The sequence below is a fragment of the Musa acuminata genome, chromosome BXJ3-1, assembly GCF_036884655.1.
Source record: "Musa acuminata AAA Group cultivar baxijiao chromosome BXJ3-1, Cavendish_Baxijiao_AAA, whole genome shotgun sequence".
Taxonomy (NCBI): Eukaryota; Viridiplantae; Streptophyta; class Magnoliopsida; order Zingiberales; family Musaceae; genus Musa; species Musa acuminata.
Genome location: NC_088349.1, coordinates 34,281,136 through 34,425,314, shown reverse-complemented (window position 1 = coordinate 34,425,314; position 144,179 = coordinate 34,281,136). Strand labels below are relative to the sequence as shown.

The following is a 144,179-nucleotide window of genomic DNA, read 5'->3' as shown; positions in this document are numbered from 1 at the left end:
TCTCTCTCTTTCTCTCTCTCTGTGTTCCTTATTCTGAATCTAGTAGAATAACCATACAAATGACTTTCTTTTTATGCTTATCCAATCAGTGCACTGGGTTTGGTTTTGGTTCACTGTACTGTATAGACTAACCTCATTCTTCCACAGTCTAAACCTGACATATTCTGTTTATATAACCTTTAAGCAAAGAACTTGGCAACCTTAGTTTTTCTCTTAAAGGACATCATGTCTCGCATATCATGTATGACCACCTAAACAAGTCTTAGCTAGGGAAAGACTCAGCAATCTTCACAAAAGAACATTTGGAGCTCTAGCAAATTCCAGTAACTTCACACATGGTAATTGTTGTTGTTATCAAGGACAACCGGTGCTACTAATAGCATCAGATCATGTACCAAAGAAGCAAATTAAATTATCAGCCCAGAGGATGTTGTTATAAGTGAATTACAATGATAACATGTAGGCCATTCCAGCAGAGTGGATTTGTGAGTGCAGAAGGGCTTTCCGACTTCCACCTTAATTAATTCTTCTCTTGGACACTTGGTTTACAAGCACACAGTGGATTAGCTCATGGACTCGAAAGCAAACAGTGATTGGTTTTGGAATGATACAGGAAGGGATGCTGCATTCACAGAGGGCCCAGCAAAATTTTTCTTAATGGTGCTCTGCTTGGTGTTTTTGTGGTTGTTGGTTTCTGCTTGATGTGTACATTTGGAGCTAAAGAAAGGATGGAATAATGTGAGCCATACAGAAGATGGGGGGCTATGTCTACAAAGCACACCATTTAGTTCAGTGAAGCAAGAAGCAGATTTAGTGATTCTTATGTTAAGGATGGACCCCCTGCTTAACAGTTTGCTTTACCTCAGTAATAGATTTAAGGAGATTGATGAACTCAAAACTTCTATCCACTCCTTTTGCCCACCATTTGCTCCAAGAAAAAGATATTGTATTCGCTTGATCAATGCCATTCTTTTGATGAGGTTCTCATGCAAGGTGGGAGAAAACCTGTGACAGATCCAGTATTATGCAGATGCATTCTTCCAATCTCAATGCACTGTTTCCACTAAAGCTAGGATATTTATGAACTGCATCATGTGGATTTGAGGAACAATATATATATATTTCAAGTTAAGATTGCTAGCATCCAGTTGATTCTGATTGCTTGCAATGTTCCTATAGCATCATTTGTATCTTCGCCCACGGACATAGAATTACAAGTTATGGTGTTCTCTCTGTGATTGAATTTAGACTCAAAAGATGTTTCAATTGATCTCAAATGAAACCACAGTTTCATGGGACACCTTGCTCTGTTAGTGGGGCACTTTGATAGGATCATGCTGCTCCACTCTTGTGGTTGCCTTGGTGCTATGCAAATCAATGAGGACAAAGAAAGAAGCATCAAGCTTGGGAATTAGTACATGTCAAACAGACAATTCTTGCAGCTGGATTTTTATTTGTTGAACAGAATGTGCCACTATTTCTTCCCCTTCCACTATAAATTCTGGATGCTAGTACCTGTTTAGCTCAATGCATGTTCAGCCTCCATTCATTGTTTGATTTCTAACATCCATAAATCATTTAAATATCACATCAAAGAGAATTTCCCTAAAGATTAGTGGAGTTGCATTCATTATATTTGCATAATATTTATACCTGCAGTAATGAGAACTTTCATGTGATTTCAGAGTTTCGAAGACTTTCCTATAGAGGATGTGATAAAGATTAAGCTGATGAACCAACAACACTCAGCATCTAAACCATCTGGTAATTGAATATGGCTATAGAAATTAAACTAGTAGATTAGATAATGCCTCACATTATTAATCATGTGAGAGAATTAACCTAAAGTACTTGGACGATGGGTCAGTCACCTGATTAATCTGGATCTAAACAATTACTAAGTTGTGATTTATCTATCCACTGTCAGCATATCAAGCTCTCCTGCTCGGAGGATATGCTTATCTGCATAACCTACGCTCAACGGATTAACTATATGGAAGAAGAGATGGATAATAAGATTGGATTAGGAAGTCAAGACAAATCAATCAGCATGTCCTCTGATATGTGAAGGTGCCAAAACTTCAATCAGCAAGGAAAGATTCTCAGAATCGTCGAGTTGGTAGGGCCTTGGAATAGAGCTCCATGGAGCTCCACTCAATAGGTCCACAAGCACTGGCATGGAGGATAAATGGCCCTATCATAACTTATTCCAATGTTGGTGGCTTCTATGATTGCTCGAGGAGGCATGATACACAGGTCAACCAAGTTGAAAAGACACCACTCACCGATATGTTGATGCCATCTTTTACAGAAATAATAAACTGTGTCAGCCATAATCCCACATAATCTGTAGGTTAGCTAGCTGCCGGACCATCTGATTATTTAGTAAACGATAGATGAATTTAGGAGAATCAAAGTAATGCAGAAGCATCTGAAAAAACCAAAAACAAAAAAATCTATATGTGCAGTCTTTATCTTTGTAAGGATAAAAAATTATTTCTTATGACTTGATCTTGAACATCCAGTCAGTCGGCTTAACAGGTAAATATTTCTGGAAGCATCTCCACTGACTGAATACTCATGTGGAGTGCAAAAGGAAAAGTGATGTAATTGATGGCATATTTTGACTAGAGATTTGAATTATCTGAGACTTGTTCTTGGGTTGTGCTGCATCTGTATATTTTGGTTTTGAGAGAAACCATATGTTGATTTCCATCTTCACTACAGAGGCAAATTAAGCTTCTTAAAATGGCTGACCGAGCATCATAAATACCATACAAAATTATGCAAGAGCGTGAAGGATCCATTCCTTCTTCTTTCCATGAGACACCAACTTCAATGATGTATTAGAATTGCAAATGGAGTTTTATCACCATAATTGGACTTGTCCTACGTATCTTTCTTTAGTATGACTACTGAATTAACCCGGAAGGATTCTAGCTGACACGTGCGATTCACATGATGTGGACCATACTTATCAGATATATAAGAGTGCATGTCTAGGTTGATAGATTTCTTCAACTATACGAGGAAATTTCTAAATCCTCTCTACGAAATGTGTATAAATAGTTATCAAAGTTCATTATCTAAATATACTCTGTAATTATATCTCATATTTTATCATGGTATCATAGCTATATCTTATATTTTATCATAGATTTGGTGCAATTAAATATATACATATTTTTTTTAAAAAATAAAATATTTTATTATATTAAATAATATACGAGAGATTGACATATTACTTATGCGACCATACACTACCTCCCAACAAATATAATTCTATACACAATCTTCAATTGTGCACTTTTGTTTTTTACTCTAGCATTCTACACTTTTCTTTTCTTTTCTTGAAACATCAACTCAAAAACCTCTAATTAATAGATAGGAGTAATTGCTTGTAAATCATTTGAAAGAGGGGAAAGAGAAAAAATAAATAACTATTTGTTTAAAATCATTTTATCTTGATTTCTTAATACATTAAATCATCCCCAGTCCACTTTAATCGTTTTTGTCGAGACATTTGGGTTGGTTAGCATATCGATTGATAATATATTGTTATCGAGTATATGTGTGATAATATATTATTATAATATTTAATATAACGATAGTGCATTCTAATTTTTTTATTAAAAAAAGTAGACTTTAACAAATGGAAAGAAAACAAAGGTCTGAGTTCAACTAAAACAATTACTTGTAATATTGCTGAAACTGAAACGAATTTATCATCTGAATACTTAGATTATTTTAATTTTCTGTAGTTGAGTCATATCACTCTTCAAACAAGATAAGTAGGATTAAAGTTGATGTTTAATAAGAGGAAGGCCATAAACATTGGGTAGTGGCTACCATCCTCTTCACGGACATCAACTTTTTTTTTTTGTCGGTGTTGATAAAATATGAACAACAAGTTGGATCTCTCTCTCTCTCTCTCTCTCTCTCTCTCTCTCTCTCTCTCCCCGAAAAAAAAAAAAGAGGTTTGAAAAGTACATGTCAATTATGGTCGATTGAATAATCCCTAGCTTTTGATTGATTTGGTAGCAGAAACTCTGTTATCTTTATATACATTAAAAAAAAAAAAGGGTAGTGTTGGTTCTAAGAGATCAAACGGAGTTTTTTTTTCTTCGTGAGCATGGCTTAATATTGTTGGCACATGAAACATTAGTTCAGACCTGAACTTTAATAACACAGCCTATTTTAGTCATAAGTTTTTCTTCTTTTAACCTAGATTTAAAAAAGGATAATAATGATTGTGAAAAAGAGAGAAGCAGTCGTGAGGGTAGAAAAACAAGAAAAGAAGAAAAGGAAAGAAGACAAGGATAATACAAAAGTTGTTTTCAATTATTTAGGCACCGTTCTCATTTGAGTTATATCAGATTTACAGTGGATTCTTGTTGTGATCATTTGAGGAGATTTAGGATATTATGCACAGTAACATAATCCTTGTATTCTAGTTATTCTTTTGTGATTATTTCTTGGGTTTTCGGGTAAGAGACTCCGAGATTTGTATATTCATTATTCTTATAATGAATTTTCTCTAGCTTACTCCATGGTTTTTACCTTTCACATTGAAGGAGTTTTCCACATAAATCTTGGTATCCTATTTTATTATAATTTTCATTTAATTTCACTGCGTGTTACGGTTTGCTTGTATTTGTTCATATACAAAGTTATCTTTTTATCACATTAACTAGTATCAAAGCAATGTTTTAGTGATTTAATTTTATCACATTACCTATTTCTGCATGATTAGCTTGAGCAGAAATAGTTAGATGATATGAAAATAAAGAATAAAAGATCTCTTATATTGTAAAGATTTGTATGGACCTTTACAAGGGGATAGTGCAAAGCCCACGACTATGACGGATGATGAGTGAAAGAGGTTAGATCTAAAAATAGTCGAGTTTATTTGATAGTGGCTCGATGACAATATCTTTCACCATATTTCTACTAAAATTTCTGCATACTCTCTTTGGAAAAATTTGGAAGATCTCTATGAAAGAAAAAGGGCTGGCAACAAAGCTTTCTTGATCAAAAAACTTATGAACCTAAAATATAAAATAGGTGCTTCTATTACTGAGCATTTGAATGAAATGCAGAGTATCACTAACCAGTTATCTTCTATAAAAATCTCTCTTGATGATGAGTTATAGGCATTGTTACTTCTTAGTTTATTACTAGAAAGTTGAGAGACACTAGTGGTTTCCCTCAATAATTCTGCGCTAGATGCCTTGATCGCTATCATAGTTAATCCTACACACTTAAAACCTACTTCGATCTAGATAATTATTACTAAGCTAATCAAATGTTATCCGACATGTCATTAGTTCATCGACGCTTCATCTGATTCTTCAGTGCATCGTCCTCTCTTGCGGCCTATTGCCCAATCGACTAGTTGACTTCTGCAATTCCGATTTTCTTAGTGCAATTTTCGCTCTTCTTAGCCCGAAGCCTTCTATCAATACGTCGATCGTTCCTCCGGCTCGACGTCCAATCTTTTGATATGTTCCACTCCGGCCCAACATAATTCTTCCTCCTTTAATTGTCTCTCCCTGAACGAAGCTTCCTACATCACTTAAATGCATATTAGATGACAAACACATGGATTGATTTCATTATCAAAATCCAAGATTCAACAATCTCTCCCTTTTTGATGATGACAACCAATTGATGATGGAGTTAACCTTAACTCCCCCTATCAATATGTCATATTGATAGAACCTTGAATTCAAGTCAAAGCAATATTTCATCATGAATATTTGTAATACATTATATGCATATCATTGCATTACATGCATCATTATCATAAGTTTTGCATACATCATTCAAATCATCATGGTATCAAAATATCAAAGTATATTATATCCTACCATATATGATTCTCATATAATCATATCTTCTCCCCCTTTGTCATCAACAAAAAGGAGAAGTGCAATTATCAAGTTTTAGAGATATGCAAGTTTTATAACATTTTAGAACATGCAAGCTAGCAAATTTTACATCATTTTAGAGCTTGCAAACTAGTAATTTTTGGGATATTCAAGAAAGTAACTTTTGCTTCTTGAAATATGCAAATTAGCAATCTTTGCTTCTCTTTTGAGATGAGATGAGCAAGCTAGCATGTTTTTGCATCTTCTTGAATTGTGTAAGCTAGTAAATCTTTCTCTTTTAAGATATGCACACTAGCAATTCTTTTCTCCCCCTTTATTATTGGCAAAAAGAGGAGAATAATAAAATAATGGTATAATTCATTTTTCTTTATATCAAATTTTAAATTATGACAAAGATAAAGTTGTTGAATCTCGGATTTTGATGATAAAATCAATTGATGGGTTAATTGATCTAATCCATATTATTGAGTTAAGTGTGCAGGATTAACTACGATAACTAGAAAACATAAATCAAGAATACCGGAGTCAAATGGACGTTTAAGAGTCCGAAGAATCGTCAGAGATGCTGCCGGAACCAACCGAGAAGAAATCGGGAACTTGTCAGAATTTTTGAAAGTTCGCCGAAGAGATCGTCGGAGGTTCGCAGAGATCACCGAGAAGGCTCGACTACTCGTTGAAGTCGTCACAGGATCGGGAGCCTGTTGGGAGTCCGTCGGAAGAAATCCGAGGGCATATCGGAAGTCCGCCGGAAGTTCGACGGAAAGCTCGCCGGAACAAGACTCAACGCTCGCGGTTGAAAACTTGTTTGGGATGTTTTTAGTTACATAGTTCACATGTAATTAGGATTAGGATTAAAAGATAATCCTATATCCTGGTTAGGGGCCAACTCGGCCCAAAATTAGACTTGGTTTAGGCTAAATTTAAAGCCTAACCAATGAACCGAAGGGTCTGGCGGTGGCACTACCCAGCACCCGAGAGCCAGGCGGTGGCACCGCCAGTACACTGTTAGTGTCAGACACTGACAGGCAGTGGCACCGCCAACATCGGGAACCAAAGAGAATTCAAATTTTGGAGCCCAAATTTGAATCCTCTTGAGGCCTATAAATGCCCCTCAATTCTCAGCTGAGATTACAACTTTTTGAGAAGCAATTGATTGAGAGAAAGGTCTTAGAAAAGTCTTAGCAAGTCTTATTTTCAATTTACTAGAGTGTTCACCTCCTTCTTTCTTGCTGAAAATTTGTAAGAGTGTGAACTGCTTGTAAAAGGTTGTAAGAGGGGTATTTGCCCTTCCCCTTCAAGAGATTTGCTAGTGGAAGGTGGGAGCCTCATCGAAGAGGGCCTCGCAAGTGGATGTAGGTCATTTGACCGAGCCACTTTAAAATCGGCATGATATCTGGTTTGCATTTTCTTATTGCTATTTACATTACTGCAAACATTCTTACGTGCTTTATTTCCTCATTACCTTTGCTGCACACCTTTACGAACATACGTTCAAGTTAAGCTTTTCAAGTTCGATTTTTATCGTACGAAAGATTTATCGAAACCAACGTTTTAATCCGCTGCACTAATTCACCCCCCCCTCTTAGTGCCACTCCGATCCTAACAGTTGGTATCAGAGCTAGGCGCACTTTCATATTTGGTTTGATACCCAAGAGAGATGGCTTACTCCGGCATACATGAGGGTCATTCTATCACACATCCACCCATGTTTAATGGGTCAAATTATACTTATTGGAAGACTCGTATGAGGATCTTCCTCATTTCCATGGATTTCGAGCTTTGGACTATTGTCGAAAATAGATTTCAAAAATCTTCTCTTCCGATGAGCGAATGGAATGAATCGGAGAAGAAGGTTTTTGCTTTAAACGCAAAGGCTATGAATGCCTTGTTTTGTGCATTAGACAAAAATAAATTTAATCGTGTTTCAATTTGTGATTCGGCTTTTGATATTTGGAGAACTCTTGAGGTCACTCATGAAAGCACTAGCCGAGTGAAAGAGTCCAAAATTAACATCCTTGTGCACTCTTACGAACTTTTCCGAATGAAACCAAGTGAGTCCATCGGAGACATGTATACCCAGTTCACGGATGTCATCAATGGACTCAAAGCTCTTGGTAAAGATTTTACTAACTTTGAACTAGTAACTAAACTCTTAAGATCCCTCCCTAAAAGTTGGGATCCAAAAGTTACGGTCATTCAAGAGGCCAAAGACCTTAAAACATTCCCTCTTGAAGAACTTATTGGGTCTCTAATGACCTACGAAATGACATGTCAAGCTCATGACGAGCTCGAGAACCCCCTTCCAAAGAACAGGAAGGATATGGCACTCACATCATAAGAAGATCACTTGAAAGGAACATCAAGTGAAGAGGACAGTGACAATGACATTGCACTTTTGACTCAAAAATTTTAAAAATTTTTAAGAAAGAATAAATTAAAAAATAATATAAAAAATAAATTTGAACACAAGAAGGACCAAGTTATTTGCTATGAGTGTAAAAAACTGGGACACTACAAGAACGATTATCCCTAAGCCAAAAAGAGAACATCAAAGAAGAAGGCGCTCAAGGCAACGTGGGATGATTCAAGCGCGTCCGAAGAAGAGGAGTCCAACACCGAGCAAGTTGCTCATTACGCCCTAATGGCCATCGGAGAAGAGGTAACAGATTTAATTGATGTAGATTTACCATATCATGAATTATTAAATGCCTTCCATGAGTTATTTAATGAATGTAAGACAATTAGTAGAAAATATAAATTGCTAAAAAAGGAGAATGATAGTCTCACTTGTAATGTCAATAAATTAAAGGCTGAATATCATGATAGTTTAGCTCCATGTATAAAATGCCATGATCTAGAAACTCTCCAAAAGGAGAACTTGCTACTTAAGGACACCTTGAAGAAATTCGAGGTTGGTAGTAAGTCTTTGAACATGATCCTTACAAATAAGGGTCACGTTCCTAAAAGAAGTGGAATCGGATTTGTAAGAAGTCCTCACCAAAATCCAACCACCTTCATTAAAGACCATGTCTTACATGTTCGGCACCAAAGCAATTGCAACTTTTGTTGCAAATATGGACATAAAATTTATAAATGTTCATTCAAGAAAATTAGTCCGAACAAACTAATTTGGGTTCCTAAAGGAACTATGATCAATTCTATGCAATATGATGAACAAGTCAGATCAGTTTTTAAGGCACCCAAAAGAAAATGGGTACCTAAAAATAATCCATTCTTATAGAAACATACACCATCACAAGCTAGGAGCAAGAGATGGTATCTCGATAGTGGATGCTCAAGACATATGACTGGAGATCCATCTCATTTCTCTATGCTCACTAGCAAAGAAGAAGGGTACATTACCTTCGGAGACAACAACCAAGGCAAAATCATTGGCAAGGGAACCATAGGTAACAAATTAAAATTTTCTATTGATGATGTCTTACTAGTTGATGGATTGAAACATAATCTCTTGAGTGTTAGTCAATTATGCGATAAAGGTTATATCGTTAGATTTGAATCAAATGTGAGTATTATTGAAAAACCAAACCATAATATAACTATGATTGCATTAAAACAAAATAATGTCTACATCATCAACCTTGATGAACTAAGTAATGAAATGTGCTTCTCCGCTTTAAATGATGATGCTTGGCTTTGGCATAGGAGACTAGGCCATGCAAGCATGAAACTAATATCTAAGATCTCATCTAGATAATTAGTACGAGGAATTCCAAATATGAAGTTTATTAAGGACAAAGTATGCGATGCATTGTCAACTAGGTAAACAAATAAAAAATAGTTTTAAACCAAAAATTCAAATTAGCACCATTAGACCATTACAATTGATTCATTTGGACTTATTTGGACCAATTGACATGACAAGTCTAGGAGGAAGCAAATATATGTTTGTAATTGTGGATGACTATACTAGATACACTTGGACCTATTTCTTAGCTCACAAAAGTGATTGTTTTAAGTGTTTCTCTAAATTTTGTAAACTCACTCAAAACGAAAAAGGCTTCATGATTTCACCAATTCAGAGTGATCACGGTGGCGAATTTCAAAACCGTGACTTTCAAAATTTTTGTGAAGTTAATGGATACAATCACAACTTCTCCACTCCGAGGAATCCTCAACAAAATGGAGTAATTGAAAGAAAAAATAGAAACCTACAAGAAATGGCAAGAACGATGTTAAATGAATATAGTCTACCCAAGTATTTTTGGGCCGAAGCCGTGAATACGGCTTGCTACATCATGAATAGGGTTCTAATAAGACCGTCCCTATCAAAAACTCCCTATGAATTATGGAATAACAAAAAGCCAAATATTTCCTATTTTAAAGTTTTCGGTTGTAAATGCTTTATTTTGAATGAAAGGGATGCCTTAGGAAAATTTGATGCTAAATCCGATGAAGGCATCTTTCTTGGTTACTCTTCCGTTTCTAAGGCTTTTCGGGTTTTTAACAAAAGAACCTTAGTAATAGAAGAATCTATTCATGTAGTTTTTAATGAAATTTCTGATTTAAAGAAAAATAATTTTGATGATGATCTTGGTTTTGATAATTTGAATTTAAATGAACCCCCTCCTCAAAATAGCAACTTGGATGCACCTTCTTCCGAAATTTCCTTACCCAAGGAATGGAAGTATATAGATGCTCATCCAAAGGAGCTAATTATAGGAGATACATCAAAAGGGGTTCAAACTCGTTCCTCTTTCAAGAATTTTTGTGCTAACGTCATCTTCCTTTCTCAAATCGAACCTAAATGCATTGACGAGACCTTAAAAGATGATTTTTGGGTTATTGCAATGCAAGGGGAATTGAATTAATTTGAGAGAAATAAGGTATGAAAGCTTGTTCCTAGACCTAGTGACCATTTAGTCATTGGTACGAAATGGGTCTTTAGAAACAAGCAAGACGAAAATGGTATCATGGTTAGAAACAAGGCTAGATTAGTGGCCAAAGGTTTCAACCAAGAAGAAAGTATCGATTACGAAGAAACCTTCACTCCCGTGGCTCGATTAGAAGCCATAAGGATGCTCCTTGCCTATACTAGTAGTAATAACTTTAAACTATTTCAAATGGACGTCAAAAGTGCCTTCTTGAATGATTTTATTTTGGAAGAAGTATATGTTGAACAACCTCCCGGATTTGAAAATTCTCTTCTACCTAATCATGTATTCAAATTGACTAAGGCTCTCTATGGTTTAAAACAAGCTCCTAGAGCTTGGTACGAAAGGCTTAGTTCCTTTCTTATTTCAAATAATTTTACCAAAGGCAAGGTCGATACTACATTGTTTATCAAACACTTTGAAGATAATTTTCTTATTGTGCAAATTTATGTTGACGATATTATTTTTGGCTCTTCGGATGAATCACTATGTGAATCATTTGTTAAATGTATGAGTCATGAATTTGAAATGAGTTTAATGGGTGAATTAACTTTCTTTTTAGGATTACAAATCAAACAACTTAGTGATAGTATATTTTTTAACCAATCTAAATATACATTAGAATTGTTAAAATGATTTAACATGGATAATTCAAAAGCAACAAACACCCCGATGAGTACTTCGACTAAGTTAGATTTGGATGAAAATAGTAAAAATTTCGATCAAAAAACATATAGGGGAATGATAGGTAGCCTACTCTACCTCACCGCGACTAGACCGGATATTATGTTTAGTATAGGACTTTGCGCTAGATTTCAATCCAATCCTAAATTATCTCATCTTAAGAGTGTTAAAAGAATATTTAGATATCTTAAAGGAACTCCAAATTTAGGATTGTGGTATCCAAAATCTGAAGCTTATGCAGATGCCGATTTTAGCGGATGCAGGATAGATAGAAAAAGTACATCCGGAACATGCCAATTTTTAGGACATGCACTTGTCTCTTGGACTTCCAAGAAGCAAAATTCAGTTGCACTATCTACGGCAGAAGCCAAATACATTGCTGCAAGTGCATGCTGTGCACAAGTTGTTTGGATGAAAAATACATTAGAAGACTATGGAATTCACTTAAAAAACATTCCCATAAAATATGATAATACAAGTGCCATATGTCTTACTAAAAATCCAATTCAACACTCTAGAACTAAGCACATCGATGTTAGGCATCATTTCATACGTGATCATGTCCTTAACAATAATATCGTTTTAGAATTTATTGACACAAAGCATCAATTAGCAGACATTTTTATAAAAGCCTTAAATGAAGACTAATTTGAATTCATTAGAAGGAAACTAGGCATGTTAAATTATTCCTGAAAATAAGCTTGTTTGAATATGACAAATATCTCATCCTTTTCGTTCCTTTGTGAATTTGACTTCATCCTTCTCCTTCAATTCCAAACGACATATTATCCTTCTCCTTCTGCTTTTGAACAAAAACTGAACCCTCCTTTGAGATGTATTTTTAAATTCTGGATAAATGCTGATTTCTTTCTGAATGAATGCTAATTTTTTTTTTCTGGATGAATGCTGATTTTTTTAATTCTGGATAAATATTTTTAGCAAATTTGAATGATGAATTTTATATAATTAATCTTAATGCTAAATTCTTTTTCTAATGATTTTATGATCACAAATTGTGTGCTTCACATCTCATCTCCTTTTTGTTGATGACAAAGGGGGAGAAAAGTGATGACTTGTACTATTTTGATAGCATGACTTATATGAATTGCAAAAGCTTGTGTGATACGAATGTCTTATATGCCTTGCAAAATCTTTGAGAATATCGCAAGATTGGTTGATCATATTGAAATCATGCCTTACATCTATATCATGAAATTCATGTTGAAAATCTTTATCTCCTGTCATAGTAAAAATTGTCCCTTATCATTCGACTTGAAAATGATTTTCATCGAAGTTTCGTATTTACTTATGCTTAATGAGAATAATGATAAGTTCAACGGTTAGAACTTATCGGTTTATGCTTGAATTCAATGGGATGGAATTCAAGTGTTTTTATTTTCTCATAATATGACATATAGATAGGGGGAGTTATGTTTAACTCCGTCATCAATTGATTGTCATCATAAAAAAGGGGGAGATTTTTGAATCTCAGATTTTGATGATAAAATCAATTGATGGGTTAATTGATCTAATACATATTATTGAGTTAAGTATGCAGGATTAACTACGATAACCAGAAAACATAACGCAAGAATACCAGAGTCAAATGGACGTTTAAGAGTCCGAAGAATCGTCGGAGATGCTGCCGGAACCAACCGAGAAGAAATCGGGAACTTGTCAGAATTTTTGAAAGTTTGCCGAAGAGATCGTCGGAGGTTCGCAGAGATCACCGAGAAGGCTCGACTACTCGTTGAAGTCGTCACAAGATCGGGAGCCTGTTGGGAGTCCGTCGGAAGAAATCCGAGGGCATATCGGAAGTCCGCCGGAAGTTCGACGGAAAGCTCGCCGAAACAAGACTCAACGCTCGCGGTTGAAAACTTGCTTGGGATGTTTTTAGTTACATAGTTCACATGTAATTAGGATTAGGATTAAAAGATAATCCTATATCCTGGTTAGGGGCCAACTGGGCCCAAAATTAGACTTGGTTTGGGCTAAATTTAAAGCCCAACCAGTGAACCGAAGGGTCTGGCGGTGGCACCGCCCAGCACCCGAGAGCCAGGCGGTGGCACCGCCCAGCACCCGAGAGCCAAGCGGTGGCACCGCTTGGCTAGGCGGTGGCACCGCCAGTACACTGTCAGTGTCAGACACTGACAGGCGGTGGCACCGCCAACATCGGGAACCAAAAAGAATTCAAATTTTGGAGCCCAAATTTGAACCAAAAGGGGGAGATTTTTGAATCTCGGATTTTGATGATAAAATCAATTGATGGGTTAATTGATCTAATCCATATTATTGAGTTAAGTGTGCAGGATTAACTATGATAACCAGAAAACATAAAGCAAGAATATCGGAGTCAAATGGACGTTTAAGAGTCCGAAGAATCGTCGGAGATGCTACCGGAACCAACCGAGAAGAAATCGGGAACTTGTCAGAATTTTCGAAAGTTCGCCGAAAAGATTGTCGGAGGTTCGCAGAGATCACCGAGAAGGCTCGACTACTCGTTGAAGTCGTCACAAGATCGGGAGCCTGTTGGGAGTCCGTCGGAAGAAATCCGAGGGCATATCGGAAGTCCGCCGGAAGTTCGACAGAAAGCTCGCCGGAACAAGACTCAACGCTTGCGGTTGAAAACTTGCTTGGGATGTTTTTAGTTACGTAGTTCACATATAATTAGGATTAGGATTAAAAGATAATCCTATATCCTGGTTAGGGGCCAACTGGGCCCAAAATTAGACTTGGTTTGGGCTAAATTTAAAGCCCAACCAGTGAACCGAAGGGTCTGGCGGTGGCACCGCCCAGCACCCGAGAGCCAGGCGGTGGCATCGCTTGGCTAGGCGGTGGCATCGCTAGTACACTGTCAGTGTTAGAAACTGACAGGCGGTGGCACCGCCAACATCGGGAACCAAAGAGAATTCAAATTTTGGAGCCCAAATTTGAATCCTCTTAAGGCCTATAAATATCCTTCAATTCTCAGCTAAGATTACAACTTTTTGAGAAGCAATTGATTTAGAGAAAGGTCTTAGAAAAGTCTTAGCAAGTCTTGTTTTCAATTTGCTAGAGTGTTCACCTCCTTCTTTCTTGCTGAAAATTTGTAAGAGTGTGAACCGCTTGTAAAAGGTTGTAAGAGGGGTATTTGCCCTTCCCGTTCAAGAGATTTGCTAGTGGAAGGTGGGAGCCTCATCGAAGATGGCCTCGCAAGTGGATGTAGGTCATTTGACCGAACCACTTTAAAATTGGTGTGATATCTGGTTTGCATTTTCTTATCGCTATTTACATTATTGCAAACCTTCTTACGTGCTTTATTTCCTCATTACCTTTGCTGCACACCTTTACGAACACATGTTCAAATTAAGCTTTTCATGTTCGGTTTTAATCGTACGAAAGATTTGTCGAAACCAACGTTTTAATCCGCTGCACTAATTCACCCCCCCACTCTTAGTGCTACTCCGATCCTAACAAAAGTGTCATTCTTATTGTAATATGTTTGTTTATCATTATAATTTCGAATTAAAACATGCATACTTTCAAGACCTTACATTTCATCCTTACTTCATGCATGATACCAAAAATAAATCAATCATCACTATGGGCATATCATACATGATACTCAAGCATTCATGATAAATCATTTTAGGCATAACACTCATGATGCTAAGACATTAAATTTTTTTTTAAGCATTTATCACTTCATGTATTAAATCAATAATTTGATAATGATACAAAACATTCATTATTTATTTTCTCATGCATGATACTAAAGCATTCATGATACCAAACATGAAATCAACATTTTTAAGCATTTATCACTTTATGATTGTTGGTACCAAACATTCATAATTTATTTTCTCATTAGTAAATCGCAAAAAGAATCATAAGAGAAAAACAATTTTAATTTATGCATAAGAAATCTTATGATTCATATAGAAAATCTCCTCTTTAGTAAATGGTAAGAAGAAACATAGAAGAATAAAGAAAGATCGTGATTCACATTAAAAAAAAATCAAGTTTTGTTTCCAAGAATTGATATAGATAAAACTCATTCAAATTATCAAATCATCAAAATTACTTTCAAGAAATTTACAATCACATATATAGATTTATTATTTACTTGTTGGGAAAAAAATTAATAAGATAGAGATAGAGAAAATTTTAAAATGCATTCCCTTTTTAGTTGTTTCAATTTAAGTGATTTGATTTCTTACGAGCATGCCCAAGTTTTTATGCCAAATCAAAACATTCATCATTGTTTAAAAGCAAAGTTCATCATCAAAAAGATTATCATGCATAATTTCAAAATATAAACTCATCAAACATGATTTCAAATTTTTTAACATTTTCATTATGTCTTACATCATTATGTCATTGAAATATCAAGTATGATTTCATTGAACATAAGATATTTTCAATCAAAATCATTTTGTTTGTAATAGTAATGCATTTTTCTTTTTAAGTGAATCTAACTTTTCATGTTTAGTGCTAGGAATTAACATGTAATTGTCATGCTCAAATTTTAATTTTTTTTAAATCACTTAGAAAGAGAAGTATGATATATTTTTATATTTTTTATTTTAATAAATAATTTAAAAATAACTCATAAAAAAGTATTAAGTAATTTCAAAATAAAGTAAAGGAGTTTCATTTGAGTTATTTAACTCATTGTCGAGAGTCACCAAAGTGAAATTCGCCACTTTGTCTTCATCGATTTGTTCCTCGTCTTCGGATACACTCATTTCATCCCAAGTCACTTGGAGTGCTTTCTTGTTCTTTGGTAACTTTTTCTTTTTAAGTTCAATTTTATTCTTAGTTTCATGTTTTAAAAACTTTTTAAGCTTAATTGTGAGAAAGTTCAAGCTCACTATCACTTGAGCTTTCGTTCGAGTAGTCTTCTTTTGTTCTAAATGTAAAATCCTTCCTGTTTTTTAGAAGGTTGTTTTTAAGTTTGTCATGTGCTACATAAGTCATTTTCTAGGTCATCAAAGACCCGATAAGTTCTTCAAGAGGGAAAGTATTTAAATCCTTGGCCTCTTGAATGACCGTTACTTTAGGATCCCAATTTTTAGAAAGAGATCGTTAAAATTTATTAATAACTTCAAGATTTAAAAAACTTTTATCAAGTGCTTTTAAACTATTGACAACATCCGTAAAATGGGTGTACATGTCTCCAATGGTTTCGCTTGGTTTCATATGAAATAACTCAAAATCATGCATCAAAAGATTAATTTTAGAGTCTTTAACTCTACTAGTGCCTTCGTGTGTGATTTCAAGTATATGCCAAATATCGTGCGCAGTTTTGTAAATAGAAACATGATTAAATTCATTTTTGTTTAAGGCAAAAAATAAAGTATTCATAGTTTTGGCATTTAAAGAGAAAGTCTTCTCCTCCAAATCATTCTAATCATTCATTGAAGAGAAAACTTTTGAAATCCATTTTCGATAATATTCTATAAATCGAGATTCAAGGAAAGAAAAAAAACTCTCATTCGAGTTTTTCAATAAGTATAGTCCGTCCCATTGACCATGGGAGAACGAACGATAGAAAAGCCCTCTTGAAAGCCGAAAAGAGCCATTTCTCTTGGGTGTTAAACCAAACTAAAAAAACGTGGCTCTGATATTAACTATTAGGATCAAGTTGGCACTAAGAGGGGTGAATTAGTGCAGTGGATAAAAATATTGGTTTTGAAAAATCTTTCATACGATTAAAACCAATCTCGGAAGATGTTAACTTGAAAGCGTATGAGAGCATAGTGAGAGTAAGAAATTAGTTTACAATATAAAGTAGATTGCAATAAAGGTAAATAATAAAACAAAAATGTAAACCGATTTATAGTGATTTTTGTCCTACCCTTACAACTCGATTCTTCTTTTGATAGGTTCACGAGAGAACCTTTACAACCTCCTTCACTCCTCTCTTAAACAAGACTAACACTTAGAGCTTAAGAGGAGTTCTCACAAGATTATAACAGCATTTTTGTTTCTTTTTGCACTCAATTCTTGTGTATGTTAACTAGGGATAAGAACAGTATTTATAGGCCTAAGTGGATTCAAACTTGGAGCCTATAAGTATCTCATCCTTGATTTTCGAAGTACTGGCAGTACCACTGCCTACAACATTGACATTGGATGGTACCACCGCCTAGTCTAGCAATACCATCGCTTGACACCTTGCCACTGGATGGTACCACCACCTATTCTGGCAGTACCATCACTTGAGGATGATGAGATATAAAGTGGAATAACTTTTGTACATGAACAAATACTAGCAGGCCATGATATGCAGTGGAATTAAATGAAATCACAATCAAATAGAACACCAAGATATACATGGAAAACCCCTATAATGTGAAGGGTAAAAATCACGGAACAAACTAGAGATAATCCACTATAAGAATAATGAATATACAAATCTCAATCTCTTGCCCTAAACCCTAGCAACAATCACAAGAGAATAACTGGGATACAAGGATCACATCACTGCCCACAATATCTAAAACCTCCCCAAGTAATCACAGCAAGAGTCTATTGTAGATTTGATCTAACTTGAGATGAAAATATTGCTAGATGATTGAGAATAGTCTCTCTGCGTTGTCCTTATTTTCTTCCCTTTCTTTCTCTTGTTTTTCTGCCTTTTTCTTCTCCTCTTTGCTATTGCAAAGCTCTCCACATTGTTGCCCTTTTCTGCCCAAAAAATGCAGCCACCTTCATGCCAAAACGCAGCCACCTCACCCCCCTTATATTGATCTAGGGTTAGGTTAAGAGGGGGTGTGGGCTGTGGGCTGATAAAACCCACATTGGGCTGAATATGGGCTGTCAGCTCAATAACCTCCCCCTTCAGCCCATAAGGGAGGCTGTCTCATAACTTCTCAATATGAAGCCATACCGACTAGCTATCGGCATATCTCCTGTCTTTCTTTTGGTAAAGTCTTTGTCAACATGTCTGCTCCGTTGTCATCTGTATAAATTTTCTGAAGCTGCAACTGCTTCTCTTTCTGCTTACTTTTAACTGCTTCCTGGTAACTTTCTGGTTTCCCTACATCAGTAAGCATCACATTCTTAGAGCCTAAAAATATCTCATCCTCGATTTTTGGGGTATTGGCAGTACCATCGCCTACAACATTGACATTGGGTGGTACCACCGCCCAGTCTAACGGTACCATCGCTTGACACCTTGCCACTGGGTGGTACCACCACCTATTCTGGCAATACCACCACTTGAGGAGACTGTGTCTAGGCGGTACCACTACCCAGACTAGCGGTATCACTGCCTGACATAGTCTCAGAGACTATGCCACGATGGTTCCACTTGTTGGGTCACTGTTTGGGCCTTTTACTTGGCCCAACACAGCATAATCTTGGGCCCAATTAGCCCCTAATTATGTTAGCCCAATTTCAACCTAATTATATGCTAACTATAAATTTTAAGGCATACACTAAGCTAAATAAGTCCGGTAAGTCTAGGTTTCTTCCAGCGAGCTTCCGGCGAACTTCCGACGATCTCTCGGCAATATTCCAACGGACTCCTAGCAAGCTCCTGGACTTCACGATGATCTTCTTGGCGAGTTCCGATGAACTTCTTTGGCAAGCTCTTGGAGTTCTCGGTTAATTCTAGCAGAACTTCCAATGAATGTCCGAACTTCCAACGAACTCTCAAACTTCCAACGAAATCTAGTTCTTCACTCTATGACTTCATTTTGCTTTATGCTTTGATCGCTATCGCAGTTAATCCTACACACTTAAAACTTACTTCGATCTAGATAATTATTACTAAGCTAATCAAATGTTATCTGGCATATCATTGGTTTATCGACGTTTCGTCCGATTCTTTGGCGTATTGTTCTCTCTTGCGACCTATGCCCAATCGGCCAATTGACCTCTGCAACTCCAATTTCCTTGGCATAATTTCTGCTCTTCTTGGCCTAATGCCTGAACCTATGGTCCAAAGCTTTCTGCCGATGTGTCAACCGATCCTCTGGCTCGATGTCCAATCTTCTAACATGTTCCACTCTGGCCCAACATGATTCTTCCTGCTTTAATTGTCTCTCCCTGATCGAAGCTTCCTGCGTCACTTAAACACACATTAGATGACAAACATATCAATTGATTTCATTATTAAAATTAGAGATTCAACAAAAGCATTGTGGGATGACTCGAGCAATTCCAAAAGTGAAGAACAAAACAATAAGGAGATCACCAACAATACACTAATGGCTATCGGAGATAAGGTAAGTGGTTCATTAGCTGCAAATTTATCTTTTGATATGCTTTTAAATATTTTACATGAATTGTTTGATGAATGTAGAACTTTGAGTAAAATGTATAATTCTTTAAAAAAGGAGCATACCCTTTTAAATGTTGATTTTGAAAATTTTAAGCATGATAATCCTTCTTTGCCTCCATGCACTAAGTGTGAACACTTGGAGGCACTCGAGAAGGAAATCTTGCTACTCAAAGAAACCTTAGAAAAGTTTAAGGTTGGTAGCAAATCCTTGAATATGATCCTTACCAATAAGGGTCACGTTTATAGAAGAGGTAGAATCAGACTTATGAGTTGCTCTCACCAAAATCCAACTACCTTTGTTAAAGGCCCTACCTTGCGTGTATTGTTGAATCTCGGATTTTGATGATGAAATCAATTGGTAAATTATTTGATCTAATCTATATTTTGAGAAAAATATGTAGGATTAACTACGAAGCAGTAAGACATGAAGCAAATATTGTGCTAGAGTCATGATCGAGATTTCGTTGGGAGTTTGAGAGTTCGTCGGAAGTTCGAATGTTCGTCGGAAGATCTACCGGAATTGACTAAGAAGTCCAGGAGCTTACCAAAGAAGCTCATCGAAACTCACCAAGAAGATCATTGTAAAGTCTAGGAGCTTGCCGGGAGTCTGTTGGGACATTATCGAGAGATCGTCGGAAGTTTGCCGAAAGCTCGTCGGAAGAACAATTGACATACCGAACCAAGATTGCTTAGTTAACATCTTAAATTATCATAGTTAGACCTTAAGTTGAGTTAGGATCAGGAGGTAATTTCACTAACTCAGTTAGGGGCCAACTAGGCCCTTAATAGGGCTGAATTGGGCCAATTGAATAGCCCATTCAACACTTGAAGTCACGACCAACGATGGCACAACTAAAGCCGACGATGGCACCGCCAGGGCTGGTGATGGCACCACTTGGGACTCAGTCTCCTAGGTGGTCTGGGCGGTGGTACCGCCCAAACTGAGAGGTGGTACCACCCAAACTGGGCGGTAGTACCATTGACAGTCAATGTTGTCAAGCGGTGGTACCGCCCTATCAAGTGGTGGTATTGCCAAAGCTCGATCTCTGAGCTCTATTTGGTAGATATACCGCCTAGATTGTGCATTGGTACCACCTAGTGTTAGTCTGCAGGTGATAGTACTGCCCAATAATGATGGTGGTACTGTTAGTACCTCAAAATCCAAGGATGTGACACTTTTTAGCTCCAATTCTAAAGCCATTGGGGCGTATAAATACCTAATTCTTTTTTGCATGAAAGGGCACAAAAGTGTGAATAATATCTTAAAGTCTTGGAGTGTTAAAAGTGTTGTAAAAATGCTAAGAGTCCTCCTCCTCCTCCCGTTCTAAGTCTTGTGATCATTCAAGAGAGGTGTGAGACCTGTAAGGGTTGTCTCCTAAACCTGTGAAAAGGAGAAAGCACTGTAAAGAGGTGGTTGGTCTTCGAATATTGAAGGAAGACCATTAATGGATGCCGGTGATCTCGACAAAGGAGAAATCAGAAGTGGATGTAGTTCACAATGACTGAACAACTGTAAATTTTGGTGTGCTCATTTCCATTCTACTTTTCATTACTGCCATTACTTTCTAAGTTAATTTCTAGTTTATTCACTATAAAGTCAAGCACTTTCCAAGATTGGTTTTGAATGAACAAATATTTTATAAAACTGATGATTTTTTTCATTGCACTAATTCATGCCCCTCTCTTAGTGCCGTTCTTGATCATAACAATTGGTATCAGAGAAAGGTTACTCTCGATTTAGTTTAAAACCTAAGAGAAATGACATTTGCCGACAACCAAGAGGGATATTCAATTACATGTCCACCCATGTTCAATGGGATGAATTACACCTATTGGAAGACTAGAATGAGGAATTTTCTAATTTCTGTAGATTTTGAGTTATGGAACATTATGGAAAATGGCTTTCAAAAGTCTTTTCTTCCAATGAACAATTGGAATGAGTTGGAGAAGAAGAATTTCGCTTTAAATGCCAAGGCTATGAATGAGTTCAATCGAGTGTCTATTTGTGAAACGACTTTTAATATTTGGCACATACTCGAAATCACTCATGAAGGCACTAATAGAGTAAATGACTCCAAAATTAATCTTTTACTCCATACTTATGAATTGTTTCGGATGAAACTAAGTAAGACCATTGGAGACATATATACCCGGTTTACGGATGTCATCAATGGTCTAAAAGGACTTGGTAAAAGTTTCTCTAATTTCAAATTTGTTAATAAAATATTGAGATCCCTTCTAAAAAGTTAAGACTCTAAAGTAACAACCATTCAAAAGGTCAAGAACTTGAATAATTTTCCTCTTGAAGAACTTATCGGGTTATTAATGACCTATGAGATGACTTGCAATGTTCATGAAGAGCTTGAGAACAACCTTCTAAAGAACAGGAAGGATATGATACTAAAAACTCATGAAGACCACTTGAAAGAAAATTCAAGTGATGAGGACTATGATGATGACTTGACACTTTTGATAAGAAAGTTTAAAAAATTCATAAAAAGAAATAAAACTAAAAATGTTACTAAAAATAAAATTGAACCCAAGAAAGAATAAGTTATATGCTACGAATGCAAGAAGACAAGACATTTCAAAAGCGAATGTCCTCAAGTAAAGAAGGAGTAACTAAAGAAGAAGAAGACGCTCAAAGCAACGTGGGATAACTAGAGAGATTCCGAAGGTGAAGAACAAAGCAACAAGGAGATCGCCAACTATGCACTAATGGCTATCGGAGATGAGGTAAGTAGTTCATTAGATGCAAATTTATCTTTCGATGAGCTTTTAAGTACTTTTCATGAATTATTTTATGAATATAAATTAGTTAGTAAAAAGTATAAACTATTAAAAATGGAGCATGCTTCTCTTGTTAGTGATTTTGATAGATTAAAATTGAACATGATGATAGTTTAGCTCCTTGCACAAAATATGATGAATTAGAAATGCTTAAAAAGAAGAATTTACAACTACATGAAACCTTAGAAAAATTTAAAATAGGTAGAAAATCCTTAAACATGATCATTGCAAGTAAGAATCATGTTCATAGAAGAGATGAAATCATATTTGTGAGTAGCTCTCACCAAAATCCAACCACCTTTGTTAAAGGCCCAACTTTGCATGTTTCACCCCAAAATAAATGTAACTTTTGTTTTAAATTTGGACATATTACATATAAATGTCCGTTTAAGAGATATAATCCACACAAATTGATTTGGATTCCTAAAGGAATCATAAAAAACTCCATACAAAATGATAAGTTGAGTCAATCAACTTTTGAGGCACCCAAGGTCAAATAGGTGCCTAAAAATCAACCTTTTTTTTGTAGAAATGTTTACCATCACAAGCTAGGAGCAAGAGATGGTATCTTGATAGTGGATGCTTATAGCATATGACCGAAGATCCATCTCAATTCTCTAAGCTCACTAGCCTAGATGAAGGGTAAGTCACCTTCGGAGACAATAACAAGGGTAAAATCATTAGCAAATGAACCATAGGCAATAAATCTAACTTTTTGAATAAAGATGTGTTATTGGATGATGGCTTAAAGCATAATCTTTTGAGCATTAGTCAATTATGTAATAAATGAAATGTCATTAGATTTGAATCCAATGCTTGCATTATTGAACAACCACACAAAAACACCTCTATGATTACCCTAAAATAAAATAATATGTACACTATTAACATTGATGATCTTTGTAATGAAATATATTTTTTGGTTTTGAATGACAATGCTTGGCTTTAGCATAGGAGATTAGGTCATGCTAGCATAAAATTAGTCTCTCAAATCTCATCCAAAGAACTTGTAAAAGGTATTCCTAACATTAAGTTTGTTAAAGATAATATGTGTGATCCATGTCAATTAGGAAAACAAATAAAAAGTAGTTTCAAACCGAAGAATGAAATAAGTACCTCTAGACCATTGCAATTGATCCATATGGATTTGTTTGGACCAATTGATGCATCAAGCCTAGGAGGTAGCAAATACGTCTTTGTCATTGTGGACGATTATAGTAGATACACTTGGACATATTTCTTGGCACACAAAAGTGATTGCTTTAGGTATTTTTCTAAGTTTTGTAAACTTGTTCACAATGAAAAAGGCTTTATGATTTCATCAATTCGGTGTGATCACGGTAGCAAATTTTAAAACTGTGATTTCCAAAATTTTTGTGAATCTAATGGATACAACTACGATTTCTTTACTCCGAGAAATCCTCAATAAAATAGAGTAGTAGAAAGAAAAAAAAAATTATAAGAAATGACAAGAACCATATTAAATGAACATAGCCTACCCATATATTTTTGGGTCGAAGCCGCTAATACAATATTCTATGTCATGAATAGAATTCTAGTAAGACTATTACTTTTTAAAACTCCTTATGAATTATGAAATGACAAAAAACATAATATTTTATACTTTAAAGTTTTCGGTTGTAAATAATTTATCTTGAATGAAAAAGATACCTTAGGAAAGTTTGATGCAAAATCCAATGAAGGTATTTTTCTTGGTTATTCTTCTATTTCAAAACTATTTTGAGTCTTTAATAAAAGAACCTTAGTCATAAAAGAGTCTATTAATGTTATCTTTAATTAAGTCTCCAAATTTAAAAAAAATGAGCTTGATAATGATCTTAATTTTGATGCTTTGAATTTAAATGAACCCTCTTCTTCAACTAGCAACTTAGATACATCTTCTACTGAAACATCCTTATCCAAGGAATGGAAGTATATAGATGCTCATCCTAAGGAGCTAATCATAGGAGATACATCAAAAGGGGTTCAAACTCATTCTTCTCTTAAGAATTTTTGTGCCAACGCTATTTTTATTTCTCAAATTGAATCAAAATGTATTGATAAAACCTTGAAAGATAATTCATGGGTTATCACAATGCAAGAATAGTTAAACCAATTTGAGATAAACGAGACTGTTGAAGCTTGTTCTGAGGCCAAATGATTATTTAGTTATTGGTACAAAATGAGTCTTTAGAAACAAGCAAGATAAATTTGGTATTATAGTTGGAAAGGCTAGATTAGTGGCCAAGGTTTTCAACTAAGAAGAAGGTATCGATTATGAAGAAACCTTTATTCCTGTGATACGATTAGACGTCATAAGGATGCTCCTTGCCTATGCTAGTAGTAATAATTTTAAGTTATTTCAAATGGATGTTAAAAGTACTTTCTTAATGGCTTTATTTCTAAAGAAGTTTATGTTGAACAATCTTCCGGATTTGAGAATGATAATTTGCCGAATCATATGTTTAAATTGACTAAAGCTCTCTATGGATTAAAATAAGCCCCAAGGGCTTGATATGAGAGATTTAACTCATTTCTTATCCAAAATAATTTATCTAAAGGTAAGGTCGATACTACATTGTTTATTAAAAATTTTAAAAATAATTTTCTTGCTATTCAAATTTATGTTAATGATATTATTTTTGGTTCTACAAATGAATCCTTATACGAAACGTTTGCCAAGAGTATGAGCCAAGAGTTTGAAATGAGTTTGATGGGTGAACTAACTTTCTTTTTAGGCTTACAAATCAACTTAGTGATGATATTTTTCTTAGTCAAACAAAATATGCACTAGACTTGCTAAAACAACTTAATATGGATCGAATTGAACTATGTTAAGAGTAAATTGAACTATGTCAAGATCAAATCTTAATTGAGACGTAGCAAATTCATCGGCAACTGAATATATTATGTATTTCCTTTTGCTGATAAAAGGGAGTAGAGAACTAAAAAGTACCATGATGAGTTATACTCCTTAATATACTGTACTTTTACATTCTATGACGTAACCTTTGATGTCATGTGATTTTCAATATTATGATATGCTTCTTGATGATGGTTTAATGCTTGCATAACTCTAAGAATTTGACTTGATAAATTTTATGAATGCATAAATTCATTTATACATTCTTTGAATTTCTTGGTTTTCTTTTTAAATCAAGAAAGTTTTTTTTCCTTCTCATGATTTTTACAAAAGAAAAGATTCGGCTTTTGGTATTTACAACTTGATGTATTATTTCTCATATGATAACCATTTACAGAGTTAGGGATGTTAAAATTATCCGAATGCATGAGTTTGTTGCATTTCTTTTCCAAACTATCTTCCTCTTAATATATTTCAAGAATGGAGCTTTCATGAATTTATTTTGTTTTTATCTTCCTTAGTATCAAGTTTACTCCATACCCTTGCTCCATCACTTAGTGATGCATCTCTCACGGATTTTAGTCTTGTGAATTTTTAATGAGCAATGGATTTAATTTATGAAGTTTTATTTGAGGATTTTTAATCCATCATATGATGCTTCTTCTTTACTCTTCTCATGAAAGAAAAATTTTATGAATTTTTAGTGTGTGATGATCACTTGCAAGAATGGCGATTTGAATTCGTATGGATATCTTAATCCTTTTCATGAATCTCTTCTCTTTGTTAAAATTGAAGCATGATTTAATGAAACTCATTTATTGTTTTGAATTTAACTTAGTTCAAATCCTTTCATAAATTTGGTTCTTAATGGATTCTTTCTTTACCTTTCTTCCTCTTCTTCTTATTCTTATAACAAAGGAAGAAAGAAACTTACACATCTAAAGAAGAACCAAAAAGCTCTTGAGTAAAAATGTTAGCTTATCCAAAAAGGGTTATCATGCAAAGTTTTTGCTTACCTTCCTTTATGACTTGGATAAATTAGTGTGAAACTTGTTTGAATTTTTACCACACTTGCATTGTTGAAATGTTCTCCTTTCCGTTGATGACAAAGGGGGAGAAATATGACAAATTGAATGTTTGAGACAAATGTATAAAATGTATTTTATCGTAAATGCTTGAATGCTTTGCTAATGCTTGAAATATAATTGGAATCATCAAATATATTACAAATTATTGAAACATATCAAAATATATTACATATACATCATATGTATCATAAATACTTAAAATGTTTCATGAATGCTTGATAAATGTCTTTCATTATGATAAGGTATCATGAGCTCAACTTGCTATTTACAATTAATACCATGTCTCAAAATAATGAATTGTCATCTTTTATCAAAATTGTCATCTTGCTAAATTTTATATTTGAAATTTGTATCATATTTGAAAATGATGATTGTCTATTATCATTGGACTTGAAAATAGATATCATATCCTGACATCATTTTTATTGATAAATATATGGTATCATATTTTGAAATTGGTAAATCATGATAAGTATCATGATGTGCATGTTGATAAGTTTAAATAAATATAACTTATCGGTTTGATGCTTGAATTTAAAGGCCTTGAATTCAAAAATATATTTTCTCAAGTATGGCATATAGATAGAGGGAGTTAAGATTAACTCTATCATCAATTGATTTTCATCATAAAAAAAGGGGGAGATTGTTGAATCTCAGATTTTGATGATGAAATCAATTGATAAATTATTTAATCTAATCTATATATTGAGAAAAATATGCAGGATTAACTACGATAGTGGTATATGCTAGTCATAAGTGCCCAGCAAGCCAATCACGTGAGTGATGGCACGTGTGACTTGATACAGAATCTTTTTGCTTATTATATTTTGGCGTATATCACTTTATAACTATTGCATAAATGCATATATATTGTGATGTCCTTGGATTTGTGCAATAGGAATCGGATCGTGATGAGATCACGATAATGAGATCGATTCACCTTTAAACACATATCCTAAATAATCCCGGTCATAGGTTACTCGAGAGGGACATCGTGATAACCGGATAGACTGGTGTGCTGTATACCCGTCCATATGATGGATGCAGCTGGTCTCATAGCTGCTCGTGTAGGGACACTAGGGATACAGTACAGGTACTCATTGGAGAATGAGTTCACTGATTGATCCGCTTACGGAATGCTGGATGGTTGATGATGCCTTATTGTCAGACAACGATTCCGTAGTCCTAGTGGTGTATCTGGTTCTTAGACTTGAGACACCAAGGATATCCTGTATGAGTGCTCCACTCTTTGATACCAGACTTATAGGTTTGGCTGTTCCCAGATCTAGTACAGCTGGTCATTGGGAGTGGTAGTCGACCTTACGAGGGCTATTGAGTGTCGATAGAGGATCATCCACTCTCGGTATCATGAGAGGAATATCCCATGTGTTCTTGCTCAGACAAATCCCTGGCCAGGGTCATTCGGGTTGAGAGAGAAAGAGTTCTCCGGGAGAATCCGATTAGAGCGAGACTCGAGTAGAAACCGTATGGGTCTGACAGCACCATGCTCGATATACGGTCTCTGGGATATTAGATGGATGAGGGACTATAGGTACATGGTAACTGAGGACAGATAGGTCCAATGGATTGGATTCCCCTGTATCGTCTGGGGACTACGGCGTAGTGGCCTAGTACTTCCGTAGTAAATGAGTCGAGTGAATTATTACAGAGATAATAATTCACTTAGTTAGAAGGAGTTCTGACAGGTATGACTCACGGCCAGCTCGATATTGGGCCTAGAGGGTCACACACATATGGTAGGCATTGCGATGAGTAGAGGTTCGGATATGAGATATCCGACGGAGCCCTTGTCTTATTGGATGCAGATCCAATACCCACTAGGGAAAGGACCCATTAGGGTTTTGACACGGGATCTCTATAAATAGGAGGGATTCACAGCCTCATAGGCTAGAGTCTTTGCTTGCCCTTCCTATTCTCCTCTCCCTCTCCACCTCAGAGTAGGCCTGGAGTTTTGAGGAGCGTCGTCGCAACCCTGCTGTGTGGATCACCGCTAGAGAGGAGGACGCTTGACCTCCTTCACCCTCTCCTAAGGATCTGCAAGGAAACAGGGATATACGATCTCCCTAGGTAACACAATCTCTATACGCAGTTTTTGTGTTTTTTGCGGATTTTGCGCACCAATCTTCGCACGACGATGAACATCTTTTTGGGAATCGGGGATTTTTGTTTTCTTGTTCTTCCGCTGCGCATATGATGTCGCCCCCCCCCCTATGATTTCCCAACAGTGGTATCAGAGCCAGGTTGTTCGTGCGAATGATTGGTTTTTGAACTGCGTGTGTTGTGTTTAGGAAGAATATTGACGTCAAAATCGTTGACGCAAAAGCAAGGAAGGGCAGCAACAGTTGCTGCCCTCGATCTGCATGCCTACAGCCAGCCGCAGCCGCAGCCAGGCAGCACAGCGCCGGCGCATGCGCAAGCGCTGTGCCTGCAGCAGCCGGCCGGCGGTCTGCTTGCAGCAGGCTTGCGGCCGGTGGGGCTGGGAGCCCGCTCGGTAGAAGCGCCTGCGGCCACTGAGCCCACGGGCAGAGGCACCGCGGGGCAGCAGCGCGGGCTGAGGCACCGCAGGGCAGCGGCGCCTGTGGCCGCTGCTCCCACGGGCAAAAACCCCGCAGGGGCGGCCGCCAGCGAGACAGCACCACCTGCGGGCGCTGACTCGTGGGCAGAACCGCCCGCGAAGGCGGCGGCGCCCGCGGGGGCGCCCACCTGCAGCGGCAGCGACCCCAGCGGGCGTGCCACCTACAGGCGAGGGCAGTGCCCTCACCCTCGCCGCACAGGCCGCCGCCAGCAGGGTGGCGGCGGCGGCGGCGCAGCAGCGAAAAGGGGAAAGGGTATTAGGGTTTTCTGCGTAAAAGACAGTTTTGCCCCTCGGAATTTGAGAAATTCCAGTTTCTGTCTTTTGTCCAAATTACGAAAATACCCTTAGGAATTGAGAAATTCCCTATATATCCCTGATTTCAGAAAATATTAATTAATTAAAAGGTTTAGTTGATTATTATTTTTATTATTATCTAGTAGTCCTACATGATGATGATTATTTATACATGTGATGTATGATGAGTGGACGGATGATCATGGACCGTGTGATGTGTGTACTTATGATTATTATTATTGAGGTCTGCGAACCTCCATTATATTTCTCGTTTATTGTCGGGCCTGCGTGTCTATAATTAAGTTGTAATCACATGAGGAGGCGCAGTGGGAGCGTGGAAGCCATAGCGGGACCCACGAGACGGACGATCGTGATGCATGAAGATGCATCAAGATGTCGACGGAACCAACGAGGACGAGATGGACGATCACAAGGCATGGAGATGCACCGTTGCACACATAGATCTTGATGTGAGTGATTAGGCCTACTGGCTCGGGCCTAATCATATTAGGCTGTGGTCCATGATCATCTGGTGTGATTGCTTATACACATACTAGATATGTATATATATTTGCATGCGATGTAGATATATATTAAATATGTATATGTGTGACATGTCATATTAGGAGACCAAATCATAGAAACATCTCTCGATAATATTAAGTCGGTAAACGTGAGGCAATTAGATTGACCCACGTGGCCTTCCATCGTTATGAGTAGGAACCGAATCCCGGTGTAGGTTGAGTTGGTCGAGTCCCTCGAGACTCACCTATATCGCGATTCGCTATCTTGCTTACGACATAGAGATGTCACCGGTGACCTGAGGGCATGATATGCTTGGTCGAGTCCCTCGAGGGTATATCATCAAATCAGACTCATCTTGTAACGAAGGTGTTGACTTAACCGAGCATCATGGTTGGTCGAGTCCCTCGAGGCCATGGTGATTCGGAGGCCGAACAGGACGGGAATCACAAGGAGTTGTGATCGGCAAGAGTTGTCTACCTTTTAGGCTTAGTGTGATTGGTCGAGTCCCTCGAGGTTACACTAAGACGCTGATTGGATCCTGATCCCCACTAGAAGTCTGCCGGAGACTTCCGTTTCACGTGCTGAGGGTGTCGCGTGACTCGTTAGTAAAATAGTGGGAGCATATTAAGATAGAAGTCCATATCTTGATAGTTTATTTCTTGCAAAATCTGCATGTTATTCATTTTTGCTACATCTTTATTTTCAGAAAATGTCACTTTCAAATCCCTTACGTGGCATACTTGATGTCAACCGCCTCACTGGTCCAAATTATACGGATTGGCTCCGTAACTTGAGAATTGTTCTCACAGCGGAGAAAATCGTGTACGTCCTTGATACAGTGATGCCTACGCCCGAAGAAGGGGCAAGCGAGGATGAGATCGCTCGCTACGTGAAGTACATTGATGACTCCACTCTTGCTCAGTGCTATATGTTGGGCTCTATGACTCCAGAGTTACAGAGACAACATGAAAAGATGGATGCCAGATCCATTCTCCTACATGTCCGTAAATTGTTTGAGGAACAGGGAAGGACTCAACGATATGAGATATCCAAGAGCCTTTTCCGCGCTAGGATGACTGAGGGGACACCGGTTCAGAACCATGTCCTAAAGATGATTGAGTGGATAGAGAAACTCACAGGTCTAGGAATGGTCCTAGAGGATAACTTGTGTGTGGACATTGTGCTTCAGTCCCTACCAGATTCCTTTTCACAGTTCATAATGAACTTTAATATGAACAAGCTTGAGGTGACTCTCCCAGAGCTCCTCAATATGTTGAGGGAGGTAGAGAGTACTATTAAGAAAGAGAAGCCAGTTCTCTACACTGGTGAGACCAGAAAGAAAAGGAAAGCAGAAAGGTCCCTTAAGAAGGGAAAGGGCAAGGGCAAACAAGGTAAAGCAAAGGTTGCTAAGAAAGACCCAACAAAGGACAAAGGCCAGTGCTTCCACTGTGGTAAAGATGGGCACTGGAAGAGAAACTGCAAAGAGTACCTTGCAGAAAGGGCGAAACAAAAGCTTGATGAAGCTTCAGGTACATTCATGATCAGTCTCCATTTGTCAGACTCTTATGATAACACATGGGTATTAGATACCGGTAGTGCTTATCATATATGTAATTCATTGCAGGTTCTGGCAAGGCCTAGGAGACTAGAGAGAGGCGAGATGGACCTCAAGATGGGTAATGGAGCAAAAGTTGCTGTATTAGCTGTTGGCGAGGTCGCCCTACATCTGCCTAGTGGAGCTTTTATTGCATTAGATGCATGTTATTTTGTTCCTTCTATTATCAAAATCATTATCTCCATTTCATGTTTAACAGTTAGTGGATATAAATTTGTTTTTGAGAACAATGGTTGTTCGATATTATTAGATGATAAGATCATCACGAAAGGAACATTGCATAATGGTTTATTTATGTTAGACACCACTCCACATATCATGAATATAAATGTGTCCAAAAGGAAACGAGATGAGTTGAACAGTGCATACCTGTGGCATTGTAGGCTAGGTCACATCCATGAAAGAAGGATTCAAAAGTTGCTAAATGATGGATATCTAGATCCATTCGACTATGTGTCATATGCAACTTGTGAGCCTTGCATTCGTGGAAAACTGACCAACTCTCCATTTAGTGGAACTGGAGAGAGAGCCACTGAGTTGTTGGAACTTATACATAGTGATGTATGTGGACCCATGTCAACTCATGCCATTGGAGGTTACTCCTACTTCATTACATTTACTGATGATTTCTCAAGGTATGGATATGTGTACTTAATGAAGTACAAGTCCGAGGCCTTTGAGAAATTCAGAGAGTATAAGAATGAGGTGGAGAACCAGACTGGAAAGAGTATCAAAACTCTTCGATCAGATCGAGGAGGTGAGTACTTAAGTACAGAGTTTACTCACTTCCTCAAGGACCATGGGATATTATCCCAATGGACACCTCCTTATACACCTCAGCTCAATGGTGTCTCTGAAAGGAGAAATCGTACATTATTAGATATGGTACGGTCCATGATGAGTTTCGCTGACCTACCCATCTCATTCTGGGGATATGCCCTAGAAACCGCAGCTTACCTTCTGAACAGAGTTCCAACTAAGTCGGTGGTGTCTACACCATATGAGATATGGAAAGGGAAGAAGCCTAATCTTAAAGTAGTTAAGATTTGGGGCTGCTCTGCCCATGTTAAAAGACACAACCCCGATAAGTTAGAATCAAGGACAGGGCGATGTAAATTTGTGGGATACCCCAAGGAAACTTGTGGGTATTACTTCTATCATCTCGAGGACCAAAAGGTCTTTGTAGCTAAGAGAGCAGTGTTCCTTGAGAAGGAACACATTCTTGACGGAGACAGTGGGAGAATGATAGAATTGAGCGAGGTTGGAGAACCAAGCTCAAGCACCACTCTACAGCCCGAGTCTGTTCAGGTATCTAATACACAAGTTTCAACTTTACGCAGGTCTGATAGAGTATCCCATCCTCCTGAGAGATATGTGGGACATATTAGAGCAGAGGATGTAGAGGATATTGATCCTCGGACCTACGAGGAGGCTATTATGAGTATAGACTCCGGGAAGTGGAAAGAAGCCATGAATTCTGAGATGGATTCTATGTACTCCAATAAGGTTTGGAACCTAGTTGATGCACCCGAAGGTATTGTACCCATCGGTTGCAAGTGGATCTTTAAGAAAAAGATCGGAGTAGATGGAAAGGTAGAGACCTATAAAGCAAGGCTAGTGGCTAAGGGGTATCATCAAAGGCAAGGTGTTGACTACGACGAAACTTTCTCACCCGTAGCAATGCTAAAATCCATCAGAATTCTATTGGCTATTGCAGCACACTATGATTATGAGATCTGGCAGATGGATGTGAAAACCGCATTCCTCAACGGGAACCTGGAGGAGGAGGTGTATATGATGCAACCTGAGGGATTCGTGTCCAAGAACTGCCCAGATAAGGTGTGTAGGTTGCTTAGATCCATTTATGGACTAAAGCAAGCTTCCCGAAGTTGGAACATAAGATTTGATGAGGCAATCAGATCTTATGACTTCGTTAAGAACGAAGATGAGCCTTGTGTATACAGAAAGGTAAGTGGGAGCGCTATTAGCTTTTTGGTGTTATATGTGGATGACATCCTCATCATTGGGAATGACATAGGAATGCTATCCACAATAAAGGCTTGGTTATCTAGACACTTCTCCATGAAGGACTTAGGAGAAGCATCTTATATCTTGGGGATTAGAATCTATAGAGATAGATCCAAAAGGATGCTTGGCTTGTCCCAGTCCAGGTACATAGAAACTATTGTCAAAAGGTTTGGCATGGAAAATTCCAAAAGAGGTCTCATACCGATGAGACATGGGATATCGCTTTCTATGAGTATGTCCCCAAAGACTCCAGAAGAAAGGGCGAACATGGATATGATACCTTATGCCTCAGCAATAGGGTCTATCATGTATGCCATGCTATGTACTAGGCCTGATATAGCGCATGCTCTGAGTGTCACGAGCAGGTATCAGGCGGATCCAGGCTTGGAGCACTGGAAAGCAGTAAAGTGTATCCTTAAGTACTTGAGAAGGACTAAGGATCTTTTACTAGTATATGGAGGTAATAGCCTTAAGGTTGAAGGCTACACTGACTCAAGTTTTCAGTCTGATGTCGATGATAGCAAGTCGAATTCAGGGTATGTGTACACCTTGAATGGAGGAGCAGTGTGCTGGAAGAGTTCCAAGCAAGATACCACTGCTGACTCGACCACAGAGGCGGAGTACATTGCTGCATCAGATGCAGCAAAGGAGGGAGTCTGGTTGAAGAAGTTCATCACAGATTTGGGAGTCGTGCCGGATAGTGAGGAGCCGATTTCCCTATATTGCGACAACAACGGGGCAATTGCTCAAGCGAAGGAACCTAGGTCTCATCAGAAATCTAAGCATGTTCTGAGGAGGTTCCACCTTATCAGAGAGATCGTGACCCGAGGAGATGTAGCAGTGGAAAGAGTTCCATCCGAAGATAACATTGCAGATCCACTAACAAAGCCATTGTCTCAGATTGTCTTTGAGCGTCACAGGGGTCTGATGGGGATCAGACACATAGGTGATTGGCTTTAGGTCAAGTGGGAGATTGCTAGTCATAAGTGCCCAGCAAGCCAATCACGTGAGTGATGGCACGTGTGACTTGATACAGAATCTTTTTGCTTATTATATTTTGGCGTATATCACTTTATAACTATTGCATAAATGCATATATATTGTGATGTCCTTGGATTTGTGCAATAGGAATCGGATCGTGATGAGATCACGATAATGAGATCGATTCACCTTTAAACACATATCCTAAATAATCCCGGTCATAGGTTACTCGAGAGGGACATCGTGATAACCGGATAGACTGGTGTGCTGTATACCCGTCCATATGATGGATGCAGTTGGTCTCATAGCTGCTCGTGTAGGGACACTAGGGATACAGTACAGGTGCTCATTGGAGAATGAGTTCACTGATTGATCCGCTTACGGAATGCTGGATGGTTGATGATGCCTTATTGTCAGACAACGATTCCGTAGTCCTAGTGGTGTATCTGGTTCTTAGACTTGAGACACCAAGGATGTCCTGTATGAGTGCTCCACTCTTTGATACCAGACTTATAGGTTTGGCTGTTCCCAGATCTAGTACAGCTGGTCATTGGGAGTGGTAGTCGACCTTACGAGGGCTATTGAGTGTCGATAGAGGATCATCCACTCTCGGTATCATGAGAGGAATATCCCATGTGTTCTTGCTCAGACAAATCCCTGGCCAGGGTCATTCGGGTTGAGAGAGAAAGAGTTCTCCGGGAGAATCCGATTAGAGCGAGACTCGAGTAGAAACCGTATGGGTCTGACAGCACCATGCTCGATATACGGTCTCTGGGATATTAGATGGATGAGGGACTATAGGTACATGGTAACTGAGGACAGACAGGTCCAATGGATTGGATTCCCCTGTATCGTCTGGGGACTACGGCGTAGTGGCCTAGTACTTCCGTAGTAAATGAGTCGAGTGAATTATTACAGAGATAATAATTCACTTAGTTAGAAGGAGTTCTGACAGGTATGACTCACGGCCAGCTCGATATTGGGCCTAGAGGGTCACACACATATGGTAGGCATTGCGATGAGTAGAGGTTCGGATATGAGATATCCGACGGAGCCCTTGTCTTATTGGATGCAGATCCAATACCCACTAGGGAAAGGACCCATTAGGGTTTTGACACGGGATCTCTATAAATAGGAGGGATTCACAGCCTCATAGGCTAGAGTCTTTGCTTGCCCTTCCTATTCTCCTCTCCCTCTCCACCTCAGAGTAGGCCTGGAGTTTTGAGGAGCGTCGTCGCAACCCTGCTGTGTGGATCACCGCTAGAGAGGAGGACGCTTGACCTCCTTCACCCTCTCCTAAGGATCTGCAAGGAAACAGGGATATACGATCTCCCTAGGTAACACAATCTCTATACGCAGTTTTTGTGTTTTTTGCGGATTTTGCGCACCAATCTTCGCACGACGATGAACATCTTTTTGGGAATCGGGGATTTTTGTTTTCTTGTTCTTCCACTGCGCATATGATGTCGCCCCCCCCTATGATTTCCCAACAGTATAACATAAAGCAAATATTACGCCGGAGTTAAGATCGAGATTTCATTTGGAGTTAGAGAGTTCATCGGAAGTCCGAATGTTCATCAAAAGTTCTATCAAAATTGATTGAGAAGTCTAGGAGCTTATCAAAAAAGCTTATTGGAACTCGCCAAGAAGATCGTCATAAAGTCCAGGAGCTTGCCGGGAGTCCGTTGCAACATTGCCAAGAGATCGTTGGAAGTTCGTCGAAAGTTTGCTGTAAGAACAATTGACATATCGGACCAATATTGCTTAGTTAATATCTTAAATTAACATAGTTAGAGCTTAAGTTGAGTTAGGATTGAGAGGTAATCCCACTAACTCAGTTATGGGCCAACTAGACCCTTAATAGGGCTGAATTAGGTAGGTTGAACAGCCCATTCAACACCTGAAGTCACGGCCGGCGGTGGCATCGCTAAGGCTGGCGGTGACATCACTTGGGACTCAGTCTCCCATGTGGTCTGGGTGATGGTACCACCCAGATTGGGTGGTGGTACTATCAGCAGTTAATGATGTCAAGCGGTGGTACCACCAGAGCTTTGTCTTCGAGCTTTGTCAAGTGATCATACCACACAGATTGAGCGATGGTACTGCCTAGTGTCAATTTGCAGGCGGTAGTACCGCCCAATAATGGCGGTAGTACTACTAGTACCTCGAAATCCGGGGATGTGATACTTTTTGGCTTCAATTCTAAAGCCATTAGGGCCTATAAATACCCCACCATTTTCTGTATGAAAGGGCACAAAAGTGTGAATAATATCTTGAAGTCTTGGGTGTTAAAAGCGTTGTAAAAGTACTAAGAGTCCTCCTCGTCCTGTTCTAAATCTTGTGATCATTCAAGAGAGGTGTGAGGCCTGTAAGGGTTATCTCGTAAACCAGTGAAAAGGAGAAAGTACTATAAAGAGGTGGTTAGTCTTCGCCTATTGAAGGAAGACTATTAGTGGATGTCGGTGACCTCGATAGAAGAGAAATCAAAAGTGGATGTAGGACACAATGATCGAACCGCTATAAATTCCAGTATGCTCATTTTCATTCTACTTTTCATTACTACCATTACTTTCTAAATTAATTGCTAGTTCATTTACTCTAAAGTCAAGTATTTTCTGAGATTGGTTTTCAATGAATGAATATTTTAAAAAATTGATGATTTTTTTCGCTGCACTAATTCACCCCCCCTCTTAGTGCCACTCTTGATCCTAAAATGTATCACCCCACACTAAATATAATTTTTGTTGTAAACTCGGACATGTTGGTTATAAATGTCCACTTAAGAGATATAGTCCACACAAAATTGATTTGGGTTTCTTAAGGAACCATAAAGAACTCTACGCAAAATGATAAGTTGAGTAGATCGATTTTTGAGGTACCCAAGGTCAAATGGTTACCTAAAAATTATCCTTTTTTATAGAAATTTTTACCATCATAAGCTAGGAGCAAGAGATAGTACCTTAATAGTGGATGCTCAAGGCACATGACCGGAGATCCATCTAAATTCTCTAAGCTCACTGACCTAGATGAAGGGTATGTCACCATCGAAGACAACAAGGGTAAAATCATTGGCAAAGGAACTATAAGTAACAAATCCAACTTTTTGATTAAAGATACGTTGTTGGTTGATGGCTTAAAGTATAATCTTTTGAGTATTAGTCAATTATGTGACAAAAGATACGTTATTAAATTTGAATCTAATGTTTGCATTATTGAACAACCACACAGAAACACCTTTATAATTATCCTAAAATAAAATAATATATACACTATCGACATTGATGATCTTTGTAACGAAATATGTTTTTCAATTTTGAGTGACGATGCTTAGCTTTGGCATAGGAGACTAGGTCATGCTAGCATGAAACTAATCTCTCAAATCTCATCCAAAGAACTTGTAAGAGGTATTCCTAACATTAAGTTTGTCAAAGATAATGTGTGTGAGGCATGTCAACTAGAAAAACAAATAAAAGGTAGTTTCAAACTAAAGAATTAAATAAGTACCTCTAGACCATTGCAATTGATCTATATGGATTTGTTTGGACCAATTGATACATCAAGCCTAGGAGGTAGCAAATACACCTTTGTAATTGTGGACGATTATAGTAGATACACTTGGATATACTTCTTGCCACACAAGAGTGATTGATTTAAGTATTTTTCTAAGTTTTGTAAACTTGTTCAAAATGAAAAAGGCTTTATGATTTCATCAATCCGGAGTGATCATAGTGATAAGTTTCAAAATCACAATTTTTAAAATTTTTGTGAATCTGATGGATATAACCACAATTTCTTTACTCCAAAAAATCCTCAATAAAATGGAGTAGTAGAAAGAAAAAATAAAAATTTACAAGAAATGACAAGAACCATATTGAATGAACATAGCCTACCCAAATATTTTTGGGCTAAAGTCGTTAATATGACATGCTATGTCATGAATAGGATTCTAGTAAGTCCTTTACATTCCAAAACTCCTTATGAATTATCGAATGATAAAAAACCCAATGTTTCATACTTTAAAATTTTCGGTTGTAAATGTTTTATCTTGAATGAAAAAGATGCTTTAGAAAAGTTTGATGCAAAATCCGATGAAAAAATTTTTCTTAGTTATTCTTCTATTTCAAAAGCCTTTTGTGTCTTTAATAAAAGAACCTTGGTCATAGAAGAGTCTATTCATGTTGTCTTCAATGAAGTCTTTGAATTTAAGAAAAATGAGTTTGATGATGATCTTAACTTTTATGCTTTAAATTTAAATGAACCCTCTCATCCATCTAGCAACTTGGACACATCTTCTTCCGAAACATCCTTACCTAAGGAATGGAAGTATGTAGATGCTCATCATAAGGAGTTAATCATAGGAGACACATCCAAAGGGATTTAAACTCGTTCTTCTCTTAAAATTTTTTGTGCAAACGCCACTTTTTTTTTTTTTTTTTTCAAATTTAGCCAAAATGCATTGACGAAGCCTTGAAAGATAATTCATGGGTTATCGCAATGCAAGAAAAGTTGAACCAATTTGAGAGAAATGAGGTATGAAAGCTTATTCCGAGGCTAAATAACCATTTAGTTATTGGTACTAAATGTATCTTTAGAAACAAGCAAGATGAATTTTGTATCGTGGTTAGAAACAAGGCTAGATTAGTGGCCAAAGTTTTCAACCAAGAAGAATATATCGATTATGAAGAAACCTTCACTCTTGTGGTAAGATTAGAAGCCAAAAGGATACTCCTTGCCTATGCTAGTAGTAATAATTTCAAGTTATTTCAAATGAATGTTAAAAGTGATTTCTTAAATGACTTTATTTCCAAAGAATTGTCTGTTGAACAACCACCCGGATTTAAGAACTTTTTTTTTAATCATGTGTTTAAGTTAACTAAAGCTCTTTATGGATTAAAACAAGCCCCGAGGGCTTGGTATGAAAGACTTAGCTCCTTTATTATTCAAAATAAATTCTTTAAAGGCAAAGACGATACTACATTATTTATTAAAAATTTTAAAAATAACTTTCTTATTATTCAAATTTATGTTGATGATATTATTTTTTGTTCTACAAATGAATCCTTATGTGTATCATTTGCTAAAAGTATAAGTCAAGAGTTTAAGATAAGTTTAATGGGTGAGCTAACTTTCTTGTTAGGCTTACAAATAAAACAATTTAGTGATGGTATTTTTCTTAGTCAAACCAAATATAGTTTAGAATTGCTAAAACAGTTTAATATAGATGGTTCAAAAGCTATCAATACTCCTATGAGTACCTCCACTAAGTTAGACATGGACGAAAGTGGAAAAAGCTTTGATAAAAAAACTTATAGGGGTATGATAGGTAGTTTACTTTACCTCACCGCAACTAGACTAGACTTCATGTTTAGACTTTGTGCTAGATTTCAATCTAATCCTAAGCAATCTCATCTTAGAGCAGTTAAAAAAATTCTTAGATATCTAAAAGGAATCCCTAATTTAGGATTATGGTATCCAAAATCTATAAACTTTGAATTAATTCTAATGCTGATGCGGGTTTTGCTGGATGTAGAGAAGATAGAAAAAGAACATCTGAAACATATCAAATTTTAGGTCATGTACTTGTTTCTTGGTCTTCTAAAAAATAAAACTATGTTGCATTATCTACAACCGAAGTGGAGTATATAACAGTAGGTGCATGTTGTGCACAAGTTTTTATGGATGAAAAATACATTAGAAGATTATAATATTCACCTTAAAAATATTCCCATAAAATGTGATAACACAAGTGCAATATGTTTAACAAAAAATCCTATTCAACACTCTAGAACTAAACATATTGACATTAGGCATCATTTCATAAGAGATTGTTGAATCTCGTATTTTGATGATGAAACCAATTGATAATTGTGTTTATGTTTTAATCTGTGTTTTGAGTGACGCAAGATGCTTCAATCAGGATGAGACAAATAAAGCAGGAAAAATCATGTTGGGCCGGAGGAACATGTTAGAAGATTCGACGTCGGGCCAATGGATTGGTCGACGTATCGATAGAAGGCTTTGGGCCGTGGATTCAAGCATCGGGCCAAGAAGAGCGGGTATTGCACCAAGGATATCAGAGTTGTGGAGTCAATTGGCCGATTGAGCAAAAGGCCGCAGGAGAGGACGATGCACCGAAGAATCGGACGAAGCGTTGAGGGACCAATGACATGCCAGACAACTTGATTAATGCTTAGTATTAATTTTTTAGATCGAAGTTTGTTTTACATGTATAGGATTAACTACGATGGAAGTAAGACATGCAGTAGGAGTTGCGCCAGAGTCAAGAACATGATCACGTTGGGAGTTCGAGAGTTCGACGGAAGTCCAGACGATCATCGAAGGTTCTACGGGAACAAATCCGAGAAGTCCAGGAGCTTGCCAAAGAAGCTCATCGAAACTCGCTAAGTGGATCATCGCAAGTCCAGGAGTTTGTCGGAAGTCCGCCAGAGCATCGCCGAGGGTTCGTCGGATGTTCGCCGGAAGCTTGCTAGAAGAAGCGATTGATGCACCAGAGCGAGTTGCAGTATTAATATCTTAAATATCGTAGTTAGCATGTAGATTAAGTTAGGAATGAGAGGTGATTCCATTAACTTAATCTAGGGGCAATTGGGCTCTTGACAGACCCAAATTGGGCCAAATGGATCAGCCCATTCGGATCTAGAATTCCTGCTAGGCGGTGGTACCGCTTGAGCTCGGTCTCCGAGCAAAGTCAGGCAGTGGTACCACCCCTGTCAAGCGGTGGTACCACCTGAGCTCTGCTAGTTATAGGTACCCAGCAAGCCAATCACGTGAGTGATGACACGTGTGACATGATACAAAATCTTTTTGCTTATTATATTTTGGCATATATCACTTTATAACTATTACATATATGCATATATATTGTGATGTCCTTGGATTTGTGCAATGAGAATCGGATTGCGATGAGATCACGAAAATGACATCGATTCACCTTTAAATACATATCCTAAATAATCCCGGTCATAGGTTACTCGAGAGGGACATCGTGATAACCGGACAGACTGGTGTTCTGTATACCCGTCCATATGATGGATGCAACGGGTCTTATAGCTGCTCGTGTAGGGACACTAGGGATACAGTACAGGTGATCATTGGAGAATGAGTTCACTGATTGATCCGCTTATGGAATGTTAGATGGTTGATGATGCCTTATTGTCAAACAGCGATTCTGTAGTCCTAGTGGTATATCTGGTCCTTAGACTTGAGACACCAAGGATGTCCTATATGAATGCTCTACTCTTTGATACTAGACTTATAGGTTTGGCTGTCCCAGATCTAGTACTATTGGTCATTGGGAGTGGTAGTCGACCTTACGAGAGCTATTGAGTGTCGATAGTGGTGTGCTGTATACCCGTTCATATGATGGATGCAACGGGTCTTATAGCTACTCGTGTAGGGACACTAGGGATATTGCTAGTCATAAGTGCCCAGCAAGCCAATCACGTGAGTGATGGCACGTGTGACTTGATACAGAATCTTTTTGCTTATTATATTTTGGCGTATATCACTTTATAACTATTGCATAAATGCATATATATTATGATGTCCTTGGATTTGTGCAATGGGAATCGGATCGTGATGAGATCACGATAATGAGATCGATTCACCTTTAAACACATATCCTAAATAATCCCGGTCATAGGTTACTCGAGAGGGACATCGTGATAACCGGATAGACTGGTGTGCTGTATACCCGTCCATATGATGGATGCAGCTGGTCTCATAGCTGCTCGTGTAGGGACACTAGGGATACAGTACAGGTGCTCATTGGAGAATGAGTTCACTGATTGATCCGCTTACGGAATGCTGGATGGTTGATGATGCCTTATTGTCAGACAACAATTCCGTAGTCCTAGTGGTGTATCTGGTTCTTAGACTTGAGACACCAAGGATGTCCTGTATGAGTGCTCCACTCTTTGATACCAGACTTATAGGTTTGGCTGTTCCCAGATCTAGTACAGCTGGTCATTGGGAGTGGTAGTCGACCTTACGAGGGCTATTGAGTGTCGATAGAGGATCATCCACTCTCGGTATCATGAGAGGAATATCCCATGTGTTCTTGCTCAGACAAATCCCTGGCCAGGGTCATTCGGGTTGAGAGAGAAAGAGTTCTCCGGGAGAATCCGATTAGAGCGAGACTCGAGTAGAAACCGTATGGGTCTGACAGCACCATGCTCGATATACGGTCTCTGGGATATTAGATGGATGAGGGACTATAGGTACATGGTAACTGAGGACAGACAGGTCCAATGGATTGGATTCCCCTGTATCGTCTGGGGACTACGGCGTAGTGGCCTAGTACTTCCGTAGTCGATGAGTCGAGTGAATTATTACAGAGATAATAATTCACTTAGTTAGAAGGAGTTCTGACAGGTATGACTCACGGCCAGCTCGATATTGGGCCTAGAGGGTCACACACATATGGTAGGCATTGCGATGAGTAGAGGTTCGGATATGAGATATCCGACGGAGCCCTTGTCTTATTGGATGCAGATCCAATACCCACTAGGGAAAGGACCCATTAGGGTTTTGACACGGGATCTCTATAAATAGGAGGGATTCACAGCCTCATAGGCTAGAGTCTTTGCTTGCCCTTCCTATTCTCCTCTCCCTCTCCACCTCAGAGTAGGCCTGGAGTTTTTGAGGAGCGTCGTCGCAACCCTGCTGTGTGGATCACCGCTAGAGAGGAGGACGCTTGACCTCCTTCACCCTCTCCTAAGGATCTGCAAGGAAACAGGGATATACGATCTCCCTAGGTAACACAATCTCTATACGCAGTTTTTGTGTTTTTTGCGGATTTTGCGCACCAATCTTCGCATGACGATGAACATCTTTTTGGGAAACGGGGATTTTTGTTTTCTTGTTCTTCCGCTGCGCATATGATGTCGCCCCCGCCCTATGATTACCCAACAGTGGTATCAGAGCCAGGTTGTTCGTGCGAATGATTGGTTTTTGAACTGCGTGTGTTGTGTTTAGGAAGAATATTGACGTCAAAATCGTTGACGCAAAAGCAAGGAAGGGCAGCAACAGTTGCTGCCCTCGATCTGCATGCCTGCAGCCAACCGCAGCCGCAGCCAGGCAGCACAGCGCTGGCGCATGCGCAAGCGCTGTGCCTGCAGCAGCAGGCCGGCGGTCTGCTTGCAGCAGGCTTGCGGCCGGCGGGGCTGGGAGCTCGCTCGGTAGAAGCGCCTGCGGCCACTGAGCCCGCGGGCAGAGGCGCCGCGGGGCAGCAGCGCGGGCTGAGGCACCGCAGGTCAGCGGCGCCTGTGGCCGCTGCTCCCACGGGCAAAAACCCCGCAGGGGCGACCGCCAGCGAGACAGCACCACCTGCGGGCGCTGACTCGCGGGCAGAACCGCCCGCGAAGGCGGCGGCGCCCGCGGGGGCGCCCACCTGCAGCGGCAGCGACCCCAGCGGGCGTGCCACCTACAGGCGAGGGCAGTGCCCTCGCCCTCGCCGCACAGGCCGCCGCCAGCAGGGTGGCGGCGGCGGCGGCGCAGCAGCGAAAAGGGGAAAGGGTATTAGGGTTTTCTGCGCAAAAGACAGTTTTGCCCCTCGGAATTTGAGAAATTCCAGTTTCTGTCTTTTGTCCAAATTACGAAAATACCCTTAGGAATTGAGAAATTCCCTATATATCCCTGATTTCAGAAAATATTAATTAATTAAAAGGTTTAGTTGATTATTATTTTTATTATTATCTAGTAGTCCTACATGATGATGATTATTTATACATGTGATGTATGATGAGTGGACGGATGATCATGGACCGTGTGATGTGTGTACTTGTGATTATTATTATTGAGGTCTGCGAACCTCCATTATATTTCTCGTTTATTGTCGGGCCTGCGTGCCTATGATTAAGTTGTAATCACATGAGGAGGCGCAGCGGGAGCGTGGAAGCCATAGCGGGACCCACGAGACGGACGATCGTGATGCATGAAGATGCATCAAGATGTCGACGGAACCAACGAGAACGAGATGGACGATCACAAGGCATGGAGATGCACCGTTGCACACATAGATCTTGATGTGAGTGATCAGGCCTACTGGCTCGGGCCTAATCATATTAGGTTGTGGTCCATGATCATCTGGTGTGATTGCTTATACACATACTAGATATGTATATATATATTTGCATGCGATGTAGATATATATTAAATATGTATATGTGTGACATGTCATATTAGGAGACCAAATCATAGAAACATCTCTCGATAATATTAAGTCGGTAAACGTGAGGCAATTAGATTGACCCACGTGGCCTTCCATCGTTATGAGTAGGAACCGAATCCCGGTGTAGGTTGAGTTGGTCGAGTCCCTCGAGACTCACCTATATCGCGATTCGCTATCTTTCTTACGACATAGAGATGTCACCGGTGACCTGAGGGCATGATATGCTTGGTCGAGTCCCTCGAGGGTATATCATCAAATCAGACTCATCTTGTAACGAAGGTGTTGACTTAACCGAGCATCATGGTTGGTCGAGTCCCTCGAGGCCATGGTGATTCGGAGGCCGAACAGGACGGGAATCACAAGGAGTTGTGATCGACAAGAGTTGTCTACTTTTTAGGCTTAGTGTGATTGGTCGAGTCCCTCGAGGTTACACTAAGACGCTGATTGGATCCTGATCCCCACTAGAAGTCTGCCGGAGACTTCCGTTTCACGTGCTGAGGGTGTCGCGTGACTCGTTAATAAAATAGTGGGAGCATATTAAGATAGAAGTCTATATCTTGATAGTTTATTTCTTGCAAAATCTGCATGTTATTCATTTTTGCTACATCTTTATTTTCAGAAAATGTCACTTTCAAATCCCTTACGTGGCATACTTGATGTCAACCGCCTCACTGGTCCAAATTATACGGATTGGCTCCGTAACTTGAGAATTGTTCTCACAGCGGAGAAAATCGTGTACGTCCTTGATACAGTGATGCCTACGCCCGAAGAAGGGGCAAGCGAGGATGAGATCGCTCGCTACGTGAAGTACATTGATGACTCCACTCTTGCTCAGTGCTATATGTTGGGCTCTATGACTCCAGAGTTACAGAGACAACATGAAAAGATGGATGCCAGATCCATTCTCCTACATGTCCGTAAATTGTTTGAGGAACAGGGAAGGACTCAACGATATGAGATATCTAAGAGCCTTTTCCGCGCTAGGATGACTGAGGGGACACCGGTTCAGAACCATGTCCTAAAGATGATTGAGTGGATAGAGAAACTCACAGGTCTAGGAATGGTCCTAGAGGATAACTTGTGTGTGGACATTGTGCTTCAGTCCCTACCAGATTCCTTTTCACAGTTCATAATGAACTTTAATATGAACAAGCTTGAGGTGACTCTCCCAGAGCTCCTCAATATGTTGAGGGAGGCAGAGAGTACTATTAAGAAAGAGAAGCCAGTTCTCTACACTGGTGAGACCAGAAAGAAAAGGAAAGCAGAAAGGTCCCTTAAGAAGGGAAAGGGCAAGGGCAAACAAGGTAAAGCAAAGGTTGCTAAGAAAGACCCAACAAAGGACAAAGGCCAGTGCTTCTACTGTGGTAAAGATGGGCACTGGAAGAGAAACTGCAAAGAGTACCTTGCAGAAAGGGCAAAACAAAAGCTTGATGAAGCTTCAGGTACATTCATGATCAGTCTCCATTTGTCAGACTCTTATGATAACACATGGGTATTAGATACCGGTAGTGCTTATCATATATGTAATTCGTTGCAGGTTCTGGCAAGGCCTAGGAGACTAGAGAGAGGCGAGATGGACCTCAAGATGGGTAATGGAGCAAAAGTTGCTGTATTAGCTGTTGGCGAGGTCGCCCTACATCTGCCTAGTGGAGCTTTTATTGCATTAGATGCATGTTATTTTATTCCTTCTATTATCAAAAACATTATCTCCATTTCATGTTTAACAGTTAGTGGATATAAATTTGTTTTTGAGAACAATGGTTGTTCGATATTATTAGATGATAAGATCATCACGAAAGGAACATTGCATAATGGTTTATTTATGTTAGACACCACTCCACATATCATGAATATAAATGTGTCCAAAAGGAAACGAGATGAGTTGAACAGTGCATACCTGTGGCATTATAGGCTAGGTCACATCCATGAAAGAAGGATTCAAAAGTTGCTAAATGATGGATATCTAGATCCATTCGACTATGTGTCATATGCAACTTGTGAGCCTTGCATTCGTGGAAAACTGACCAACTCTCCATTTAGTGGAACTGGAGAGAGAGCCACTGAGTTGTTGGAACTCATACATAGTGATGTATGTGGACCCATGTCAACTCATGCCATTGGAGGTTACTCCTACTTCATTACATTTACTGATGATTTCTCAAGGTATGGATATGTGTACTTAATGAAGTACAAGTCCGAGGCCTTTGAGAAATTCAGAGAGTATAAGAATGAGGTGGAGAACCAGACTGGAAAGAGTATCAAAACTCTTCGATCAGATCGAGGAGGTGAGTACTTAAGTACAGAGTTTACTCACTTCCTCAAGGACCATGGGATATTATCCCAATGGACACCTCCTTATACACCTCAGCTCAATGGTGTCTCTGAAAGGAGAAATCGTACATTATTAGATATGGTACGGTCCATGATGAGTTTCGCTGACCTACCCATCTCATTCTGGGGATATGCCCTAGAAACCGCAGCTTACCTTCTGAACAGAGTTCCAACTAAGTCGGTGGTGTCTACACCATATGAGATATGGAAAGGGAAGAAGCCTGATCTTAAAGTAGTTAAGATTTGGGGCTGCTCTGCCCATGTTAAAAGACACAACCCCGATAAGTTAGAATCAAGGACAGGGCGATGTAAATTTGTGGGATACCCCAAGGAAACTTGTGGGTATTACTTCTATCATCTCGAGGACCAAAAGGTCTTTGTAGCTAAGAGAGCAGTGTTCCTTGAGAAGGAACACATTCTTGACGGAGACAGTGGGAGAATGATAGAATTGAGCGAGGTTGGAGAACCAAGCTCAAGCACCACTCTACAGCCCGAGTCTGTTCAGGTATCTAATACACAAGTTTCAACTTTACGCAGGTCTGATAGAGTATCCCATCCTCCTGAGAGATATGTGGGACATATTAGAGCAGAGGATGTAGAGGATATTGATCCTCAGACCTACGAGGAGGCTATTATGAGTATAGACTCCGGGAAGTGGAAAGAAGCCATGAATTCTGAGATGGATTCTATGTACTCCAATAAGGTTTGGAACCTAGTTGATGCACCCGAAGGTATTGTACCCATCGGTTGCAAGTGGATCTTTAAGAAAAAGATCGGAGTAGATGGAAAGGTAGAGACCTATAAAGCAAGGCTAGTGGCTAAGGGGTATCGTCAAAGGCAAGGTGTTGACTACGACGAAACTTTCTCACCCGTAGCAATGCTAAAATCCATCAGAATTCTATTGGCTATTGCAGCACACTATGATTATGAGATCTGGCAGATGGATGTGAAAACCGCATTCCTCAACGGGAACCTGGAGGAGGAGGTGTATATGATGCAACCTGAGGGATTCGTGTCCAAGAACTGCCCAGATAAGGTGTGTAGGTTGCTTAGATCCATTTATGGACTAAAGCAAGCTTCCCGAAGTTGGAACATAAGATTTGATGAGGCAATCAGATCTTATGACTTCGTTAAGAACGAAGATGAGCCTTGTGTATACAGAAAGGTAAGTGGGAGCGCTATTAGTTTTTTGGTGTTATATGTGGATGACATCCTCATCATTGGGAATGACATAGGAATGCTATCCACAATAAAGGCTTGGTTATCTAGACACTTCTCCATGAAGGACTTAGGAGAAGCATCTTATATCTTGGGGATTAGAATCTATAGAGATAGATCCAAAAGGATGCTTGGCTTGTCCCAGTCCAGGTACATAGAAACTATTGTCAAAAGGTTTGGCATGGAAAATTCCAAAAGAGGTCTCATACCGATGAGACATGGGATATCGCTTTCTACGAGTATGTCCCCAAAGACTCCAGAAGAAAGGGCGAACATGGATATGATACCTTATGCCTCAGCAATAGGGTCTATCATGTATGCCATGCTATGTACTAGGCCTGATATAGCGCATGCTCTGAGTGTCACGAGCAGGTATCAGGCGGATCCAGGCTTGGAGCACTGGAAAGCAGTAAAGTGTATCCTTAAGTACTTGAGAAGGACTAAGGATCTTTTACTAGTATATGGAGGTAATAGCCTTAAGGTTGAAGGCTACACTGACTCAAGTTTTCAGTCTGATGTCGATGATAGCAAGTCGAATTCAGGGTATGTGTACACCTTGAATGGAGGAGCAGTGTGCTGGAAGAGTTCCAAGCAAGATACCACTGCTGACTCGACCACAGAGGCGGAGTACATTGCTACATCAGATGCAGCAAAGGAGGGAGTCTGGTTGAAGAAGTTCATCACAGATTTGGGAGTCGTGCCGGATAGTGAGGAGCCGATTTCCCTATATTGCGACAACAATGGGGCAATTGCTCAAGCGAAGGAACCTAGGTCTCATCAGAAATCTAAGAATGTTCTGAGGAGGTTCCACCTTATCAGAGAGATCGTGACCCGAGGAGATGTAGTAGTGGAAAGAGTTCCATCCGAAGATAACATTGCAGATCCACTAACAAAGCCATTGTCTCAGATTGTCTTTGAGCGTCACAGGGGTCTGATGGGGATCAGACACATAGGTGATTGGCTTTAGGTCAAGTGGGAGATTGCTAGTCATAAGTGCCCAGCAAGCCAATCACGTGAGTGATGGCACGTGTGACTTGATACAGAATCTTTTTGCTTATTATATTTTGGCGTATATCACTTTATAACTATTGCATAAATGCATATATATTGTGATGTCCTTGGATTTGTGCAATGGGAATCGGATCGTGATGAGATCACGATAATGAGATCGATTCACCTTTAAACACATATCCTAAATAATCCCGGTCATAGGTTACTCGAGAGGGACATCGTGATAACCGGATAGACTGGTGTGCTGTATACCCGTCCATATGATGGATGCAGCTGGTCTCATAGCTGCTCGTGTAGGGACACTAGGGATACAGTACAGGTGCTCATTGGAGAATGAGTTCACTGATTGATCCGCTTACGGAATGCTGGATGGTTGATGATACCTTATTGTCAGACAACAATTCCGTAGTCCTAGTGGTGTATCTGGTTCTTAGACTTGAGACACCAAGGATGTCCTGTATGAGTGCTCCACTCTTTGATACCAGACTTATAGGTTTGGCTGTTCCCAGATCTAGTACAGCTGGTCATTGGGAGTGGTAGTCGACCTTACGAGGGCTATTGAGTGTCGATAGAGGATCATCCACTCTCGGTATCATGAGAGGAATATCCCATGTGTTCTTGCTCAGACAAATCCCTGGCCAGGGTCATTCGGGTTGAGAGAGAAAGAGTTCTCCGGGAGAATCCGATTAGAGCGAGACTCGAGTAGAAACCGTATGGGTCTGACAGCACCATGCTCGATATACGGTCTCTGGGATATTAGATGGATGAGGGACTATAGGTACATGGTAACTGAGGACAGACAGGTCCAATGGATTGGATTCCCCTGTATCGTCTGGGGACTACGGCGTAGTGGCCTAGTACTTCCGTAGTCGATGAGTCGAGTGAATTATTACAGAGATAATAATTCACTTAGTTAGAAGGAGTTCTGACAGGTATGACTCACGGCCAGCTCGATATTGGGCCTAGAGGGTCACACACATATGGTAGGCATTGCGATGAGTAGAGGTTCGGATATGAGATATCCGACGGAGCCCTTGTCTTATTGGATGCAGATCCAATACCCACTAGGGAAAGGACCCATTAGGGTTTTGACACGGGATCTCTATAAATAGGAGGGATTCACAGCCTCATAGGCTAGAGTCTTTGCTTGCCCTTCCTATTCTCCTCTCCCTCTCCACCTTAGAGTAGGCCTGGAGTTTTTGAGGAGCGTCGTCGCAACCCTGCTGTGTGGATCACCGCTAGAGAGGAGGACGCTTGACCTCCTTCACCCTCTCCTAAGGATCTGCAAGGAAACAGGGATATACGATCTCCCTAGGTAACACAATCTCTATACGCAGTTTTTGTGTTTTTTGCGGATTTTGCGCACCAATCTTCGCACGACGATGAACATCTTTTTGGGAATCGGGGATTTTTGTTTTCTTGTTCTTCCGCTACGCATATGATGTCGCCCCCGCCCTATGATTTCCCAACAGATATAGTACAGGTGATCGTTGGAGAATGAGTTCACTGATTGATCCGCTTATGGAATGTTAGATGGTTGATGATGCCTTATTGTCAAACAGCGATTCTATAGTCCTAGTGGTATATCTGGTCCTTAGACTTGAGACACCAAGGATGTCCTATATGAATGCTCTACTCTTTGATACTAGACTTATAGGTTTGGCTGTCCCAGATCTAGTACTGTTGGTCATTGGGAGTGGTAGTCGACCTTACGAGAGCTATTGAGTGTCGATAGAGGATCATCCACTCTCGGCGTCATGAGAGGAATATCCCATGTGTTCTTGCTCAGACAAATCCCTAGCCAAGGTCATTCGGGTTGAGAGAGAAAGAGTTCTCTGGGAGAATCTGATTAAAGTGAGACTCGAGTATAAACCGTATGGGTCTGACAGCACCATGCTCGATATACGGTCTTTGGGATATTAGATGGATAAGGGACTATAGGTACACGATAACTGAGGACAGACAGGTCCAATGGATTGGATTCCCCTGTATCATCTGGGGACAATGACATAGTGGCCTAGTACGTCCTGTTAGGATCGGAGCGGCACTAAGAGGGGGGGGTGAATTAGTGCAGCGGATTAAAACTTCAATTTTAACAAAATCTTTCGTACGTTAAGAATGAAACTTGAGAAATTTAACTTGAAGGCGTATTCTTAAAGTTGCACAGCAAGAGTAATAAGGAACTAAAGCAGTAAGAAGATTTGCAGTAATGTAAATGACAATAATAAAAAGCAAACCAGAGATTACGCCGATTTTTAGAGTGGTTCGGTCAAATAACCTACTCCACTTGCGAGGCCCCTCTTCGATGAGGCTCCCACCTTCCACTAGCAAGTCTCTTGAAATGGAAGGGTAAACACCCCTCTTACAACCTTTTACAAGCAGCTCAACCTCTTACAAATTTTCAATAAAAAAGGAGGAGAACTCTCTAGCAAATTGAAAACAAGACTTGCTAAGACTTTCTAAGACTTTTCTCTCAATCAAAATGCTTCTCAAAAGTTGTTACTTCATCTGAGATTTGAGGGGTATTTATAGGCCTCAAGAGGATTCAAATTTTGGGCTCCAAAATTTGAATTCTCTTAGGGTTTCCGGTGCTGGCGGTTCCACCGCCCAGCGCTCGGGTGCTGGACGGTGCAGCCGCCCAGCCAAGGAGGTGTCACCGCCCAGCACTCGGGTGCTGGGCGGTTTCACCGCCCAGCCAGGCGGTTCCATCGCCTGGCTTTCCGATTCATTGGTTTGGCTTAATTTTCGCCCAAACCAAATCTGACTTTGGGCCCAGTTGGCCCCTAACCAGGATATAGGATTATCTCTTAATCCTAATCCTAATTACAGGTGAACTACATAACACAAAAAAAACATCCTAAGCAAGTTTTTTAACCGCGAACGTCGAGTCTTGTTCCGGCGAGCTTTCCGACGAACTTCTTCCGACGGACTCCTTGCAAGCTCCCAATCTTTGTGATGACTTTAACGAGTAGCCGAGCCTTCTTGGTGATCTCCGTGAGCCTCCGACGATTTCTTCGGCGAACTTCCGACACGTTCCCGATTTCTTCTCGGATGGTTCCGGCAGCATCTCCGATGATTCTTCGGTCTCTTAAACGTCCATCGAGCTCGACTCCGGTATCCTTGCTTTATGTTTTCTGGTTATCGTAGTTAATCCTGCACACTTAACTCAATAATATGGATTAGATCAATTAACCCACCAATTGATTATATCATCAAAATCCGAGATTCAACAATCTCCCCCTTTTTGATGATGACAATCAATTGATGACGGAGTTAAACATAACTCCCCCTATCTATATGCCATATTATGAGAAGATAAAAAACACTTGAATTCCATCCCATTGGATTCAAGCATAACCCGATAAGTTCTAATCGTGGAACTTTATCGTTATCCTCATTAAATAATAGTAAGTACGAAACTTCGATGAAAATCATAAGTTAAATGATACGGGACGAGTTTTGCTACGATAGAAGATAAAGATTTTCAATATAAATTTCATGATATCAATCTTGTGATATTTTCAAGGATTTGCAAGTCATATAAGACATTCATATCACATAGAAGATAAACATTTTCAATATAAATTTCATGATATCAATCTTGTGATATTTTCAAGGATTTGCAAGTCATATAAGACATTCATATCACATAAGTTTTTGTAATTCATATTAGCCATGCTATCGTTCTGGTGTAAGTCATCACTTCTCCCCCTTTGTCATCAACAAAAAGAGACAAGCCAGCTAATTGATGATCATAGAAAAATGTTTAGCATTTATCAAAGTTCATCATTCAAATTTGCCAGAAATAGTTTATCCAAAAGACATCATCATCTATGCAGATTAAGACAGTAGTTATCTAAAGGAAAGATCAGTTATCGTACAATCGATGACAAACATGAACTTGTTTTTTTTTTTAAAAGCAAACAGGACAGAATAAAAAGATACATCAATTTAATCCTTAGGAGGTAATCCACAGTGCTGATACATGATATCTATTTTTTCATTCATCTATCGTAGTGTCTTCAAAATTTCAACTTGTTGATTCTGAATTTGTTCTTGCTGTGATTTGATCTGAGATAGCTCCGCCATAATGATATCTTCAGAGGAGGAAACAGGAGCTGAAGGTGCTGCTCCAAAGGGACTAGGAGAAGGAGATTCACTTCCCATAAGAATTGGTGTTTCGGGTTGTTCTATTGGTGTAGGAATTGGATCCGTCCTTCTAGGCTGCCTAACCCATATGCCATTGCTAAAAGTGCACCTAAGTTTTTTTAGCAGGTTTTTATTTATTATGTTATATCGATCATTTTGAATAGATTCTTCATCGGGTGGAATACAAATGTCATAGGCATGAAGAATTCTAGTGATTAACCTCCCATATGGCAATATAGTATCTTTAGTCATAATTTCTTACATGTGTTGGCGAATCAAGTACCCAAAACAATTATGCTGACCGGTCATAATCCAATACATGGTTCCTATCTCTAACTGACTTACTTCGTCAAGATGAAATTGTTTGGGGAATATGATGCTTGTGATAATGTGATGAAGAATTTTAGAGTTGAAAGGCATTAAGTGTTCACAGCTCTTGGGTAGGAAGTCAAGGTTTGGATTTGCAAAAATTGTTTTCACGGCTTCGGAATAGGTTGCTCCTATTTTTTTTGACGTCCCATTTACCTTTAAAATAGCATCCCCTATCTTTTTCAGTTATGCCAATTAGCTCACAAATGGTGCTGTCAAAAATTCTAATGGGTGTTCCTAGAATGTAAGTGCTTAGGTTATCATTGTCTTCATATAGGTTGGCATAGAACAATCTCACTAACCGTGGATAGATTGGTTCATCTATTTGTAGTAGAGGTAGAGCTTCTAGTTGAGCAAACCACTTAATGGGATCTAAGTCCTCTAGTTCATCCAAATCAACGTATTTTCCCTTATGGACACATCGTGTTTCAAATTTTGGAAAGATAAGGGCTACCTCTTTTGATCTAAAAAGGTCATGGTTATATGAATCTCCTTCAATCCTTATTCCTTTTGATCTCTTTGGAGCCATTTTCTAGACAAGATGATGATGAAATTGTGAAAAATAAGCAAGAGAAAGAGAAAAGAAAGGAGGGATTTCAAGTGTTACCTTGTGGAGATTATGTTGAGAGATGGAAAGCTTGGACCACCAAGAATCCTTCTCCAATGTTTCTAAGAGTTAGAATGAGGGTTAGAGGGAATGGGAGAGGGTTTTAGAGAGGTCTTTCTTCGGGTTGGGGGCGGTGTCACCGCCGGCCCTAACCCCTCGGGTTAAAAGGGTGACTCGGTCGGTGTCATCGCCAAACTGGTCGGTGTCACCGCCTGGCGCCCGAGCGCCAGTCAGTGCAACCGCCGGATCTGGCGGTGCCATCGCTGGCATCACGCGGAGGAAAGAAAAAAATTTTCTTCCTTCCTTTTGTTTAGCTTCTTCCCTCAAGATCATAATTTATACTTTAATGGATCATTTTGAATTGAAGAAGAAGGAAGAATTCAAATTCATAAACGAAGGGAAAAGAACGAGTCCTTTTTGTGAAGTTCATTTTAGGGACAATTTAGCATGCCTAATTCCCTTCGGATGAATTCAAATTGGTCTTCATTCAAAGCTTTTGTAAATATATCTGCTAATTGATGCTTTGTGTCAATGAATTCTAGAACAACATCATTGTTAAGAACATGATTGCGTATGAAATGATGCCTAACGTCGATGTGCTTAGTTCTAGAGTGCTGAATTGGATTTTTAGTAAGGCATATGGCACTAGTATTATCGCATTTTATGGGAATATTTTCAAGGTGAATTCCATAGTCTTCTAATGTATTTTTCATCCAAATTACTTGTGCACAACATGCACTTGCAGCAATGTATTCGGCTTCCGCCGTAGATAGTGCAACTGAATTTTGTTTCTTGGAAGTCCAAGAAACAAGTGCATGTCCTAAAAATTGGCATGTTCCGGATGTACTTTTTCTATCTATCCTGCATCCGCCAAAATCGGCATTTGCATAAGCTATTAGATCGAATTTTTCAGATTTTGGATACCACAATCCTAAATTTGAAGTTCCTTTAAGATACCTAAATATTCTTTTAACACTCTTAAGATGAGATAATTTAGGATTAGATTGAAACCTAGCGCAAAGTCCTACACTAAACATAATATCCGGTCTAGTCGCAGTGAGGTAGAGTAGACTACCTATCATTCCCCTATATGTTTTTTGATCGAAACTTTCACCATTTTCATCCATATCTAACTTAGTTACAGTACTCATAGGGGTGTTTATTGCTTTTGAATTATCCATGTTAAATCGTTTTAACAATTCTAATGTATATTTGGATTGGTTAAGAAATATACCATCACTAAGTTGTTTGATTTGTAATCCCAAAAAGAAAGTTAATTCACCCATTAAACTCATTTCAAATTCAAGACTCATACATTTGGCAAATGATTCACATAGTGATTCATCCGAAGAGCCAAACACAATATCGTCAACATAAATTTGCACAATAAGAAAATTATTTTCAAAATGTTTAATAAACAATGTAGTATCAACCTTGCCTTTGGTAAAATTATTTAAAATAAAAAAGGAACTAAGCCTTTCATACCAAGCTCTAGGAGCTTGTTTTAAGCCATAAAGAGCTTTAGTCAATTTGAATACATTATTAGGAAGAAGAGAATTTTCAAATCCGGGAGGTTGTTCGACAAATACTTCTTCGGAAATAAAACCATTCAAGAAAGCACTTTTAACATCCATTTGAAATAGTTTAAAATTATTACTACTAGCATAGGCAAGGAGCATCCTTATGGCTTCTAATCGAGCCACGGGAGCGAAGGTTTCTTCGTAATCGATACCTTCTTCTTGGTTGAAACCTTTGGCCACTAATCTAGCCTTGTTTCTAACCACGATACCATTTTCGTCTTGCTTGTTTCTAAAGACCCACTTAGTACCTATGACTAAGTGGTCACTTGGTCTAGGAACAAGCTTCCATATCTCATTCCTCTCAAATTGGTTCAATTCTTCTTGCATTGCAATGATCCAAAAATCATCTTTTAAGGCTTCGTCAATGCATTTAGGTTCAATTTGAGAAAGGAAAGCGGCGTTAGCACATAAATTTTTGAAAGAAGAACGAGTTTGAACCCCTTTTGATGTATCTCCTATAATTAGCTCCTTTGGATGAGCATCTATATACTTTCATTCCTTGGGTAAGGAAATTTCGGAAGAAGGTGCATCCAAGTTGCTATTTTGAGGAGGGGGTTCATTTAAATTCAAATTATCAAAACCAAGATCATCATCAAAATTATTTTTCTTTAAATCGGAAATTTCATTAAAAACTACATGAATAGACTCTTCAATTACTAAAGTTCTTTTATTAAAAACCCGAAAAGCTTTAGAAACGGAAGAGTAACCAAGAAACGGAAGAGTAACCAAGAAAGATGCCTTCATCGGATTTAGCATCAAATTTTCCTAAAGCATCCCTTTCATTTAAAATAAAGCATTTACAACCAAAAACTTTAAAATAGGAGATGTTTGGTTTTTTGTTATTCCATAATTCATAGGGAGTTTTGGATAAGGATGGTCTTATTAGGACTCTATTCATGATGTAGCAAGCCGTATTTACGGCTTCGGCCCAAAAGTACTTAGGTAAACTATGTTCATTCAACAAAGTTCTTGCCATTTCTTGTAGGTTTCTATTTTTCCTTTCAACTACTCCATTTTGTTGAGGATTTCTTGGAGTTGAGAAGTTGTGATTGTATCCATTACTTTCGCAAAAATTTTGTAAGTCACGGTTTTGGAATTCACCACCGTGATCACTCCGAATTGATGAAATCATGAAGCCTTTTTCGTTTTGAGTGAGTTTACAAAATTTAGAGAAACACTTGAAGCAATCACTTTTGTGAGCTAAGAAATAGGTCTAAGTGTATCTAGAGTAGTCATCCACAATCACAAAAGCATATTTGCTTCCACCTAGACTTGTTGTATCAATTGGTCCAAATAAGTCCAAATGGATCAATTGTAATGGTCTAGTAGTGCTAATTTGATTTTTTGGTTTGAAGCTTGTTTTTATTTGTTTGCCTAGTTGACATGCATCGTATACTTTGTCCTTAATAAACTTTATATTTGGAATTCCTCGTACTAATTCTTGAGATGAGATCTTAGATATTGTTTTCATGCTTGCATGGCCTAATCTCCTATGCCAAAGCTAAGCATCATCATTTACGGCGGAGAAGCACATTTCATTACTTAGTTCATCAAGATTGATGGTATAGACATTATTTTGTTTTAAAGCAATCATAGTCATGTTATGATTTGGTTTTTCAATAATGCACATATTTGATTCAAATCTAACGATGTAACCTTTATCGCATAGTTGACTAATACTCAAGAGATTATGTTTCAATCCATCAACTAGTAAGATATCATCAATGGAAAAATTAAATTTGTTACCAATAGTTCCCTTGCCAATGATTTTGCCCTTGTTGTTGTCTCCGAAGGTAACGTACCCTTCTTCTTTGCTAGTGAGCATAGAGAAATGAGATGGATCTCCAGTCATATGTCTTGAGCATCCACTATCGAGATACCATCTCTTGCTCCTAGCTTGTGGGTTTGTCTATAAAAGAGCATGATTTTTAGGTACCCATTTGATTTTGGGTGCCTCAAAAATTGACCCACTAACTTTGTTATTTATTATTGAATTCTTTATAGTTCCTTTAGGAACCCATATTAATTTTTGTGAACTAATTTTCCTAAATGGGCATTTATAGGCAATATGTCCGGATTTACAACAAAAGTTACATTTCATATAAGAGGAAACATATAATGTAGGTCCTTTTATGAAAGTGGTAGGATTTTGATGTAATCCTTTTACAAATCCAATTCCATTTCTATTTACGATGTGACCCTTGTGTGCAAGGATCATATCTAATCCTTTGCTACCAACCTTAAACTTGTTTAAGGTTTCCTTAAGAAGCAAGTTTTCATTTTTTATTGCTTCTAAGTGCTCACACTTAGAGCATGGAGGAGTTTGAAGACTATCAAACTTATCTTGTAGCAAAGCATGCTCTTTCTTTAAGATACTTAACTTCTTGCTAACAGTTCTACATTCATCAAATAATTCATGAAAAGTGATAGATAGTTCTTCAAAAGATAAATCTTCATTAAATAAATCACATACCTCTTCTCCTAACGCCATTAGCGCGTAATGAGCAACTTGCTCGGTGTTGGACTCCTCTTCTTCGGATGCGCTTGAATCATCCCACGTTGCCTTGAACGCCTTCTTCTTTGATGTCCTCTTTTTGGCTTGAGGACAATCGTTCTTGTAGTGTCCCAGTTTTTTGCATTCATAGCAAATCACTTGGTCCTTTTTTTGTTCAAATTTATTTTTTACATTATTTTTAAGTTTGTTCTTTCTTAAATATTTTTTAAATTTTTGAGTCAAAAGTGCAATGTCATTGTCACTGTCCTCATCACTTGATGTTCCTTTCAAGTAGTCTTCTTGTGATTTGAGTGCAATATCCTTCCTGTTCTTTGGAAGGGGGTTCTCGAGCTCATCATGAGCTTGATATGTCATTTCGTAGGTCATTAGAGACCCAATGAGTTCTTCAAGAGGGAATGCTTTAAGGTCTTTGGCCTCTTGAATGGCCGTAACTTTTGGATCCCAACTTTTAGGGAGGGATCTTAAGATTTTAGTTACTAGTTCAAAGTTAGTAAAATCTTTACCAAGAGCTTTGAGTCCATTGATGACATCCGTAAACCGGGTGTACATGTCTCCGATGGACTCACTTAGTTTCATTCGGAAAAGTTCGTAAGAGTGCACAAGGATGTTGATTTTGGACTCTTTCACTCGGCTAGTGCCTTCATGAGTGACCTCAAGAGTTCTCCAAATATCAAAAGCCGAATCACACATTGAAACACGATTAAATTCGTTTTTGTCTAATGCACAAAACAAGGCATTCATAGCCTTTGCATTTAAAGCAAAAACCTTCTTCTCCGATTCATTCCATTCGCTCATCGGAAGAGAAGATTTTTGAAATCCATTCTCGACAATAGACCAAAGCTCAAAGTCCATAGAAATGAGATTCTCATGCGAGTCTTCCAATATGTGTAATCCGACCCATTAAACAAAGGTGGTCGTGCAATAGAATGGCCCTCTTGCATGCCGGAGTAAGCCATCTCTCTTGGGTATTAAACCAAATATGAAAGATAACCTTGCTCTGATACCACTTGTTAGGATCGGAGCGGCACTAAGAGGGGGGGGGTGAATTAGTACAGCGGATTAAAACTTCGATTTTAACAAAATCTTTCATACGTTAAGAACAAAACTTGAGAAATTTAACTTGAAGGCATATTCTTAAAGTTGCGCAGCAAGAGTAATAAGGAACTAAAGCAGTAAGAAGATTTGCAGTAATGTAAATGACAATAATAAAAAGCAAACCAGAGATTACGCCGATTTTTAGAGTGGTTCGGTCAAATGACCTACTCCACTTGCGAGGCCCCTCTTCGATGAGGCTCCTGTTGGGAAATCATAAGGGGGGGGGCGACATCATATGCGCAGCGGAAGAACAAGAAAACAAAAATCCCCGATTCCCAAAAAGATGTTCATCGTCGTGCGAAGATTGGTGCGCAAATTCCGCAAAACCACAAAACTGCGTATAGAGATTGTGTTACCTAGGGAGATCGTATATCCTTGTTTCCTTGCAGATCCTTAGGAGAGGGTGAAGGAGGTCAAGCGTCCTCCTCTCTAGCGGTGATCCACACAGCAGGGTTGCGACGACGCTCCTCAAAACTCCAGGCCTACTCTGAGGTGGAGAGGGAGAGGAGAATAGGAAGGGCAAGCAAAGACTCTAGCCTATGAGGCTGTGAATCCCTCCTATTTATAGAGATCCCGTGTCAAAACCCTAATGGGTCCTTTCCCTAGTGGGTATTGGATCTGCATCCAATAAGACAAGGGCTCCGTCGGATATCTCATATCCGAACCTCTACTCATCGCAATGCCTACCATATGTGTGTGACCCTCTAGGCCCAATATCGAGCTGGCCGTGAGTCATACCTGTCAGAACTCCTTCTAACTCAGTGAATTATTATCTCTGTAATAATTCACTCGACTCATCGACTACGGAAGTACTAGGCCACTACGCCGTAGTCCCCAGACGATACAGGGGAATCCAATCCATTGGACCTGTCTGTCCTTAGTTACCATGTACCTATAGTCCCTCATCCATCTAATATCCCAGAGACCGTATATTGAGCATGGTGCTGTCAGACCCATACGGTTTCTACTCGAGTCTTGCTCTAATCGGATTCTCCCGGAGAACTCTTTCTCTCTCAACCCGAATGACCCTGGCTAGGGATTTGTCTGAGCAAGAACACATGGGATATTCCTCTCATGATACCGAGAGTGGATGATCCTCTATCGACACTCAATAGCCCTCGTAAGGTCGACTACCACTCCCAATGACCAGCTGTACTAGATCTGGGAACAGCCAAACCTATAAGTCTGGTATCAAAGAGTGGAGCACTCATACAGGACATCCTTGGTGTCTCAAGTCTAAGAACCAGATACACCACTAGGACTACGGAATTGTTGTCTGACAATAAGGCATCATCAACCATCCAGCATTCCGTAAGCGGATCAATTAGTGAACTCATTCTCCAATGAGCACCTGTACTGTATCCCTAGTGTCCCTACACGAGCAGCTATGAGACCAGCTGCATCCATCATATGGACGGGTATACAGCACACCAGTCTATCCGGTTATCACGATGTCCCTCTCGAGTAACCTATGACCGGGATCATTTAGGATATGTGTTTAAAGGTGAATCGATCTCATTATCGTGATCTCATCACGATCCGATTCCCATTGCACAAATCCAAGGACATCACAATATATATGCATTTATGCAATAGTTATAAAGTGATATATGCCAAAATATAATAAGCAAAAAGATTCTGTATCAAGTCACACGTGCCATCACTCACGTGATTGGCTTGCTGGGCACTTATGACTAGCAATCTCCCACTTGACCTAAAGCCAATCACCTATGTGTCTGATCCCCATCAGACCCCTGTGACGCTCAAAGACAATCTGAGACAATGGCTTTGTTAGTGGATCTGCAATGTTATCTTCGGATGGAACTCTTTCCACTGCTACATCTCCTCGGGTCACGATCTCTCTGATAAGGTGGAACCTCCTCAGAACATGCTTAGATTTCTGATGAGACCTAGGTTCCTTCGCTTGAGCAATTGCCCCGTTGTTGTCGCAATATAGGGAAATCGGCTCCTCACTATCCGGCACGACTCCCAAATCTGTGATGAACTTCTTCAACCAGACTCCCTCCTTTGCTGCATCTGATGCAGCAATGTACTCCGCCTCTGTGGTCGAGTCAGCAGTGGTATCTTGCTTGGAACTCTTCCAGCACACTGCTCCTCCATTCAAGGTGTACACATACCCTGAATTCGACTTGCTATCATCGACATCAGACTGAAAACTTGAGTCAGTGTAGCCTTCAACCTTAAGGCTATTACCTCCATATACTAGTAAAAGATCCTTAGTCCTTCTCAAGTACTTAAGGATACACTTTACTGCTTTCCAGTGCTCCAAGCCTGGATCCGCCTGATACCTGCTCGTGACACTCAGAGCATGCGCTATATCAGGCCTAGTACATAGCATGGCATACATGATAGACCCTATTGCTGAGGCATAAGGTATCATATCCATGTTCGCCCTTTCTTCTGGAGTCTTTGGGGACATACTCGTAGAAAGCGATATCCCATGTCTCATCGGTATGAGACCTCTTTTGGAATTTTCCATGCCAAACCTTTTGACAATAGTTTCTATGTACCTGGACTGGGACAAGCCAAGCATCCTTTTGGATCTATCTCTATAGATTCTAATCCCCAAGATATAAGATGCTTCTCCTAAGTCCTTCATGGAGAAGTGTCTAGATAACCAAGCCTTTATTGTGGATAGCATTCCTATGTCATTCCCAATGATGAGGATGTCATCCACATATAACACCAAAAAGCTAATAGCGCTCCCACTTACCTTTCTGTATACACAAGGCTCATCTTCGTTCTTAACAAAGTCATAAGATCTGATTGCCTCATCAAATCTTATGTTCCAACTTCGGGAAGCTTGCTTTAGTCCATAAATGGATCTAAGCAACCTACACACCTTATCTGGGCAGTTCTTGGACACGAATCCCTCAGGTTGCATCATATACACCTCCTCCTCCAGGTTCCCGTTGAGGAATGCGGTTTTCACATCCATCTGCCAGATCTCATAATCATAGTGTGCTGCAATAGCCAATAGAATTCTGATGGATTTTAGCATTGCTACGGGTGAGAAAGTTTCGTCGTAGTCAACACCTTGCCTTTGACGATACCCCTTAGCCACTAGCCTTGCTTTATAGGTCTCTACCTTTCCATCTACTCCGATCTTTTTCTTAAAGAACCACTTGCAACCGATGGGTACAATACCTTCGGGTGCATCAACTAGGTTCCAAACCTTATTGGAGTACATAGAATCCATCTCAGAATTCATGGCTTCTTTCCACTTCCCGGAGTCTATACTCATAATAGCCTCCTCGTAGGTCTGAGGATCAATATCCTCTACATCCTCTGCTCTAATATGTCCCACATATCTCTCAGGAGGATGGGATACTCTATCAGACCTGCGTAAAGTTGAAACTTGTGTATTAGATACCTGAACAGACTCGGGCTGTAGAGTGGTGCTTGAGCTTGGTTCTCCAACCTCGCTCAATTCTATCATTCTCCCACTGTCTCCGTCAAGAATGTGTTCCTTCTCAAGGAACACTGCTCTCTTAGCTACAAAGACCTTTTGGTCCTCGAGATGATAGAAGTAATACCCACAAGTTTCCTTGGGGTATCCCACAAATTTACATCGCCTTGTCCTTGATTCTAACTTATCGGGGTTGTGTCTTTTAACATGGGCAGAGCAGCCCCAAATCTTAACTACTTTAAGATCAGGCTTCTTCCCTTTCCATATCTCATATGGTGTAGACACCACCGACTTAGTTGGAACTCTGTTCAGAAGGTAAGCTGCGGTTTCTAGGGCATATCCCCAGAATGAGATGGGTAGGTCAGCGAAACTCATCATGGACCGTACCATATCTAATAATGTACGATTTCTCCTTTCAGAGACACCATTGAGCTGAGGTGTATAAGGAGGTGTCCATTGGGATAATATCCCATGGTCCTTGAGGAAGTGAGTAAACTCTGTACTTAAGTACTCACCTCCTCGATCTGATCGAAGAGTTTTGATACGCTTTCCAGTCTGGTTCTCCACCTCATTCTTATACTCTCTGAATTTCTCAAAGGCCTCGGACTTGTACTTCATTAAGTACACATATCCATACCTTGAGAAATCATCAGTAAATGTAATGAAGTAGGAGTAACCTCCAATGGCATGAGTTGACATGGGTCCACATACATCACTATGTATGAGTTCCAACAACTCAGTGGCTCTCTCTCCAGTTCCACTAAATGGAGAGTTGGTCAGTTTTCCACGAATGCAAGGCTCACAAGTTGCATATGACACATAGTCGAATGGATCTAGATATCCATCATTTAGTAACTTTTGAATCCTTCTTTCATGGATGTGACCTAGCCTACAATGCCACAGGTATGCACTGTTCAACTCATCTCGTTTCCTTTTGGACACATTTATATTCATGATATGTAGAGTGGTGTCTAACATAAATAAACCATTATGCAATGTTCCTTTCGTGATGATCTTATCATCTAATAATATCGAACAACCATTGTTCTCAAAAACAAATTTATATCCACTAACTGTTAAACATGAAATGGAGATAATGTTTTTGATAATAGAAGGAACAAAATAACATGCATCTAATGCAATAAAAGCTCCACTAGGCAGATGTAGGGCGACCTCGCCAATAGCTAATACAGCAACTTTTGCTCCATTACCCATCTTGAGGTCCATCTCGCCTCTCTCTAGTCTCCTAGGCCTTGCCAGAACCTGCAACGAATTACATATATGATAAGCACTACCGGTATCTAATACCCATGTGTTATCATAAGAGTCTGACAAATGGAGACTGATCATGAATGTACCTGAAGCTTCATCAAGCTTTTGTTTCGCCCTTTCTGCAAGGTACTCTTTGCAGTTTCTCTTCCAGTGCCCATCTTTACCACAGTGGAAGCACTGGCCTTTGTCCTTTGTTGGGTCTTTCTTAGCAACCTTTGCTTTACCTTGTTTGCCCTTGCCCTTTCCCTTCTTAAGGGACCTTTCTGCTTTCCTTTTCTTTCTGGTCTCACCAGTGTAGAGAACTGGCTTCTCTTTCTTAATAGTACTCTCTGCCTCCCTCAACATATTGAGGAGCTCTGGGAGAGTCACCTCAAGCTTGTTCATATTAAAGTTCATTATGAACTGTGAAAAGGAATCTGGTAGGGACTGAAGCACAATGTCCACACACAAGTTATCCTCTAGGACCATTCCTAGACCTGTGAGTTTCTCTATCCACTCAATCATCTTTAGGACATGGTTCTGAACCGGTGTCCCCTCAGTCATCCTAGCGCGGAAAAGGCTCTTGGATATCTCATATCGTTGAGTCCTTCCCTGTTCCTCAAACAATTTACGGACATGTAGGAGAATGGATCTGGCATCCATCTTTTCATGTTGTCTCTGTAACTCTGGAGTCATAGAGCCCAACATATAGCACTGAGCAAGAGTGGAGTCATCAATGTACTTCACGTAGCGAGCGATCTCATCCTCGCTTGCCCCTTCTTCGGGCGTAGGCATCACTGTATCAAGGACGTACACGATTTTCTCCACTGTGAGAACAATTCTTAAGTTACGGAGCCAATCCGTATAATTTGGACCAGTGAGGCGGTTGACATCAAGTATGCCACGTAAGGGATTTGAAAGCGACATTTTCTGAAAATAAAGATGTAGCAAAAATGAATAACATGCAGATTTTGCAAGAAATAAACTATCAAGATATGGACTTCAATCTTAATATGCTCCCACTATTTTACTAACGAGTCACGCGACACCCTCAGCACGTGAAACGGAAGTCTCCGGCAGACTTCTAGTGGGGATCAGGATCCAATCAGCGTCTTAGTGTAACCTCGAGGGACTCGACCAATCACACTAAGCCTAAAAGGTAGACAACTCTTGCCGATCACAACTCCTTGTGATTCCCGTCCTGTTCGGCCTCCGAATCACCATGGCCTCGAGGGACTCGACCAACCATGATGCTCGGTTAAGTCAACACCTTCGTTACAAGATGAGTCTGATTTGATGATATACCCTCGAGGGACTCGACCAAGCATATCATGCCCTCAGGTCACCGGTGACATCTCTATGTCGTAAGCAAGATAGCGAATCGCGATATAGGTGAGTCTCGAGGGACTCGACCAACTCAACCTACACCGGGATTCGGTTCCTACTCATAACGATGGAAGGCCACGTGGGTCAATCTAATTGCCTCACGTTTACCGACTTAATATTATCGAGAGATGTTTCTATGATTTGGTCTCCTAATATGACATGTCACACATATACATATTTAATATATATCTACATCGCATGCAAATATATATACATATCTAGTATGTGTATAAGCAATCACACCAGATGATCATGGACCACAACCTAATATGATTAGGCCCGAGCCAGTAGGCCTAATCACTCACATCAAGATCTATGTGTGCAACGGTGCATCTCCATGCCTTGTGATCGTCCATCTCGTCCTCGTTGGTTCCGTCGACATCTTGATGCATCTTCATGCATCACGATCGTCCGTCTCGTGGGTCCCGCTATGGCTTCCACGCTCCCGCTGCGCCTCCTCATGTGATTACAACTTAATCATAGGCACGCAGGCCCGACAATAAACGAGAAATATAATGGAGGTTCGCAGACCTCAATAATAATAATCACAAGTACACACATCACACGGTCCATGATCATCCGTCCACTCATCATACATCACATGTATAAATAATCATCATCATATAGGACTACTAGATAATAATAAAAATAATAATCAACTAAACCTTTTAATTAATTAATATTTTCTGAAATCAGAGATATATAGGGAATTTCTCAATTCCTAAGGGTATTTTCGTAATTTGGACAAAAGATAGAAACTGGAATTTCTCAAATTCCGAGGGGCAAAACTATCTTTTGCGCAGAAAACCCTAATACCCTTTCCCCTTTTCGCTGCTGCGCCGCCGCCGCCGCCACCCTGCTGGCGGCGGCCTGTGCGGCGAGGGTGAGGGCACTGCCCTCGCCTGCAGGTGGCACGCCCGCTAGGGTCGCTGCCGCTGCAGGTGGGCGCCCCCGCGGGCGCCGCCGCCTTCGCGGGCGGTTCTGCCCGCGAGTCAGCGCCCGCAGGTGGTGCTGTCTCGCTGGCGGCCGCCCCTGCGGGGTTTTTGCCCGTGGGAGCAGCGGCCACAGGCACCGCTGCCCTGCGGTGCCTCAGCCAGCGCTGCTGCCCCGCGGCGCCTCTGCCCGCGGGCTCAGTGGCCGCAGGCGCTTCTACCGAGCGGGCTCCCAGCCCCGCCGGCCGCAAGCCTGCTGCAAGCAGACCGCCGGCCGGCTGCTGCAGGCACAGCGCTTGCGCATGCGCCGGCGCTGTGCTGCCTGGCTGCGGCTGCGGCTGGCTGCAGGCATGCAGATCGAGGGCAGCAACTGTTGCTGCCCTTCCTTGCTTTTGCGTCAACGATTTTGACGTCAATATTCTTCCTAAACACAACACACGCAGTTCAAAAACCAATCATTCGCACGAACAACCTGGCTCTGATACCACTGTTGGGAAATCATAGGGGGGGGGGGGGCGACATCATATGCGCAGCGGAAGAACAAGAAAACAAAAATCCCCGATTCCCAAAAAGATGTTCATCGTCGTGCGAAGATTGGTGCGCAAAATCCGCAAAAACACAAAACTGCGTATAGAGATTGTGTTACCTAGGGAGATCGTATATCCCTGTTTCCTTGCAGATCCTTAGGAGAGGGTGAAGGAGGTCAAGCGTCCTCCTCTCTAGCGGTGATCCACACAGCAGGGTTGCGACGACGCTCCTCAAAACTCCAGGCCTACTCTGAGGTGGAGAGGGAGAGGAGAATAGGAAGGGCAAGCAAAGACTCTAGCCTATGAGGCTGTGAATCCCTCCTATTTATAGAGATCCCGTGTCAAAACCCTAATGGGTCCTTTCCCTAGTGGGTATTGGATCTGCATCCAATAAGACAAGGGCTCCGTCGGATATCTCATATCCGAACCTCTACTCATCGCAATGCCTACCATATGTGTGTGACCCTCTAGGCCCAATATCGAGCTGGCCGTGAGTCATACCTGTCAGAACTCCTTCTAACTCAGTGAATTATTATCTCTGTAATAATTCACTCGACTCATCGACTACGAAAGTACTAGGCCACTACGCCGTAGTCCCCAGACGATACAGGGGAATCCAATCCATTGGACCTGTCTGTCCTTAGTTACCATGTACCTATAGTCCCTCATCCATCTAATATCCCAGAGACCGTATATTGAGCATGGTGCTGTCAGACCCATACGGTTTCTACTCGAGTCTCGCTCTAATCGGATTCTCCCGGAGAACTCTTTCTCTCTCAACCCGAATGACCCTGGCCAGGGATTTGTCTGAGCAAGAACACATGGGATATTCCTCTCATGATACCGAGAGTGGATGATCCTCTATCGACACTCAATAGCCCTCGTAAGGTCGACTACCACTCCCAATGACCAGCTGTACTAGATCTGGGAACAGCCAAACCTATAAGTCTGGTATCAAAGAGTGGAGCACTCATACAGGACATCCTTGGTGTCTCAAGTCTAAGAACCAGATACACCACTAGGACTACGGAATTGTTGTCTGACAATAAGGCATCATCAACCATCCAGCATTCCGTAAGCGGATCAATCAGTGAACTCATTCTCCAATGAGCACCTGTACTGTATCCCTAGTGTCCCTACATGAGCAGCTATGAGACCAGCTGCATCCATCATATGGACGGGTATACAGCACACTAGTCTATCCGGTTATCACGATGTCCCTCTCGAGTAACCTATGACCGGGATCATTTAGGATATGTGTTTAAAGGTGAATCGATCTCATTATCGTGATCTCATCACGATCCGATTCCCATTGCACAAATCCAAGGACATCACAATATATATGCATTTATGCAATAGTTATAAAGTGATATATGCCAAAATATAATAAGCAAAAAGATTCTGTATCAAGTCACACGTGCCATCACTCACGTGATTGGCTTGCTGGGCACTTATGACTAGCAGCTCCCACCTTCCACTAGCAAGTCTCTTGAAATGGAAGGGTAAACACCCCTCTTACAACCTTTTACAAGCAGCTCAACCTCTTACAAATTTTCAATAAAAAAGGAGGAGAACTCTCTAGTAAATTGAAAACAAGACTTGCTAAGACTTTCTAAGACTTTTCTCTCAATCAAAATGCTTCTCAAAAGTTGTTACTTCAGCTGAGATTTGAGGGGTATTTATAGGCCTCAAGAGGATTCAAATTTTGGGCTCCAAAATTTGAATTCTCTTAGGGTTCCCGGTGCTGGCGGTTCCACCGCCCAGCCAGGCGGTGCCACCGCCCAGCGCTCGGGTGCTGGACGGTGCAACCGCCCAGCCAAGGAGGTGTCACCGCCCAGCACTCGGGTGCTGGGCGGTTTCACCGCCCACCCAGGCGGTTCCACCGCCTGGCTTTCTGATTCATTGGTTTGGCTTAATTTTCGCCCAAACCAAATCTGACTTTGGGCCCAGTTGGCCCCTAACCAGGATATAGGATTATCTCTTAATCCTAATCCTAATTACAGGTGAACTACATAACACAAAAAAAACATCCTAAGCAAGTTTTTTAACCGCGAACGTCGAGTCTTGTTCCGGCGAGCTTTCCGACGAACTTCTTCCGACGGACTCCCTACAAGCTCCCAATCTTTGTGATGACTTTAACGAGTAGCCGAGCCTTCTTGGTGATCTCCGCGAGCCTCCGACGATTTCTTCGGTGAACTTCCGACACGTTCCCGATTTCTTCTCGGATGGTTCTGGCAGCATCTCCGATGATTCTTCGGTCTCTTAAACGTCCATCGAGCTCAACTCCGGTATCCTTGCTTTATGTTTTCTGGTTATCGTAGTTAATCCTGCACACTTAACTCAATAATATGGATTAGATCAATTAACCCACCAATTGATTATATCATCAAAATCCGAGATTCAACACGTCCGTAGTCGATAAGTCAAGTGAATTGTTACAAAGACAATAATTCACTGAGTTAGAAGGAGTTCTGACATGTATGACTCACGGCCAGCTCGATATTGGGCCTAGAGGGTCACACACATATGGTAGGCATTGCAATGAGTAGAGGTTCGGATATGAGATATCCGACGGAGCCCTTGTCTTATTGGATCGCCAATAAGTCCATGAATTATTGGATCCCATGGACGAGATCCAATAAGAGCCCATGAGAGATTATTGGATAGAGATCCACTAATCTAAAAGGCTTGGGTTATTGGATGCAGATCCAATACCCACTAGGCGAGGATCCATTAGGGTTTGACAGGGGACCTCTATAAATAGGAGGGATTCAGAGCCTCATAGGCTAGAGCCTTTGCTTGCCTCTCCTATTCTCCTTCCCCTCTCCACCTCAGAGCAGGCTTGGAGTTTTGAGGAGCATTATCGCAGCCCTGCTATGTGGATCACTGCTAGAGAGGAGGACGCTTGACCTCCTTCACCCTCTCCTAAGGATCTACAAGGAAACAGGGATATACGATCTCCCTAGGTAACGCAATCTATTCTATACGCAGTTTTTCAGTTTCGCGGATTTTGCGCACCAATCTTTGCACGACGACGAACATCTCTTTGGGAATCGGGGATTTTGTTTTCTTGTTCTTCCGCTGCGCATGTGATGTAGCCCCCAAAGATTTTCCCAACAGTGGTATTAGAGCCAGGTTGTTCGTGCGATAGAGTGGTTTTAAACTACGTGTGTTGTGTTTTGGAGAAGCTTTTGATGTCAAAATCGTTGACGCAAAAGGGAAAAGGGCAGCAACTATTGTTGCCCTCGCTGCCATCATAGATGGCAGCACTGCCATCTGCATGCAGGCAGGAAGCCTACAGTAGCAGCCGCAAGGGCAACGGTGCCTGCGGTCGCTGCTCTCGCGTGGTGACGCGTCGTAGTGCAGCGGCACTTGTGGCCGCTGCTCCCGCGAGCAAAAACCCAATAGGAGCGGCCGCCAGCGTGTCACGGACAAACTTCTAAACAAGGTGTTTGATATAATGCTTATGTATGTCCGTGTCTTTTGGCATGTTCATGCCTTGTACAGAATGTAAAGGGGCGGCCGAAGGCTTAATAGTCCCATTTTAGTTGGGTTGGTGGCCTCTTTAGGCTTGTAAATAAAGGTTGTGTCATGTGGACACGTTCGAGAGCTTTTCGGTCTGTAATGGACCATTTTACCCTTTGTTGTGCAACTATTCAGAGCTTGTAAAGTCTGTTTGTAATTTGCATTGTCTATGAAGTGTTTTTCGGACATGTTTGCTTGTGGATCCCGATTGAGGCGTTCTCTTTAACCCGTTCTCTCTTTTGTTGGTCCTAAGGGACAATGGGAGGCTTCGGGGAGGCTGACCTTTGCGGACGGACGCGCGAGGGTGCCGCACGCCTTAGGCAAAACCAGCTAAGGTTGTGACATTATGGTATCAGAGCGGGACAAGCACTCATAGAAACACTTGACATGCAAACGTGGGGGACCTAGCGGGGCTGCGTTGAGGGCAGTCAGCAACGCGCGACCGTTTGAGGGAAAACGGGCATGGAGATGTAGGGAAAAGAGTCGCTCAGAAGAGCGGGCATCTAACATTGGCATTCAGGGGAATGGCCAACCCTTCGCGCAAGAGGCACCACGAGAACAGGTAAGCTTGGAAGAATTCGGAGCGCACAAAGGTTGGGATGGCTGAGTTTGAGCTACGGCTCAACGTTGACAACTATACTTGATGGTGCTCTAGGCAAGCGAGGCGCTTGGCAAGAATGAGACCATCCAAGGTGGAATTAGTTGCTCAACGACCAAAAGAGTTATGCAAAGCTCACAGAGGTGAGGGGAATTGCTAACTCGAAGAATTTGGTACTCATGCATGGGCTTGTATGCGGACGATGGAATGTTCGTGGCCATCCCAAGGTGACCGAGACTCGGCGCCATGGAGCATTGAAACTTTCTCTTCGGCATGCGAAGGATACGTCCGGAGGAGGCTGAAGTGTGCAACGAGTTCAGCATGTTGCTAGACCTTGAGGGGTGCAACGGTGGTTGTATTGACGTGGAGGCGCAATCTAGCAAGTGTGTCTGCAGGAGGCAGAACAATGCACAGTTTGTTCAGCAGATCGGAGTAGTCCAAGGGGATGGTGGTCTCCGAAACGAAGAGAGATATTGCTCCAACGGGATAGTTATCCAGGAGGGATAAGTCTCGGCACTCCAGAGGGAGAATCATGTGAGACGGACTTCACATGTTGAGGAGGAGTACCTCACAAACAACAACTCCACGAAGCTCAATGGACCGAGCAAGCAGCGAGGAGTTGCCGCATGATCTCACTCGAGAGAATGCATTGGTGGATGCATTGCGAGATCAAGTGGGGGAGCGACCTGAAGCAACTTAAATGAAGGCACACTTAGAGTCGATATGGAGATCGGACTCAAGGGAGGGTTGACCCGTGGAATGGTGGGCGCGAGGGCCACCATCGACTCAATGCAAAAACGAGGAGCGGAGCAACTTGGGTGTAACTTGGCGAAGTACCCAAGCCGCATGAAGGGAGCCAGCATAGAAGTTGGAACATGGAGCAGAGGCACAGCGCTTTCCCTAGACAGAGGTCAAGGACATGAACTCTTGCAGAGGCAGGAGTAGAATCATGCTGTTCCCTGGGTCCTTCATTCTGACAGAGCGGACTCATCTTGCATGGTGCCAAAGACGAAGGGAGCTTCGGGACACATGCACCTTATCTCGGAGGAGCATTCGATGCAGGAACTAAGGCGACTCAATTTGCGGAGGCGAAGTTGGGTACAGAAGGCCTTAGCACGGGGCAAGAGGACGCAGAGGCGGGTACTCTTGAAGAATATGCCACAGTGTTGCCATTCGAGTTGCTATGAAGGAAGCAGTGCGCAGCGGAGATTGTGCTGGTAGGGGCAGAGGCCCAGGATCCAGGCAATGGTGCACAAATTACAGCGAAGTCGGTGGACTTCGGGAGTTACTAGGCGACGGACTGTCCTAGAGCGGTGCTTCATCTAGGTGTGACCCAAGAGTGGGTGGATGAAGGTCGATTGCCAAAGCGAACAAAATCGAAGGTGGAGGAGACCCTGCGATGTATTGGCAGAGGCCACACATGGAGGGTTCACAATTCGAGTTTATTCCACAAGGATCAGAATGCAATGGAGATGTCACCAGGAGGCGACATGGTGCAGCGGATCGTGGTGGAACAGTTCGTGGCAATGCGACACACACGACAAAGTCCCGGGAGGGACTAGATCATATGGAGGTATGATCGGGAGCTACTGGGAGCTCCGCTTTGGTGAACAACACGACGGCAAGAAGGGCTATGGATTCAAGGAGTGAAGGCCATGGTACCGCAGAGGCGGGTCTTCCGGGCGTGCACCGAATTTTGCATCGGATGAAAACCTTGGTCATCAGCATATGGGGGCTGGGTTCCACCAAGGGAAAAGTTCGAATGCAAGTACCAGTGAGTCCCATGAGAGGGACTTGATCATGCAGAGGTATGATCGAAGCAGCTGGAGAGTTGGACTGCTCCAGAGCTTATATTCGCTTAAGGGAGCCCGACAAGTCAGAGGACAAGGTCGAGTAAGCGAACGTTGCTACCAAGGAAGCTAAGGAGAACAGAATCGGTGCAAACCCTACAATGTGATGGCAGAGGCCATGCATGGGAGTTGCAGTCTATCTTTCCATCGACCAAACAGACTGCTTAGAGAACACAGAGGTGTTGAAGCAAGGGGTCGAAAGGGGCGAGGAAGCGACGACGAGTCCAGAGGGACTTAGCTACCCAAAATCAAGCAATCAGTTAGAATGGAGGTGGACTCGGAGGAGTGTCACGGAGGCATATCTACTGATTGTGAAGAAAAGGGATGGAGATGCGAGGCGACGGATAGTAGTGCCATGGGCATGGCAGCGCCATGGTACCGCAGAGGCGGGACTTCCGTGAAAGTCATTGATCCCTTGCTCTCATGGAGGGAGAGCGCTTGGTCGTGAAAGGGGCCGAGGAGGTGGAGAATGCAGAGGCAATCTTCAAGTACCGAGACAAGGCTGAAGGGCAGAGGCCGAAGAACTTCGTAAGACCGGTGTCAACAAGTTTCTCATCAAGATAGCCGTAAGTGAAGGACTTCGGGTCATGCAAGAGTGCACGACCAAGGAACGAAGCAAGCAGTACGCGGTGCTGTACCTTTGCTACTCAGTGGAGTAGGCGGTAGGGTTGATGGAGAAGACGGTACAATCCCAGAGGCGACCTCATCTATCAGAGAATTACTCCAAGTTGGGGTGAAAACTTCCCGCATTCCAGAAGTTCGATGGCATTAAGAAGGTGAATCACAGTAGCCAACTCAACGCAAGGAGTGCAAACACTTCAAGTGCTTCAGAAGTGTGAGCAAAGAGCAGGCGAAGACCAGTAACCAGCTCGATGCATGAAGTACAACCTCGAGGAGGCGGGCGAAGTCAAAGTACCCCAGTTCTCTTATCTATCCAGCAGAGGAGCTCTGCACAAGTTCAAAGACCCTTCGAAGATAATGGAAGACAATAGTTGTCAAATCCTCACCAACGGTGATCAGTGCTACTGAGAGTAGATTGTCCGCTTCATTTCCTAACGAAATGCCAATCGAAAGCGGAAGTGATGCGAACCTACTTGGATGTGACAACTAACTGAAAGAAGAGTCAATGAGCAGATGTTGTGGAGGAAGGACCCAAAACTTCAGAAGTTTGCGAGGCGATGCTCGTTAAAGCTCCAACAAGCATCCACCCAGTTCAAGCAGCATGTGGAAATTTTGAGAAACTGGCGCAGTAAGAATGGTCTTTTCCTTCATTTGGTGGATCCGCAGGAATCAACGAGGATCAACACAACTCAGCCAACCCCACACCAAAGTCAGAGTCATTGGCGAGTTGAAGCAGCATGGCGGATCAAAGGTTCGACTACTCAAAAACAGCAACGGAGAGCAGTTGGGAGCCAGGAGGCGCATTGCAGCTGGAGCAGAAGATTGAAGACTCAGCAAAGGCGAAGAGTTGCAGTGTTCACAAAGGCTTCGACGAGGACGTCGAAGGGATAAGTGGGGGAGAATGTCACGGACAAACTTCTAAACAAGGTGTTTGATATAATGCTTATGTATGTCCGTGTCTTTTGGCATGTTCATGCCTTGTACAGAATGTAAAGGGGCGACCGAAGGCTTAATAGTCCCATTTTAGTTGGGTTGGTGGCCTCTTTAGGCTTGTAAATAAAGGTTGTGTCATGTGGACACGTTTGAGAGCTTTTCGGTCTGTAATGGACCATTTTACCCTTTGTTGTGCAACTATTCAGAGCTTGTAAAGTCTGTTTGTAATTTGCATTGTCTATGAAGTATTTTTCGGACATGTTTGCTTGTGGATCCCGATTGAGGCGTTCTCTTTAACCCGTTCTCTCTTTTGTTGGTCCTAAAGGACAATGGGAGGCTTCGGGGAGGCTGACCTTTGCGGACGGACGCGCGAGGGTGCCGCACGCCTTAGGCAAAACCAGCTAAGGTTGTGACAAGCGGGCGTGCCGCTTGCAGGCGAGGGCAGCGACCCCGTCCTCCGCTGCGCAGCCCACCGCCAGGAGGGTGGCGGAGGCGGCGGTAGCAGTAGCAGTAGGGGAGGATGAGGGCATTAGGGTTTTCTAGGCAAAAGATAGTCTTGCCCCTCGGTATTTGAGAAATTCTAATTTATGTCTTTTGTCTAAATTATGAAAATACCCCTAGGAATTAAAAAATTCCTTATATGTCCCTGATTTCATAAAATACTAATTAATTAAAAAGTTTAGTTGATTATTATTTTTATTATTATCTACTAATCCTACATGATGATGATTATTTATAATGTGATGTATGATGTGTGGACGAATGATCATGGACTATTATTGGGGTCTGCGAGCCTCCATTATATTTCTCATTTATTATCGGAACTGCGTGCCTATGATTAAGTTGTAATCACATGAGGAGGCATAGCGGGAGAGTGGATGCGATAGCGGGACCCACGAGACGAACGATCACGATGCATGAAGATGCATCGAGATGTCGACAGAACCGACGAGGATGAGATGGATGATCACAGGGCATGCAGATGCACCGGTGCACACATAGATCTTGATGTGAGCGATTAGGCCTACTGGCTCGGGCCTAATCACATTATGTTGTGGTCCATGATCATCTGGTGTGATTGCTTATACACATATTAGATATGTATATATATTTGCATGCGATATATATATATATTAAATATGTATATGTGTGACATGTCATATTAGGAGACAAAATCATAGAAACATCTCTCTTGATAATATTAAGTCGGTAAATGTGAGGCAATTAGATTGACCCATGTGGCCTTCCATCGTTATAAGTAGGAACCGATTCCCGGTGTAGGTTGAGTTGGTCGAGTCCCTCGAGACTCACCTATATCACGATTTGCTATCTTGCTTACGACATAGAGATGTCACCGGTGACCTGAGGACATAGTATGCTTGGTCGAGTCCCTCGAGGGTATATCATAAAATCAGACTCATATTTTAACGAAGGTGTTGACTTAACCGAGCATCATGGTTGGTCGAGTCCCTCGAGACCATGGTGATTCGGAGGTCGAACAGGACGGGAATCATAAGGAGTTGTGATCGATAAGAGTTGCCTACCTTTTAGGCTTAGTGTGATTGGTCGAGTCCCTCGAGGTTACACTAAGACGCTGATTGGATCCTGATCCCCACTAGAAGTCTGTCGGAGACTTCCGTTTCATATGCTGAGGGTGTCACATGACTCGTTAGTAAAATAGTGGGAGCATATTAAGATAGAAGTTCATATCTTGATAGTTTATTTCTTGCAAAATCTGCATGTTATTCATTTCTGCTGCATCTTTATTTCAAAAAATGTTGCTTTCAAATCCCTTACATGGCATACTTGATGTCAACCACCTCACTGGTCCAAATTATATGGATTGGCTTCGTAACTTGAGAATTGTTCTCACGGCAGAGAAAATCGTGTACGTCCTTGATACAGTGATGCCTACGCCCGAAGAAGGGGCAAGTGTGGATGAGATCGCTCGCTACGTGAAGTACAATGATGACTCCACTCTTGCTTAGTGCTATATGTTGGGCTCTATGACTCATGAGTTACAGAGACAATATTAAAAGATGGATGTCAGATCCATTCTCCTACATGTCCACAAATTGTTTGAGGAACAGGGAAGGACTCAGCGATATGAGATATCCAAGAGCCTCTTTCACGCTAGGATGACTGAGGGGACACCGGTTCAGAACCATGTCTTAAAGATGATTGATTGGATAGAGAAACTCACAGGTCTAGGAATGGTCCTAGAGGATAACTTGTGTGTGGACATTGTGCTTCAGTCCCTACCAGATTCCTTTTCACAATTCATAATAAATTTTAATATGAACAAGCTTGAGGTGACTCTCCCAGAGCTCCTCAATATGTTGAGGGAGGTAGAGAGCACTATTAAGAAAGAGAAGCCAGTTCTCTACACTGGTGAGACCAAAAAGAAAAGGAAAGCAGAAAGGCCCCTTAAGAAGGGAAAGGGCAAGGGCAGACCAGGTAAAGCAAAGGTTGCTAAGAAAGACCCAGTAAAGGACAAAGGCCAGTGCTTCCACTGTGATAAAGATGAGCACTAGAAGAGGAACTACAAAGAGTACCTTGCAGAAAGGGCAAAACAAAAGCTTGATGAAGCTTCAGGTACATTTATGATCAGTCTCCATTTATTAGACTCTTATGATAACACATGGGTATTGGATACCAGTAATGCTTATCATATATGCAATTCATTGCAGGTTCTGGCAAGGCCTAGGAGACTAGAGAAAGGCAAGATGGACCTCAAGATGGGTAATGGAGCAAAAGTTGCTATAGTAGCTGTTGGCGAGGTCGCCCTACATCTGCTTGGTGGAGCTTTTATTGCATTAGATGCATGTTATTTTATTTCTTCTATTATCAAAAATATTATCTCCATTTTGTTGAATCTCGTATTTTGATGATGAAACCACTTGATATGTGTTTATGATTTAAACTGCATTTTGAGCGATGCAGGTCTACTCGATCAGGTTTAGACAGTTGACGCAGGAGAAATTGACGTTGCGCCGGAAGAGATCACGTCAGGATATTGGATGGCTGAATGCTTTGGACGTCGGGCATCGGGCCAAGGAGAGCGAAATTGCGCCAAGGATATCGGGGTTGCGGAGGTCAACCGTCGATTGGGCAACAAGCCGCAAGAGAGGACGATGCATCGAAGAATCGGACGAAGCGCCAACCAATGACGTGCCGGGCAACAGAATGTCAATTCGCGTTGTAATAATTGTCTAGATCGGAGTTGAGTTTTGGTTTGTGTGTGCAGGATTAACTATGATAACGATGAAGACATAAAGCGAAACAAAGTGCTGGAGTCAAGCGCGAAGGATTCGTTGGGTGTTCGAGAGTTCGACGGAAGTCCGAAGGTTCGTCGGGAATGCTGCCGGAACTAGCCGAGAATGAGTAGGGAGCTTGCCGAAGGGTTTTTCGGAAGCTCGCCGAAAGGTTCGTTGGAAGTTCGCGGAGCTCACCGAGAAAGATCGGAGCTTACCGAAGAAGCTCATTGGAACTCGCTAAGATCAAATCGTGAAGTCTAGGAGCTTGCCGGGAGTCCGCAGAATGGTTTCCGAGAGTTTATCGGAAGACCGTCGGAAGTTCGCCGGAAGCTCGCCGGAAGAAGTCTTGACTTATGGACTTTGTAATAGCTTAGAAAATGTCTTTTAATTCATAGTTAGCATGTTAATTAGGGTTAGGATTAGGTGTTAATCCTATAACCCAAGTAGGGGCCAATTGGGCCCGAGTTCGGACTGGTTTGGGCTAAGTTTGGAGCCCAACCAGTGAGCTGAATTGGCCTAGGCGGTGGCACCGCCTAGCACCCGAGAGCTGGGCAGTGGCACCGCCCAGCACTGTCAATGTCTGACAGTGACAGGCGGTGGCACTGCCACTGACAGGCGGTGGTACCGCCAGCATCGGGAACCCAAAGAGAATTTAAATTTTGGAGCCCAAATTTGAATCCTCTTGAGGCCTATAAATACCCCTCAAATCTCAACTGAGATTATAACTTTTTGAGCAGCAAGTGTTTGAGAGAAAGGCCTTAGAAAAGTCTTAGCTAGTCTTGTTTTCATTTTGCTAGTATTCACCTCCTTCTTTCTTGCTGAAAATCTGTAAGAGAGTGAACCGCTTGTAAAAAAATTGTAAGAGGGGTATTCACCCTTCCCTTTCAAGAGATTTGCTAGTGGAAGGTGGGAGCCTCATCGAAGAGGGGCCTCGCAAGTGGATGTAGGTCACTTGATCGAACCACTTTAAAAACGGCGTAATCTCTGGTTTGCATTTCATTACTGCTATTTACATTACTGCAAACCTTCTTACTTGCTTTATTTCCTCATTACATTTGCTGCACAACTTTGCGAATACGCTTTCAAGTTAAGCACTTCCGATTCTGATTTTTATCATACGAAAGATTTGTCGAAACCAACGTTTTAATCCATTGCACTAATTCACCCCCCCCCCCCTCTTAGTGCCACTCCGGTCCTAACACATTTCATGTTTGATAGTTAGTGGATATAAATTAGTTTTTAAGAACAACGGTTGTTCGATATTATTAGATGATAAGATCATCACGAAAGGAACATTGCATAATGATTTATTTATATTAGACACTACTCCACATATCATGAATGTAAATGTGTCCAAGAGGAAACGGGATGAGATGAACAATGCATACCTGTGGCATTGTAGGCTAGGTCACATCCATGAAAGAAGGATTCAAAAGTTGCCAAATGATAGATATCTAGATCCATTCGACTATGTGTCATATGCAACTTGTGAGCCTTGCCTTCGTGGAAAACTAATCTGTTGAATCTCGAATTTTGATGATGACGTCAATTGTCATTTGTTATCTAATCCATATGTTGAGATAAGTATGCAGGATTAACTACGATGAAAGTAAGACATGCAGCAGGAGTTATACCGGAGTCAAGATTATGATCATGTTGAGAGTTCGAGAGCTCGACGGAAGTCCGGACGGTCATCGGAGGTTCTGCGGGAATAAATCCGAGAAGTCCAGGAGCTTGCCAAAAGAAGCTCATCAGAACTCGCCAAGTGGATTGTCGCAAGTCTAGGAGTTTGCCGGAAGTCCGTCGGAGCATCGCCGGAGGTTCGTTGGATGTTCGTCGGAAGCTCGCTAGAAGAAGCGATTGACACACCGGAGCAAGCTGTAGTAAATGTCTTAAGAATTGTCGTAGTTAGCATGTAGATTAAGTTAGGAATGGGAGGTGATCCCATTAACTTAATCTTGGGGCAATTGGGCCCTTGAAAGACCCAAATTGGGCCGAATGGATCAGCCCATTCGGACCCATATTACTTGGCCAAAGGTGGCACCATTTGGGTCGACGGTGGCACTGCCCAGGGCTCAGTCTCCGAGCTCTAGCTAGGCGGTGCAACCGCCTCTGACAGAGGTGCAATTGCCCCTGACAAGCGCTGGCACCGCCTAGAGGATCAGTCTCCGAGCTCTGCCAGGCGGTGCAACCGCCTTAGTCAGGCGATGTAACCGCCAGACCCCGAAATTTTGAGAATTGACAGTTTTGAGCTCGGAATTCAAACTGGTTTGGGGCCTATAAATACCCCACTCTTTCAGCAATAAAAAAGCAACCAAAAACCACCGAAATCCTGATCTTACTCTGTGATTTTTAGAGCTCAAAAGTGTTGTATGAGTTAAAAGTTCTCCTTCATCCTTTCTTCCAAGTTCTGATCTGTCAAGAGAGGAAAGAAAATTCTGTAAGGGTTGTCTCCTAAGCCCGTCAAAAGGAGTGAAACTGTAAAAAGGTGGTTAGCCTTCGCCTATTGAAGGAAGGCCTCTAGTGGACGTCGTTGACCTCGTCGGTGGAGGAAGCCAAAAGTGGATGTAGGTTAAGATTGACCGAACCACTCTAAAATCTCGGTTTGCATTTACTTTGAGCATATTATCCTTACTGCAAACCTCCTCAATAGCTTACTACCTTCTGTGCATTTACGATCGTGTTTCGAAGTTCAGTATTTTCCGAATCAGCGTTTAGACGTAAATCCGTTTTATTGTACGAACATCATATTTCAGTTTACGCTTACATTCTAATTTCCATCATAACTGCAAACTGCCTACATAGACTTGCTTTAACTGCATCTTGCTTGATCATAAGTTAAAGTGATTTACGAATCGACTTTTCTACCGAAATCGCTCTTACGAATGAAGTTTTAATCATCGAAAGTTTTCCACTGCACTAATTCACCCCCCCCCCCCCCCCCCCCCCCCTTAGTGCTCTTGATCCTAACAATTGGTATCAGAGCGGGGTTAACTCTCAAACAGATTAAAACCCAAGAGAGATGACATATGCCGGAAACCAAGAGGGCCATTCTATTACACGTCCACTCATGTTCAATAGGACGAACTACACCTATTGGAAGACCCGAATGAGGATCTTCCTTATTTCAATGGATTTTGAACTTTGGAATCTTGTCAAAAATGGATTTTCGAAGTCTTCTCTTCCAATGATTGATTGGAATGAATTGGAGAAGAAGACTTTCGCTCTTAATGCAAAGGCTATGAATGCCTTATTTTGTGCGCTTGATAAAAATGAGTTTAATCATGTTTCGGTTTGTGAAACCGCGTTTGATATTTGGCATATACTCGAAGTGACTCACGAAGGCACAAGTAGAGTGAAAGAGTCTAAAATCAATCTTTTGATACACTCTTTTGAACTTTTCTGAATGAAACCGAGCGAGACTATTGGCGACATTTACACCCATTTCACGGATGTCGTCAATGGTCTAAAAGGACTCGGCAAAAGTTTTTCAGATTTTGAGCTCGTAAATAAGATTCTAAGATCTCTTCCTAAGAGTTGGGATCCTAAAGTCACTGCTATTCAAGAGGTTAAAGATTTAAACAACTTCCCTCTTGAAAAACTAATCGGGTCATTAATGACCTATGAAATGACATGCAAGGCTCATGAAGAGCAAGAAGATATCTTTCCAAAGAACAGGAAGGATATGACACTTAGAACTTTAGATGACCACTTGAGAGAAAACTCAAGTGATGAGGACTGTGACGATGACTTGACACTTCTAACAAGGAAATTCAAAAAATTCATTAAGAGAAGCAAGTTTAAAAATGACACAAAAAATAAACTTGAACCCAAAACAAACCAAGTTATTTGCTACGAGTGCAAAAGCCGGGACACTATAAAAGTGATTGTCCCCAAGCCAAGAAGAGAAATCAAAGAAGAAGGCGCTCAAAGCAACATGGGATGACTCGAGCGCGTCCGAAGAAGAGGAGTCAAACACCGAGCAAGTTGCTCATTACGCCTTAATGACTATCGGAGAGGAGGTAACAAATTTAATTGATGCAGATTTATCATTTGATGAGTTATTAAATGCCTTCCATGACTTATTTGATGAATGCAAGAGTATTAGTAGAAAATACAAATTGCTAAAAAAGGAGCATGATAGTCTTACTTGTAATTTCGATAAGTTAAAAACTGAATATCATGATAGTTTAGGTTCTTGTATAAAATGCCATGATCTAGAAACTATCCAAAAGGAAAACTTGCTACTTAAGGACACCTTGAAGAAATTCGAGGTTGGTAGCAAGTCTTTGAACATGATCCTTACAAACAAGAGTCACGTTCCCAAAAGAAGTGGAATCGGATTTGTGAGAAATCCTCACCAAAATCCAACCATTTTCATTAAAGGCCCCATCCTACATGTTCGACACCAAAGCAAATGCAACTTTTGTTGTAAACATGGACACAAAACGTATTATTGTCCATTCAAGAAAATTAGTCCGAACAAATTAATTTGGGTCCCTAAAGGAACCATGATAAGCTCTATGCAACATGACAAACAATGTAGATCAGTTTTTGAGGCACCCAAAAGTAAATGGATACCTAAAAATTATCCTTTCTTGTAGAGACATACACCATCACAAGCTAGGAGCAAGAGATAGTACCTTGATAGTGGATGCTCAAGGCATATGACCGGAGATCCATCTCAATTCTCTAAGCTCACTAGCATAGACGAAGGCTATGTCACCTTCGAAGACAACAACAAGGGTAAAATCATTGGCAAAGGAACCATAGGTAACAAATCCAACTTCTTTATTAAAGATGTTTTGTTAGTTGATGGTTTAAAACATAACCTCTTGAGCATTAGTCAATTATGTGATAAAGGATATATTGTCAAATTCGAATCTAATGCTTGCATCATTGAAAAACCACACAACAACAAATCTATGATTGTGTTAAAACAAAATAACATATACATCATTGACATCAATGATCTGTGTAATGAAATATGTTTCTCAGTTTTAAACGAGGATGCTTGGCTATGACATAGAAGATTAGGTCACGCTAGCATGAAACTAATCACTCAAATATCATCCAAAGAACTTGTAAGAGGAATTCCTCATATCAAGTTCATTAAAGATAATGTATGTGATGCTTATCAATTAGGTAAACAAATTAAGGGTAGTTTCAAATCTAAGAATCAAATAAGCATCTCTAGACCCTTGCAATTGATCCATATGGAGTTGTTCGGACCAATCTCTACATCAAGCCTAGGAGGTAGCAAGTACGTCTTCATCATTGTAGATGACTATAGCAGATACACATGAACTTACTTCTTAAAACACAAAAATGAATGCTTTAGATATTTTAACAAGTTTTGTAAGCTTGTTCAAAATGAAAAGGGTTCTATGATTTCATCAATCAGAAGTGATCACGGTGGAGAATTTCAAAACCATGATTTCTAAGAATTTTGTGAACTTAATGGATACAACCACAACTTCTCTACTCCAAGAAATCCTCAACAAAATGGAGTAGTAGAAAGAAAAAATAGAAACTTACAAGAAATGACAAGAACCATGTTGAATGAACATAGCCTACCCAAATATTTTTGGGCCGAAGCCGTAAACACTGCATGCTATATTTTGAATAGAGTTCTAGTAAGACCCCTACTTACCAAAACTCCCTATGAGTTGTGGAACAACAAAAAACCCAATGTTTCATATTTTAAAGTTTTTGGGTGTAAGTGTTTCATCTTGAATGAAAAAGATGTCTTAGGAAAATTTGATGCTAAATCCGATGAAGGAATTTTTCTTGGTTATTCTTTAGTTTCTAAAGCTTTTCGTATCTTCAATAAAAGAACTTTAATTATTGAAGAATCCATTCATGTTGTTTTCAATGAGATTTCCGAAATCAAGAAAAACGATTTTGATGATGATGTTAACTTCGATTCTTTAAATTTAAATGAAACCCCTTCTCCAACTAGCAACTTGGATGCATCCACTTCCGAAATATCCTTACCCAAGGATTGGAAGTATGCAGATGCTCATCTTAAGGAGCTAATCTTAGGAGACACATCAAAGGGGGTTCAAACACATTCTTCTCTTAAAAATTTTTATGTCAACGTCGCTTTTCTCTCCTAAATTGAATCTAAATGTATTGACGAAGCCATGAAAGATGATTCATGGATTATCGCAATGCAAGATGAATTAAATCAATTTGAGAGAAATGAGGTATGGAAGCTTGTTCCTAGGCCAAATGACCATTTAGTTATTGGTACTAAATGGGTCTTTAGAAACAAGCAAGATGAATATGGTATCATGGTTAGAAACAAGACTAGATTAGTGGCCAAAGGTTTCGACAAAGAAGAAGGTATCGATTATGAAGAAACCTTCGCTCCTATGGCTCGATTAGAAGCCATAAGGATGCTCCTTGCCTATGCTAGTAGTAATAATTTTAAGTTGTTTCAAATGGATGTTAAAAGCGCTTTTCTCAACGGCTTTATTTCCGAAGAAGTTTATGTTGAACAACCTCCTGGATTTGAAAATAATAACCTCCCTAATCATGTGTTCAAATTAACTAAAGCTCTCTATGGTTTAAAACAAGCCCCTAGGGCTTGGTATGAGAGACTTAGTTCTTTTCTTATTGAAAATAATTTCACAAAAGGCAAGGTTGATACTACATTGTTTATCAAGAATTTTAAAAATAATTTTCTCATTGTTCAGATTTATGTTAATGATATTATCTTTGGTTCTACGAATGAATCTCTTTGTGAATCTTTTGCTAAAACCATGAGTCTCGAATTTGAAATGAGTTTGATGGGAGAATTACCCTTTTTCTTAGGCTTATAAATTAAGCAACTAAGCAATGACATCTTCATTAATCAAACTAAATATGCTTTAGATCTGCTGAAAATATTTAATATGGATAGCTCAAAAGCTATTAACACTCCTATGAGCACCTCCACTAAGTTAGAAGGTGATGAAAGTGGAGAAAGCTTCTATTAAAAAACTTATAGGGGTATGATAGGAAGTTTACTTTACCTCACTGCAACTAGACTAGATATCATATTCAGTGTAGGACTTTATGCTAGGTTTCAATCGAACCTTAAGATATCTCATCTCAAAGTGGTTAAAAGAATACTTAGATATCTTAAAGGTACCACAAATCTAGGATTATGATATCCAAAAATCAAGAATTTTGAATTAATTGCTTATGTTGATGCGGATTTTGCTCGGTGTAGACTAGATAGAAAAAGCACATCAGGAACATGTCAATTTTTGGGACATTCCCTTGTTTCCTGGTCATCTAAGAAACAAAACTCAATTGCACTATCAACAACCAAAGCTGAGAATATTGCAGCTAGTGAATGTTGTGCACAAGTTGTGTGGATGAAAAACACCTTAGAAGATTATAAAATCCATCTTAAAAATATTCCCATTAAATGTGATAACACAAGTGCAATATGTTTAACCAAGAATCTCATTCAACACTCAAGAACAAAATATATTGATATTAGACATCACTTTATATGAGATCATGTCATTAATCATGATGGAATCATAGAGTTCATTGATATTAAGCATCAACTAGCTGATATTTTTACAAAACCTCTGAGTGAAGAACAATTTGATTTCATTAGAAGAGAATTAGGAATGTTAATGTGTCTGAATGCATGAACTTGTTAAGATTATTTTTTGGACTTTCTTGATTTAATGATCAAATCACTTAATTGCCATGATGATTTTACACAATTACATGCCTTAATTACATGTTAGAAATTATGTGTTTTGGATACAAAAATTTCCATGATAATAAGCATGTTTTATCTTGATGATTGAATTTAAAAATTTATAGCAAAACCTCATCCGAATGCATGAAAGTGTTAAATTTCATTTTCGGATCTTCTTGATTCTAACAAATCAGATTTTCTCAATACATTATTCTCTTCTAGACTTAATAAACATATGTCATATGGAGTTTGATTCATATTATTGATTTTTGACATATGGAATCAACTAACAAATGCATCTCTCATAGACTTATCATGTGAAAAATATCTTTCAAGAAATGGATTTGATGATTCCTTCTTATATCTTTTGAGAAATAATTTTACGTGTAAGGATTTGATTTATACACATATCTTGATCCTTGTAAAAATGAAGCATGCTTTAATATCTTATCAATTTTAACTTCATTCAAGTAAGCTCACAAATGACTTTCCTTCTTCATGCAAAAAGATAATAACAAATAAAGAGGAAGAAGTAATGAAAGTTATCTCCATGTCATGTTTTCCTTGAGATGTTTATATAATTGGTATCCTATCACTCATTGTTGAAAAATGACATAAACCTAGTTAAAATTTGTTTATATCGTTCTCCTTTTTGTAGATGACAAAGGGGGAGAAATATATGATTTGATACTATAAGTGTCATATTTGAATTTGAATTATGTTAAGATATCAAAAGCTTGCATCAAAATATATGATAAATTGGTGATAGAATTACTATGATTGCCATATTTGCACTATGTTAAGATATCTAGAGCTTACATGCAATTCTACAAATTGATATCTTGTCATGTGATGAAATGTTATGATTTCTAAACACTTGAAATGTTTGTATTATGTTAAGATATCAAGAACTTACATCGCAGTTTTACATGTTGATATCTTACCATATGATTAATTGCTATGATTGCTATCTTTCACACTTAAAATGTAAAACCTGAAAATGGATGTCAAGCCTTGACATCATTTTCAGAAAGATACATCATGATAGAAATCATGATGGGAGTCTTGATAAGGTTAAATGATCTTAACTTATTAATATGTCTCTTGAATTCAAAGTCTTTGAATTCAAGAATGACTTATCTCAAGTATGGCATATAGATAGGGGGAGTTAAGATTAACTCAATTATCAATTCATTGTCATCATAAAAAAGGGGGAGATTGTTGAATCTCAGATTTTGATGATGAAGTCATTTGTCATTTGTTATCCAATCCATATGTTGAGATAAGTGTGCAGGATTAACTACGATGGAAGTAAGACATGCAGCAAGAGTTACGCCGGAGTCGAGACCATGATCACGTTAGGGGTTCGAGAGTTCGATGGAAACTCGGATGGTCGTAGGAGGTTCTACGGGAACAAATCCGAGAAGTTCAGGAGCTTGCCAAAGAAGCTCATCGGAACTCACCATGTGGATCGTCACAAGTCCAGGAGCTTGCCGAAAGTCCGTCGGAGCATCGCCGAAGGTTCGTCGGATGTTCATCGGAAGGTCACCGGAAGAAGTGATTGATGCACTGGAGGAGGTTGTAGTAAAATGTCTTAAGAAATATCGTAGTTAGCATATAGATTAAGTTAGGAATGGGAGGTGATCCCATTAACTTAATCTGGGGGCAATTGGACCCTTGATAGACCCAAATTGGGCCAAATGGATCAACCCATTCGGACTAGAATTCCTGCCAGGCAGTGGCACCGCCCAGGAGATGGTCTCCTAGGAAAGCTGGGCATTGCAATCGCCCAGGTTAAGCGGTGGCACCACTTGGGCTCAGTCTCCGCGCAAGAATGGGCGGTGGAACCGCCCTAGTAAAGCGGTGGCACTGCCTGGGCTCAGTCTTCGAGCGAGACTGGGCGGTGGAACCACCCCAGTCAGGCGGTGGCACCGCCAGAGCTCGGTCTTCGAGCACTGTTAGGCGGTCGTACCGCCCAGTCTGGCGGTAGTACCGCCAGGACCCCGGAAATCCAGGAGATGATATTTTTTAGCTCCAAATTCAAACCAGTTTAGGGCCTATATATACCCCACCATTTCCTGCATGAAAGAGCACCAAAAGCTTGATCTTACTCTGTGATTTTAGAGCCAAAAGTGTTGTAAAGGCTAGAAGTTCTCCTCCCTCTTTTCTTCCAAGTTTTGATCTTTCAAGAGAGGAGAGAAAATTCTGTAAGGGTTGTCTCCTAAGCCCGTCAAAAGGAGTGAAACTATAAAAGGGTGGTTGGCCTTCGCCTATTGAAGGAAGGCCTCTAGTGGATGTCGGCTCGTCGGAGGAGGAAGCCAAAAGTGGATGTAGGTCAAGATTGACCGAACTACTCTAAAATTGCGGTGCTCTCTAGTTTGCATTTATTCTTGCTGTTTACCTTACTACAAACTTTTATATGTGCTTTACTTCCTCATTACTTTTGCTGCACTCCTTTACAAACTCACTTTCAAGTTAAGTTTCTAAAAATGGTTTTTTGCGTCGGAAACGATTTCATCGTACGAACGTAGTTTTAAATCATCGAAAGTTTTCTGCTCCACTAATTCACCCCCCACCCTCTCTTAGTGCTCTTGATCCTAACATGATTCTCCTACTTCGACAATTTACCCTTGATGGTTCGAGTCCTCGATCGATATCACTTTCAATAACTCGAATCAAAATTTTGACGGATGAAGAACCAAGCAAAATGAAACAAAACAAGAGAAAAAAAGAAAGGAATGAGATCACTGCAATAAAAATCGAAGGGAAGGACCCTCGCAGTTATGCCCATTTGTGTTCGTCGGAGAGCAGTTCCGACCTTCGCAGAACAACAAGATCGCTGAGAGCCTAGAGCTAAGAGGAGGAGAGCATGCGAGGGGAGAGAAGTTGTTGTGATTGCAACAGAGGGGGCCCTCAGGTTATATAAATGCCACCTAGCCCAAGTGTTATATTCTAAAATCATTCTGTTATATTTACCCAATCTACGTAGCGGGTAGTTTTGTTGAATCTTAGATTTTGATGATGAAACCAATTAATCATGTTGTTCGGCATGTCATTGGTCCCTCGACGCTTCATCCGATTCTTCGGCGCATCATCCTCTCTTGCAGCCTATTGCCCAATCGGCCAGTTAACTCCACAACTCTAATATTCTTGGCGCAATATCCTCTCTTCTTGGCTCGATGCCCGAATCCATGGTCCGAAGCCTTCTGTCGATATGTCGACCGATCCACTGGCTCGACGTCTAATCTTCTGACATGTTTTCCTCCAGCCCAACATGATTTTTCCTACTTTAATTGTCTCATCCTGATCGAAGCATCCTGCATCACTAAAAATGCAAATTAAATCATAAATAATTATCAATTGTTTTCATCATCAAAATCCGAGATTCAATAGTTTCAGCCTTTTATTGGGCCCAACATAGTCCTTACATGGGCCCAACTAGTCCCTAATTGGGTTGGCCCAATTCCAACCCCAATTATGTGCTAACTACAAAATCTAAGACATTTACTAGGCTAAACAAGTCCGAAGTCTAGTTTCTTCCGACGAGCTTCTGGCGATCTTCTAGTAAACTTCCGACGATCTCTCGGCAATGTTCCAGCGGACTCCCGGCAAGCTCCTAGACTTCGCGACGATCTTCTTGGCGAGTTCCAATGAGCTTCTCTGGCAAGCTCCGGGACTTCTCGGTCAATTCTTATAGTACTTCCGATGAACGTCCGGAGTTCCAACGAACTCTCGAACTCCCAACGAAATCGCCTTCTTGACTCCGGGACTTCATTTTGCTTTATGCATTGCTATCGTAGTTAATCCTGCACATGTAAAAATACACTTCAATCTAGATAATTATTACTAAGCATGAATCATGTTGTCCGGCATGTCATTAGTCCATTGACGCTTCGTCTGATTCTTCGGCGCATCATCCTCTCTTGCGGCCTATTGCCCAATCAGCAGTTGACCTCCGCAACTCAGATATCCTTGGCACAATATCTACTCTTCTTGGTCCGATGCCCGAATCTATGGCCCGAAGCCTTTTGTCAATACGTCGAACGATCCTCCAGCTCGACGTCCAATCTTCTGACATATTTTCCTCCAGCCCAACATGATTCTTCCTGCTTTAATTGTCTCATCCTGATTGAAGCATCCTGCATCACTCAAAATGCATATTAAATCATAAAATGGTTTGCATTTACTTATTGCTATTTACGTTACTGCAAACCTCCATACGTGCTTTACTTCCTCATTACTTTTACTGCACACCTTTACGAACACACACTTTCAAGTTAAGCAATTTCGAGTTCGGTTTTTATCGTATGAAAGATTTTCTGAAATCGACGTTTTTATCTGCTGCACTAATTCACCCCCCCTCTTAGTATTGACCCTAATCCTAACAATTGGTATCAGAGCCTCATTTTCTAATTTGGTTTAACACCTAAATAGAAATGACTCTTTTCAGCTTTCAAGAGGGCCACACTCTCATTTATCCTCCCTTCTTTAATGGAACGGACTACACTTATTGGAAAACTCGAATGAGAGTTTTCTTACTTTCATTGAATCTCGATTTATTGCACATAGTCGAATTTGGTTTTCAAAGGTCTTCTCTTCCAATGAACCATTGGAATGATTTGGAGAAGAAGACTTTTTTCTCAAAATGCAAAGGCTATGAATGTCTTGTTTTGCGCCTTAGACAAAAACAAATTCAATTAGGTTTCTTTATGCGAAACGGCTTTTGATATATGACATATTGAATCTCATATTTTGATGATGAAACCAATTGATAATTGTGTTTATATTTTAATTTATGTTTTGAGTGACGTAGGATGCTTCGATCAGGATGAGACAATTAAAGAAGGAAAAATCATGTTGGGCCGAAGGAACATGTCAGAATATTGGACATCGGGCCGATGGATCGGTCGACATATCGACAGAAGGCTTTGGGTCATGGATTCGGGCATCGGGCCAAGAAGAGCGGGTATTGCGCCAAGGATATCGGAGTTGTGGAGTCAATTGACCGATTGGGTAATAGGCCGCAAGAGAGGATGATGCGTCGAAGAATCAAACGAAGCGTTGAGAGACCAATGACATGCCGGACAACTTGATTAATGCTTAGTATTAATTGTCTAGATCGAAGTTTGTTTTACATGTGCAGGATTAACTACAATGGAAGTAAGCCATGCAGTAGGAGTTACGTCGGAGTCAAGACTATGATCACGCTGGGGGTTCGAGAGTTCGACGGAAGTCCGGATGGTAATCAAAGATTCTACAGGAATAAATCCGAGCAGTCCAGGACCTTGCCAAAGAAGCTCGTCAGAACTCGCCAAGTGGATCGTCGCAAGTCTAGGAGTTTGCCAAAAGTCCGCAGGAGCATTGCCGAAGGTTCGTCGGATGTTCGCCGGAAGATCGCCGGAAGAAGCGATTGACGCACCGGAGCAAGTTCTAGTAAATTTCTTAAGAAATATTGTAGTTAGCATGATGATTAAACTAGAAATGGGAGGTGATCCCATTAACTTAATCTAGGGGCAATTGGGCCCTTGACAGACCCAAATTGGGCCGAATGGATCAGCCCATTCAGACCCAGAATTCCTACCAAGCGGTGGCATCGCCAGGGCCGGCGGTGGCATCGCCAGGGCCGGCGGTGGCATCGCCAGGGCCGACGGTGGCACCGCCTAGGAGCTCAGCCTCCCAAGAAAGCTGGGTGGTGCAATCGCCCAGGTTAAGCGGTGGCACCGCTTGGGCTCAGTCTCCCAGCAAGACTGGGCGGTGGCACCGCCTAGGGGCTCAGTCTCCGAGCGAGACTAGGCAGTGCAACCACCCCTGTCAGGAGGTGGCACCGCCCAGAGGCTCAGTCTTCGAGCTCTACCAGGCGGTGCAACCACCCCAGTCAAACAGTGGAACCGCTAGACCCCGGAATTATGGGAAATGATAGTTTTGAGCTTGGAATTCAAACTGGATTATGGCCTATAAATACCCCACACTTTCAGCAATGAAAGGGCACCGAAAAACACCAAAAATCCAATCTTACTATGTGATTTTTAGAGCTCAAAAGTGTTGTATAAGTTAAAAATTCTCCTCTCTCTTTTCTTTCAAGTTTTGATCTTTCAAAAGAGGAGAGAAAATTCTGTAAGGGTTGTCTCCTAAGCCCGTTAAAAGGAGTTAAACTATAAAAGGGTGGTTGGCCTTCACCTATTGAAGGAAGGCCTCTAGTGGACGTCAGTGACCTCATCAGAGGAGGAAGTCAAAAGTGGATGTAGGTCAAGATTGACTGAACCACTCTAAATCTCGGTTTGCATTTACATTATGTTCTCTATCTTAACTACAAATTGCCTTCCTTACTTTACTTCAAATATGTTTCCGTAAGCTTTCAAAGTTATTATCTTCATGAAATGACTTTTACATCGAAATCGATTTTCGTCATATGAACATCATTTTAAATCGTCGAAAGTTTTCCACTGTACTAATTCACCCTCCCCCCTCTTAGTGCTCTTGATCCTAACAATTGGTATCAGAGCCACGGTTTTCTATTTTGGTTTAACACCTATATAGAAATAACTCTTATTGGCTTTCAAGAGGGTCACTCTCTCATTTGTCCTCTCTTTTTTAATGGGACTGACTACACTTATTGGAAAACTCGAATGAGAGTTTTCTTGTTTTCATTGGATTTGAATTTATGGCACATTATCGAATCCGGTTTTAAACTCTTCCAATGAAAAATTGGAATGATTTGGAGAAGAAGATGTTTTCGTTAAATGCTAGAGCTATGAACACTCTATTTTGCGTGTTAGATAAAACGGAGTTTAATCGGGTTTTTTTGTGCGAAACGGCTTTCGATATTTGGCGCACTCTTGAAATCACACATGATGGCACAAGTAGTGTAAAAAATTCTAAAGTAAACTTTTTGATGCATGATTTTAAGATATTTTGTATAGAACCAAGAGAGACTATTAGAGATATGTACACCCGTTTTACGGATATTGTCAATAGTCTAAAAGCACTTGGTAAAAATTTTTCGGATTTTGAACTTATGAACAAGATTTTACATTTTCTTTCTAAGAAGTGGGATTCAAAAGTAACGGCTATACAAGAAACAAAAGATTTAAATATTTTTTCATTTGAAGAACTTATTGGTACATTGATGACATATGAAATGGTGCACAATGCACATGATGAACATGATGAACAAAATAAGCTTCCAAAGAACTGGAAGTATTTGAGACATAGAACATTTGAAGACCACTCGAGCATAAGCTCAAGTGATGGTGAACTTAACTACAAATGAAACAAAAATTAAAAAACAAAAAGAATGGAACTACTTGTTTTGAATACAAGAAGAAGAACAAAAATTGGGATGAATCGAGCTCCTCCGAAGATAAGGAGAAAATCAAGAAAAGTGAGGTGGCAAACTATGCCTTAACCGCTTTCAATGATGAGGTAATCGAAATCCCCCTAATTTACTTCGAAATTACATGATGCTTTTTATGATTTTTTTTAATTTCTTTTAAATTGCATGTTTAAAAATAAAAATGCAAAATTATGATCATGCTAGTAATTTCAAAAATGATAATAAAAATTACATGTTTAATCAAAATGCAAAGATAAAACTAGATCATGCTTACCTCTCTAATGATTTTAAAAAATAGTCATAAAAAATACATATTTAATGATAAGCAAGCAAAATGATTTTAATCATGTTTGATGAAATAATGTAATTAGAGATCATGCTTAATAAATTTATATTTCGAAATTATGCATGATGATTTTTGTGATTATTGAACCTTGTGATCTTTTGAAAGTTCTTTTTGTCGGCATTAATGAATGCATGGATTTGGCATAAAAGAAAAGAACAAACATCTATGAAACTAATCAATAAGTTGAAACTAAAAAGAGAAAAGCATTTTTCTTGAAAATTCTTTTCTCTATCTTATTAACTTTGATGAAACTATTTGATCATCTTTTTATGAATCTCTTGAAAATAATTTTGATTTGACGATTTGAATTTGATTGAGTTTGTATTCAAATCATGATCTTGATTTATTGGATTTACTACTTGAGATTTTTTTTAATCACGATCTCTTCTTTGTACACCTATAATTTTTATAATTTATAATAAAAAAGATATTTGATTAAAATGAATCATGTCTTTTGTAATTCAAGAGGTCTTATCTTTCATGACATGATGCCATTGGATTTATGGCTTGTGTATACCTTGAAATAACTAAAATATTTTATACTATTTTGTTCTTCCCTCATTCTTTCTAGTTTACAAGGATAAAAGAGGGAAAAGTCATGATCATACATGGTAGGATGCAATTTGACAAATTAATACCATGATGATTTAAAATATTTATGATTTGGAATGATACATATGCTTTTTATTATGATAATGTATGTATTGCATATGATGTGTATCATGAATGCTTTAAATGATAAATATTTGGTATCATGAATACTTTATTATCATACATGAAAATAGTGATAAATACTTGAAAATAAATGTTTGTATCATGTTAGATGATTTTACATTTTGTGTATGATGAGCTATAGTGATGATTAAAACAATGATTGAAATAATATGAATGATGATTTCGAATCATGCATATAATAATGAGTTTATATGTTTTGAAAATATATATGATGACAATGATGCATGCAATGATGAAATATTCATGATAAAATAATTGTTTTAATATTCAAGACTTGAATTTTTCATCTATGCTATTTACCTTTGTCATAATTTAGAAATTAACGTAAAGGGTCTTTCCTTCTTTTTGACAAAGACAAAGGGGAGCAAAACATGCTAGAAAGCTAATTTGCTAGCTCGCACAATTCAAAAAAAAAAGAGGAAGGCAAAAATTGCACTTCTTAAAAGAGAAGAAATTACTATCTTGAACATCACTGAGAAATGCTATCTTGTAAATCTCAAGACGCACAAATAAAAAATGTAAAATTTATGATTTTGCATATCATTAAAATTTATAATGCTTTGGTGATTATGCATATTCTAAAATGTTATAAGATTTACTAGCTTGCATGATGTAGAACTTACTATCTTGAACATCACCAAGGAGTGCTATCTTGCCTATCTCAAGAAGCAAAAAGTTAACTTGCACATCTAGCAAAACTTATATTTCAAGAAGTAAGAGTTGCTTTCTTAAACATCTCAAAATTACTAACTTGCGTGTCTTAAAATGTTGAAAATTTTTTGCTAGCTTGTATATTGTAAACTTGCTATCATACTACCATGATGATAAGCATGTTTATCTTCATGATTGTATTTGAAAAACTATGGCAAAAATATGTCCGAATGCTTGAACATGTTAAAATTATTTTTTGGACTTTCTTGATTGAATGATCAAATCACTTGATTGCTATGATGATTTTACATGATTACATGCCTTAATTATATGTTGGAAATTATGTGCTTGGATACAAAAATTTCCATGATAATAAGCATATTTTATCTTCATGATTGTAATTGAATATCTATAACAAAACCTTGTCCGAATGCATGAAAGTGTCAAATTTCTTTTTTAGATTTTCTTGATCCTAACAATCAGATTTTCTCAATACATTATTCTCTTCCAAACTTAACAAGCATATGTTATATCAAGTTTAATTCATATCATTGATTTTTGACATATGGAATCATCTAGCAAATGCACCTCTCATAGACTTATCATGTGAAAAATATTTTTTGAGAAATAAATTTGATGATTGCTTCTTATAAAAGGAAGATATTTTTACGTACAAGGATTTAATTCGCATACATATCTTAATCCTTGCAAAAATGAAGCATGTTTTAATATCTTATCGATTTAAACTTCACAAATGGCTTTCCTCCTTCATGCAAAAAGATAATAACAAATAAAAAGGAAGAAGTATTGAAAGCTATCTCCATGTCATGTTTTCTTGAGATATTTGTATAATTTGTATCCTATCACTCTTTGTTAAAAAATGATATGAACCTAGTTATGGCATCGCACTTATATTTAAAATTTGCTTATATCGTTCTCCATTTTGTTGATGACAAAGGGGGAGAAATATATGAATTGATGCTATAAGTGCCATATTTGAAATATATGAATTGATGCTATGAGTGTCATATTTGAAATATATGAATAGATGCTATGAATGCCATATTATGTTGAGATATCAAAAGAAGCATGTATATGAATTGATGCTATGATTATGCCCGTTTGCATCATCAAGAAATATATAATTTGATGCTATGATTGCCATATTTGCACTATGCCATGCTTACATCATGTTAAGATATCAAGAACTTACATCGCAACTTTACATGTTGATATCTTGCCATGTGATGAAATGCTACGATTGCTAAACATTTGAAATGTTTGCGTTACGTTAAGATATCAAAAATTTGCATCGTAATTTTACGATCTTGATATCTTAAAATATGTGGTAAATTGATTACTATACACATGAAATGTACACTTCTCTTTTTTGTTGATGACAAAGGGGGAGAAGCATGATCATGCTATGCATGATGACGTATTGCAAATATTCATGATGATATTTGCAATGACTTGAATTCAAAGTTCTATCAATATGACATATTAATAGGGGGAGTTTGTTTACACTCTGGGAGTAAGTTTAACTTCGTCATCAATTGGTTATCATCATCAAAAAGGGAGAGATTGTTGAATCTCGTATTTTGATGATGAAACCAATTGATAATTGTGTTTATATTTTAATCTACGTTTTAAGTGACACAGGATGCTTCGATCAGGATGAGACAATTAAAGCAGGAAAAATCATACTGGGCCGGAGGAACATGTCAAAAGATTGGACGTCAGGCCGGTGGATCGGTCGACGTATCGACAGAAGGCTTTGGGCCGTGGATTCGGGCATCGGGCCAAGAAGAGCGGGTATTGTGCCAAGGATATCAGAGTTGTAGAGTCAACTGGCCGATTGGGCAATAGGCCACAAGAGAGGACGATACGCCGAAGAATCAGACGAAGCGTCGAGAGACCAATGACATGCTAGACAACTTGATTATTGCTTAGTATAAATTATCTAGATCGAAGTTTATTTTACATGTGCAGGATTAACTACGATGGAAGTAAGACATGCAGCATGACTTGGCGCCAGAGTCAAGACTATGATCACATTGGGGGTTCGAGAGTTCGACGGAAGTTTGGACGGTAATCGAAGATTCTATGGGAATAAATCCGAGAAGTCCAGGAGCTTGCCAAAGAAGCTCGTCGGAAATCGCCAAGTGGATCGTCGCAAGTCCAGGAGTTTGCCGGAAGTCTGCAGGAGCATCGCCGAAGGTTCGTCGGATGTTCGCCGGAACATCGCCGGAAGCTCACTGGAAGAAGCGATTAACGTACTAGAGCAAGTTGCAGTAAATGTTTTAAGAAATATCGTAGTTAGCACGATGATTAAGTTAGAAATGGGAGGTGATCCCATTAACTTAATCTAGGGGCAATTGAGCCCTTGACAAACCCAAATTGGGCCCAATGGATCAGCCCATATGGACCCAGAATTCCTGCCATGCGGTGGCACCGCCCAGGAGCTTAGCCTCCCAGGAAAGCTGGGCGGTGCAACCGCCTAGGTTAGGTGGTGGCACCGCCTGGGCTCAATCTCCGAGTGAGATTGGGCGGTGGAACCGCCCTTGTCAGGCGGTGGCACCACCTAGGGGCTTAGTCTATGAGCGAGACTAGGCAGTGCAACCGCCCCTGTCAGGAGGTGGCACCGCCTAAAGGCTCAGTCTTCGAGCTCTGCCAGGCGGTGCAACCGCCCCAGTTAGGCGGTGGAACTGCCAGACCTCGGAATTCCGAGAAATGACAGTTTTGAGCTCGAAATTCAAATTGGATTGGGGCCTATAAATACCCCACCCTTTCAGCAATGAAAGGGCACCGAAAAACACTGAAAATCCAATCTTACTCTATGATTTTTAGAGCTCAAAAGTGTTGTATAAGTTAAAAGTTCTCCTCCCTCTTTTCTTCCAAGTTTTGATCTTTCAAGAGAGGAGAGAAAATTCTGTAAGGGTTGTCTTCTAAGCCCGTCAAAAGGAGTAAAACTATAAAAGGGTGGTTAACCTTCGCCTATTAAAGGAAGGCCTCTAGTGGATGTTGGTGACCTCATCGGAGGAGGAAGCCAAAAGTAGATGTAGGTCAAGATTGACTGAACCACTCTAAATCTCGGTTTGCATTTACATTCTGTTCTCTATCTTAACTGCAAACTGCCTTCCTTACTTTACTTCAAATATGTTTCCGTAAGCTTTCAAAGTTATTATCTTCACAAAATGACTTTTATGTCGAAATCGATTTTCATCATATGAACATCGTTTTAAATCGTCAAAAGTTTTCCACTGCACTAATTCACCCTCCCCCCTCTTAGTTCTCTTGATCCTAACAATTGGTATCAGCGCCACGGTTTTCTATTTTGGTTTAACACCCATATAGAAATGACTTTTATTGGCTTTCAAGAGGGTCACTCTCTCATTCGTCCTCCCTTTTTCAATGGGACGGACTACACTTATTAGAAAACTCGAATGAGAGTTTTCTTGTTTTCATTGGATTTGAATTTATGGCACATTATCAAATCCGATTTTAAAAGGTCTTCTCTTCTAATGAAAAATTGGAATGATTTGGAGAAGAAGATGTTTTCGTTAAATGCTAGAGCTATGAACGCTCTATTTTACGTGTTAGATAAAACAGAGTTTACTTGGGTTTCTTTGTGCGAAACGACTTTCGATATTTGACATACTCTTGAAATCACACACGAAGACACAAGTAGTGTAAAAGATTCTAAAGTAAATTTTTTGATGCATGATTTTAAGATGTTTTGTATGGAACCAAGAGAGACTATTGGAGATATGTACACCCGTTTTACGGATGTTGTCAATAGTTTAAAAGCACTTGGTAAAAGTTTTTCGGATTTTGAACTTATGAACAAGATTTTACATTTTCTTTCTACGAAGTGAGATTCAAAAGTAACGGCTTTACAAGAAACAAAAGATTTAAATATTTTTTCATTTGAAGAACTTATTGGTACATTGATGACACATGAAATGGTGCACAACAAAGGTAAAACCATAATTAAAAATAAACTTAAAAAGAACAAAAAGAATGCATCTACTTGTTTTGAATGCAAGAAGAGAAACATAAATTGGGATGAATCAAGCTCATCCGAAGATGAGGAGAAAATCAATAAAGGCGAGGTGGCAAACTACGCCTTAATAGATTTCGATGATGAGGTAATCGAAACTCCTTTAATTTATTTCAAAATTACATGATGCTTTTCATGAGTTATTTTTAATTTAGTTTAGAATAATTATTTTTCTTAAAAATTACATGTTTAATATAATGAAAATGCTAAAAAAATTGGGATCATGCTAGTAATTTTAAAAATAATCATGAAAAATGTATATTTTATGGTAAACAAATAAAATAATTTTGAATGAAAATATGAAATCATGTTTGATGATTTAATGATGCATAATGATGTTTTGATACCATGATTGATGATTTTATTATATGCATGAGGTTTTAAAAATTATGCATGATGATTCTTGTGATTTATGGATTATCGATTTTTATCATGATGAAATGTTATTTTTTCGATTTTAAATAAGATGGAAGGTTTTCATACAAAAACTTGAGCATATTAATTTGAAATCATGTTTAATTGTTTTATATTTTGAAATTATGAATGATAATTTCTAGGTGATTTATGCCTTATTGAACTTTGTTGTAATAAATTTTGCACTTTCCGTTTTAAACATGATACATGTTTTTATTTAGTATATATGAAATCAATCATATGAATTGAAACACTAAAAAGAAGAAAGTTTTCTCCTTAAAAAATTTCATTTTCTCTACTCTATTGATTTTCAAAAAAGGAGAGATTAATGAATCTATCTATACTTTTGTGAATCTCTTGGACTATGTAAATGATTTGATGAATTTGAATGAGTTTTATCGAAATCATAATTTCTCATGAAATCTTTTATATGAATCAAGAATTTTCATGATCTTCTAAGAATTCTTTTCGTTATTTATTTACTAATGGACAAGCGGAGCAGTTAGTTTTACCCGACCAAGCTTAGTTGTAACAGAACTTTCTTCATGGCGAACTCAAGCTTCATAGCCTTTACCCGATCCTGATCTTACCTTTGACCTGGATCTAAGTTCCTATCTTGCTTCTTACCTTGAAACTCTTCCTTGATACCTAACACAGCTGAAGAGATTTCGGATGTTGCTCGTTAGTGTTGTAGGGCAGTCAACAAATACAGAATTCCACTCTAAAGTAAGAAACAGAAGAAAGAGAATCACCTGAAGCTATCAAGAAGGCCAACTGATTTCATTGCCCCGGCTTCAATCTGATAGTAAGTAGTGAAAGGCTTCCACTGCTTTCTTTGGTTCTGCCTGATGTACATGCATTTCTCGGGGATCAGTGAACCAAGTAGTGAGTTCTTATTAATGAAGGTATAATTGAGTATTTAGGTACAAAGACTAGGGTTGGGCAAGTCAGAGTTCGGTTTGAACATAACGAGGGAGAAGTAAAGTCAAAAGGAGAGGTCGAGATGAGTTAGAAGGAGAGGTCGAGTGAATCTCTTGGACTATATAAATGATTTGATGAATTTGAATGAGTTTTATCGAAATCATAATTTCTCATGAAATCTTTTATATGAATCAAGAATTTTCATGATCTTCTAAGAATTCTTTTCTCTTGAATTCTTAGAATTTTAACTTGAAAATTCTTTTTATTAATCAAGATTGTCTACTATGATTCTTTCTTTTCGCTATTTGCGTTATTAAAAAAGAATCATAATATGTCTATTGATACTCATGATTTATCTTCACGATCTTTGATATTTTATCTCTCATTATATGATTTTTATGTACAATTCCTTGTATTCATGAAATATTTATTTCATCACCCAATTAATTCTTCTTGATATTCTTTATATGATGATATGAATGTATGAAATATTCATGAATTTATACATACAAATGATAAAAGAGGGAAAAGTTATGATCATGCATGGTAGGATGAAATTTGACAAATTGATACTATCATGATGTGAAATATTTATGATTTGGAATGATGCATGCAATACTTATGCTTTTTATTATAATGATGTATGTGATGTATTGCATATAATGTGTATTATGAATGCTCTAAATGATGAATGTTTGGTATCATGATCAAAATATTGATAAATGCTTAAAAATTTTAATGTTTTAGTATCATGTATGATATGCTCATAATGATAATTGATTTATATTTCGGTATCATGCATGAAAAATGAAATATAAAGTTTTAAAATTGTGCATGTTGTAAATTGAAACTATAATGATGCACAAACATATTGAAATAAGGTTGATACTTAACCCTTGTCATGATTTGAAGATTATAGTAAAGGGAAATGAATTACACTATTGTATTGTTATTCCTTTCAATTTGACAATGACATAGGGGGAGCAAATTTTGCTAACTTGCTAGCTAGCTTGCATACTTCAAGAAGAAAGCAAAAATTGTACTTCTCAAAAGAGAAGAAAGAACTTGCTTCTTGAACATCTCAAATTGTTAGCTTCCATGTTGTAAAATAATTTAACATTTTGTTAGCTTGCGTTATTGCAAAGGAAGCAAATATTTGATGGCTTACATATTGCAAGGAGAAGAACTTGATATCTTGAACATCACCAAAAATTTGCTACCTTGCATGATGTAAAATTTGCTAGAATTGCTAGCTTGTGATCTAAAGAGAAGTAAAGAGTTGCTATCTCAAAAGAAGCAAAAATGCTATCTTGCCTATCTTAAGAAAAGCAAACATGCTAAACTTTCTAAATTTTCTAGTTTACAAATTACATGATGATAAATGCAATGTTTGAACTTATATTTTCAAACATATGAAAGGTACGCTTCTCCTTTTTGTTGATGACAAAGGGGGAGAAGTATGATCATGTTATGCATGATGAAGTGTTGCAAATATTCATGATGAAATTTGCAATGACTTGAATTCAGCTTGAATTCAAGGTTCTATCAATATGGCATATTGATAGGGGGAGTTTGTTTAAACTCCGGGAGTTAAGATTAACTCCGTCATCGATTGGTTGTCATCATCAAAAAGGGGGAGATTGTTGAATCTTGGATTTTGATGATGAAACCAATTGATAATTGTTTATGATTTGATCCGTATTTTTAGTGACACAGGATGCTTTAATCAAGATGAGACAATTAAAGCAGGAAAAATCATGTTGGGTCGGAGGAAAACATGTTAAAAGATTAGACGTCGAGCCGGTGGATTGGTCGACGTATCGACAGAAGGCTTTAGGCCATGGATTTAGGCATCGGGCCAAGAAGAGTGGATATTGCGCCAAGGATATCGGAGTTGTGGAGTCAACTAGCCGATTGGGCAATAGGCCGCAAGAGAGGACGATGCGCAGAAGAATCAGACGAAACATCGAGGGACCAATGACATGTCGAACAACATGATTAATGCTTAGCATTAATTGTCTAGATCTAAGTGTGTTTTACGGATTAACTATGATAGTAAGGCATGAAGCAAAATAAAGTCCCGGAGTCAAGGATGCGATTTCGTTGGGAGTTCGAGAGTTCGTCAAAAGTCTAGACGTTCGTCAAAAGTTTTGGCGGAACCAGCTGAGAAGTCTCGAAGCTTGCCAGAGAAGCTTGTCGAAACTCTCCAAGAAGATTATCGTGAAGTCCAGGAGCTTGCCGGGAGTCCACCGGAACATTGTCGAGAGATCGTCGGAAGTTCGCCGGAAGATCGTCGGAAGAAACTGTACTTATCATGCTCAGATTATGTCTTAGATTTCGTAGTTAGCATATAATTAGGTTTGGATTTGAGCCAACCCAATTAGGGGCCAGCTAGGCCCATGTAAGGACTGTGTTGGGCCCAATGAGAGGACCAAGCAGTGCCCCAAGAGGTGACACCATCGTGGCACAGTCTTCGAGACTATGTTAGGCAGTTGTACCGCCAGTCTGGCCAGTGGTACCGCCCAGCACAGCATCCTAGACGGTGGTACCACCCAACGTAGGCGGTGGTACCGCCCGTGCCCGGGAAACCCAAGATGAGATGTTTTTAGGCTCCAAGTTTGAATCAACTTGAAGCCTATAAATACCCCTCTTAGCCCTGGTTAACATATACAAGTATTGAGAGTAAAAAAGTATAGAAACGCTGTTGCAATCTTATGTGAGCTCCTAACAAAGTTCTAAGTGTTAGAATAGTTTAAGAGAGGAGTGAGTAGGGGTGTGAGGGTTATCTCCTAAACCTGGTAAAAGGAGAATTGAGTTATAAGAAGGAGGTTGATCTTTGCCTATAAAGAAAGATCGTTAGTGGATGCCGGTGGCCTCAACGAAAGAGGAATTGGCAGAGTAGATGTAGGTCACAACGATCGAACCACTATAAAATTGGTGTGTTCTCTGGTTTGCATTTACTTATTGCTATTTACCTTACTGCAAACCTCCATACGTGCTTTACTTCCTCATTACTTTTCCTACACACCTTTACGAACACACTTTCAAGTTAAGCACTTCCGAGTTTGGTGTTTATCGTATGAAAGATTTTCTGAAACCGATGTTTTTATCCACTACACTAATTCACCTCCCCTCTTAGTGCCGACCTTGATCCTAACACAAACAGTGACCCAAGAGATGGCTCCGTCATGGCATAGTTTTCAAGACTATTTCAGGCGATGGTACCACACAGGGTAGGGTGTCAGGCGGTGGTACCGCCCAGTGGCAGGGAGCCAAGCGGTAGTACCACCAGATTGGGCAATGGTACCACCCATTGCAATGTTAGTATCAGACTGACACTAGCAGTGGTACCACCAGATTGGGCGGTGGTACTGCCCATTGCAGTGTCGGTGTCAGACTGACACTGGCGGTGGTACCACCCGCACCTAGGAAACCCGGGATGAGATGTTTTTAGGCTCCAAGTTTGAATCAACTTGAGGCCTATAAATACCCCTCTCATCCCCGGTTAATACACACAAGTATTGAGAGAAAAAAAAAGAAAGAAAATGCTACTGCAATCTTGTGTGGACTCCTCTCAAGTTCTAAGTGTTAAAATAGTTTGAGAGAGGAGTAACTCGGGGTGTAAGGGTTATCTCCTAAACCCAGGAAAAGGAGAATTGAGTTGTAAAAGGTGATTGGTCTTCGCCTATTGAAGAAATACCGATAGTGGATTTTGGTATCCTCGACGGAAGAGGAACCGGTGGAGTGGATTTAGGTCACGACGACCGAACCACTATAAAAATATGGTTTGCTTTTCTATTGTGTAATTTACCTTACTGCAAACCTCCTTACTTACTCATTACACTCTTATGAATGCTTTGAAGTTTAATATCTTTCTGAGATTGGTTTTATCATACGAAAGAATTTTTCAGAACTGACGTATTTTACCGTTGCACTAATTCACCCCTCCCCCCCCCTCTCCCCCCCCCCTCCCTCTTAGTGCTGACCCTTTCCTAACAAGTTTGACATCACACCGTTATATACAATTATCATATACATTAAATTTCGTGTACCTTAGAATTTGTATGTTAAAGAAACAAGACGTTTGTACGAAGAAATGTTTTTAAATTACTAAAATTATTATTAATATAATGAGATTTGATATTCTTTTATTTGTCACTAAAAAAGAAAATATTTATTTTAGGATTTTTAATTTTTAAATAATATCTATAAACTGATAATATTTTTATTAATACACTAGGTTTTGAGTCTCAAATTATAATATATCTTATTTTTAATGTTAAATTTAGTACAATCTTCATTCACATAAATTATGCATCTAATTAATCCAACAAAGATCCAATAGTGAACAATTAGACAAAACTAGAAGTAAATGCTTACCATTCTCAATTTAGATGATAAATAGGTAAATGCTTGAATTATTAAGAAAACATGACAATTAATCAGTTTTAATCATATTAATTTATTATTGTAATTCTAACCAAAATTCATTGTGATTTCAGCTTAAATTGTTGGAGCAAAACAATGATATACAAAATTTGTTGAAGAAACAAATAAGATATTAAAATAATAAAATAAAAAGATAAAGTTTAGAAAGAACTGAAAGGTATGTAATCAATGTCTTAATATGAAAAACTCATCCTTACATATGGGATTGAACAAGATTCTAATCCCAATATTCAATCCATCTTACCCTTGCGAACACGAATCGATATTATCTTTCTTATGAGCATAATCATAGAGTTAGTTAACTAGCATCTCTTAGCAAACCAAGTAGCAAAAAAAAATAATAATAATATTTTTAAAATATAAAAAGGAGGAATTGTATTGAAATATGAATTAATAAACTATAGATATTCACAATTCTATTTATAGAGCCTAAAAAGCATCCCAAATGTCACATTTAAATGATATTGTTGTAAGAGATATGTCCTTTCATTAAAATATCTTTTATGCATGCCAAGATTATCTTTACATAATTTTAATCTTTCTACGTTTGAAATAAGGGTAAGAGTCCTTTAGTTATGTTTAAAATTGATCTTGAAAAAGACTATGACCGTCTTTCTTAGGATGTCATTCTTTGCATTTATACTCTTTTAAATTATTTTATATAATTTGTGTCTTAGATTAAAACTTCTATTTCTATTTATATCTTTTCATATCTTATTAATTGTAAGGGCTTAAGGTATTTCAAAAGCAATAGGGGTATCGGGGACTATTATACCTATATTTATACATCATTGTGGCTCAAATCCTTTCTTGCCTATTTCATAAGGCTATTGATGACAAGTGGCTCACCCTATTTAAATTTAAAAATTGTATCTGTTTCTCTCATATTATATATGCAAATGATATTTTGACATGTTTTAGGGTGAATAAAAGATTTTGTGAAACCATTAAGGATATTCTCAAGGCTTATAAGACTCTTATGAATCAACCCATTAATCTTAGCAAATATATTTTTTTTTTTCTCATAGCATGAGAGTTGGTAAGAGACATGATGTCCATTCCTTTAATGTCAAAGAGAGAAAGTTCCATTTTAAATACCTTAGTACTATGATAATCTCTCATAGAATTCTCAAATCGCCCTTTGATATTATGTTGAAGTCTTAATGGTAAGATTGATTCTTGGAATGGGTCTAAGTTATCCTAGGCTGGTAGGTATTTGGATCATAATGACACTATGAGGGGAGGGTGAATTAGTATTATAGTAAATTTTAATTGATTTTAAAGGTCGATCAATAAATCCATATTGAAAATACAATTAACCAAAAATGTGAGTAAGGGTTATGAGTAAAGTAAATTAGTAAGTAACAACAAATCAAAAGTAAGAGAAACAATACAAATCGATTTACAGTGGTTCAATCTTTCCGACCTACATCTACTCTCGATTTCTCTTTCGTTGATGCCATTGGCTTTCACTACTGATCTTATTTCCAATGGAGGAAAATCAACTATCATTATTATAGCTTTTATCCTTTTAATAGGCTTATGAGAGAACCTCCACACTCACTCTTTTATAATATCTCTCACCTCCTATAACTCAGAATCATCTCTAAACTTAGAGGAAGAGACTCAAATAATATCCAAAGAGAGAGCTACAACTCTTCACCAACTCATAAATTGATGCTCCATCAACCAAACCTTATTGGGGTATTTATAGGCCCTAAGAGGCTTAAAAAATGGAGCCAAAAAATTTAAATCCTTGAAATTTTATGGAATGGACGGTACTATCATTGACACATAGTAGTACTACTGCTATAACTTTTGATATTACAATTTTAGACTTTTGGACAGTACCACTATCATAATTTTTAAATTCTAAGTAGTACCACCATCAATATAGGTGGTACCACTACCGATAGCACTGACAAATACTATTTGTGCTTATCGATTGACTTAAGTGGTACCACCGCTTGGGCCTAACAATACCCCTGTCCAAGCCAACTCAAATCCATTGTTTTAGCTTTCTAATAAGCCTAATTTAATCCTAGTCAAAGCTCATTGGCTTTATCAACAAGTTGGCATGGTTTTGGCCCAATCCTAACTTAGTTTGACCCAAAAAGACATCAAACAAGACTTTCACAATTCAACAACATATGCTACACAATTACAAAGCTTTCAACATATTGTATGCTATTTTGGCAAGTCGTCCAATCTTTTGATACTTTATTTCAAACTCTGACATGTCACCCTTTCATTCAGCTTATCGCTCGATCCATCGACATGTCAACTTTTCTACGACATTTGATATTTTAGCATAATATCTGATACTTTTAGCAAGATGCCCAAACTTATAGCACAAAGTTCAATCGTCCAACTCTATGTCCAATTTCCAACATAATACTTTTTTTAGTATAATGTCTGATTCTCCTACTTCGATAATTTGCACTTGATGATTCAAGTCCATGATTGATATATTTCCTGTGTTACTTCTCTCAAAAGTATATTAGTTTGTAAACTTATCAATTGATTTTATTATCAAAATCCAGAATTAGACCACCCTCATTAATTTTGTTTTAAATGTCACCCTTTTTCATGTTTTAAATGTCTTGATGCTTAAGAAAGTGTTTTAGAACATTATATTAAGGATTTCTTATAGTAGAAATTTGATAATACTAATGACTTTATGTGATTTCCTAGGATATTATTACTCTCCCCAAATAAGACGGTGGTTAGGGCATTCATTTGACCACTACTAGTCTTGCTCTTCAAGCGAAAAAGAGTTTCCATAGTAACAAATTAGGCGTCCAATCGTTAGGTCAAAGTGGTTACTGTTAAATGACATTATCTCCCCTTAGAAGCATGTTAATTATTCTCTTGTTAATTGTTGTTGGAGTCTTTTTCTCTACATTTTCTCCATGAGGGTTTATCTTTTTTCATCGGTGATAGTATTTCTATTGATGTGATGCATGATAATTGATTATTTGAGGTCCCTCTTTTATTGAAGCTAATATTTATAAATATGGATTTCAACTTTGAAAATGTTATAATTTCTAGTTTGATTTAGGGTTTGTCTTTTCAGGTACCAAACCCATTTCGATAATATATTAGAATAGTACATATCAGTCTATATTGGTATATTAACACATGATATGCTGGTGGTGTATACTGGGGGTTTGGCGAGAAAGAAAAAGAGAGAGAAGTGGAAGGGGCAATGTTGGAAGAGAGAAGGAAGGAGGGAGGAAGAAAGAGGGAAGAAGTTACCAAAGAAGAAGGAAGAAGAAAAAAGAATAGTAGTAGTGTACTCGGGAAGCTACAACATTAGTAGTAGTGGTGAAGCAATAATATCATCGAAGTGGCAATAGTAACAACAACGATATCTTACTTAATGACGAAGTTGTAGTGAGAATAGTGATGAAGTAGCAACAGCAAGGTGGTAGCATCTTACACAAGAAGAGGGCTCACATTTGTGATGGCGAGTTGGTGACCTCTTATGCGACAATGAAACATGACGATAATAGTAGCAAAATAGCAATGGCAAGGCGACAACATCTTAAAGGAGATTCGTAAGTCATAATCTCTTTTTTTTTAACATTAATTTGGATAGGATCTCCACTATATCTTTGATTTTTTTATTTAGTTAACTAAATCACTCAAAATGGGATGGTCTGTATATTGGCCCACATCTGGACAAGTATATATCGCCCATCCTATACCATTTTGGGTGATACAATAAATGTTGGTTTGATTAATAATTAATCATGGGATACATGTATTATACTATCCTTATTTGAGTTAGTGGATGGACCTTTGGTTACAAGGATTAGTATTCCCTTAGCCTCTATGATAATAGGAGGATATGGAAGGTGCAACTATTAACTAAATTTGCTTATAGGTATTTTAGAGGTTGCTCTAGTGACACTGGTTTGAGTGAGGAGTGTTAGGTGAGGCTATAGAAGGTTCTTATCCTCCCTAGAGTTTAATTATTTTGTTGAAAATTGTTTCATCATAGGCTTCTTACCACTGGGAGATTAGCTAAGATTGGTATTTGTGATTTTAAACTATGTGTGCTATTGTACGGGGAAGGCATGGATATGCACGATCACTTATTTTTTTGAGTGCAAATTTTCTTGTGAAATATGGAGTGGGTATGGAGTGAGCTATAGATTTTGGTATATCCTTTGCTCACAAGAATGATTAAAAACTTGAGGTTGAGAGCCTTATTAAAATCAGTTATTAACTATTGAGAGCCTTGATTGCCTATAACATTTGTTTGATTTAGAAGGCCTAGGCCACCTTCAAATGGAGTTAAGGGATTAGCTTTCTCAAATTTGTCTAAGGGATTAGCTTTCTCAATTCTGTCAAAGGAATGTTTGGGGAATAATCAATTACTTATAACTTAGTCCAAACCCAATTATGGATGGTTTAAGCATAATTTTGATGGTGCATTTAATATGTAGGATGGTTATGGTGGAATAGGGTTCCTTCTTAGAAATAGTGCAGGGACACATATGATGGTAGACTATCAATTTATCGAAAATCATATGTTGAAAATCTGAATTAATTATGATCAAATATGGAATTGAGATTACAATTGAGGAGAGGGTCCCAAGCTGATAGTTGAATATGATACAAAGTTGATTATTAAGTTCATTAACAAAGAAGAATCTCTTCTATGAAGTTCATTAAATTGCTTAAAATGTATTTGGATTTTTATTTTGAGACTTCAAGCATGTGTATTTTGTCATTTGTTTAGGGAGGAGAACAATAGTACTAAATGGTTAATACATTTTGCTCTTTGTTCTAAGTCTTCGAGCTTGTAAAGATTGGTTTGGCCACCTTGATCATTTTTTCAATACTCTAAGAAGTATGTTGTAGCTTTTATTAGAGATTTATAATAATATATTGTTTTATTATTATAGCTGTAGATATCAATGCAACAAAATATGCAAATAAATTTAGTAAATTTAATAGGCCACACAGTTAAATAAAATGATCATAATGTAAACATGATGTTTTTAGGTTTGCTTCCAAATTTTTGCTTCACCTCAGGCCCTTTTGTACCTTGCCAAAGCTTTGCTTCATCAAAACATGTCAAACAAGCAAAGTTTGGATTGTTAAGCAAATGTCTCACCAATGATTAAGTTTTCAGACATTGCATAACATTGCCAATGCCATATCTAACTTGCTCTAAATAACCTATAGCTTAAAGCAGGTCGACCAAAAGAATGTTACTAAGAATATAATCACTAACAGATGAAATATCATGCAACCATCAAAAGACATTATATTGTACAAACCAGAATTAAGTTAACATCCTAAAATTTATTCAAATAGAAATAGACATTTCAGAGTACCGAAGGATAACTTCATTTGCCCTTTCGGAAGCTTTATATATAATCTGAAGTATTAAATAAATAATCCTCATATATATAGTCATGTGCACCTATAAAAATAATTTAGCACACATTATCACATACAAAAACACACCAAATAAATATACAAGAGCACAAATATAAGTACACAAAACTCACTGGTAATGATTTTGGAATATATTGAATTAGATAAATATCTTTATGACAAGCAAAGATAAAAACATACAATAGACAAATGACAAATAAAGGAAAATAATACAAAACTTAGTGGCAACGTTTCTGGAACACAAATTGTTGGCATAGCTATTAAGTTTTTGTGCTATCATAAGACATAGCAATATGGGACCAACAAATAAAGATATCAAATGCTGCTCTGAAGACAATATGAAATTCTACTTAAGCTATTCTTCATAATTCTATTCTTATAAATATCATCAAGTGATTATTCATCAAAAGTTACAATAGGACTAACTCCCTCCTAATTGAACACGAACATCTATACTTGAAAATATTTTCTAGGAAATAACAAAATCTTGTTTAATTTTTCTTCAAGAAATTTAAATATTACCTATTTATTTTCAACTTTTAACATAGTCAAGCGGTCAAATATTACCTCCTAATTCAACATGAAATAACCGAATACTATTTACTTTTTATTCATGAAGATTCAAATATTACCTGATTATTATGAGTTTTCAACATAATCAAGTAGTCAAAATCTAATCAATAAATGAAGCCCACTAACAAATGAGTACCACGGACTTGAATAATATAATGAATGGATATCCTATAACCTAGAGGGATACATCTATATATGTTTAAACTTCTTGATATTTTGTAGTAGCTAAAGCCTCTTGATGTGGTAGCCATGTTTATTTTTAAATAATCTGATCATACTTGTTTCAGGCTAAGGCAGAGAGATAAGAAAATAAAACTTCACAACTTACCTATAAAGGCCTTATTCTTATGAAAGCTCTAATGTTCTCACATAAATTCACTGACTAATTTATGACCATAAACCATAATGTCATGTCTGCAAAGCACCAGGAATGATTTCACTTGCTATAACTTGGAATGTTATGGCCATAACTTATCCAAAAGCTAAAGCTAAAGGTTTGATAGAAGCATATAAACATCACAAAACATGAATTATTTTTCTACAAATAAAAAGTATATAATCCAATATGGTTGTAGAGTTAGAATAAATTACCTTTTCTATTGCTAGTGGAACAAAGAGAAAGATGGGCTGATTAAGTACAAAAAGGAACTCAAGATGTTGCCCTCACTAGTCTCATTCAGAAGACTTTTAGAGATTTATGATTCACATAAAAAATAGAAAATCATTTTCGTGTATCTAATACTGTATAGAGTGAGTAGAGTGATACCAAATTTTGTAGATTCATCAAGAGGATACTCAAAATTTACGTGAACTGAAATCCTAGAGATTAATTTAAATAACACTTTCTTCTTTTAACACAGTTCTTCGTAACTATCCGAACCGATGTATCGAGTCTCGCTCAGTACAGTATGCACACTAATGGTATACTAGGGCATATTGCCAATATGCCTAAAATAAGTTAAAATCCCTTCAAAAATATCTAAAAAATATAAAAAGTTAGAATAGAATTTTTAAGATATAAATAAATATAAATTTAGCATAGCTTTAGCAAAAATAATGTAAATTAGAAAATATTGTCACATATCTTTTTCAAGCTTTGAGGGCTAGTATTGTGGTATGTTTTAGATCATCCTTCCGTTAATATTGAATTATCTAGTGGCTAAGGGGTATTGCCAAAAGCAAGGTGTTGACTTATAACGAAACCTTCTAACCCATAGTCAAGCTAAAATCCATCTGAATTCTATTAGCTATTGTAGCACATTATGATTATGAGATTTGGTAGATGGATGTGACAACCGCATTCATCAATGACAACATCGAGAAGGAGGTGTATATAATACAACCTTAGGGATTCGTGTCCAAGGATTATCCAAATAAGGTGGTGTGTAGATTGCTTAGGTCCATTTATGGACTAAAGCAAGCTTCTTGAAGTTGAAACATAAGTTTTGATCAGGTAATCAGATCTATGATTTTGTTAAGAACGAAGATGAGCCTTATGTGTACAGAAAGGTAATTGAGAGCGCTATCACCTTCTTGGTGTTATATGTGGATGACATCCTAATCATTGAGAATGATATAAGAATGCTATCCATAGTAAAGACTTTGTTATCTAGACAATTTTCCATAGGGGACTCATTCTAGGGGATTTGGATCTATAGAGATAGATCCAAGAGGATGCTTGGCTTGTCCTAGTCCAGGTACATAATCACCATTATCAAACGGTTTTGTATTAAAAATTTCAAGAGAAGTTTTATACTGATGAGATATGAGATATTACTTTCTAGGAGTATATCCCCAAATACTCCTAAAGAAAGGGTGAACATGGATAAGATACCTTATGCCTTAGTGAAAGGGTCTATCATGTATGTCATGCTATATACCAGACCTGATATAGTGCTTGCTCTGAGTTTCACAAGTAGGTATCAAGCGGATCCAAGCTTGGAGCACTATAAAGCAGTAAAGTGTATCATTAAATACTTGAGAAGGATTAAGGATCTTTTACTGGTATATGGAGGTAGTAGCCTCAGGGATGAAGGCTACACAAACTCGAGTTTACAATCCGATGTTAATGATAGTAAGTCAAATTCGTGGTATGTATACACCATGAATGAAGGAGTAGTGTGCTGGAAGAGTTCTAAGTAAGATACTACTATTAACTCGACCACAGAAGCGGAGTACATTACTGCAGCAAAGGTAACAAAGGAGGGAGTCTAGATGAAGAAGTTCATCATAGATCTAAGAGTCATGCCAAGCAGTGATAAGCCGATTCCCTTATATTGCGATAATAACGGAGTGATTGCTCACGCAAAGAAACCCAATTCTCATCAGAAATGTTCGAAGGATGTTCCATCTTATTAGAGAGATCATAGCCCGAAAAGATATAACAGTGGAAAGAGTTCCATCCGAAGATAATATCACAGATCCACTAACAAAGCAATTATCTCATATTGTCTTTAAGTGTTATAAGGGTCTGATGGGGACCAGACTCATTGGTGGGTGGCTTTATGTCAAGTGAGAGATTGCTAATCATAGGTGTCATACAAGCCAATCATGTGAGTGATGGCACTTATGACTTGACACGCAATCTTTTTGTTTATTATTATTATTTAGTATTTTATCACTTTATATTGCTTGTTGTATATATATATATATATATATATATATATATATATATATATATATATATATATATATATAATGATGTCCATGGATTTGTGCAATAAGAATCGAATCGTGATGAGATCACGATAATGAGACCGATTCACCTTTAAACACAAACCCTAAATAATCCCGATCATAGGTTGCTTAAGAGGGACATCGAGATAGCCGGACAGACTGGTGTGCTATATACTTGTCTATATGATGGATGCAACTGGTATCATAGCTACTCGTGTGGGGACACTAGGGACACAGTATATGTGCTCCTTGGAGAATGAGTTCTCTTATTGATCTGCTTACGGAATGCTGGATGGTTGATGATGCCTTATTATTAGACATCTATTCAATAGTCCCAGTGGTATATTTGGTCCTTAGACTTGAGACAACAAGGATGTCTTGTATGAGTACTCCACTCTTTGATACCAGACTTATAGTTCTGGAGGTTTCAAATCTAGCACAATCGGTCATCGAGAGTAATAGCCAACCTTATGCGAATTATTGAGTGTTAATAGAGGATCATCCGATCTTGGTGTCATGAGAGGAATATTTTATGTGTTCTTGCTCAGACAAATCCCTAGCAAGGGTCATTCGGATTAAAATATAAAGAGTTCTCCAAGAGAATCCTATTAGAGCGAGACTCGAGCAGAAAACATATGGATCTGACAACACCATGCCTGATATACGATTTTTGAGATATTAAATGAATAAGGGACTATAGGTATATTGTAACTAAGGATAGACAGGTCCAATGGATTGGATTCCCCTATATCGTTTAGGGACTGCGGCGTAGTGGCCTAGTACGTCCGTAGTCGATGAGTCGAGTAAATTATTATGGAGATAATAATTCACTAAGCCAGAAAGAGTTCTGATAGGTATGAATCATAGCCAATTCAATGTTGGCCCTAGAGGGCCACACACATATGGTAGGCGTTGCGATGAGTAAAGGTTCGGATATGAGATATCCATCGGAGCCCCTATCTTATTGGATATCCAGTAAGCCGCTGAATTATTAGATCATATGAATGAGATCCAATAAGAGCCAATGAGAGATTATTGGATAGAGATCAACTAATTTAAGAGGCTTTGATAGTTGTATGGGGATCCAATACCCAATAGGGCTGGATCCATTGGGATTAAGTTGATAGGAGACCTCTATAAATAAAAGGGAACAAATGATTCATAGGCTAGAGGCTCTTTGGGTTGCCATCTCCTATTCTCCTCCTCAAATAGCAAGCCTGGATATTTGAGGAGCATCGTCGTAGCTCCACTGTATGGATCACCACTAGAGAGGAGGGCATTTGACTTCATTCATCCTCTCCTACAGATCTGCAAGGATTCAGGGATATATGATCTCCCTATGTAACACAATCTTTAATATACACAGTTTTAAGTTTCATGGATTTTATGCACCAATCTTCGCTCAACGATGAACACATCTTTGGAAAATTTGGGGATTTTATTTTTTGTTCTTCCGTTGCGCATGTGATGTTACCCCTAGATTTTTCCACAGTGGTATCAAAGCCCAGTTGTTCGTACGAAAGATTAGTTTTGAACTTCATGTTTTATGTTTTGGAGAAGCTTTTGGCGTCAAAATCATTGACACAAAAGCGAGAAAGGGTAGTAACTATTGTTGCCCATGCTATCCTCGTAGATGGCAGCGCTACCATCTACGTGCAGTAGGCTTGATGTCGACGACCGACAACCTATGGGGTTCGGCAGCTCGCTGGCGTTGCTTACAGTCACTAGTAGCCTGTGGGGGCCAACAACCCGTCAGTAGAGACAACGTAGGGGCAGTGGTGCTTGTGGGTGTTGTGTTTGCGGGCAAAATCGCCTGCAAGGGCGACAGGGCCTGCAAGGGCGCCCGTCCGGCGAGGCAGCACTACCTACAAAGGTGGCGGTGCCCACGGGGGCGCCCACCTATAAGGGCAGAGCCGCTCGCAAGCAAGGGCGATGCCCACGCTCCTAGCTATAGAGGGTCATCGCCAGCAAGGTGGTAACGACCGTAGTAGGGGAGAGGGAGAACGATAGTAGGGTTTTTGGGTAAAAAGATAGTTTTGCCCCTATGAATTTGAGAAATTTCAGATTTTATCCTTTTATCTAAATTATGAAAATACCCCTCATAATTTAGAAAATTTCCTACATGTCCTTATTTTCAAAAAAAATATTAATTAATTAAAAATTTATTTATTTATTTATTTATTTATTTATTATTATTATTATTATTATTATTATTATTATTATTATTATTATTATTTAGTAGTCCAATATGATGATGGTATGTATATGTGATGTATGATATATAGACGGATGATCATGGACCGTAGGATGTGTGTACTTGTGATTATTATTATTGGGGCCTATAAGCCTCCATTTTATTTTTCGTTTATTGTTGGGCCTATGTGCCTATGATTAAGTTGTAATCACATGAGGAGGTACAGCAAGAGTGTGGAAGCGATAGCAAAACCCACGAAACAGACGATTGTGATGCATGGAGATGCATCGAGATACCGACAAAACTAACAAGGATGAGATGGACGATCACAGGGCATGAAGATGCAATGCTATACACATAGATCTTGATGTGAGTAATTAGGCCCACTAGCTCAAGCCTAATCACATTAGGCTGTGGTCCATTATCATCTAGTATGATTGCTCATATGATGTGTGATTACTTGTACACCTACTAGATATGTATATATATTTGCATGCGATATAGATATATATTAAGTATGTATATGTGTGACATGTCATATTAGGAGACCAAATCATAGAAACTCCTCTCTCGATAATATTAAGTTGGTAAACGTGAAGCAATTATATTAACCAATGTGGCCTTCCATCGTTATAGGTAGGGGCTGATTCTCGATGTAGGTTAAGTTGGTCGAGTCCCTCGTGGCTCACCTATATCGTGATTCGCTATCTTGTCTATAACATAGAGATGTCACCAGTGACCTAAGGACATGGTATGCTTGGTCGAGTTTCTCGAGGGTATGTCTGATAAGACCCTAAAGTCTTATCGTAGGCTCTGATACCAATTGATAAGACCCTAAAGTCTTATCGTGGAAGAAAGGGGAGAAATGGGGATGATAATGATCACTTTGAGGGGATCGGCCTCCTTGATCGCTTCGAGGGAATCGGCCTCCTAGGGTTTGTCAAAAGACAGAATAATATTTTTCATAGATTACTGAAAAGAAGCAGTTACATCCCTATTTATAGAGTTCTACCCAGAGTCCATCAGAACTTGAACTCTAATAATAAATAAATATTAAATAAACCTCTAATTGACTCTAACTGAACCAAACTGACTCAATAAACAATTGGATTAAACAGACTCAATAAACATTATTCAAAAGCTCAAAAAAAGGGTTCTAACAATTCCTCCCTCTTCAAATCAGCCTTGTCCTCAAGGCTGAGCAGCATCAATCTCAGGGAGCTTCTCTTTCGGCACTATAGCTATTGACTATCTGCAACGCATCACAACCCGTTGATCAAGTAAGTATGGTCTCCACTTTTGATAGTGTAAGCAACAGGTCGATCTTTCAGTGTAGTAATCGTTGCATGAAACTTCTAGCCCTGTATAATCAATTTTATCTTTGAACCTTTGCTATCATAAGTGAAAATCCATCCATCAATGATCTTTACTTCGAATCTGTCATAGTCTTCAATGTGGTGGGCCAATCGGTCAACAATCTCACTGTCCATAAAATTGTTAGTGCTACCAGTATCAATAAAAATTTTAATAGGTTGATGCTCTAGAGTTTCGGTAACTTCCATAGTTTGTGGGTTAGAGTAGTCAGCTAATGTATGCATTGTATGCACGGTAGGTTCAATGTCTTCATTAGAATTTATACCTTCATGATCGGAGTCCACATTCTCAGCTTTCGGCTCCTCTCCAATTGGTTCAATCATCAGAAGTTGCCCTTGTTTACATCGGTGCTCCATACTCCATTTTTCATCATAGTACAAACCCCTTACTGATCTTTCCTTGCTAATTTTTTTCTCATGTATATTTGCAAATGAGATCGCAGCTATCATAGTGCGGGGTTGATGAGCCTTAACTTCACACCGGATCTCTGGAATAAGTCCTTCAATAAATATATCCAGAAGTTGCCGGTCCGACCAATCTCTAGCTTGATTTGACAATCTTTCAAACCTACTATGATATTTTAACACTGTAGAAGTCTGACGAATTTTGGTAAGCCGACAATCAACATTCTCATATTTGGATGGGCCAAAGCGAACAAGAAACCCTCTTTTGAACAGCTCCCACGAAGGAACTCCGTGGAAAGTTTCATACCAATCGTACCACTGGAGTGCATCTCCCTCAAGCTGGATTGAGGCCACTTCTACCTTGGATTCTTCTGGGGTTCTGTGAAAACGGAAAAAATTTTTTGCCTTAGAGATCCAATTGGTCGGATCTCCATCTTTCCATCTCGGAAATTCTATCTTCATGTGTGAGTAATTTGTGTCACAATCTTGGGGCCCTTTTCCTGTATTTTCAGATCTGTGCAACGTAGAATTTGAGCCCCCATTTTGTTGAAATTTGCTAAGGCTCTCTAGTAGGCTCTTTTTGAAATCATTAAGTATTTCTTGCAGTCGGTTCTCAATTCTGATTTACAATGCTTCCATTTGTGCTTTCACCAAGTTATCAGTGGCCATTGCGTAAGACTGCAAATCTGTAATCTCAACTTCTGTTTTTGGTGTCGGTAAGGGCATCAACACTGTCGATGCGAAGTTGCCGAGGAGGTGGACGCCAAGGGCAGTGCTGCGGTCGCCGCGTTGGAGGAAGAGTAGCTGCCCTATTTTTATCGCTGCGTGGGGTGAGAGCGCCGGGGTTGGAAGGCGACTGCGTTGATATGGCTGCAATTGGGAGCAGCGTCGCCAAGGGCCTATCGCTGCGGTGGTTGCGACGGTGTAGATGGAAGGCAGCGTTGCTCTATCTCTATGAAGCGGCTGCACAAGAGCTTGCTACGTGGGCTGTTGGAGGGCGGCTGCGGTGGTGTTGCCGAGGCTGAGGCTGCAAGGGAAAATAGGAATCGATGGTGGTAGGCTGGGCGGCAAGTGGCGTCGTCGCTGGCTGGGCAGTAGCGACGACGGTGGTGGGAACCATTCGCAGTAGCAAGAGGATTGCCCTGTTTCGGTCACCAAGGGGGCAGAGCAAGGGGGAGTGGCGGCGGTCGTTCTCGCCTGAGCCAGGGGGAGCGACGGCTGGGAGGCAAGCAGCGGTCGCCGCACGGTGGCTGGCAGTGGTGGTGGGTTGGCTGGAAGGCGACGGCGCTCGAGGCGTGGCTGCAATTGACGAGGGGCTGCGGCAACAGAGGAAGCTCTGTTTCTGCAACCGTTGTAACGAGGGGTTGCGGCAACCGGCGGCTATGGTTGCGGCTGCGACCCAGGGGTGGGGGGGGGCGCGCTCGGTTAGGGTTGCGGCTGAGAGGCGGGCGGCGGTGATGGAGCGGCTGGGAAGCAGCGGCGGCGGTGGGGAAGAAGTTGCCTTGCAGCGGCAGTGGGGCAGAAGGGAAGTGGGGCTGCGGCAGGATGAGACGTTGGCAGCGTCGTCTCCTAGCAACGATGGTGGCTCGAGTGGGAGGCGACGACCACAGTGGACTCTGGCCGGAAGCAGGGCAGGGATGGTTGCTGGCCGGAGAGCAGCGACAGCCGGCGGTGGGCTGGCCGCAAGCAGGGGAAGCAGGGGTGCGTGGCTGCGGCTTCTTCTTCTCTCTCTTCTTTCTTTCTTTTTTTGTTACATTGCAACGAGAACGCCAGCCGCTCTGATACCAAATGATAAGACTCTAAAGTCTTATCGTATGCTCTGATACCAATTGATAAGACCCTAAAGTCTTATCGTGGAAGAAAGGGGAGAAATGGGGATGATAATAATCACTTCGAGGGGATCGGTCTCCTAGGATTTGTCAAAAGACAAAATAATATTTTTCATAGAATACTGAAAAGAGCAGTTCCATCTCTATTTATAGAGTTCTACCCAGAGTCCATCAGGACTTGAACTCTAATAATAAATAAATATTAAACAAACCTCTACTTGACCATAACTGAATCAAACTGACTCAATAAACAATTGGACTAAATAGACTCAATAAACATTATTCAAAAGCTCATAAAAAGGGTCCTAACAATGTCATCGAATCAAACTTATCTTGTAACGATAGTATTGACTTAACTGAACATCATGGTTGGTCGAGTCCCTAGAGATCATGGTGGTTCGAAGGCCGAACAGGATGGGAATCACAAGGAGTTATGATCGACAAAAGTTGCTACCTTTTGGGCTTAGTGTGATTGGTTGAGTCCTTCGAGGTTACACTAAGATGCTGATTGGATCCCGATCTTCATTAAAAGTCTACGGGGGACTTCCATTTCACGTGTTGAGGGTGTCGCGTGACTCGCTAGTAAAATAGTGGGAGCAAATTAAGATAGAAGTCTATATCTTTATTGTTTATTTTTCTACAAAATCTACATGTTATTTATTTCTGTTATATTTTTATTTTGAGAAAAATATCGCTTTCAAAACGCTTACGTGGCATACTTGATGTCAACCGCCTCACTAGTCCAAATTATACGAAGTAGCTCCGCAACTTGAGAATTGTTCTCACGGTGGAGAAAATCATATATATCTTTGATACAGTGATGCCTACGCCCGAGGAAGGGGCAAGCGAAGAGACATGAGATATCGCTTTCTAGGAGTATGTCCTCAAATACTTTTGAAGAAAGGGCGAACATTGATAGGATACCCTATGCCTCAACAATAGGGTCTATCATATATATCATGCTATGTATCAGGCTTGATATAGCATTTGCTTTGAGTGTCACAAGCAGGTATCAGGTGGATCTAAGCTTGGAGCACTAGAAAGCAGTAAAGTATATCCTTAAGTACTTGAGAAGGACTAAGGATCTTTTACTGGTATATGGAGATAATAGCTTCAAGGTTGAAGGCTACATGGACTCAAGTTTTCAATCTGATGTCGATGATAGCAAGTCAAATTCAAGGTATGTGCATACCCTGAATGGAGGAGCAGTGTGCTGGAAGAGTTCCAAGCAAGATACAACAATTGACTCCACCATAGAGGCGGAGTATATTGCTGTGGCAAAGGTAGCAAAGGAGGGAGTCTGGATGAAGAAGTTCATCACAGATATGGGAGTCATGCTAGGCAGCGAGGAGCCTATTCCCTTATGTTGCGACAATAACGGGTTGATTGCTCAAGCGAATGAGCCCAAGTATCATCAGAAGTGTTATGAAGAAGTTCCAACTTATTAAAGAGATCGTGGCCTAAAAAGATATAACAATGGAAAGAGTTCCATCTGAAGTTAACATCATAGATCCATTGATGAAGCCGTTGTCTCGAATTTTCTTTGATTGTCACAGGGGTCTGATGGGGATTAGATATATAGATGATTGGCTTTAGGTCAAGTGGGAGATTGCTAGTCATATGTGTCGTGAAAGCCAATCATGTGAGTAATGACACGTGTAACTTGACACAATCTTTTTGCTTATTATTATTATTTGGTATTTTATCACTTTTTATTGCTTGTTACATATATATATATATATACATACATACATACATATATATATATATATATATATATATATATGTATATGTATATATATATATGTATATGTATATATATGTATGTATATATATATATATATATATATATATATATGTATGTATGTATATATATATATATATATATGTATATATATATATATATATATATATGTATTTTTATATATATATGTATATATATATATATGTATGTATATATATGTATATATATATATATGTATGTATATATATATGTATATATATGTATATATATATGTATATATATGTATATATATATGTATATATATGTATATATATATGTATATATATGTATATATATGTATATATATGTATATATATGTATATATATGTATATATATATGTATATACATATATATATACATATATATACATATATATATATATACATATATATATATGCAATGAGAATCGAATCTTGATGAGATCATGATAATGAGACTGATTCACCTTTAAACACAGACCCTAAATAATCTCGGTCATAAGTAACTCGAGAGGGACATCGAGATAACTAGATAGACTGTTGTGCTATATACTCATCCATATGATGGATGTAACTGGTCTCATAGTTGCTCGTGTGGGGACACTAGGGATACAGTACAAGTGCTCATTGGAGAAAGAGTTTACTTATTGATCCGCCTATGAAATGCTGGATGGTTGATGATGCATTATAGTTGCATAGTGATTCCGTAGTCCTAGTGGTATATCTAGTCCTTAGACTTAAAAAATCAAGGATGTCCTATATGAGTACTTCACTCTTTGATACCAGACTTATAGGTCTCGAGGTTCCAAATCTAGTACAGTCGGTCATCGAGAGTAATATCCAACCTTACGAGGACTAATGAGTGTTGATAGAGGATCATTCGATCTTGGTGTCATGAGAGGAATATCCCATGTGTTCTTGCTTAGACAAATCCCTGGCTAGGGTCATTCAGATTGAGAGAGAAAGAGTTCTTCGGGAGAATCTGATTAGAGCGAGACTCAAGTAGAAATAGTATTGATCTGACAACACTATGCCCAACATATAGACTTTGGGATATTAAATGGATCAAAGACTATAGGTATATGGTAATTGAGGATAGACAGGTCCAATGGATTAGATTCCCCTATATCGTTTAGGGACTACGACGTAATGCCTAGTACGTCCGCAATCGATGAGTCGAGTGAATTATTATCGATATAATAATTTAGTAAGTCAAAAGGAGTTCTGACATGTATAACTCACTGCCAGCTCGATATTGGGCCTAGAGGGTCATACACATATGATAGGCTTTGCGATAAGTAGAGGTTCAGATATAAGATATCCGTCGAAGCCCCTATCTTATTCGATATCCAATAAGCCCCTAAATTATTGGATTCTACGGATGAGATCCAATAAGAGCCAATGGGAGATTATTGGATAAAGATCCACTAATTTAAGAGGCTTAGGTAGTTGGATTGAGATACAATACCCAATAGGGTAGGATCCATTAGGGTTAAGTTGATAGGGGACCAATAGGAACCAATGGTTCATAGGCTAGAGCCTCTTTGGGTTGTCATCTCCTATTCTCCTTTCCCCTTCTCCTCCTCAGATAGCAGGACTAGAGATTTGAGGAGCATCATTGCAGCCTTGCTATATGGATGCCCCCTACCATGCTTGTTAGGGGATATTAATGGAGGCCTAGGCTTGGTTTTTCTACCTAGGAACTTGATAGCAAGGATAAGGATTGGTGAGGATGCCCCCTACCATGCTTGTTAGGGGACATTAATGGAGGCAGCCTACCGACGTGTTATCTTCATGTCGACATTGACATTGGGTGATCGGGATGGTGTTTAGTGTCTAGCCTTTTAGTCGCTTTGAGTCAGACAAGGAGTGATCCCTCCTTTAGTCGTTTGAAAGGGAGGTGTCGGGGATGCGAACCATGCCATCGATCATTAATACGAGGGCATGGCCCTTTTTTCAACTGTGGTGTCAGCCAAGAGTGAGTCTTGCGAGATTTCTTTGGGAAGTCGGGACAGATAGGGATCATGGGTTGATCCCCTATCGACGATTGTAAAGAGTTGATAGGGGCTCCCATACTTTTATTTAGGTGGCCTCCTTAGTCTGAATGGTGAGATGAATTGGTGGTACCAGTACTTTCTCTCTTACTTAGTATGCTTCTATAATCAATTCAAATGTATATCACTAGTATCCTCCATATGATATGGTATTTGAAACTATAAATTTAAATCTTAATCAAATACTAGTATTAATAATCTAATGGTCTGATATGATCATATATTGAGCAGTACACAGACCTATACCACCTAGCATCATCCAAAAGGATCATATATAAATAATACAAACCAATATTAGACCATGTTTGAAACCATGTATTTAGGTAAACGTAAGGTCCCACAAAATAATATATGTAAAGATAGGGACTCAAAATTCGTGTCTTAAACTAACTCATCATATTTGGCTCTTTTAGAAAATTTAACTTGTGAGCCCCACTAGTATGTACTAGAAAGACCAACTTATGTAAGATAATGGAATGAACTAGCGAAAAAACTAATTGAGTTTGAAATCTAAATAAGGCATTTTTACTAGGTGCTCAAACCAAGTAAATCATCTCAATGGGTGGATAATACCCTGCCTTCATAAAAAAAAAATAAGAAAAAAATAATCTATCATAGTACCCAACTTAAAGAATTATCTCCCGAATAGTTTGGAATTTAGGATCACTTGGCTTTCCCATAAAGCTGGATGATAGCATTTCTTTCATAACCTTCCATAAAAAAATAAAAACAAAGAAGATATATAACAAACATACTATAAAGCCCTTAAAAAATAGATTAAAAATTAAAATAATTTATTTCACAAAATAAGATGCCAAAACCAACCATTAAATAAATATGACAAACATATCAGTTTTGCACCATCAAATTCATTTCTAAGTTTACATACACAAATTTTTCTCCAGATCATTAAGTATACCTAAAATTAAAAAAAAAATTAAATAGCCTAGTGGTTTAAATTTTTTTCATCTAACACAAAAAATGTATATTATATAATTGATTATTCAACATGATATCTTTGATGAAATTTGTGAAAGATCAGAGGCAATAAACAATTGTTCCTTCAAGTATTGCTTTGCATTTCAAGATACTGACATCCATCCTAAAAATCTAGAAAATGGGCATGTGCAACTTGAAAATCTGGATATTTTCTGCATCCACGATAAATGTGGAACTAAAGTTCTGTAGATAAAACCAGCACTTTTGATGCCAATGGGATATGTCCGTTCATCATTTCCAGAAGATATTATTAATCTTTCAAGAAGTGCCCAACACCTTCGTAGACCATGTAACTTTTCCATTTCAAGATGTATGTTGCCTGCTTTCAGTTGGGTGTACAAAGTTATAAGTTGTCCACTAAGATTTGCAGCTGACTGCAGTATAATGTCATTAACATTCTCTACAGAACAGGATAACTCAGTTGCAGAATGCAGTAGAAAGAGGGGAGACTTTGAAGGAGGATTACAAAGTGACAAAGCAATGATTGATTCTACCTAATCAATGTTGCCACATCAGCTGATTCAATGTCGACTTGTGATATTTCCAAAGCCTGCTGATTACCTTCAAAATAATATGTACAAGGTTTCCCAAGAGCCAAAATTCTCCCAGATTCGAGGTCCAGTTTAGCGGAAGCAGAATTTGTAGAACAGTTATATCTCTTTTACTTTCAAGATAAGCTATTGTCTCCAGATTGACATTACATCTCTTAAGGTCTTCATGAAAAACCACTAGTCCATTTTTATTCTTGAATTTGGATCCAATGATTTTCATCTGATTCATAAGCTCTGAATTGCATCCATATGAAATCGATTATAAAGAATGAGTTGGCATAACATTCTGCAGCCAAGAGTATGGCTTCTATTGCAGCTTCATGGCTTTCTGGGGTTATGTCATGCTGGGAACACAAATCAGCTGCCAAATGTTCAAATTGGGAAGCCCTATATACCGAATCTTGATAGTTTACAAGTTGTAGATAATCTGCTTGTGAATACAAGTAATCCGCAAAGAAACCAATATTCTGAAAGTTGTTATTTGAAATCTTATTCACCTCTGAAACACCACAACCGGAATTCAATCTGATCCAGTCCCCAGTAAAATAATTAGAAACACTTGTCAGAACAATTTTTGACAGATCTCTAGGAGCAAACTGCAGGTTAGCATTTTGGAGTACATCTTTTCTTGTGGCAGCTTTAGATGCATCAATCTTTCTCTTTGCTTCATCCGGATTACTGGATGTGCTAGAAGCCCAATGAGAACATATCACAGAGTCAGAAGAAACAACTAAAGACTCTTGATCAGCAACCTTAGGAAATGAACATTTGCAAAGGTCAATATCTGAAGGAAATGGCATATGTGGCCCCAAAACAAAAAGGAGCACACTGCAATATAGAAAGACAATGAAGACAGTATATTGTCAACTAAATGAAAACCAAGTAATGTAACAACCAACATCTTTTTGATAAGATTCTTTTTGTTGCAGGGAAAAATAAACAAAAAATAATTTCTTCTTTTTGGACTCTCACATCTTTTTAAACTGTAGTCTTCACCGATCACTTCATTCTCTCTTTTTGTATCTCCAAAAATAAGCACTATAAAGTATAAACTATAAAAATGTTAAAAGTTTTTTTTAATTTCTCTATGATATTAGCATATGCTGTTATAGTAGACCTTGGTGCAATAGATTCACGTCTCCATTCAGATTCCACAAAAGGAAGAATGGCATGCCTTCGTAATGCAGTACATATAACATTGAATGCAATAGTTCTTCTATTTCTCCAAGTGTATATCACTAGCATCTTCAGAAGTTGTATGCTTTGTTCCAGTAATCACAGGATCAAGGAAGGGTTCTAGCATCTCTAGAAGAAATAGAAGCCTATGTTTAAATTCCTACACGGATGGTAAAAGCATCATCTATCTGATTGGAAAGAGTAAGCAAAATTATGCTTGATACTTCAATAGAAGGTCAAACCTTATATTTTGACAGTACATCATCCATATGCTCAGACAAGGCCAGCAAGATATATTTCAAAGCAAGGATTGAAACAACGTACCGTACCGGCGTTTCGAGGTTGGCTCGATATGGTATGGTACGCCTAATTTAGGTGTAATGGAGTTTAAGATAACACAAATATGGGAAAAAAGAGTTTGAGATAGTTTTAGAGAGTATGAGAATAAAATGGAGTGAAATAGGAGAGAAAAATGATTTAAAAACATGAGAAGGGTTTGAGATAGTTTAAGCGTTTCACCTGGTAATGGGTGGTCCGTATACCGGTAACCTATCGGACCGGTACGTACCACCTGTACTGGGTGGATCCATTCGAAATTGTATACCTTGCTTCAAAGCAACATAAGCACGACTAGTAGATTATGGAAACACCTGGTAGGGGCATTATGAACAGAGTCAACCAAACATGAAGCATGAAAATAAGTGCATAATCTATCATACGGAATTTTTTTCTTTTCTTGAATTTTTATTCAGGAGGAAGTGGATAGAATTTGGATAATAACTGGGGCATTGTGATGAAATTCACAGTTTCTTGAGCATACAGAGATGAAAGATAGATGTCACATACAGGGTTCATGAACTAAAAAGTACTAAATGACAGTAACTAGAACTAAAGGACTTGCATTCACAGGATTTGAAGTGTATATTTTAAGTGTATATTGGTATCTAAAAAACATGTAAAAAATAATCTGCTACCCATTAAGAAATATATAGCTTTCCAAGCCACAACAGTAGTTATATTGGTCCATAAAAGTCCCATAAGAGTTGAGCACAACACTCCAAAGAACTCTGTACAAGGCTGTGTCATAGTTGTATCATCAGAACACTGAAACAGTAGGTTCTTTATTGGCTCTCTAGAAAAAAAGGAAAACTCCAATCCAACAGACAAAAGTTTCAGTTTCACAATAACTGCTATGATGATCAGGATCAAATTCAAGAGATCAGAGTTTTATTTAAGTGTACAAATGATTGATATTGTTGGAATCTTCATAATAAGGTAATAGATGGATCACAAAATAACATCTATGATAGGTCATAGAAAGTTTTTTTTAGTTCATCAGGATGGACATGTCAGTACAATACATGCCGATCAGCACGGTTTAAACATATTGCTGGAACAAGCCTTGTGCTTGATTGTGTGTTCAAGGACATCCTTGGTATAAAACTAAACTCCATGCTAGTATTATACTAGCATAACATAGTTTGACAATCATTAACCACTTCGGGCAAACTTGAAATATTATCACACATCATCAAATGGTGAAACTAATTGCCATCTGAACAATCATCATCAAATATTATACCACAGCAGAACAAATTGCCTCTGAACATCATAGTCTTTGTTATGCTAGGACTATGATGTTCAAATCAAATAATATTTTTCTCAAAATGATAAGATTATTTCAGGAGAAAATTAGTGATTGATAATTTGATTATCCACAATAAATCACAATATATTGACCACAAAATGACCAAGTACTAATCAAACAAAGATAGTTTTAATTGCTTATGTTAGATAATTCACCAAACATTGTTTATATATTTTCATGATGAATAGGTTAATTATGATGAATCATGATTTATATACATCTACCTATTCTAACATTAAATAAATACCAAATTTTGTCACATTAAATAGTAAACATTATACATTGATACATGCCCATATCCATCATATCAATATCTTGCACTTGTATCTATGACTTCATAACCAACCAACCAACCAAACGAGCATTCATTATAATAAAGAATTAATAACAGTAATAAAAACAAGAAGAATGATGGAATTACTTGAATAACACTAAGAGGTCCTCCGGAAGTTCAATTGCAAGATCAACCTAAAAAAGGATCGATGCAGTTACAAAAATACAAGTTGTTGACTTAATATGTAGACTTATTATGGAAAAAGATGAAACCTTTACAGTAATTGTATATATCCATGGTGATAATGGTCCAAAGCATAAATCAATCAATACACATGTTGCTTTTGCCTGAAGATTGAAAAATAAATGCTTACTTAGAAAGCCAAAAAGTAAGTTGTCTATTCATAATTAAACTTGGTATGAAGCCAACAAACACGAGATAATAAGAATGAAGACAGATAGCCCGCACAAGCATTAAGAAGATGACGATGACATTATTATTATCTGCAACAACATATTAATATGAATTGTTGAGACTTTTGATAAGAATACAAATGCATGAAACGTATATCACCCAGATGCATCACTGCTGAACCTGAGAGAGAGCATGCTGGACAGAAGGATGTTTCCACAAAGAAAAACTATCATCAACTTGATTTAGGAGGCTAATTGGAGGAAGACGTGCCATCAAATGAAAGGAAATCAGAATCCATCCAAATTAATTAATATATAAACTAGTAAAAGGTGTTAAAAGTTTTAACTTCAAACAGAGACCTTTCACCTGGAAGCAGTGCTTGTATAAGTGGTAATAGGGACCAAAAATTTGAATTACTGTTAGCCAATTTGCAAAACAAGAGAGGATATCTATTCATTATAAAAGAATGTAAACACTCGACAATTTAGTTACAGAAGCAGACTCCTGGTGGCTAAAAGTTATTCCAATAGGAAAAAAATAGGATAATTAGTTTAAAAAACATTATAGGGTAGGTGATCATTTAGAACATACTTGTGAAGCACATCCAAATAAGATATGAGGACTGCCTTCTTCCGCTGCAGATATATCCAAGACATTCAAATAAGAAGCATCCCAATAATCTTCAGTTCATTTGAATTCTTCCCCAAACAAGCTCAAGTAACCAGTAGGTTGCATGTGCCTAGTTACTTCAGTTTTAACAATTTCATCAAATACTGAAGACAGACCCAACTATTCAAGTACAAAATTGCCAAATCAGGTTGTAAATTGATTTGATAAGAAACCATATCCATTCACATAATATGCATGAAAAAATAATTTAATTAACATTAGTTTCTTCATAAACTTATTGTGGAATCCTCTAAACTAAGAAAGAACACTTTTGAACACGTGGAAAGCCAAAAATCAAAAGAATTTCTATTAAATAATATGGAACACATCATCTATAATTATTTCAATGTTTGACACAAAATATTACAGAACAAAATGCAAAGAAGAAACAGAAGAACATCTGTAACTAACAATGTGGAGACTTGTCCTTGTAAATGGCAGTCCAAATCCTTTGAGAAGATGGACCTGCATAGCCATCGTGTCTCTCACAATTCAATTGGAGATTCATATATTTCATTGAAGCTGCCAATAAAAAGTAAAAAAAAAAAAATTAACCATCAAGTTTTAGTTCACAAAGTCAAATAGAGTGGAGTAGAACTGCAACATGTAAAACTATATAAATCTAAAAGTAAATCAAAGGAGTTTTACTAAAATCAGTCTCATCATGTTCCAAGGATTGTCAATCTTGATCCAACCCATGGTATGCAATTTAGAATGATACCACCCGGTATGGGTGATACGTACTGGTCCGATAACATACCGGTACGCGGACCACCCACTACCGGACAGAACATGCTAGAGTGTTACACTGTAACAGTGCTACAGTGCTACAATACTACAGTAAGAGGAAGAAATATTTAAAACCGCTCGATAATAGTGATACAGTGCTCTAACGGTCAAATTGACCGTTGGAACCCTTTCTCATGGTATTTAATCCCTTCTTCTCCTCTATTTCACTCCATTACATTCTCATACTCTCTTAAACTATCTCAAACTCTTTTTTTCTCACATTTGTGCTCTTCTAAACTCTACAAAACAACGATTTGTGAATTGAATCGAGGCTAATTTAGGAAGATTAAAAGGAAAACTTTCTAATCAAGAAGTATGTTTACATAAGGATAATCCGTACTGAACTGAAATACGAACCTTGCATAAGATATTCTTCAAAGCCCGTAAAAGATATGTGATACTATTCTTACCTAATTTACATTGATTTTACTAAATTTATGCTATTACTATATTTATTTCTAACTTAAAAATCATATCCTAACTTTTTTTTTATTTTTAGGTATTTTCGGAGGGTTTTACACCTAAATTAGGTATACCGTTCGGTATACCCTAGCGTACCACTCGGTATACGATACTCTACCATACCGAGCCAACCTCGAAACACACTAATACGGTACGGTATTGCATACCTTGATCCAACCTATAAAATTTCACCATAAAGAGCCTTATCCACATGCTGTGGTTTCCCGTCCTAACAATTATCATCTACAGAAAGCATGTTTATTGGTTTCTTAGATGAGCAACTTGCATTATGGACAATGCTAGTTCATGATATATAAGTTACACAGTCCCGATATTTGCATGTTAATCCATAAACGAAGTCACTTAAATCAAGGATTGAAATTTTGTACCATACCAAAATTTCAATACTTATTCGATACGATATGATACTATATACCGAGCGGTATATTTTGGTATACCGCTTAGTATATATATATATATATATATATATATATATAGGTAAACCGCGCAGTTTACCTCTATGCGGGGTGACGTCGCAGATAAAAAAAAAATTACATCTAAAAAACAAAAATATTGCGACGATGCCCGAGGCGACATTGCCCAAGAAGAGAAGAAAAAAAAAATCTTCGCTTCTCTCGACCCCACAAGCCGATGCCTCTTCTCCCGCGCGCAGATGAGAAGTCGTCGACAGACGAGGAGGAGAGAGGTGATATCCAGGTTCTACCTTTTTTTCCTATTTCTTTCTTCGTCTTCTCCCTCTTCTTTCTTCTCCCTCGGTCACCGTCGATAATAATACCTCAATCGATAACGATAATGCCTTAATTGATAGTACCACTCGGTAGCGGACGGTCCGTGTACCGGTCTGTTGACGGACCGGTATGTACCGCCCGATACGAGCAGTATCATTCGGTATTGCAGACCTTGATTTAAAGAACTAATGGACACTTTAAATGTTAGAATTAGGAACAGAAAACTCTATTTCTCATAATAACTGGAGAGGTCAATATATTTGCATCAATTTATTGTGACGAACTAGTGTTACCATAAAACAGTTAGAATAATGCTTATGAGTACTAACATGTTTTGAACACTGGCTTTTTATGGCCTTAAGCAACCCTCTACCTTTTTCATTCAGGCTTGGGATCGACATTGGTGGTGTTAAAAACATTGGTACTCATAACAAGAAATCAAGTAAAGAAACTAATTTTCTTTGAGAAAGATCAAAATTGAAACACCTAGCAAGAATTTAAAAGTGACAATTGTAGATCCGAAAAATAAGTATACTTCTGTCTAATTAGCCAATAAAGAGGCCTTTGAATCATGGCACTACTCGCTTTTTTAAACCTAACAATGAGAAACATTTTTTGCCAACACATAAAAACATAAGAAAGTTTGTTTTCTCTATGGCTGTGATTTTGGTGGAGAAAGGGGGAAATTAAGCATAGCCATCTCTGAACATATCACTAACCTATGACACAATGACTTCCAATGAAGAAAATCCTAGAGAAAATGAAGTTCTCGATTGAGGCATTCACATCAACATAATAACACTACTAGATTGAACATGTTTCATCTTGTTTACAACTAAGCAAAAATTTATTTACGTCTAACACATACTTATATAAGATAAATTTGTCCATTTAAATTTGTCCCTCCTAACCTTGCCTCCTGCCTAACTATCACGAATGGTCGTCGCACACTCGCAACAACTCCGTTCAACGAACCGTTCGTCGCTCACACCTACATGTACTGCTGCTTGATAGCATGTTTTCTCTTGGTTTTGGGTTATTTTGCTTGTAAAAATGTAAGTTCAAACAAGCTGCAGCGTTACAAAGCGACTGCTCACCGAACCGAGCAAACCTGCCCCAAAACAGCTCCGTTTTTGTGTGCTGCGGGCTGATTTCTGGAATATGCCTTCGCTCACCAAAACGTCAGCCATCTCATTCCCTTGGAACCCCCCAGGTGGCACAAGGCTGGATGGGGCTTCGGTATAGTACCGGGCGTTGAACACTCCTTCGTAAGTTCGCACGTTGCCTTGACGGGAACTTGTTGTCGTGCCCGGGACTCGGTAAGCAGCTATTTGTGGGCTTGTAGGTGTTCGTTCAACCTTTTAAAGCCCTTGTTTTCCCCCCTCTCTCTCTCTTTTCTCTTGTGCACGTAAGGTGCTCGCTGAATTGCTTGTAAAGCTTCCCCTTTTCGCGAGACTTTGGGACTTGTCGGTCGCTCGTTCTTTCGAACTAATCAACTTTCTCTTTTATAGGTCTTTCGGGACCTGCGAGAGGTTACAAGTGAGCTGGTTTTTGTAGAGCAATATCGCAAGGGCGAAGTGCGACTTAGGCAACGCATGCTAAGTTCGCGTCTTGGCCGCAAGGGTGCCTCACGCCTTAGGCAATTGCAGCTAAGGCCGTGACATTGTGGTATCAGAGCGGGCAAGCACTTCGAGCGAGCAGCAAAGGAACTTCGCAACTTCGCCATGGCAAAGCATCATGGCGAATCAAGCAAGACGAGGCAAGTCGTACCCTTGCCCCAAGCAGCCGCATGTGGGCTGCATGTGCACACTTGCTCTCAGGCTGTTGAAGCCACTCAAGAGGAGCGCGGCAGTGAACATGATGAGCGAGAAGTTGGCTACTATCCGCGAGCAGAGGAGGCGCAATCTGGAGCGCCAATTGGGAAAAAGAGTCACAAGGAGAGACTCACAACGGCGAAAACCCACTTGGATGTTCTTGAAGCAAGCATGGAGGAACTCTACCATGGCCAACAAAGGCTTGTTGGGGTAGAGAGCTCGCAAGAGGAAGCAGAGTCAAGGATCGATAAGGTCGAGGCCCTAGTCGACCGACTGTCTGATGACACCAAAGACTCCATGCAACACTTATAGGATGTTGTGGCGGAACTCACTTCAAAGGTGGCTATGCTCACAAGAGCACTAAATGCGGGAGGAAGCAACACCCGCGTTGCACCACCACAAAACTTGAGGGCACCTGAGCCTCATGGTTATAGAGGGGCCAGAGATGCCCAAGAGCTCGAGAATTTTCTGTTCGACATAGAACAATACTTTCGAGCTACGAGGCCCGATTCTGAAGATACCAAAGTTTCTATAGCAACAATGTATCTGAACGAAGATGCGAAACTTTGGTGGCAAACCCGTTGGGAGGAGATCCAACAAGGTCGGTGTCGGGTTGACACATGGGAAGACTTGAAGCGGGAGTTAAGAACTAAGTTCCTACCGGAGAACACAGAGTTCATCGCAAGAAGGAAGTTGAGACAACTCCGCCAAAGTACCACCATTCGAGACTATGTGAAACAATTTTCTGCACTAATGCTGGACATACAGGACATGTCCGAGAAGAACAAGTTGTTCAGCTTCCTCGATGGTTTGAAGTCATGGGCTTAACATGAACTAAATCAAAGGAATGTCACCGATGTGGTCGGGGCAATTGCTGCTGCAGAAAGGCTCACCGACTTTATTTCCTCCGAAGACCCAAGGAGAAGGAAACAATCTTCAGGCAATCGCCCTCCAAAACATTTTCGAGGGAAGGAGCTCGGGAGCGAACAAAAGAAGAAGAGTTCCCACAAAGGGCCAAGCCCGAAAGGCTAGGCCCCGAAACCTGGCGGATGCTTCTTGTATGGAGGGCCACACATAATGAGGGAGTGCCCACAAAAATAGGCACTCAATGCGCTAACAGCTTCCATCCACCCTCCCAAATTGGACAAGGGCAAGGCTGTCGCTCTTCGTTTGAGTAGTTCTGAAGCCAACAGTGACAATGAGGAGTCGCAAGGACCCTAGATGGGAGCCATGCGTTTGTTGAACGCCATGCAGGGTCAAGTGGGGGAGAACCCGAAGACAAGGCAATAAAAAACAGGAAGTGGCGAGCTAATGTATGTTGACATTAAGCTCAATGGCCAAACAACTGATGCAATGGTGGACACGGGCGCTACCCACAACTTTATAGCCGATCGAGAAGCAAAGCGACTTGGGTTGATATTGGAGAAAAGCCCAAGTCGAATGAAGGCGGTGAACTTAAAGGCCAGGCGAATCTCCGGATTGGCAAAGGGAGTTCCCATCAAGATCGGAACATGGAGCGGGAACACCAACATGATGGCGGTGCCACTGGACGACTTCCAAGTAATTCTTGGAATGGAGTTTATGCACGTAGCGAAGTTGGTGCCTATGCCGTTCCTAAACTCCTTGTGTATGATGGAAGGCGACGACCCCTGTGTGGTTCCTGTCTCTCGGAGAGGAACCAAGGAACCGCAACATATATTGGCGTTGCAACTAAAGAAAGGGGTGCGAAAAGGTGAATTAACCTTCGTGGCTGCAATGAAGCTAGAGCCACTTGACGAGAAGGCCATTCAAGAACTTACTGTGGTGGCGAACGTCCTGAAAGAGTTCAATGACGTTATGCCACCCGAGTTGCTGAAGACTCTTCCACCACGCAGGGGAGTGGATCACAACATCGAGTTGGAGCCAGGAGTGAAGCCTCCAGCGAGACCACCCTACCGCATGCCCCCGCCAGAGTTGGCACAACTCCGAAAGCAATTAGGCGAACTACTAAGCGGTGGTCTCATCCACAACTCTAAAGCACCTTTCGGAGCTCCAGTTCTCTTCTAGAAGAAACAAGATGGGAGCCTCCGACTATGCGCCGATTACCGAGCCCTTAACAAAGTGACAGTGAAGAACAAGTATCCCATCCCGCTCATCACGGACTTGTTCGACCAGTTGGGCAAAGCCCGGTATTTCTTGAAACTCGACCTTCGGTCAGGGTATTGGCAAGTGCACATCGCTGAAGGCGACGAAGCGAAGACTACCTGTGTGACCAAGTATGGAGCGTTTGAGTTCTTGGTGATGCCTTTCGGCTTAACCAACGCTCCAGCCACATTCTGTACTCTCATGAACCAACTATTCAAGGAGTATTTGGACAAGTTCGTGGTCGTCTACTTAGACGATATCGTCGTATACAGCCAAACGCTCGAGGAGCATGTCCAGCACCTTCGGACAATTTTCAAGGTTCTCAGGGAGAACACTTTGTTCGTAAAAAGGGAGAAATGCAACTTCGCCCAAACGAAGATCTTATTCTTGGGGCATCGAATCGGTAATGGTTCCATTCGCATGGACAAATCAAAAGTGCAAGCAGTTGCGAAATGGTGAACTCCAAAGAAGGTGCCAGAGTTGAGATCCTTCCTTGGTTTCGTCAACTACTATCGACGCTTCATAGCGGGATTCTCGAAGCGTGCAACTCCACTGACGGAGTTACTGAAGAAAGAGCAGCCTTGGAAGTGGTCTGACAAATGTGAAATGGCATTCCAAGATCTGAAGGCTGCTGTTACGGAAGAACCAGTCCTCAAATTGCCAGACTATGGGGAGCCTTTTGAAGTCCATACAGATGCTTCAGACTTCGCTATTGGGGGAGTACTCATGCAGGAGGGTCATCCGGTGGCCTACGAGAGCCGCAAACTCAACAAGATCGAGTGACGGTATCCAGTGCATGAGAAGGAGATGACAGTAGTGATCCACTGTCTACGAGTTTGGTGACACTATCTCCGCGGGTCGTGATTTGTGCTGAGAACGGACAACATCACTTTGAGCTATTTCCAAACTCAAAAGAAGCTCTCCCCAAAGCAGGCGCGATGGCAAGACTTCCTGGCTGAATTTGACATGGCAATGGAGTATAAGCCTGGGAAGGCAAATGTCGTGGCCGATGCATTGAGTCGAAAAGTGGAGCATGTGAATGTCGCACAATTGGAGGGCGGAGGCCAAGCAAGTCAATTGCACTCCAACTTCCTTTCCAAGATCAGGGATGGACTGTATAGTGACCCCCAGGCAGTTATCCTGATGCAGCTCATCAAAGAAGGCAAGGCATGACGATTTTGGGTCTAGGAGGGACTCATTTACACAAAAGGGAATTGGGTTTATGTTCCCCGAGTGGACAATTTGAGGCGTGAACTCTTAAAAGAGTGTCACGATTCCCTTTGGGCTGGACACCCAGGTATTCACAGGACCTTTGGGCCTTCTACTGGCCGAAGATGGGGACTGATGTGGAGGAATATGTTCGAACATGCCTTACTTGCCAACAAGACAAGGTAGAGCAGTGGAAGTCGGTGGGACTTTTGGAGCCATTGCCCGTAGTAGAAAGGCCGTGGAAGAGCATTTCCTTGGACTTCATATCAAGCTTGCCACTTGTAAGGAGACTCGGATTGATACTCGTGGTGGTCGATCGGTTTTCAAAGCATGCAACTTTCATTGCTGCTCCCCTACATTATTCAGTAGAAGAGGCGGCCAAGTTGATGATGAAGGATGTGGTGAAGTATTGGGGAGTCCTGCACATCATTAATGATCGAGATGCTCGGTTCCTGGGATGATTCTAGACCGAGCTATTCAAATTGTTGGGGTCAAAGTTATACTTCTCTACAGGGCTCCACCCCCAAACGGATAGCCAGACTGAAAGGATAAACTCGCTCCTGGAGCAATATCTTCGGCACTACGTGAGTGCCAACCAACGAGAATGGGTGAAGCTGTTGGACATTGCCCAATTCTCCTACAACTTGCAGCAGAGCTCTGCATCCAATAAGAGCCCCTTCGAGATCATTACAGGACAATAACCATCGACTCCGCACACCATGGCAATTGGGTATACTAGGAGTAGTCCGTCAGCCTACCATTTCGCAAAGGAATGGCATCAAAATGTAGATATTGCGCGGGCTTACTTGGAGAAGGCGGCAAAAAGGATCAAGAAGTGGGTAAACTTGGGAAGGCGACCGCAAGAGTTCAAAGTTGGCGATTTAGTGTTGGTAAAGCTCCAACCAGCATCACTCCAATTCTTCGGGAACAAAATCCACAAAGGATTGGTGCGCAAGTATGAAGGGCCCTTCCCAATTATTAGTAGGGTAGGCAACGTGTCCTACAAGTTGCAGTTGCCGGCGTGGTTCAAAATTCACAACATTCTTCATGCCAGCAACCTAAAAGCCTACCACTCAGATCCACAAGATGCTTCCCGAAGTATTCAAACTCGGCTACCTCCCACCACTGCCTCCTATGAGAAGCGAGTTGAAACCATTCTAGCGAACCGTAAGATAAAGTTATCCAATGGAGTTGAGCAGACATAGTGCTTGGTAAAGTGGCGAAAGCTTCCCTAAATTGAAGCCAGTTAGGAGCCTGAAGACGCCCAACGACATGAAGAAGCAATCATCAACAACTACCAACAAGCGTCGACGAGGGCGTCGATAGTTTAAGTGGAGGAGAATGTCACGAACGGTCGTCGTGCACTCACAACAACTCCGTTCATCGAACCGTTCGTCGCTCACACCTACATGTACAGCTGCTTGACAGCATGTTTTCTCTTGGTTTTGGGTCATTTTGCTTGTAAAAATATAAGTTCGAACAAGCTGCAGCGTTACAAAGCGATCGCTCACCGAACCGAGCAAAACAGCCCAAAACAGCTCCGTTTTCGTGTGTCGTGGGCTGATTTCTGGAATCTACCTCTGCTCACCAAAACGTCAGCCATCTCAGCCCCTTGGAACCCCCCGGGTGGCATAGGGTTGGATGGGGCTTCGGTATAGTACCGGGCGTTAAACACTCCTTCGCAAGTTCGCACGTTGCCTTGACGGGAACTTGTTGTCGTGCCCGGGACTCGGTGAGCAGCTATTTGTGGGCTTGCAGCTATTCGTTCAACCTTCTAAAGCCCTTGTTTTCCCCCCTCTCTCTTTTCTCTTGTGCACGCAAGGTGCTCACTTCCCCTTTTCGTGAGACTTCGGGACTTGTCCGTCGCTCGTTCTTTCGAACTAATCAACTTTCTCTTTTACAAGTCCTTCGGGACCTGCGAGAGGTTGCAAGTGAGCTAATCTTTGCGGAGCAATATCGTAAGGGCAAAGCGCGACTTAGGCAATGCAAGCTAAGTTCGCGTCTTGGCCGCAAGGGTGCCGCACGCCTTAGGCAATTCCAACTAAGACCGTGACATAACGTTCAAGGTGAGAACATTTTTAATTAACCTAGTCTATTGGTACTCCATTTGTGCTAAGGAAACTCAACTATATAAATATTTATCCTATTTGTTTCATTAAAGATGCTATCTTTATGTAACTTTTATTCAATTTTCAGATCCATATATCAACTGAGTAGCTTGTCCTAATATCTTAATAAGGGAATGCCTTGGAAGATCAAGAGATAGCTCCATTAACAAGTATACTAAAATAAAAAAATCAGGAATTAAGAAAATATGGAGAGACTGGAGGACTCTTTCAGATAATAATTTATATAAAAGAAGACAATTAAATTGATTACACTATCATGGACTTGAGTTAAAGAGACATATTGTAATATAAAAAAAATGTTCAAATTTTGTCACACCATCGAGGAATTAAGTTATATTTTTTTTCTTGTTCTGATCAATTGCAACTTTTATTTTGGCATATCCTAAGAGTTTTGCAAGAATATATAGAATTTTTGAAACTTGAATCATATAATGTAAACTATCCGTCCGACCCATTATTTGCTTACTTTTGTCTAGATTAGTTGACATAAACTAATTAGACTACATCTTGTTTATGTAGGATTTCATTCCAATACATACATTTTTAGTTTAGCAACTTAAGATCCAATATACAAAAGCCAAAAACTTATAATGAATAACAAATATATGTTCAAGACAAGGATTATAATAAATAATAAATGTATGTTCAGGACAAGGATTGAAATTTCATACCATATCGGAGTTTTGAGATTTGCTCGGTACGATATGGAACTGTATACCGAGAGATACATTCGATATCTATATATATAAATATATATATATATATATGTATGTATATATATATGTATGTATATATATATATAAATATATGTATGTATATATATATATAAATATATGTATGTATATATATATATGTAAAAAACATAAAAAGGGGCGATTGCCTCGTCACCCTTTTTGGTGCGTGGGGAGGGTTTCTTCTCCCACACGGGCAAAAAAACAAGCGACATCACTTTGTTATATATATATATATATATATATATATATATATATATAAGTGAAAAAAAAAAAGTCCGACTGGCTCGTCACCTTTTTTGGCACGTGGGGAGAAGAAACCTCGATTTAATGGTATTGATGTTCTGCCTGAGTTAGTAAAGTATATCGACAACAATGATTGACGTTCTAACAAAGTCAATTTGACAACACCATTCCGATCATTTGCTAGCATTAATTAATATATTGTACATTCCTAAATATTTCAACTAACAAATTTTGTCTTTCTGTATTATATCATTGCATATCATATAAGTTCAATAGGAAAAATTGGTACCAATATTCAATTCATTCTTGGAAAGTATATGAAAAGCAAAAACAACTATATACTAACATAGCATAGCATATGAGTCCAAGAGGGATGAGCAAAGGGGTCAGAACTTAAGTTTTGATACCATATTATATGGAAAATAAAAGAAGAATAACAACATAAACAATTAAAGGGCATGACAATTTACTTTACAAACAATAGAAGATATTCATCAAAACTAAGCTACTAGCTTCCTATTTAGTGATAGGAAAGATTGTGATATGAGCCAAAGGTGTCATGATTCAGTTATGCATCTACTTTTATACCCAAATCTAGTGATTCTACCAGTGATTTAAAAAGCGCTAGGCGCCAAAAGGCGCCAAGGTCCACAAACGCCCGAGGCGCTAAGCGCTCGCCCGAGCAAAGCGAGGCGCTAAATTATAAAAATATATAATATAATTATAAAAAATATATAATATAATTATTTAAAATTATCTAAATTATAAAAATATATAATATAATTATAACAATAATTTCAAATAAATAAAAATTAACAACATTAAAATCAAAATAATATATTATTAATCTATTAACAGAAAATTAATCATTTCAAAATTCAAATAAACTTAATATTAAGAGTATACTGAGCCTGATGGAGAAACGAGGAAGCAGCGGCGAGCGGCGGCAGCAGTGGCAGCAGCAGCAGCGAGCGGCGACAACGACAGTAGCAGCAGCAGCGGCGAGCGGCGGCGGGAAAGGGAAAGGGAGCGGAAGGCGCGAGCAGCGGGAGGCCTCGAGGGAGGCGCGAGCAGCGGGAAGGCTCGCGGGAGGGCTCGCAGGAGGCGAGAGGGCTCGCGGGAGGCGCGAGCAACGGGAGGGCTCGCGGGAGGCGTGAGCAGCGGGAGGGCTCGAGGGAGGCGCGAGCAGCGGGAAGGCTCGCGGGAGGGCTCGTAGGAGACGCGAGCAACGAGAGGGCTCGCGGGAGGCGTGAGCATCGGGAGGGCTCGCAAGAGGCGCGAGCAGCGAGAGGGCTCGCAAGAGGCGCGAGCAGCGAGAGGGCTCGCAGGAGGTGTGAGCAGCGGGAAGGCTCGCAGGAGGCGTGAGCAGCGACAACGACGAGCAGCGACAGCGGGAGCAGTGACAGCGAGCGATGAGATCGCGATCGGGATCGGGATCGAGAGCGGCAGCGGCAGCAGGTTAGTGTTGGGTTAGGGTTAGGGTTAGGGTTGGGGTTATATCGGTTTAGTTGGTTCGATTAAACCAACTAACAACCGAACCAGGACCGAACCAGACCTAAAATTCTGGTTCGGTCGCCTTGGTTTACCCAGGCGCTCGCCCGAAGCGCCCAGCGCCTGGGCTCGGGCGAGCGCCCAGGCGGTGCCTGTTTGAAGCGCGTCGCCTGGGACATTAGCGAGGCGCTCGGGCCTCGCCTCGCCTCGCCCGAGCGCCTAGGCGAGCGCCCAAGCGCCTTTTGCAATCACTGGATTCTACGACGGCTCAACCTATGGAGACTAAAAATAAAAGTTTCGAATTACCATATCGAAACGCAATTGATTGAGTGTAACCTTCAAAATGTATGGATAAGTTCATGTGTTTTAACTTGATTAAGAAGCATATTTTGCTGAAATATCAGTTGAATGCTGCACAAATATTTTTCAATTAACAAGTAACTTTATACGATACCTTTATAATTTGCTTTGCTAGTCATTTCAATTTGAGTGAGATTTTATTTGCACTTAATATTTCACATTGTGCATTTACCAACATAGAATTACAAATTAATTATTTTAGAGAAGTAATACCATGATAAGCAAAAAAGAGCATAAAAATTACATAAGGATGTTCTTTCAGTCTCGAGTAAAGTCAAGTTAGCTAAAGCATAGAGCAATATAAAATACCACATTATAAAACCTTATTAACTATAGTAATAATTGCATCATAAATGCATAAGAACTTCTTTCTAACAACATCATAAAAATTTATAGTTCCAACATCAAGGCCACAAATTGGACACTTAACTTAAGCAACATTTCCAAAGCCCAGGTAAATCTCTCAATTTGGATAAGTGAGTCTAAACAAAAACTTGGGATCAATGAGCATAACTAAAATCTTGATCACAAGCACTATAAATTACTACTAGAAGTTGAAACTAGACAACATAATAGCTAATAATCAAAAGAAAAAACGTTTTACCAAGTGACTCTATCACATAATTTCATATCCACATATTGTAATTGTTATCATATGAGAAATGAACAAACTAAAACCATTAGCAATTTAGTCCCAAATTTCATCAAGACAAACACCAATTAACACCGCAAGGTCAAGGAGAGTCCATAAATCGTTGGATTGTCTGTATTAGCATCTACTTAACAACAAATTTTTCAAATAAAAGGGAAACAACCCATATTATGGGAGTATCATCTGGTCACTAATCCTTATCAAAATACAGCAAATAACAATCACCACGAGAGAATGCAAAGATAACAATAAAGGTAGTTTTACATTTAATATTCCATTTAAAACCACAAGAATATTTAAAGATTGATATTTTTCTTCATGATTTCTCACCTCTTGAGATTTTCTTTAATTTTTTCTAAAAATTTTCTAACCTAATTCCTTGCTCAAAGCAACATTAACATAACCATAGAAACAAGAAAGAGAACTAATTAGAGTAGTAGACTTGTCAATGATAAAATTTGCGAAACTACTATAGATACTTTCTAGTAAAGGAGTAACCAAAAGATTCAACCAAAAATAGAATACTTGAACCTAATTCTCAAATTCCAATAAGTGAAGAATCAATGCTCTAAGTCTCTTTGTCCCTAAATGAAAAAACAAGATATGTGCCTAAAGCATAACAAATGACAGTCTATAAGAAAGTTGCTGCAGGTGAAATATCTTTAAGCATGAAGCAATTTGCTGGCAATTTAATCTATAATCATAGGGATGTTAGGCAAACTCTCATTGTATGAAGCTGAAAATATTGACAGTTATGATAATAGTAGACATTTGCTGTAATATTGCTAACAAATGTCTGCTATGACTAATAGTAGATATTTGCTATAAAATTGAGAGTTATGAGAGACCCTTAACAAGCTAAGGTTGTAAATTTGTGGGGGGAAAGGGAAAAAATATGCTGGAACTTAAAAATGGTGTCCATATTCCTTCTTAAAATCCATATGCAGGCTCAACAAAAAAATAACATATGACTTCTAAATTTTTTGCAAAATCAGTTCACTTAGTATACCACTAAAATGCATTGAAGTAATTCTTGAAATAATTGAACTCTTCAAAACAATTTGCAATATTTCATTAACAAATTCAGAAGGCTTAACAGAGAGAGAGAGAGAGGGGGGACCAATTCACTAATTCAAATGACAGTAAAGTGTGTGTTTAAGCTGAGCTTCTGGTTCGAATGATACATTGCCCCAAGATATAAACGTTCAGAATCTTACGAGTTCTTCCTGCATTCTTTCATTTTGTTAGTTCATTTTTGACAAACAATATCTAACATATCAGCTTGGATATCTAAATTTGTCCACTTTTGGGAAAAAAAAGTACACTAGTTGTTCATTCATATACAAATTCTCTCAAATTTTTATCCAAAGTGGGAGGCTTCAAGTCAAACACTAACAAGCACCTAGTAGATGGATCTTTTCTGGATGGCTCCACGTCAAGCACGAAATATTCAAACCATTTGAAACACGAGGGAAACAAAAAAAATCTGACCAGTATGAATAACTATTATTCTGGATAACAAGGGTGAGCTAAGCATATGTGCATTAATAAAAAAAATACTAGACGATCTCATTGGTAATTTGTAAGACATTCATTCTCTTGTTCTTCGATGCATAATTTCACAACATAAAACTGATTTCTAGTTTTACAATTCAAGCACCAACAACCACTAATCAAGAGAAAAAGAAGGTTGTATATGCACCATCCCCTTCTTGCAAAGGATGCACGCACCATTGGCCACGAGCTTCTTGTTTGTCTTGATCAGGCTCTGGAGTTTCCTGAGGATCATCGATCTCCACCGCATTAGCCTTGTCCATAAGGCCAATGATAGTTTACAAGATGTACATGACGGTGGCAAGAGGCACAGAGGTAGAGGTGTTGGAAGAGATGGTAAATTTGGTGATGGAAACTTCAAATGCTTACCCAATATTCATTTTGTTTCTCCATTACATCCAACAAGATCATCAAAAGATTATTAAAAAAATGATCACTTAAATAATTCAATCGGAATTATCATGTCAAATTCAAACTTGGTACCACATGTGATATTACTGGAATCGCAATAAATAATCACAACCGCTGCTGCTACCTTAATCTCAGTAAACAAATAGGGAAATTGGAAACAAGAAATACCAACTCAAAGGTCGGTGTTATACTTACAAAAGGCAAATTTCAGATATAGTGCTTGGATGCTGAAACTTGTGGTAAATGACCACAACAGTAGAATTGAAAAAATACTGAAATAGTAGCCATGTCATTAATTGGTGAACATTTATATGAAGCATAACAAGCTTTTCTATCAAGCTCATGAACATTGCTACTACTCTTCTACAGCTACAACTGATTCAGCAAGATAAATCCCATAGTCTGAAACAATCACAAATCAGAACCTACAGATTCAATGAAGATCCTGTTAATCGGAAGGACCCGAACTACTCCACTATCACCATAATGAAGCATTTGGGAACTATTGATCTAGTAAGCTAACTTCCAAAATTTAGAACCTGCATTATATCCCATTTGACACCATTTTTCTAGCCCTATCTGAGGATCAAAAGTGTATCTATGTTGCATAAGACCTAGTCTATTCATGGAAAGACATGTAAATTTGATATTTTTATTCATTTCACAGGGAAAAACATAATAAACAGAATTACAATGCCTCACCTTTATCAAGCTCATAGATTTATTTGTTTGGTATCTCTTTACTATTATGATATATACTGTGGTTTACAGTTCTCTTAGGTTGAATAACTGCTTTCTACAGAAATTATAACGCATCTTACTAAAATCAGAAATGCATTGAAGTAATTCTTGGAATAATTGAACTCTTCAAACAAATTTGTAATATTTCATTAAAAATTTCAGAAGACTTAACAAAGAGAGAGAGGG

At 39.4% G+C, this 144,179-nt stretch overlaps 1 protein-coding gene across 2 annotated transcripts in view; it reads right to left on the bottom strand.

Moving 5' to 3' along the window:
- The window catches only part of LOC103973300 (probable cytokinin riboside 5'-monophosphate phosphoribohydrolase LOG4), a 1,862-nt gene extending 1,840 nt beyond the window's left edge, over nt 1–22 (bottom strand). Inside the window, exon 1 of one of the 2 annotated variants that reach the window (XM_065137588.1) lies at nt 1–22. This exon is cut by the window's left edge and continues 420 nt beyond it. The gene's annotated coding sequence lies outside the window, so the exon portion shown is untranslated. The other variant, XM_009387824.3, reaches the window with a different exon arrangement.
- Between the last annotated feature and the right edge of the window lie 144,157 nt (nt 23–144,179).